The 144179-nt window shown below is 39.5% G+C and overlaps 4 protein-coding genes, 3 long non-coding RNA genes and 1 pseudogene across 8 annotated transcripts in view; 4 read left to right on the top strand and 4 right to left on the bottom strand.

Moving 5' to 3' along the window:
• Positions 1-15506, bottom strand: part of LOC148846828 (MOB kinase activator-like 1A) — a 16242-nt gene extending 736 nt beyond the window's left edge. Inside the window, exons 1-6 of the mRNA XM_088950060.1 lie at positions 15192-15506; positions 9183-9231; positions 8991-9099; positions 2110-2203; positions 660-793; positions 414-577 (exon numbers count right to left, since the gene is read on the bottom strand). Of these exons, the coding sequence (XP_088806186.1) occupies positions 414-577; positions 660-793; positions 2110-2203; positions 8991-9099; positions 9183-9231; positions 15192-15217 (576 nt within the window). The 5' untranslated portion in view covers positions 15218-15506. The remainder of the gene's footprint in view (positions 1-413; positions 578-659; positions 794-2109; positions 2204-8990; positions 9100-9182; positions 9232-15191) is intronic.
• Positions 15507-35445: 19939 nt separating this feature from the next.
• On the bottom strand, positions 35446-46885 carry LOC148846829 (F-box/LRR-repeat protein 15-like). The gene is made up of 17 exons (XM_088952209.1): positions 45772-46885; positions 42397-42661; positions 42175-42307; positions 41239-41338; positions 40944-41141; positions 40588-40858; positions 40403-40501; positions 40180-40268; positions 39988-40087; positions 39711-39881; positions 38814-38966; positions 38476-38636; positions 38125-38323; positions 37288-37754; positions 37112-37175; positions 35904-35990; positions 35446-35754 (listed from the first exon to the last, which is right to left on the bottom strand). Exons 1-17 carry the CDS (start codon positions 46242-46244, stop codon positions 35674-35676), a joined length of 3111 nt encoding a protein of 1036 aa, XP_088808335.1. The 5' UTR covers positions 46245-46885; the 3' UTR covers positions 35446-35673.
• A 1253-nt stretch (positions 46886-48138) lies between these two features.
• Positions 48139-55562, top strand: LOC148846830 (uncharacterized). The gene is made up of 3 exons (XR_016100166.1): positions 48139-48452; positions 48529-48604; positions 55167-55562. It is a non-coding gene; the product is annotated as an uncharacterized LOC148846830 (long non-coding RNA).
• Positions 49885-52167, top strand: LOC148846831 (protein FAR1-RELATED SEQUENCE 5-like; annotated as a pseudogene).
• Positions 54229-56359, bottom strand: LOC148846832 (uncharacterized). Its single transcript, XR_016100167.1, has 4 exons — positions 56246-56359; positions 56094-56169; positions 55689-55764; positions 54229-54507 (listed from the first exon to the last, which is right to left on the bottom strand). It is a non-coding gene; the product is annotated as an uncharacterized LOC148846832 (long non-coding RNA).
• Positions 56360-67948: 11589 nt separating this feature from the next.
• On the top strand, positions 67949-71853 carry LOC148846833 (uncharacterized). 2 transcript variants are annotated; one of them, XR_016100169.1, is made up of 4 exons: positions 67949-68157; positions 68268-70711; positions 71236-71433; positions 71780-71853. It is a non-coding gene; the product is annotated as an uncharacterized LOC148846833 (long non-coding RNA). The 2 variants fall into 2 exon arrangements; XR_016100168.1 differs by having other exon boundaries at positions 67955-68157; positions 68285-70711.
• A 13526-nt stretch (positions 71854-85379) lies between these two features.
• Positions 85380-87740, top strand: LOC148846834 (growth-regulating factor 1-like). The gene is made up of 4 exons (XM_088948481.1): positions 85380-86059; positions 86207-86669; positions 86779-87248; positions 87361-87740. The coding sequence occupies exons 1-4, from the start codon at positions 85882-85884 to the stop codon at positions 87366-87368; spliced, it is 1119 nt and encodes a 372-aa protein (XP_088804607.1). The 5' UTR covers positions 85380-85881; the 3' UTR covers positions 87369-87740.
• A 38729-nt stretch (positions 87741-126469) lies between these two features.
• LOC148846835 (AP2-like ethylene-responsive transcription factor AIL1) lies at positions 126470-131138 on the bottom strand. The gene is made up of 9 exons (XM_088948173.1): positions 130550-131138; positions 129378-130017; positions 129156-129238; positions 128982-128990; positions 128707-128795; positions 128506-128579; positions 128304-128354; positions 127992-128068; positions 126470-127289 (listed from the first exon to the last, which is right to left on the bottom strand). Exons 1-9 carry the CDS (start codon positions 130707-130709, stop codon positions 126679-126681), a joined length of 1794 nt encoding a protein of 597 aa, XP_088804299.1. The 5' UTR covers positions 130710-131138; the 3' UTR covers positions 126470-126678.
• Positions 131139-144179: the final 13041 nt, after the last annotated feature.

The raw sequence follows: 144179 nt of genomic DNA on the forward strand, positions 1-144179 counted from the left end.
GTTTACATACCAGAAATATAGTTTTTCCAATATTACATTGAAAGCATAGATTTCTAAACCATCTGAATAAAGAAACATGTATACTTGCAGTATGTTTAGTTTCTTGTAATCTCTGGCAAGGTTCCCCACCAAGTCCAGCAAAAAAAAATTTTGTTCAGCTCCTTTTTTGAATAGAAGAAAAAGCTCTTGCAGGCTATCTATGTAGCTATAATATGCACACCCTTAAGTGAAGGTGTTGGCCAACCTAGAGATTATTTCATGTATATGATTTTGTATAACTAAAACGGTCTTAAGTCAAGCATCTCCATGTGAATAGAAGCATGAAAGCCTGTTATTAAGAGCAATTTGCTTCTATATTTTTGAGTAAAAAATTACAAAAAAAAAAAAAAAAAACTCAAAGCATGAGAGCTTACCCATGTGAATAAAATAAAATGCTTAAAGCAAGTATTCAAATGAGCTTCTTCCTTCAGACTGACAATCTTCTGAAAATGTGAGTGATAGATGTGAGCATATACCCTAAATAGTCTTTTGAAGATTGTCTTAACAACATCTCGGAAATTTGAAGGAAATGGTGCCCCTGTGGCAGGAAATAGATCAGCATGAAATATTTTTATGAAAAAGACACTCTAGTATTATTAACACCATGGAACTTTACATACCCAATTTTTGAGGAAATATTGATTCATCATCGAGCTGAGATTCAATCCAGTCCATCAAATACTCAACATATTTTGGTGCAGATACCTCAATGGGTTTCTTTATTTGAATCCCATCAGCCCATCTGTATTCATACCTGTGGAACATTCAGTTCCTTAGAAACATTTTGGTGCAGATACCTCAATGGGTTTCTTTATTTGAACCCCATCAGCCCATATTTTGGTGCAGATACCTCAAAGGGATGCAATGGGTTCCAAATACTAGAAAACTAAACTTGTAATAAAGAATAACAAAGAAAATAAGAAGAGAATGGAGAGAAGAGAGAGCAAAGCTTTGGGGGAAGAAAAAAGTCTGGCCACTTGAGCCATCCATTAGCTTACATGTGTAAATAGTAAGAAGAGTGTAATAGAAACATATCTCCATTAACAAATAGAGGCAGAAAATGCTTCCCTAAATCTGAATTTCCAGAGTAAAGGGACAAGAAGAGGTGGTTAGTGTCCTCAAGACTCTTCTTATGAAGGATGCACAAAGGGATGAAAGATATCATTCTTTCTCCTAACTGCCTCATTTACCTGTATTAATGACTCTGGGAATTGCATCCTGACAAAAGTCCTTGAATTTTGCTGGTGTAGGGCCTAATCAAACTACCTTACACAAAAATAAAGAAGTTACTGGAGAAGTGGAGGCCAGTTTGCAGGGGGAAAAAGAGGAAGAAAGGATTCCAACTTCCAAGTCTGTCCAAAGTCCAAAGAAAATCTAATAGGTCAAAAGGATGCAAAATACAAGTAGGAATCCTTTTTATGCTCCACCATCAAATAAGAACTTCTCCTGTGAACCTGCTTGAGTGGGCAATTTTCTTGATTAAATATTATAGTTTCCTATAAGCATTGGATTATAACATGATAGCCCCTGGGGCAACAGTACAGGGGATCTCCAGGTCTAGGACTGTTGTTGGGTCAGAAGCTACCAAGGCCTAGCTCAGTTGCATGAATGGTCCATATTCTTCAGTTGTATTACCAATTTACCATCCTCATTCCTAAATTATCAACTTTAACTTGGTCTATCCCAGTTAGGACTGTCTAGAATAACCCAAGAGCAAACATATGGAAAATATTGTTGATGCTAGAAAACTTGATGACTAAATAATTTTATCAGTCTATACTGGTTCAGGTTACCATTTTTTTCATTTTGTTTTTACATTTTTTTTTTATTTTTACCCACTTGATAACTAGTTCATATATGCTGAGATAAAATATGAAATCTAAGCCTGAAGCCACCCAGCACAAACTTGAAACTTACATGTGTCATGAATAACTAGTATAAAACTATGTAATAGATTTGTTTATCAAAAATATGGAATAGAATCTTCACTAAAAAAGATCAAACTGCAAACCACTTTCATATCATTACAAGCAGAAAGAGAATTTAGGCCAGGAACTGGTAGAAAGATACTTTGGTCCTGCAGTCATTGTGGGACAGCTGGATGGCGTGCAGAACTCGGTAAGAGTGCCATATAAAATGTTGACCTGATTGAAGAAGTCAACAGCTGAAAAAAAGGAAACAAAGAATAACCATCAAAACAAAAAGAAAAAATCCAATTCGAAAACTAGAATTACATTCCATAGATGTCAGCACATTCATGTGACTGGATAAAAGACAGTGTGATACTCTGATAAAAAAAAAAAAGATTGTAGTACTGCCAATTGGGCACGGTATATATTAAAAACAAAAATCCAAGGAAACCTGAAATATTGATAAGTCCCTACTGGATTAATTGCTGCACTGAAAATAATAGCAACCAAACAACACAAAGTACACTGCATACTATACAAATTGTTCTTTTCCATATAAAAAAAAGATCAAATGTTACCAACACAAATATGCATACTGGAACTGGAACTATAAAAGTGATAAATTGAACATATTGTTTTAAACCCAACCCATTGGGGATATCTTGTGATTTTGGTTTTGATCTTGGTCCAAGGGATCATGAATATGCAGATATTATCCAACTCCTTGATATTATAAAATCCGTTCTCCTGACTCTTGATGAATCAGATCAAAGAGTTTGTGTTCCTGATCCTCTGCGAAATTTCTCATGCTCTGTTTTTGTTTTTATCTGCAACAACATTTCTCATGCTCATCTTTCTTCAAATCCCTTGATGAAAATCCTATTGGGTCCCCTTCTTTCCTGGTGAAGACAATGTGGGATGGTCTAGCCCCTTAAAGGTCAAAGTGATTTGCTGGGAAGCCTCCTTGTTGATTATCAATACAGGTGATATGCGCCATCATAGAAGGGCATCTTGGTGTTTGTCTCCTCATGCATGTATCCTTTATTTTCAAAGTGTGAGGATGCTTACATCTCTTCCTTGATTGCCTTTCATTACAAAGGTATATAACCTTTTTCTTTATACTTCATTTGGATTTATTTGGCCTGCTCCCTCAGAAATCATTGGGCTCTTTTCCTCTCAGCTTAATTCTATGAACACCAAGAGGACAAAGCTTCTTTGGCATTGCATTAGGGTAGCAGTCTTATAGGGTTGTAAGAAAAATGCTTGGATATTTGAGATAGTTTCAAGAAGAAATGCTCATTATTGAGCCATGCATGGTGCAGGTACTACATAGGTTGATGACAAGAGAAGAATTTAAAGGGAAAATGGTTGGTTCTATCTTAAGGGGGTGGTTCAATGTGATGAACTTTTCTCCTTAAAGACGGGTGGTAGTGAAAACTTGGGAAAGGACAGAAAGGAGTCTTCTAAAACTGAACTTTGATGGGAGTTCCATTGGCAATTTGGGACAATCAGGAGAAGGGGGTTTGAGATCATGAGGACAGAATTATGATGAGCAGAGTTCCACACACTTCTTCCACAACCAAAATTAGCTGTTGATACATGCTGGAATAGGCTTTTTGTTGAAGGGGATGGTTAGGTAGCAGTTGGATGGTTTCTATCTAAGTGATGGGCCATGGAAATTAAATTTTGGACAGGGAATAATCCAAGAACAGCTGACATGTGTGGTTGTCGAGGAGAGGAGACAAATTGGCTAATCACTTGGACAGCATAGGAGATATCAAAATGAGTCATGATGACAAATAAGACTACCCACAAGATGATGATATAATAGCATCTTTAAGAGGTTCACCATCATCTTTGGATAGCTTTAGATTGACCTCAAGTTGTATTAAGTATCAACTTGCTTATTATTTGTAAGATGAGTCAAATTTGACTAAATTTGCAGCATACTTCTGCTGATTGACAAAATATCCTGAGAAGAACGAGTTACCTCCAAGCCCAAAAAATAGATAAGAAGACCAAGATCCTTCATCTTGGAAGTATAACTAAGGAGATCCTTCAAATGAATAATACCCTCATGATCATCTCCAGTAATAAGAATGCCATCCACATACAATGGTAGGAGAGTAATGCCTTGTGGCCAAGTGAGGATAAAGAGTGAATAATCTGAAGGACTCTGAATAAATTCGACATCTATAATGACATAATGAAACCTCTCAAACCAAACATTAGGAGACTGTTTAAGACCATATAGGGATCTCTTAAGGTGACAAACCAAAGTAGGACCACCACAATATCCTATAAGGAATTTCATAAACACTATCTCCCTCATGACATCCAACTGATTAATGTCCCAATGTTTGATAGCCGAGATTGCAAGCACAATGTGAACTGTGGTCATCTTGGCAACAAGAACAAATTATCCTCATAATTGATGCCATACTCTTTTTTATATGCTTGTGCCACCAAACAAGCTTTGTACCTATCAAGGTTTCCATCAGAGTTCAATTTCACATAATAAACCCATTTACTGCCAATAATGGAAGCATCTGGAGGATTAGGAACCAAATCCAGGTATCATTTTCTAGAAGAGACTATATTTCAGCATCATAGCTTCTTTCCAATGTGAAACATCCATAGCCTGCCACTAAGTCTTAGGAATACCTGTAGATGACAAAATTGTAGAAAATAAGCTATGGGATAAAGAGAAATCATAGTGGTCAAGAGGCTTAGAGATACAAGTAGAATGATGTAAAGGTGGGGAAAGATAAGGTAAAGCATCAAAAGAAGAGGTACACAAGGAGGTTATAGTGTTAGAGGAGAAAGGACCTTGAACCGGTAGTGTTGGGGCTAGGGTAGTAGATTCTTGGGTAGTTATCTGCTTTCTAGCATATTGAAGGAGAGATAGAACAGAGCTTATGAGGAGTCCAAAGAACCTATAATATCAAAGGAGCATAAAACCAAAATGGAAGGAACAAGGCACTTTGCAATATGACTAAAAAAGGAGATATTTTCAAGAAACACAACATTTATGGAAATCCTTATTCAATGGGCTTGAGGGTCAATAACAAAGAAAATCTTTTATGATTTGAGTTATATCCCATAAGATCACAAAGGGCAGATTGAGGAGTGAGCTTACTTTGTTCATGGGGAGGAAGGTGGACAAAGCACACACACCCAAAAATATGAAGAGAAGAGAAGTCTAGTGACCAGTGGAACAAACTTTGGAATGATGAGGTATTACCAAAAACAAAGGAGGGAATCGAATTAATAAGATGAACAGATGTACTAGTTGCCTCCACTCAAAATGAAGCAGGAGCATGAGAATCTTGCAACAAGATTCTCACAGCATTCAATATATGCCTATTTTGCATTTTGTTACCCCATTCTATTGTGGAGTTCCAAACTTCCGGGGAAAGGATTTTGTGAATGTATTCCATGTTCCCTCAGAAAGAATTGGAAGTCACCATCAATGTATTCCCCCCTGAATCTAAACATAATATTCCCACAATTGTGTCAAATTGGTTCTTTACCACGGCTAGAAAAAGTTTAAAAGTATAAGAAACTCTGGTTTTTGTCTAAGAAAATATATCCAAGTATAGTAGGTAAAATCATCAACAAAAATCACACAGTATTTATAACCCATCTATGAAATCACTAGAGACGACCAGACATCACTGTGAGTCCACTTAAAAGGAGCATCATAATGTGCATTAGAAGTAGGACAAGGCAATACACTACTTTTATTCAAACCACAAGAAATGTAGGATTTATTAACATGAGCAAAAAAAGTAGCTTTAGAAGACAAATAGCCAAAACAAAACAAAAAATCAAGTTTATTAGCAAAAGGGCGGCCAAGGTGCCTTTGCCATAAGTGCCACTCATTATTTCTGCAAATAAGTTTTGAACTAGGTGTAGTGGAGAGTAAATAAGATAGGTTAGGTGAAACAAGTGTCTTCTTGAACTCTAAGGCAAACAACAATCCACATCTATGCCCCTTCCCCTTTACTGTCCTAGTGCATTGATCCTTAATCAAACAACCATCATAAGAAAAATATACAATGTTACCATCGTCAACAAACTGTCCAACTGAAATCAAATTGGTCGTAAGTTTAGGGACAAGAAGTGTCTTAGGAAGGTGAAGTTGAGAAGAATTAAGTATGTAAAGACAAATCACTACAACTAATGTTTTATAGTTTTTCACCATTGGTTGTAATGCTATGTTTATTAAGAGACTAGGGCTTAAGATAATGACCACGATGTGCTCCTATCATGTGATTAGAGACACCAAAATCAATTATTTAAACATGATTAGGTGAACAACAATAAAGAGAAGACTCACTAGACAACCTAATAGATGAAAACACAGTAAAAAATAGCTATAGATACTAATTTCTGCACCTTATTCTTAGTAAGAATACTAGAAGACCCACTCTTGGTTGAAGGCCTAAGTGGAGAAGAGGGAATCGTGCCACCACCAGCCGGATTCTCAATGCAAATCTAGAAAGCCTTATGCTAACCCATTGTTTAACCACAAATACTTCCCTTATGTGAACATGTAGGACACTTAGTTATTATGTGTCCCTTTTGCTTACAATAGGTACATATATTCTTATTTTTGCAATGAGAAAACCACATGGCCGTACTCCTTACATTCATAGCATTGCATATTGGATAGATCCTTTTTAGGCTTGGATCTATTTGTTAGAAAAACTGCTTCTGCTCCCAAATTCTGCTTCCCACCAATAAGTTGATTGAATTACAAGCCTTGTCTCCTCCCTCAAAAGTTCTCCCAAAAGCACATCCAAGCTTGGAGTAGTATCTCTGCTCAAAATATTTGATCTGATTACCTCATATTCGTCACAAGTGCATCAAGAAATGCATGGTCTTTCTTTTGTCAAAATGTTCTTTCATAGTCTTAACACAACATGCTGTTAAAGATTTTTTTTTTTTTTGATAAGTAACATGCTGTTGAAGATTCACCCATACGTATCAGTTCATACTCAGTCCATAGATTTAAGTCTCTATCCGATACTATTTGAAAAAGGTTAGATTGTTGATAAACCTTCTCCATGTACTCAAATATCTTTGCAGTTTTCAAGCCCCTCATTGGAATGGCTATATTAGTCTCAATTGATCCAAGAATCCAGGAAACAATCTTGGCATTATCAATATTCCATTGTTTAAGCCCCTTGCTATTAGATACATTAGGTTTGGGTGATCAGTCATCAATATGACCCCAAAGACCCTGCCCATCAACACAAATCTAGAAGTGAAACTTCCACAGTGAATAATTACTCTATCAAACCTTATGGCAAGAATATCTCTTCTATCCGAGGCCATTCCAGAAATGAAATATCAAGTAAACACACTCCAAGGCAAGGAAACAGATATTAAAGCAAGTAATAAGAAGAGGTCCGGCACCAAAGAAATCAGCCTCCACAGAAAATAACCCAAAATACTAAGAAATTGGGCAGCAGTCCAAAAAAGGAAGGTACAGGTTCAAAAGAGACGGAAATATAGGGAAGCTATTGATGAGAAGAAAGGAATCAAAGCCCTTCGAAATCAGTCTGGTCTTCGATCCAAGGGAAGGAATAAGTGCAAGGGCTTAGGACAACTTAGAATCCAAGAGCACACAGTGATCGGAACAATCAGTAAAGAAAAAACAGAAAAATCCAACCTGATTGGACTCCAGAAAAACAGTGCTGATTGCTGAGTTTGTATTGATCAGAACAGCCACCAAATAGTCTTAGAAAGCTTCAATGTAATCCTTTTTAAACTTGAACTAAAAGCTGATGCAAGTTGCCTACTCTGATGCCATGAAAGTTCATACAAGAGAAGAGAGAGAACAAATTTGGAGGGTTTGTCTAAGGTACCATACGCCCACACTAGTTGTATTATATACCAATGAGATACAAAAGTTAGGAAAGGATTATTGTACCCTTATCAAGTCTAGACTCAAGTAAAAGAAAGAATAAAAAAACAATAAGGAAATAATGTACAATGATATAATACATAGAATACACAATAAAAAGATACTCCCAAAGAGATCAGCTCTTATAATCTCCGATGTTAGAGTTTAGGCCCGTGGTCTAGGCTCCCGCCAATGCGGGGTCTGGGGAGGGACAGATGCATGCAACTTTACCCCTCCACATACAGAGAACGTTACCCCTCAACATACAGAGAAGCTATTTCCAAGATATGAATCCCAGTCACCAGGTTGCAATGCACTTAGAGTTTTGGCATCTGAGATGAATTTCAATATCTGTAAATATTTTGGCCAACAGCTTAGCAAGATTGGGAGTGAACCACACCACATTAGAATTAGAATGGGGAAGGCCAGGCCTGGGGTTACTTTATAATCCCATGGCTAATGGCTTTCAAATGTTTTACAAACTGTCAGACTTTGACTGCCTTGTGATGGTTTATAATCCCATGGCTTTCAAATGCTTTTATTGTTGCTGATAAAAATGTATTTTTGTACCATTGTATCATAATGGGTGTAAACTGATTGAATTCTAATTGGATCACACAATATCCGAATTCGAATTCGATATCCGACGGATATTGAAAATTAATATTTGAATTCGAATCTGATTAAATTTTGAATATTCGATTCGATTAATTAATTATTTTAGATAATTAAATTTTATTGATATAAAGTATATAAATATATAAATTATTTATATAACTTAATTATTATATATATTATATAAAATATTTTATATATTATATATAAGAATTAAATAATCAATCAAATTCGGATATTTATTGAATCGAATCAGATTATATCCGAATTCAATTGATTAAATATTCGAATTATCTGAATTTGATTCAATTATATCGAATATTGAATTCGAAATTGGATTTTCGAATATTGTTATGAATTACTTATACTAGAAAAACTTGGATGAACCAGCAACGTAATCAGGCAGCTCATCATACTTGGTGGATTAATTTGATGACATAGAGAAACATACTATATATTATTGAACTTAGCAGCAATTGTACTCTTTTAGTTGGTAAGTTTAAGAGTTTTACTGTTTACAGCCATCCATTCATTAGGATCCTCTCCAGGAGGTAGCCGTACAGCTTCCCTCAAGTTCCCACTACCCAAGGTAGCATCAATGTGTTTTTGAAGCTGTGCACCCTGCATATAAAATAAGTAATCAAGGCAGCTATACTAGAAGAGATGAAGAAATAGATAACAAAACAGAGCAGCTAAGCACTAACCTTACTTCCCGATGGAGCATTCTTTTTGGGACGAAATGTTCTCTGATTCCTGTTTAGTTTCGTGTATCAAATTTATAAGAAAATGATTCTTTGGGCCAAAGTAGCAACACTAATACTTGCATCCACCAGTTTCAACATAATAATAATAATAATAATAATAATAATAATAATAATAATAATAATAATAATAATATCTTAGAAGATGAACAACAATAATAATAAAACATCTTCATATATAAGATAAATAATAATAATTTCACCAGCAGCACACAAGTTAGCATAAGCAGTATCTACCTCATCTCATAACTGGTTCCATATTACTAGTAAAGAAAAGATCCTCCTTTTTAATAAACTGACTACCATGATCTCAAGCTTGTCAGCTCTTGCTATTACTTCATTTCACAATGTAAGTCTAACCAGCATGCCCAAAATGTGGAAGATTGAATTTTTTCATACACCATATTGTACAGTTAACAAGGTAGCAATGACCCTTCTAGCAATATTAGTGTTTAGGCAGTTCTTTATTCATATGCTAAATTGCAGTGACTCAAATTATGTATTTAAACATGTTTCAAAGAAACCAAAGAAAAAAATTAAAAAAGAAAACATCTGGCTCTAAGGAGTATACCCAGCCTGCTATCACTCATTTCTATAGTTCAACTCCACCAAATTGGTTTTATTACCAACTTATTGTTTTTCAGTGTTGCATGGACACAGAAACAGAAACCAAAATCTGATGTATGTCTAAAATCTGACTTGGCAAGAAGAAAAAACAAAGACTCATGGACATGTCTATAGAAAAATATAAATTATTAAAACAGTTCATGCTTTTTTTTCAAAACGTAATATTATATACATATCTATACTATTTTAAAAAGCACGAATAGTCTCACTAATATTTCTTGAATTTTTTGAGGACAAAATTTGCCCTTCTATATTTAAATTTATTGATAAAAAATGAGGGCAAAAGGGCAATCAATTATTGATATTAAATGAGTTGAAAAAAGACAATTATAAGATATTCAATGCATTCAATTTCCTTTCATTAAATCCAACACTTAAGGTATTAATTTACATTCAACTTCATTGAATCATATATTTAAGGCATCTTTATTTATTCTCACCATTAAATTCTATTAATTAAATCCATACATAATAAATTAATAATTCCAATAACATAAAAAAATACTTTTAAAATCTACCTAAAAAAATAGTGTATTCAACTAAATAGTGGTAAGAAATTAAATCATTTCAAGTCAAATAGGCCAATCCATGTTGTCACAATTAAATAATAAAATTCAAAAATAAATAAAATGCAAAAAATATATAAATTAAAAAATTGGGAACATTTTTAACATCATATATTCAACATATTAAACAATAATAAGTATGATAAATAAGAAATGTTTTTATTAATGATGGAAATAGAATGTAAAATTTAAAATCAATTAGAAATAAAACTATTTTCCTATTCTCTCTCATTAAATCTCATATTAAGGTATATTCTCTCATTAAATCCATAAAATTAATTTTAATATTATAAAAATAAATATTTTGCAAAAATAATTTGAAAACAAAACTATTTTATTCACTCCCAATGGTGGGTAAGCAATTCAACCATTTTGGGTCAAATGGGTTAATAAATAGTGTCACATTTAATAATAAAAAATAAAATATATAATACAAAAAATAAAAAGAATTGCACATATCACTAATATTGCATATTCATTATACTAAATAAAAATACATATGAAATGCAAAGTAATTTTATTAATGATGAAAATGAAATGCCAAAGTTAAAATCAACCTATAAATGAAATGATGTCATAGTCAAATAATTAAATTTTTATAAATAGAAAATATAAATAATAACAAAAAATTGAAAAAAAATTGGCACATATCTAATGTTAAATATTCATAAAAATAAATATTGGGTACATCACTAATATTATACATTCATTATCAATGATGGAAATGTAATATAAAATTTAGTGTTAACCTAAAAATCAAATTATTTTCTTTTTTGGGTTGTGGGTTAGTGGTTTAGGTCAAATGGACTAAACGATGATATGATAGTTAAATAATAAATCTTTAAAAAATAAAAAGTACAAGTAATCAAAATAATATATAAAAAATTATAGATTAATTGTGTCAAACAAAAATTAAGAATAATAATTAAAATTATTTATATAATGTAGATGATATATAATTTAAAACAAATCCAAAAGTAAATCTATTTTCTTATCTAGATGGTGGGTCAATTATCCAACTTTTTAAAGAAGCTCATGATGTCATAATTGAATAATAAATATTTAAAAAATATGGAACACAAACAATGAAAAAGTACAAGATTTTATCGCACTTGGGAACATTTATAATGTTATATATTCATCATAATAAATAAAAATAATTGTTAAAATAAAATTTATTTTTATTTATGACAAAAACTAATGGAATACAAAATTTAATAATAATAATAATAATAATAATAATAATAATAATAATAATAATAATAATAATAATAATAATAATAATAATAATAATAATAATTGTTATTATAATTTAAAATTTCCACATGCAATGCACATGCACATTTATTACAAGAATTTGAGTTTATTTTTAATCATATTGTTACTTTTGTTAACTTTCAATTTTTATCTTAATTATGATATATCTAAAATTCAAGTAATTAATATGAAAAAAAACTCTCACGTGCAATGCACATGCTTAATTACTAGTACCTAGAAAAAAATAAGAATATGAATTTATGATTCATTTTAGGTCATTTACTAGAACACCCCTTATAGTTTCACATATTTACTTAAACCTACCATATAGTTTGCATTTTACTAAAACACCCCTTATAGTTTGCAACCTATTTACTTAATCGACCTTTTACTAAGAACTATTTGTTTTGCCATATGAAAATAGTAACATGATCACCTAAACAGAGTGAAAAATGTTTAAGGGCATGGACCCATGGTTGTTTATTCCAAAAGCACCTTTAAACTGAGTGGAAAATGTTCAAGGGTATGAATCCATGGTTGTTTATTCCAAAAGTACCCCTAACACTGTTTTGTATAGAAAACAAAATTGACAATTGGAGAGAAAAATAGAGTGGTTGTTTGTGTCTTATTAGGGGCAAAAATGGTATTTTTGTTTTTAATTTCTTTTGATTAAATTTATTTGAATGGATATTAGTGTTAAAACTATCATTTTTCACTTTCATCGAATGGAAGGTCCATTAAGTAAATTGATGACAAATAATAAGAGATGTTTTTATAAAGTACAAACTATAGGATAGGTTTTAGTAAATTCATGAAACTATAGGGGGTGTTTTAGTGAATGACCCTTCATTCTATAATGAAATGCCAATTTTCAAGAAAATCATTTATTATCCCCAAGCAAATACAACTAGGGGTAGATTCGAGCCAAGCCGAGCCGAATACTTGGCTATTCAAGCTCGACTCACAAGAATAGTATTAGGCTTGAGCTCGAGCTCGACTCGGTTCATGACTTGCAAGTTCGAGCTCAACTATAAGTCAAGTTTTTTTGAAAAATAAAAATTATATGTATAAAATTATTATTTTTTATTTTTTAGACAAAAAATTAAGAATTATAAAAATTATTTAATATTATATATATACAAAAATAATTATAAAAATTATTTACTATTATACATAAAAAATAAAAATATTATTATATATAATAAAATAATTTATTACATATATGTATTTATGTATGTATATATATAATGAAAATTATTTATTTAATACTAGGCTTGTGAGCCTCAAGAGCCAAGCTTCACTAGGCTCGATTAGCAAACGAGCCTATATATTGGGCTCAAATTCGGCTCGAAGCTCGGTTTTTTCACGAGCCGAGTTCGAATAGCCGCCCCACATACAAAATCTAGCATTAGACCTTGTACTTTGTGAGAATTGGGTCTTGCCCCAGCTTTCCATATGGTTGGTTTGTTTATGTCTTTATGATGATCAAGAACCATGGCTGCTACATTGCACTACTGTAACTAGGCTCAGTTTGGAAAGAGTACAAATACAAATATGCAAAGTACAAATACATACAAAATAATAGAAATTAGAAGGTTTTGTACTCTACATATTTGTATTTGTACTCCTTCCAAACCAGCCTTACAAACTTTTTCTTCTTTTTTGAATGTAACAGAAGTATACTACACACAATGGGGGGCCATTGTTTTATTTTTATGAACTTTCTTAACTTTCTGATTCTCTATTTTTCTTTCAAGGCAAAGGGCAAATACAGCCTAAAAGGTTATTGAAGATAAAGTTTTTTTTTTAATAGAAGAAGATAAAGTTTTTATTCCTATATACCTCTTAACCCTTGAGCAGTTAACCTTCATCATTAGCCTTGATTTGTTTATAATAACCTTCATGTCCCTCCTTGGGACTTCATTTTTTACCACAAGAGAGAGAGAAATGAAGAAGAAACAGAAAAGCCGGAATGTAGCAAAAAATTATGTTTCCTATAGAGGAAATAATTTTAAGAACGTACTACACAACAGAGTCTTATTTAGGTAGACATAGTGTATGTCAGTTAATGTGGAGGGATGAAAAACCCACATCATCGTCCATATTAGACAGGCAGCTCTCCCTCAGATATGTCATATATAGTTCACTCATTTAGTGCTAGTAAAAGAAAAGGTCTATAACCTTATCTTTGTTACTTAATAAATGTCTTGTAGAAAACAATAATGCATTCATCGTGCACGTTAGGTATTTATTTAAGTCAAATAAGCTAAGCAAGTGGATAAAGAATAATATAAGTGTTCATCAAGAATTCATTTGAGTATGTACATGTCCAACACAGACACTTGATCCGCTCAAGAGAGTCGATGCAACATTATTGGTTTCACAACTCATGATGCTATATATAGCTCATAAGCAAGTTCACAGATATGCAACTTCTCATGACAAATCAAACACAAAGCAGCAGCAAGCCAGCATCCGCACATTAATTATATATATATATATATATGCATGGAACATTATATATCCTTCTACCTAGCTTGCACATCATCAAATTGCTGAATCTTAATCATCTTAGCCTCTGCCCAACATTATTTATTCAAATATAGTAGAAGATCCAGATGAATGCTTTTTCATCCTTTATCAGAGATCGAATGAGAAATTGAGAAGAAGACCTAATTTTTCATAAGCTCATTTGATCTGCACTTAACTGCATGCTTGTTGTGATCAATATATAGTTGAGTTGACCCTGTTTATTTCAAAAAATGCAAAATACGTGTTTTACTTCATTATCTACATTACATCAGGCATGCATGCATCAGTGCTCCACCGAAAAACAAATATCATTCCAAGCTCCGGCCAGAGGAATCTAAAATAAGATTATTTGTACCCAATTGTAAGAACAAATTAAACGGCTTCAGACAGCAACGGCATAAATCCTTCGCTTCCCATTCGGTAATTGGATAATCGAACCAAATCTACCAAAGCCCGAGTTATAAAACGTGTGAAAGACTACTTAATCACCAAAAAAGAAAACGTTACGCGCGCACACAAAGGTGCTCCATAGCTCACGTGTCATACAAAAGTATACAAGACCGAGATTCTAAATCGGTAAATGTTTTGTTTCTCAAAGGCTCGTACGTCCTCAGCGCCTAATATTTGAGTTTTTTTTTTTTAATTTAATTTCTCACTTTTCTTCTTTCTTCTGACCGATTGACGATAGAAGGAGAATTCAAGGAGCTCGGATCGGGCACTAGAAAAATCCTTCAACTTGATTAACAATTCATGAAATCACAACCCAATAAAAACAAGAACAATTCAAAGTCTAGATCCTTAAAACAATCAAAATCTCCAGCATGGACATCGAACGATCAGAAATAATTCAAGGTTATCAACGACATAACTCCAACCATCAATTCTACGACACTAAAAGGATGAAGAAGAAACAATTGAAGGAAAGCAAAACCAACGATATTAAAGAATTCGTGTAAATGATGGTTTATACCTGCTTCCGAGACCAAAGAGACTCATTGGTTAGAAACTTAGAAATGAATATTTCCCTGATTTTAATTGCTTTCGAGGGTAGAGATGATGGTGGTGGTGGGATCGCAGGGTTCTGTTCTTCTCCTCCTCTTCCCCAATCTCTCTATCTTCTCTCTCTTCCTCTCTCTCTCTCTCCCTCCAAGGCGCACCAAATGTTGGAGCAATTATTTATAGGTAGTGGGGGAGAGACAGGGACTCGGAGTTGGAGGGAAAAAGTCCAGACAGGCATTTGAGATGGAGAGAAGCCAGGTCTCTCTCTCTCTCTCTGCCAGCCAAATAAAGCCATAAAATTAATCACCCAAAAATGTTAATATCCCATGAAAATGCAATCGGTCAAGCTTGATGATAATCTGGCCATTTTATTATATGACCCCACTGTGGAATTAGAGGCAGATTTAGATCTAGTGTTTCAGTTCAGTGGATCGAGATGAAGAAATATGACTATGATGCGGTGGATTATATATAGATGTACTATTGATCGTAATGTTTTTGTTGTGAATGATTGATGATGATGTTGTTGTGAATGATTATGATAAGACTATTTATTGATCATACCTAAAAATATAAATAATATTGAAAATTTCCATATTTTTTCTACTCAACATTTAAAAATGTCCAATACTAAAATGCATCAAGGACATTAAATCTAATGTTGAAATAATTATGACTAAGGTATAAAGATATAAAAAATAAACATTTTAATTGTTTGTATAAAGAGCTACACGATAATCAACAATACTAAGAGCTTCAAACATGTAGATATCATATAATAACTTTATTAATGGTAATACTAACCGATGTAATCTACTAAAAATTTACCATAACATACATCAAATTGTTGTAACATCAATGGATTTAATTAGAGGTGTAAAGTGGGATGTGTCAAGCCGGCAGCTGTGAGTGGTTCGAGCAAAAGGTGGGACGTGCCATGCTGCCTCCTCGGTAGAAATTTTGGGGGTCGGCTCGGCACGGCCCATGGCCCAGGCCCAGGTGGGCTCGTGCTGTGCTGTGTTGTGTTGTGGGCCCGGGCCAAGTCGGGCCACAGGGCAGGCCTTGGGCCTAGGCCAAACTGGGCTGCACTATTTTTTTTTTTGAAAATTTTGATTTCTTTTCTAAGTGGCGAGCTTGGAACACTACAGGATTACCCTTAGTAAAGTTGGTCCTTGGAATGACTTGTTCGCTAGGGAGCTCGGGCGAGCTGATAACTTTAGCTCGCGAGCTACAGTTGCCTCGGAGTATCTCTTCAAAGATAGCACGGGGAACCCGGAGTTCACCTCACGGCGGACTCCTCCCCTCGTGAGCTGTAACGTAGCGGACTGCTTCATGGGCCTGTCACTTGGTCGCTCTGGGCTTCAACGCTAAGCTGTCGCTCATGCTAAGTCGGCACCTACATGTCACTGTTTCATAGGTTGGGTCAAGTCATCCTTCATCAGAATGAAATATGAAAATAGAATAAATTAATAAAATACAAAAATACAATATGGTTATAAATTGAAAATACAAAATTACATTATTAAATTTTAAACACAATCAAATAAATTAAATAAAATTAAAAAGATTTGAAAAAATAAAAAATTCTATACAAATAGTCAAATTCATGACTTTCATCATCTACTTCGAGTGAAATATCCGGTGTAGTATCATGCCCTCCTTTGCCTTGTAATCTATTTTCTGCATCAAGCCAATCCTTGAAGCAAATGCACGTCTTTATGCTTTCATCGTTCATGCAGCTTCTTTTGTCATCGAGCACCCTGGTACCTGCACTAAAACAAGACTCCGATGGAACTATAGACACCGGAGGGGTTAGCATATCACATGCCATGGCGGGAGAACTGGATAATTTTTCGAATGTTCACTCTACCAGGTTAAAATATCAAAATTATTTGATCCGGCCACTCCTAGCTGGCGTTCGCGTGACTCCTGAGAGGTACCTGAGATGAGAGGAAAGAGGAAGAACTCTCGAGGGGTTTCCCGGCAGGAACGCTCTGATGCTTAAGTTAGTATTGTGTGCAAGAAGCGAAAGGAGAACGAAGGCTAAGAGTGAGGATAGCTCGTTACCACTAAGTTCAAGAGGTCAGAGATTCAAGAAGAAGTTTCCTTTCTGCCCTGAGGGCTTTTATAGGGACACTCACATCAGGTTGGACACAACCGTCACTGGGCTCCTGCCACAGCCGTTACCGGTCAGGGCTGCGCAGGTGGTCGTTGTGGTGTACGCTTCGCTCGGGTGAGTGACACGTTTCCAAAGTGGCAAAAGCAACAGCTCGGCACAAAAGCAAGCCTAAGGCGCAAGCACCAAGGGGAGAAACCAGTGGTCCAAACTCCCTACTAGGGGCCCAAACTCACCTTTGCCCCAAACCAGAAAGTAATCCGAACTGGCCTGCCTTGTAACAGTTCGAGATACCCCTCGCCGAACAGGCTTGCCTTGTAACAGCTCGGGATACCCCTCGCCGAACTGGCCTGCCTTGTAATAGCTCGGGATGCACCTCGCCGAACTGGCCTGCCTTGTAACAGCTCGGGATGCACCTTGCCGAACTGGCCTGCCTTGTAACAGTTCGGGATGCACCTCGCCGTACTAACCTGCCCTATACATACCTCCGAACTCAAGACTTCGCCTCGCTCACCACTCCACCACATCACCTTCAGGTCACCAAAACCAAACGAACCGTACTATGCCTGACACTGAGGAAGTCTTTACCCGAGGACGCCGCACCTGACTGACTTGGGATCTGACGCCTGACGACCGCATTCTAAACGGCCACCTGACACCGCCATCTCCAGTTGGAGAGACGGTTAGGCAGTGACAGTTCCGTCCCCAACAGAAAGGGCGACGGCCGAATTGACAGACGCAAGGGTAATCATACCTGACCTGACAAGGGCCTCGGAGCAAGTGCGCGAAGTGATTATAAAAGCTCCCTGCCCCCAACAAACAAGGTATGTGAACTTTGCGCTATCTGGTCTACACTTCACCTTTGAGAGATTACTGACTTGAGCTTCGGAGCTATCCCACTGGGTTCCCCCCGGAGTTCTCCAAATCTTTCCCGTTTCAGGCTCCCCGACGCTCCAGCCCAGAGGTGAGTTTGTTGACAGCTAAGACCGGCCGGATTGCGCTCCATCAATTGGCGCCGTCTGTGGGAAAGCTTCCAAAAGCCTCCCTCTAAATCTCTTTTACCTACCCTTCTTTCAAAAACTCCAACACCCACTCCAACACCGAAATGGCCTCCTCCAGCAGTGCCGGACGTGGAACTGAAATAGCCACTACCGGAGAACAACTTCATGTTTCGGCGGTGTGCATTGGGCAGTTCACCATCCCCCTTTCAGTGGATGGGATCCCAAGTTTGAATGTGCCACAAGCGGTGGCACCTCTGAGCACTCCCTCGCTGAACATTCCCCTTCCACCCCCCATCGAAACGAACTTCGCGGAACCAACTGCTATCCCACTAGTAGCCCACCAAAACCAGCTAGATGACCTCATGCAATGCATGCGGGCAATGCAAGCCCAAATGCAGTAATTCCAGCAGCACCAACTCTAGCAACACCAGGTGTTGCACCACCTCTCCCAACACCATTATCAACAACAGTTCCCTCAGCTACCCTTGAACCAACCATTGCTTCCACCTCGCCACCTCGTTTCAAAGTCGGTCAAGGCCTCCCCTCAAAGTGGACGACCTCACCAAGGAGAGGCTTCCCGACCACGGAATCCCCCTAATAGTCAGGCCTCATCCCCAGGCAGAAAGCAAAGAAAGATCACCCCCGCCTCGCAGCCCGCGGGTGGGTCAAGAACCTCGCCAACAAAGTCACCTCGGCCCTCCAAGCCCGAGTTCCCACTCACGGAGAACCGCTTCAGCGCCTTAGCAGCAGGCCAGCATTCCGAGCCCATCGAGCTCGGCAACACGGAGGTAAGCAGCGCCAGCACCAGGCCCACTCAAAGAAGGCACCGACGAAGTCGCCGAACTGCTACCCGCGTGCTACCCGAGCTCAGAGGCAAGGAAGAAACGAGCTCGGGTGAGGTAAAAACCGTCCCCATTCTCTCAGTTCCTTCCCCCCTTTCAGCAGAACTTTTGGCAGTCCCCTTGCCTAGAGATTTCAAACTCCCTTCTCTGGACAAGTATGATGGGTCCTTTGACCCCAACGACCATGTCGACGCGTTTCAGTCGCAAATGCACCTTGCTAGGGCAAGCGAGTCGTGCATGTGCATGGCCTTCACCACCACCTTCAGAGGGGTGGTCCGCACCTGGTACCGGATCCTAGCTCCCGGGTCAATAAGAAGCTGGCCCCAGTTCATGCAGATCTTCACTGTGCACTTTGTTACAAGCAAAAGGTGTCCCAGAACCGAGGAAAGTATCTTTAGGGTAATCCAAAGAGAGGGAGAACCCATCCGGAGCTACACCAAACAGTTCAATGAGGCATGTTTGCAGATCCCTCGGTTAGACCCCGTGGTACAGCTCACAGCGGCCAAAAGAGGGGTGACGCACAAAGAGTTCAAGTATCACATGGTGGCCAGCCAGCCAGCAACCGTGGCCGACTTCCTCAAGCTCGCGGACAAGTTTATGAGAACAGAGGAAGAGATAAACCAGAGAAATGAAAGCGGGGTTGAAAAAAGAAAAAGAGAAGGTGAGCCCTCCAACCCCAGCGATAGAAGAGGCCAAAACCGAGAGGCGAAGCCAAGCCAGCCATCCCGAGCTCCCTTAGCAATTCGAATGGATTACACGCCATTGAACACAAGGCGGACCGAGATCCTGATGACGATCAAGGACGCCCCTTACGTAAAGTGGCCACCTCGCCTGAAGAGCAACCCCAACGAGAGGAACAAAAATTTATATTGTAGTTTTCATAAAGATCACGGTCATAGCACCGAGCAATGTAATAATCTTCGCGATGAGATAGAAGGACTCATCCATCGCGGGTACTTAAGAAATTTTGTACATTATGACAATAGTAATAAAGCAGGTCGAGCAACAGACCGGCCGAAGCCTTGTAGCGACCTCCCCCAGAAGAAATGCAAGTCCGGGGTACCATCCACGTGATAGTGGGTGGTTCGGTGGTGGCAGGGTGCACTTCAGCAGCAGTAAGGACGTCAGTTCGCGAAGCAGCCCGAGAGGAGCAGAACCCTCCCAAGGGGCCGAAGAAGGAAGAACCGATCTTTTTTACAGAAGACGACGCGCGAGGTGTTCACTACCCCCACGACGACGTGCTCGTCATAAAGCTAAGGATCAACAACTTCGAAGTCCGGCGCGTACTGGTGGACTCAGGCAGTTCGGCGGACATCCTATTCAAATTGGCGTTCGACCAATTGCAGTTGCAGAAAAGCGATTTGAAACCCGCTCACACTTCTCTGGTAGGCTTCAACGGAGAGGAAGTCAGGCCCTTGGGAAAAATAACAGTACCTCTGGAAGTCGGCACATGGCCGTGCGCAGTAAGACTCAACCACGACTTCCTGGTGGTCGCGGCCCCCTCCCCATACAACGCCATAATAGGGCGACCAATTACGCATATTCTGCGTGCGGTGGTCTCCACCTATTACTTGGCAATGAAGTTTCCCACAGACTTCAGTGTGGGGGTAGCGCGGGGCGACCAACTTGAGTCCCGCAAGTGCTATGTTGCCGCCCTAAAGGGAAAAACCAAGGCAGCCGATGATCTCGAACTAGAGCGACCTGCGGAGCAGGGCGAGGAACGAGCTTCGCCCACTGAGGAAACAGTCGCAGTCCCGGCCTCGGCTACAGACCCGGCGTGAACACTACAGATCGGTGCCTCCGTCAACGAGCCTTTGCGAACTGAACTGGTGAGTTTCTTACTCCAAAATTTAGATATTTTTGCATGGTCTGCGACAGATATGCCCGATATTGACCCTGGCCTTATAACTCACAAGCTTAACACTGACCCTGTAGTCAGACCCATTAGACAGAAGAAACGCAACTTAGCCCCGGAGCGCTGGAGGGCGGTCGATGAAGAAGTCGAAAAGCTCCTCGCAGCGGACTTCATAAGGGAAGTTCATTACCTGAGCTGGGTAGCCAACCTAGTGCTGGTGAAAAAAGCCAATGGCAAGTGGTGCATGTGCGTCGACTACACTGACCTGAACCGAGCTTGCCCAAAAGACTGCTTCCCCCTGCCCCGAATCGATTGCCTGGTGGACGCGACTTCGGGGCACAAGCTGCTAAGCTTGCTGGATGCCTACTCAAGCTACAACCAGATCAAGATGGACCAGTTCGACCAAGAAAAAACCAGCTTCATTACTGAGTTCGGCCTGTACTGTTACAAGGTCATGCCCTTCGGGCTAAGGAATGTTGGTGTGACCTTTCAAAGACTTGTAAATAAACTTTTTTGGCCTTTGATTGGCATGAAAATTGAATGTTATGTAGACGACATGGTCATCAAAACACAGTTTTCGCGAGAATTAATAAAAGACTTGGATTCTGTCTTCCAAATCCTACATCAATATAACATGAGACTAAACCCAAACAAGTGTGTCTTCGGTGTCACCTCGGGTAAGTTTCTAGGATACATTGTCAACCGGTGCGGTATTGAGGCCAACCCAAACAAAATAAAGGCCATCCTTGATATGAGACCACATCGGAAAGTAAAAGAAGTTCAAAGGCTAAACGGCCGCATAGCCGCTCTGAGCCGCTTCATGTCCAAGTCGGCAGACCGTTGCCTGCCTTTCTTCAAGGCAATCAAAGGTAAAGGGTTCGAATGGACCCAAGATTGCCAGCTCGTGTTCGACGAGCTAAAAACTTACCTCGCCACCGTACCAACCTTAGCCAGACCCGAGGAGGGCGAGGTCTTAGAACTGTACCTCTCGGCGAGCGACGAAGTGGTCAGTTCGGTATTAGTAAAACAAGTAAATCGGGTCTAGCGGCCCGTCTATTATGTTAGTAAAATTCTGTAGGGAGCAGAAACAAGGTACCCGCAGATAGAAAAAATTGCCTACGCACTGGTGATATCAGCTCGGAAACTCCGCCCGTACTTCCAAGCTCACACCGTCGTTGTCTTAACCGACAAACCCCTAAGACAAGTCTTACTGAAGCCCGAGGTCTCTGGTAGACTGACGAAGTGGGCCATCGAACTCAGTGAGTACGATCTCCAGTACAAACCACGGACCGCAATTAAGGCCCAAGCTTTGGCAGATTTTATCGCCGAGTGCACTTTCAGCCACGAAGCCCTACAGGTTGAGCCCGAGGTCCCCAGTTCGGGCGAACCCGGAGCTCCCAAGCCAATAGAGTCTGAACCCCGTGAAGTAGCAGCCAGTGTAGCATCTCTCCTGGTCAGGCGAAATGCGAACTGGGATGAGGAGCCCTGGACCCTTCACGTGGATGGTTCCTCGAACAAACAAGGCAGCGGGGCTGGAATAGTCTTATGCGGCTCGGGCAGCACAAAATTAGAATACACACTTCGCTTTGAGTTCGCAGCATCCAACAACGAGGCAGAGTACGAAGCACTGATAGCCGGGCTGAACCTAGCGCAAAAGGTAAAGGCAAAGCACTTAGTCATCTGCAGCGATTCCCAGCTCGTGGTCAACCAAGTTACGGGTGAGTATGAAGCACGCGAGCTCTCCATGATCGCATATTTGGCGAAAGTAAAAGAGGCCCTGGTCAACTTCCAGTCACACTTCATCAGGCAAATCTCGAGGTCAGAGAACACTGAGGCCAATGCTCTGTCCCAGTTAGCCAGCACAAGTCACAACAACATGAGAACCGTGTACGTAGAGGATTTACCTCGGCCTAGTATTCTCGAGGGGGCAGAGGAGGTCGCTCCCGTCCTCGAAGCAGAGCCGAGCTGGATCGACCCACTCGCGAGCTTCTTGATAGACGGAACCCTCCCTGCAGAACGCAATGCGGCCAAGAGGGTGCAGCGCCAGGCAACCAAATACACCATAATAGACAAACGGTTATATCGACGGTCCTACACGCTCCCCTACTTGCGTTGCCTGCGACCTGCCGAAGCCGAGTTCGTACTCCGCGACACTCATGAAGGCCTGTGCGGCAGACACTTGGGGGGCATAGCATTGGCCCAAAAAGCACTTCGACAAGGATATTACTATCCAACGATGAAGGCAGAAGCTGTCGAGCTCGTAAAAAAATGCGACAAGTGTTAGAAGCACGCCAATATCCACCATCGGCCTACTTCCGACCTCAAATACCTCGCCAGCCCATGGCCCTTTGCACAATGGGGCATCGACCTCCTGGGGCCATTCCCGCTAGATACAGGTGGAAGAAAATTCCTAGTTGTTGCAATAGATTACTTCACGAAGTGGATAGAAGCCGAACCTCTGGCAACTGTTACGGCCCGAAACATACAGAACTTCTTTTGGAAGAACATAGTATGTCGTTTCGGGTTACATCGGGTACTAATTTCTGACAACGACAAGTAGTTCGAGGATATCAAGTTCCAAGAATGGTGCTAGGACATGGGGATTCGGCAAAACTTCACATCAGTCGCGCACCCGCAAGCAAATGGTCAGACAGAAGTAATGAACAGAGCTATCCTACGCGGACTGAAAGCACGTCTAGATCGAGCTAAGGGATTGTGGGCCGAAGAGCTACCAAGTGTCTTATGGGCTCACCGAACTACAAAAAAAACTGCCACGGGAGAAACCCTCTTCAACCTCACCTACGGCACTGAAGCAGTGATCCTGACGGAAATTGAAGTACCAACATTGCGATTAGAAATATACGACGATCGAACAAACGGAGAGGAGTTACGTATCAACCTTGACCTACTTGACGAGGTAAGGGACCTCGCGCACATCTGGACAGCGGCCTACCAGCAGCAGGTAGCTCGCTACTACAAAAAGCAACAAAGCTTCCGAGTCGGCGATCTGGTCCTTTGTAAGATTATGGTGCCCGAACCCAGCGTGGGCAAACTTGGACCAAACTGGGAAGGGCCCTACAAAGTAAAGAGAGCGCTCGGGGGGGGGGCATACGAGCTCGAAACCTTAGAAGGCAAACAAGTACCTCGAGCGTGGAACATCGTGAATTTAAGGCGATACTACCTATAAACCGCCAAGCGAAGTGGACGAAATCGCTATAAGGTCCTATGGGCCACGATGCAGAGCCAAGAGGAACCTCGGCGTAAACAAGTAAAGAAAAGTCGGGCATATTATCAGCTCGGCAAAAAATCAGTTCGCTTCAAAAGCCTTATCAGCAAAACAGGTCGCGGAAGTATAATAACCCGGACAAGAAACAATGGCATATTATCAGTTCGACAAAGAATCAGTTCGAGAAAAGGAACATTTGGGCAAAAAGATTATCTATTCCGTTGCAAGAAACAAGAGTACATTGGCCATCAGAAGGCACTTCAAAAAAAATCTCTTTACATGCCCAGAGCTACTTCTTTGCCATCAGAAGGCAATTCAACGACACCCGAAGGCCCTGCCTCTCCTTCAGAATCCGGCTCGCCATCGGCAGCATTGGTCATCTCCTGAGTTATACGCAAAGTGGATATGGCACTAACATCGAGGTCAGGGTACGTGTTCCGGATCATCCACCGGCTCAGCTTGAACCCCCTTCTATAAGAATCCACCATCAGATCGTCAAAATGCGGAGAGGCAATATAGTCTTCAACAACCTTCTTCTTGGCGTCTTCAATGCCTTGGGAAAAAATCTGCGTTTTCTCCCTGATGTCCTCCTGAAAATATTTGACTTGATGCTGCAAGTCCAACTTCAAATCCTCCATGTGTTTGACGACTACCCCCATGTCGCGAGCTCCTCTCCACTTGGGCTGCTAAGGCATGAATTGAAGAATTCACCTACCAAAAGAAACAAGTGAGCAACAACAGCAAAAGCGATAGAAAATGAAGGCAGGTGAAATCTGACTTACCACTATAGCGTGTGTTACGGCGCGGCAGGCGACCTGATTCAAAGGAAGATCGGTCCACGCCGCGATCTCCTCGGGGAAAGTAGCCCCCTACTCTTCTGAAGAGCATAGTTCGGCGTCAACACGCTCCTGAACTCCCCTTGAGCTCCCGAGCCCGAGGGCCTAGCTCGCGTATGAGCGAACCCAGAGTGAGCAGGAGCACTGGAGTATGCAGGAGCACCCGTATGAGTGGTCTCAGCGTATGGCATCCCGGTAGTTTCATACATCGGCGGAGTCACCTCGGGCTCCCTCGGCAGATCCTCCGGCGTGTGGCCTGGAACTTGAGGCTCCTCATCCGGGGGCAGCTTGGTACGAGTTCGCTTGACGATTTGCTTCCGCTTCTTCATGCCCTAGAATAGGCGCCCCCTGCGAGTTCTCTTCGCATCCATCACAACTGTAGAAACGAGTTCGACATCAGAAAAAATGAAGGAAAAAAGCAAGCAAGAAATCGCAGAACTAGAAACCTACCCGAACTCAGGCCGGCCGCAATAAGATTGGCCTCCATCAAGTACTCATGACACTTTAAACCTTGCCGTGCCCATTGCCGGAGGCCCTTCACCATCTCTTTGTCGAGAGTGACACCAGAATCAGGAGCGGCCTCACCCCACCCAGTCTGAAAGGGCCATCCTTGCGCACTTTGCACGCCGAAGTAGTCCCGCTTCCATGCCGGGACCTTATTAGGAAGATCGGGCAGAAGCTTAAAGCCCGGGCGAGGAGAAAGGTAATACGCCCGTCTTCCCCCAGGAAGAGAACCCGCTTGTCTCTTAAGCATCAAGATGGAGGAGAATATCTCCAAGTCTAAAGGGAAATTCTGCTCGCAGAAAAGGGAGACTGTCCCCACTAGGTTTCGAATAGAGTTCGGGTGAAGCTGGCCAATGGTAACGCCAAAGTAGTTTATGACTTCAACTAAAAGGGGTGGAAAGGCAGTCGCAGCCCCGCGGCGAGCTACTCTCGAAATATCACGATCTCGTCAGGACCGTGTTCCCAAGGAAAACTACCCGAGGGAATGAAATATGTATTCCCCCCAGGCAGATTGTAAGACATGAGTATAGATTGGAGCCCCTCAGGCGTCATGGTTGAGGGACCAAACCTATCTAGCATCTGACCTCGGTGAGAGGTAGACGCCAAACTGCCCGAAGCGGCTCGGCCTATGGGTTCATAGTCATCCTCAAGTTCCACCTCAGGATCACTAAGGCAGTCGGGGATACGGCTCGGTTTGTAAAACCTACATCAGTCCTATTTGAAGAGTTGTCTGAGCTATCAAAGCTAGACATCGAGAAAAATAGGTGGATTTAGGAAGGTACTCACCGGAAGAAAGTTTTAAAGGCTCCGGAGACGGGAACAAGCCAAAAAACCTTGGAGGCTAAGTAACCAGCCTAGATGCGAGTTGAAAAAACTTGGACGCGAGCTCAATAGGCAAAGCGCAGAAGTGACAAATCGACTGGGGTCCCCCACTATTTATAGCTACAGTAACCAAGAACCGACCGTGCTGATCAAAGACGATCCGACGGCCCACATTCGCACTGACAGCACGTCTCCTGAGGTCGAGATGTGATTGGTGCACGTCTTTCCGAAAAGAGCGAAACGTCAGTGCACGTCTTTTGAAACCGACGTCGCACCGGGGCACGTCTTTCTGAAACTAACCGCACCGCACGTCTCCTTGCAACTGACAAAAACCGCCAGCGCACGTCCCTTTAGAACGACAGAGGCACGCTTTTTTCAAATTTAAATGACCCGCTATTACATCCGAGCGGCATGAATGTTTGAAATTTAAACGTGCGTTGTCATGACCGTCAACATTTATGAGCAGTAGGCACGTTTCCCGCCTTCTCGGAACCGAAGAACCCTGACAAAAGCAACTCGCGTAGTCAAGATTCGAAGAACGGGACAAATCCACCTACCACCTCGCAAAACTCCCCGCACCAGGGCATGACCCTTGGCGCGAGGAGTGGGGGGCAATTGATGAAGGAAGATTTGGCCCGACCTCACAGTTATGCAACACGTGGCAAAAGCAACAGCTCGGCACAAAAGCAAGCCTAAGGCGCAAGCACCAAGGGGAGAAACCAGCGGTCCGAACTCCCTACTAGGGGCCCGAACTCACCTTTGCCCCAAACCAGAAAGTAATCCGAACAGGCCTGCCTTGTAACAACTCGGGATACCCCTTGCCGAACAGGCCTGCCTTGTAATAGCTTGGGATACCCCTCGCCAAACTGGCTTGCCTTGTAACAGCTCGGGATGCACCTCGCGGAACTAGCCTGCCTTGTAACAGCTCGGGACGCACCTCGCCGAACTAGCCTGCCTTGTAACAGTTCGGGATGCACCTCACCGAACTGACATGCCCTATACATACCTCCGAACTCAAGACTTCGCCTCGCTCACCACTCCACCACATCACCTTCAGGGCACCAAAACCAAACGAACCGTACTATGCCTGACACTGAGGAAGTCTTTACCCGAGGACGCCGCACCTGACTGACTTGGGATCTGACGCCTGACGGCCGCACTCTAAACGGCCACCTGCCACCGCCTCCTGACACCGCCATCTCCAGCTGGAGAGACGGTTAGGCAGTGACGGTTCCGTCCCCAACAGAAAGGGCGACGACCGAATTGACAGACGCAAGGGTAATCATACCCGACCTGACAAGGGCTTCGGAGCAAGTGTGCGAAGTGATTATAAAAGCTCCCTGCCCCCAACAAACAAGGTATGTGAACTTTGCGCTATCTGGTCTACACTTCGCCTTTGAGAGATTACTGACTTGAGCTTCGGAGCTATCCCACCGGGTTCCCCTCGGAGTTCTCCAATCTTTCCCTTTTCAGGCTCCCCGACCCTCCAGCCCTGAGGTGAGTTTGTTGACAACTAAGACCGGCCAGATTGCGCTCCATCAGCAAGCATGCCTTTGCCTATCAAGAGACGTGGACACAGACTGTCAAAAGGACTGGGACTGCGCCGTCAGTAGAGGATATGGCGTAGTCTGGCCAGTACGGTCTATCAGTCGGAAGCTTTCTGAAGGGCGCTAGTGCGGCTCGTTTGCAAGCTATCTCGTGGCGAGCTTGGAACACTCCAGGATTACCCTTAGTAAAGTTGGTCCTTGGAATGACTTGTTCGCTAGGGAGTTTGGGCGAGCTGATAACTTTAGCTCGCGAGCTACAGTTGCCTCGGAGTATCTCTTCAAAGATAGCACGGGGAATCCGGAGTTCGCCTCGCGGCGGACTCCTCCCCTCGTGAGATGTAACGTAGCGGACTGCTTCATGGGCCCGTCACTTGGTCACTCCGAGCTTCAACACTAAGCTATTGCTCATGCTAAGACGACATATACGTTCACCGTTTCATAGGTTGGGTCAAATCATCCTTCATCAGAATGAAATATGAAAATGGAATAAATTAATAAAATATAAAAAATATAATATGGTTATAAATTGAAAATACAAAATTACATTATTAAAAATTAAACAAAATCAAATAAATTAAATAAAATTAAAAAGATTTGAAAAAATAAAAATTCTATACAAGTAGTCAAATTCATGACTTTCATCATTTGCTTCGAGTGAAATATCCGGTGTAGTATCATGCCCTCCTTTGTCTTGTAATCTATTTTCTGCATCAAGCCAATCCTTGAAGCAAATGCACATCTTTATGCTTTCATCGTTCATGCAACTTCTTTTGTCATCAAGCACCCTGGTACCTGCACTAAAACAAGACTCCGATGGAACTGTAGACACCAGAGGGGTTAGCATATCACATGCCATGGCGGCGAGAACTGAATAATTTTTCAAATATTCACTCCACCAGGTTAAAATATCAAAATTATTTGATCCTTCACCTAAATTAGAAAAAATTTATTGTAAATAAAAATTAAATTCAATAAATAAACTTGTTGTAGAACTAGTAGATTTATGCCTTCTACTTATTAAATAAAAAAGTTTTTATCTTCTACTACTGGGCTCAAAGTCAGAAGTAGAAGAAGATGATGTACATTTCCTACAACTTTAGATTCATACAAACTGTATATTTCAAATAATAAATTATTATTTTCTTCTTTTTTATTTCCTATATCAATATTCATATTTTCACAATATGATTCAAGTAAAATATCTAAGCCGTCCTTCCTAATCCTAGGGTCTAATATTGTAGCTAAACAATAAAGGGGAGAAATGCTCTCCCAATATTTTTTAAATTTATTTTCCATTATTTCAACAATACATTGAAATTGTGGATTATTTCTATATTTTGCAAAACAATCACTAATTACCATTAATTGATAAAGTAAATTACAACTAGTTGGATAATAAATTCCAAATAATTCATTAGTTGCATCATAAAAATGTTTTAAAAAATCTCTTATATAGACTGTCATTTCCCAATCTTTCTCAAATATCACATCATTACGCATTTTTGACTTGTAAAAATCAGAAAGAATTTGTTTATGAGATATACAACTTTCTAACATAGCATAGGTAGAATTCCACCTATGCTTTACATCTAATATAAAATGTTTATACTTTAAACCATAATTTTGACATAAATATTTAAATTCTTGTTTTCTTACCCTTGAACTTATATATATATATATATATATATATAATACAATTTCTAATTTTTGAAATATGAGTAGAAATAATATTCAAGACATTTTGAATACATAAATTTAAGATGTGACATGCACATCTAATATGAAATAATTTACCATTTAAGCATGGTCTTAATTGAAAATTTAAAATATTTATTGCAAAATCATTATTGCTTGCATTATCAAAACTAATATAAAGTATTTAAAATACTTGCAGCAATAGCTGGGCCATTATGTGACCATTCAAGCCTAGTAAAACTTAAAATTCTTTTATTCAAAAGCCAATTTTCATCAATGAAATGGCCTATATCACAAATATAACTAATATTAAATTTGGATGTTCAAACATCCGACGCAATTGCAACTTTAGAATCAAGATTTGCTAACAAAGGAATTAACTTTTGTTTATATGAATAAAAAATTTTTAAAGCATAAGTTATTATGGTATTCTTAGAAACTTTTTATATTGTGGCTTTATAGAACTACGCAACCATTTTTATAGCTTTGGATCTCTAGCTAATATAAGTGGTCGTTCTGCATGTACAATATACTTAGCAAGTTCTTGTCTCATTTTTTCTTGTGAATATGTAAAAGTACCAAAACTACTCCCCCATCCAATATGTATTTAGGTTGTTTCTCTCCCTTCATCTTCTTCTTTCTCATGTGTGAGTAGATGTTTGCTCAAATGACCTGTACCACCCTTGTTACAATAACTAAAGGCCTTCCTACATTTTTGGCAAACAACTCGTCTCCCCTAGTATCAGTACCGGGGGTAAAAGTTCTACTTCCATCGATATCAATCGCATCAGTGCTAACACTATCATGATGCGATTGAATATCATCAATGGTGAACATGTTGGGGAATCGGTTTTAAGAAGAGCCGACTATTTTTTTTTTAATTTTAAAAAGATAAAAAATAATCTGATTCGACTTACCAGGATTGCCAGTTCAAAATCCCAACTTGATTTCAACGGTTGAAGCCTTTCAACATCCAAGCCTCCCAAATTGAGATACTTGAGCTAGTTGAGCAAGCCTTCTTTTTGTTGAAAGTTGAAATTTCAATAAAATTGAGACTTGAGAATTGGAGAATGCAGAATCAAACAATCAGTTAATCAGAATTACTTAGATTGTAGGGAATTGAGAATGTATGAGAATGAGAGAGAGAAAGAGAGAAAAGAGAGATTAAGAGAATTGTTGAATTGGTGTTATGAGAATGGTGGAGGATAGGGCTATTTATAGGAATTGAACATAATTCAATTGCCCAAAATATCCAGAAAACTAGTTGTTATTTAGTTGTTGGGAGGGGTATTTTGGTCATTATAAAGTTACTTATAACTTTACCCAAAAAGCCCCCTAAGCTAGTTATAATATAACTATTGGGAGGGCATTTATATCATTTTATCAACCCCTCATAAGTAAAATACACAAATACCCCTCTAAAAGCCCTAGCCCATGGGCCATGCTTGTGTCATGTCGTATTAACCCATGGACCTAAAAGCCCTAGCCCAACATGGTACGGACCTGTATCGGGCCTGGCATGGCCTATAGGCCTTCATGCCAATCTAGGCTGGGTTGGTCCAAAGTCGTAGTGGCCCGGCCCGATTTACACCTCTAAATTTAATACACCATTGATGGATTCATATTTTAGTTCTTTATTGCAATCAAAATTCAAAGTATTGATAGTTTGATACTCTCACTATACAAATTTTGCATTTCAACGGTTGGTATTGCCTCAATTCATATTTATTTATTTATTTATGGGTTCGATTATTTGTGAGGGATGTGTCACATCAATCATTAATGCTTAAAATAATCTAACACATTGAACTCTTGATATTTAAAATATCGATCGATATGTTGCTTTGAATTTTTGTTTGCAATGAAAATTGCTTATATGACATATAAATATTGATGACATACAAAATTGCTTTGAATTTTTGCTTGCAATGAAAATTGCTTATTTGACATATAAAATATTGATCGATATGTTGTTTGAAAATTGATTGATATGTTCTTTTGGAAATTGATCGATGTTGGATTTTAAGAGATTAAATCCAATGAGTTTGATTGATCAATTACATGAGAAATTGCACCAGTACACTTGATTGAAAAATTAGTTTTTCTCTTACAAAACTCAATTTTGAATTTGTCCCATATTGGAAAATTATAAGATTTGTTTTCAGTATTTTAATAGGAGCTGATTTACACTTCTTATAAATAGTAGAGGAGAGTATGGGGGTTTGGTACGGTGCAACGCGCGCAAACGAGGCACTTTAGAGGCGCATTTTGCTTGCACCAGTGTGGCTCGCGAAGGGCGGCTTTGGTTTTGGTGCGATGCTGACTGTTGATGAGACCAATTGTCACAATTCAATCGGGTGTGATTAAGAGGCACAATTCAAAGTTAATAGTCATTAATTACTAAAGGTGCATTCTCTGAATCAACACTTACCTTTTCTTCATAACTCTTCATAAACTATTTAAGGAGCATGAGTCAGGCTTCAAAAACACACATTTTCGAAATCCACTTTTTCTCTTCTCTCTCTCAGTCCAGTTTGCTATAGTCTCACAGAAGGTTTGTTCAGTGATTCTTCAACTTTGTTGGTTGCAGATTCTTGCCCAAAGCTCTGTTGTATCATGGGAACGGATTTGCTTGTAGCCCAACAGCAAACTCAGTGAAACTGAGTGAGGGCAAATAACGTTTTAAAGATAGTGTCTTCAGACGCGCCTCAGAGCTTCTCCTCCAAAGTTACAGTGACTCCATTTTCCTACAATTGATATAAAATACTGATCGATATGTTGCTTATATAATATATAAAATATCAATGTGTTGCTTTGAAATTTGCTTATATAAAATATTGATCGGTATGTTGCTTTGAATTTTTGTTTGCAATGAAAATTGCTTGTATGACATACAAAATATTTTTATAAATTTCAAAAATTTTCAATTTTTTAGAAAACAATAATATATAGATCTAACAAGTTTAGACTGTCAATGGATATATGATGAAGATCCATACTGTTGGGACAAATAGGGGTGTCAATTGGGTTGAAATTGGTCCAATCTGATTCAGTTCAATGTGAGTCCATTACAAATGGACCAAGTCCAATTCAATCTAATGAATATTTTAGACCATTTTGGACTGGTCCAATTCAATGTTCAGATTGTTCGATATGTTTGAATTTGTTTTAATTTAGATTAGTTCCAACTCAAACCTGACCCATTAACACCTATATTATTATCTTCTATCAATGGACCAGATGCCGGCTCTATCTAACCCAATCTAATATAAATTCGTTACAGATGGACCTGGTACAAATCAATATCTTGTTGGTCCATCCAATCCGTTCAAATTGATTTTGGTTTGGATAGAGACTCCAAAACTTGTCTATTAGGGATGAGCAAGAAAAGCTGAAAAACCGAATTGATAGAAACTGAACTGAAAATCCGGTTAATAGAATCGGCCGGTTCGACTTCAGTTCGGTATTTTAAAAACTGAATGTACTGGTTCAGTTTCAGTTAACCAAAATAGAAAGTCAATGGTTAACAGAACTGATCGGTATACATATATTTATGTTATATTTTATGTATATTATATATACATTTTATATATATTTTATATTTTCTACATGTTATAAATTAATGAATATACATTTATATATATTTTATAATATATATTGTAAATAATAAAAAACCAATGAACCGACAAACTGAACCGATGGTTAATCAAACCGGTTAATCAATCAACTTGATTCGATTTCAGTTACTGGTTTTCTAAAAACCAATGACCCCGATCAGTTTCAAAAATATGCCCATGATTCCGTTAATCGAACCGTGAAAACTCTACTGTTCATTGACACCCCTAGGGACAAACTATTAAAAAAATATAAAAAAAATGTTTGAATGAATAAATAACAATTCATTGAACTATGCTGACGGTAGCAACAATTGTGACTGCCATGCAACTTTTAGTGACTGTCATCACCGCGCCAGATCCTCAACATGGCCTTGCCTTTAGATACCAATATATTTTTAACCTTGATTGTGATGTAAAACGAGCAAAACCTACTTCAGAAGGGACTAGGTAGTCAAGACAGCTGAAAAATTAGTTTGAATTTTCTTGATTGTTGCTCCATTTTGAAAGAGTACAAATATAAATATGTAGAGCCCAAATAATGTAGCGCCTAATAGTACTTAACTGTAATAAAATAATAAAAAATGTTTTATCCCATTTTTCAAAGAAAAATTATACAAAACATTTTTTTAATAAACATCAATAAAACTATATAGCCCCTTAATTGGGCCAATGTTCTAAGTTCTATATACCCAATTTTCCTTCTTCTCCTTACCTTTTATAATAACCTACAGTACCCATTCTCTCATTTCTCAGAACCCCAAGTCCCCAACTGGGTTATTTTCTTTTGTTTATAATCGGCAAAAGACAACCTAATTGTTGAAACCTCTGCTAAAGTTTTGGACTATTGCTGAAACTTCCCTTAAATGTTGTAAATTGCAATCACCCTTCATGAGGCATGAAAATGTCAAAAATACTTATACAATTACTTTGGCCTAATATATTTATTTTCTAATTCTTCTATTTCATATAAATTGCTATCCCAAACACCTCCAATCATCTCCAAAATTGATTTACAAATTCAAGCTCTTTCTTTTGTTGATAAAATTTGTATTGTTTTCTATAAAAACCAGCCTCAATATTAATAGAATGGATATTTTAGACAATTTCATGCCTCGTCAGAAAGTTCAGGGGAGGTTATTGCCATTAACAAACTTTAAGGGAGATTTTAGCAATGATTCAAAACTTTAGGAGAGGTTTCAGCCAAGGCTCAAAATATTGATACACCGGTATGGGCATTATCGGGCGATCGATACCCTTTTTTATTACGTTTTATTTATTTATTTTTTTCGAAACAGGTTAGGGGGGGCAGTTTAAGTCTCCACACCCTGAACCGATCAGACCCCCGATACACCCACTATAGGAGCATACCGGAGGGGTTTCAGATTGATACATATCGGCTGATACGTGTCATACTTTGAACGTTGGTTTCAGCAATTTACCCAAACCCAAAACACTGTCTCTCTTCTAACCTTCTCTAAGGCTCCATTTGGAAAAAGAGCCAATACAAACATGATGGTTGATGCAAATGCAAAGTTGATTTAGTTCTACATTGACAAATTTTACTTTATTGCTAAACAATTTTTAGTTGTGATGGGTGCAAAAACAAAATTTAAAACACCTTTCTTCGTTACATTGACCAACTTTTGAGTGCAAAATTTGCATCCATTCTGAACGCAACTATGCAAGCATGCATTGAAATTTGTAAAAGCTGTAATTTTTCGGTACATAAATGCAATCTTACCAAACACATGCTAACTGAACAAGAGTGCATATATGCAATTAACCAGCACTTGCAGTCTTGTCAAACGGAGCCTAAATAAACATTTTGAATTTTTGATTGTGACGTTCCAGCTTTCATGTCACAACAACTCGCGGTAAATTCCCGTTTAATAATTTCCAAGCAGCACTTGAGTACTCACAATCGAGCTCAGCTTGCACCGGATTAGACCATTGTATATTACTTTCCATCTTATTCTAATCTTTTCTAAGAACCTACAAACTCCCTTAGACTGTATTTGGTTTGAAGGAAAAGGTAGGGAAAGGAAGGGAAACTCCCTTCTTGTCCCGACTTTTTCCTTGAAAGTTCAAACCAAGCACAGCCTTTACTCTTTCTTCTCAGCTAGTAAAGGAAAATGCCTCAGCGATAAACAGACAACCAAGAGCATACCAACATAAAACAACAATAGGCATTAACAAAAACAAAGTTTTATTATATCTTTTACATGTGGCGGATGCTGAACAACTTCAGCAATCCACACCCAAGTCACTTACGCCGATTGCATCACAATTGGTTATTTACAAGGACCGTTTCCATGCGAGAGTAAAACATGTAGCGGAGAGACATTCGGAAGCAATCGGACCTGCAAGGGAAGACGTGTATTTGCAAACGATATCATGATGGGGACAGACTGCTAAAGATGCGTTTCAGAGTGGGACACACAACGCGTAATCTCCCCATGCTCATAGAATCTATCTGTTCAGAGAGAAACAAACCAACTCAGATGAAATCTCCTTTGATACAACTCTATTATTAATTATAGGAAGCACTTTTCAAAGTGGCCACTTTGTCTCAACTATTAATTGCCCATATACAAGACTGACTAATTCCATAAGGTCTCTTACCTTTGGACAATAACGGACGTCCAGAGTTTCGAGCATGCTACAGTGTGATATGGCAGCTTTAACAGCTTCTTCAGTAATGCTGCAAGACTATTAAAACCCCAATGTTTATATAACCAAGTAATGGAAAGAGAAGAACAAGGGATTTTGTTTCGAGGCAAAAGCACAACTCCACATGAACAAAAAAATAGCTCTAGCAGGGTAGGTGTAGTCTGACATTTTGGACTGACAAAAGCAAATTTTCAAAACTAGATATTCAGTGCGCCTATGTTGAATCTTATTTTTCAGGTGGAAACTCTACTGGGATTTTGGGGGAGGGATTCTAGGTAGAAGTTGGTACGTTTCCCTAGGCAGGCAATTTTACCAATTTCACACCTAAAGAGTCCAAGATGAAATTCAAGCATATTTGAACGACAATAACTATGAGAGGAATGCTAATGCTACCAAAAGAAAACTTGTGGATGATAACCCATATGCTACAAAGAAATATCATGTGGGGCAAAGCAGATTATTTGATTTATTAGAACGATCTTGCTTGTTTTGAATAGGGGTGATCATTTCAAGCATGGCCTGGGCCCAATTCTTCAAGACCAGCCCAGTCTACAATTGTATATTATATAAATTTTATTATATACTAATTATATTATATATTTTATATAATCAACTGTCCTAAGAGTGCATAGCTTTTTTTTTTTGTTGTCTATTCTTATATAGATGAATGCAAAGCCTTGATTTAACTAGTCGATGTGGGACCTTATCAATTAACAAATTAAGAGAACCAAGGCTCTATATTCATTATACAAAAGTAGACATTGTGAGTGTTGGGTGGTCATATTTTTAATGCATAGGGCCAAATCCCAGACCAGGCCCATACATAGTTTTGAATGGAGCATTCAGGCCACTTTAACACATGAGATTATGACAAATCCTTAACTGACATCAGTACAAGCAAATAAATAAACATTCTTATCTGTAGTTTGTTGGTATTTCAAAGGTTTTCTTAAAATCTGAACAAAAGGAACATATCAGATGATTAGGAACACCGCATCATGGTGAATTTTGACCAAGAAATTTTTAACCCAGGCACAAAGGCCACATGTCCCACACACTGGTATGTTTTATAATGAAGTTCCCTATATAAGATAGAGACTGTCGAGAGACTCCAGACCCAAATGTTCACTCAGAAGCTTGTGGAGGCAGAAAATCCATACCTGAAGGAAGAGGCTAGTTAGCCTTGGACAATCAAGTTTTAGAACTTCCAAAGAGCAACAATTGCTGAAGGGTAAAAGTTAAGAAGGAAATATTAACATAAAACAACACAAAAAAATGGAGAAAACGGAGGTTTGCACAGCCAAAAGGAGTTGTTGAAAAGAAAATATAAGCATACCTCAAATTGAGAAAGCTCAGATTGAAACAAGCAACACCAACTTCTTTCAAATTTGATGACAAAGAAAGGTTTAACGATGACAAATGAAAACAGCGGGCCCTAGGAGGAATGACAACCTTTTTTATGTTTGGGCACCCAACACAGTTCAGGTTCTGTAGTAGCCGGTCAGGCTGTTGAATTGTATCATGCATAGCTTTTGGAGAAAACAAGCCAGTTGAGCCACTGCCGTTTCGCAATTCAGAAAGCTGACCACCACTTGGACCCCAATTAAGGTCATGCATATTCACACATCCATTTAAACTGACGTGTGTAAGATGTGTACAGCAAGCAAGAAGTTCCTCTATGGCTGACTGACAGATACTCCCATAGGATAAATCCAATTCACGAAGCACTGGTAGAGCCCCTTCCTTATACAGAGCCTCCAGAGATGAATCAGTGAGATACTTGCAAGCCTGCAATTTCAATACCTGTAGAAAAGGAGGGGGAGGGATGATTATAGTCTATGGACCACTTTGTCAAACTAAAATATTCCTTGACCCAAATAAATGCATCCTGAAGGGCACATTTTGGAATTCACAGTTTCTCTTTTTTGTCAGTTTCAATGTTTTAATCATAAATTAAGAGCTTCAAACATAATATTTCAATTAATTAGTGGTATTATAACAATAAAAAAAGGCAGCTTCCAGATTTGCACAGAGAGAGAATTTTATCTTGCATGTAAGTAAAAAAAATCTAGTTAAAAACTTAAAATAGATGATAAAAGCAGGAATTAATTCCATAATGGTAATTCAAGAATGCAAATCTGTTTTCTTTTTCATTACAGTATGTGAGAATTACCTTCAACTGCAAACAGGATTCAAAAACTGGCTGCAAGTTCACCAAGAAAGTATAGGATAAGTCGAGCAATGCCAAACAAGAAAGTTGGCGCAAAGAGGAGAGCCCATCAGGACCAACAGATGGGCAAGACATCAATATTAGTGACTCAATCAGAGGGCATGATGCAGTTGTTGCAGACAAGCAGTCATCTTTAAGCTGGCTGTATATGAAAAATAATGAAAATATCAGATTTTTTTCTCAACAAGCATTAAAAAGGCCAATACGCATTGTTGGCCCCAGCTATCTGGGGTCTTGGGAGGGCAACAAGTATTAGTATCATTTTGAGAAATTATTGAGAAAAAAGAACATAACCTGCAAAAGGAGGCATCTAAAGACATCAAATGAGGGCAATTGATGGATGCCTCAGACAAGACACCGCATCCCTTCAACTCCAGCACAACCATGTGTGGTGCTTCAATTTGGAGTACATTTAATTTTGGACATATCCCCAAATTCAAGGACCCAAGACCAACCTGCATCAAACAATTCATAAGGCAGTTGATGAAGTTCAAAAAGCAGAAATCACATGTACAAGCATGTCGATGTGTGTAAGGTCAACAACCATGTCTACTTACAGCCAATAACAATTATGTAGAGGTCTAAAGAATACAATTCACCATAGGAATAAAATCATGAAGTAATTCACTTACTGGACAAAATGATGCTCTTTCTAGATGATCACAGCCATCTAAATAAACTTGCTCAAGAAATGGGCATGTGAGTTCAAGGGCAGTCATGGCACGGCAACCAACAAGGGAAAGACTGACCAAAGAAGTACTGTTGAATCTTACTGCTGTCAGGTTCTGTAAACAATTAAATGGACATTTTCAGTTACATGGGAGGAAAATAAATGCTAAGAGCTATAGCAAAATTGGCATGAATGAAACAGAAAACATATCAACCAGTATGCAAAATAGGAGGGCAGAAACCAAACTCTGTCAAAATATAGAGAGGAGACCAATGCAAGCATAAATGTCTATAAATTGAGAAAAGTATGGACAAAAGGTTAAAGGAAACATCATTATTTTGGCTTTAAATGATGTCATTTTGCACAAGTTTAACAAACTTTAAATAAAACTATAAAATAGTATGGACTGCCACCACAGAATTGATTCATTCTCAAACTCCTGACTTCGTTTCTCTTCCTCTTTTCTCTATTAATCTATCACAAATAACAGTTTCAATACCAGTGCAGCACTACAGCTACCTATGTTGTACACAATGCCACGAATCAGATCTCTCCTCCCCCCCCCCTCCCCCCATAATCCATGTAAAGACTTCTCGTGAAAAAGACTCAACTTCCTAAAGGGCTCTTTGCTTAAAAAATGCAACAAATACACAAAATTCCAAACAGTAAGCATATGCAATCCCATGTGTTCATCACCATCACCAACCAAGCAGAGAAAAACCATTTTAGATCAGATATGTGAATTGCTTTCCCCACAACTCTTCTATCCAGTCTATTATACTCATCTCATGTGCACGTCAAGCATAAGTGGAACGCTGATGAAAAAAAATGAGTTGATGTGTAAAGAGGATATACCAACCTCACAACTGTCAAGAACCAGTGATCTAAGCATGGGACAACCACCACCATCACTAAAAACTTCACAAACAGAATTTGTCAAAGATTCACATTCAGTAAGGTCCACTTCTTGCAAACTCTGGCATTGCAATGCCAATGTGGTCAAACTTTCCTGCTTTTGTAATACTAATTTCTGCATTGCCAGAAAACCATTTGTTCAAGGTTTCAGCCATAAAAAAATGACAAAAGAAATGTGGAAAGGAATCGGAATACATTTCATTATCTCAACAAGGACAAACCTGCAATGAATTTGATGTGATGTTGATGTGATGGAGTGCAGGGCAATTAGAAACTGTAATTGATGAAAGCATAGGGCTTCGCAAATTTAAATCAACAAATCTGTGAAGGAAACAACATTGAGTCATAGCTTGCTAACAGACCAAAAGTGCATAACAATTGGCAAGGAAAAGGACAGGGGGAGAAAATTCTACTTGCGACAATGTATTAGTCTGATCTTCTGCAGTCGTGGAAGGTCCAAGGAAACTGATGTCAACAAACTACAATTATCAAGCTCCAGTACCTAGAATGAAATAACGATCTCTTTTAGGCAAGTGAAAAACAATTACTAAGATAGACAAAAAAAATATACTTAGAAGTTGCAGTAAGAAACAGCTAAGAATCACCTATATCTAAAGCAAGAAAATAAGTCCAAACCTCGAGCATATAACTATGAGATATTGCAGCCATCGAAGCAGAAGTTATGCCCTCACAACTATGAAGCTTCAAAACCATCAACATTGGCAGCCTTACAGACTTCCAGAAGCAGGACCAAATAATGTTAGATAATGATAAATCTGACATCAGCAGAAACAAATTTTTGAAGCACAGATAAGACTAACCTCAAGTGAGATGTTTGGGCAGTATGATGCGTTTAGAAAATGAAGATGAACACAAGTGAAGGCTATCTCCCGAAGTGATTCATCACTAACACATGAACAGTTTGACATGTCCAAAGATGCCAATAACGGGCATGACGTTGCTGCCGAACGGATTCCAGCATCTGAGAGCTTGTGGCAGGAACCTATATCTAATTCATATAATTGAGGGCAATTAAGCATTGCATGTGTCATGTTGGTACGCTTCAGGGACAACATTTCAAGTTGTGGACACCTACAAAAATATCAGATTTCAACATTAAAACTCAAACCACTACAGCACATTATAACTTTGTTCTCAAACATGAAAATATTTCCACCTCACACAAATACGGAGAACACGACACTTCACAATTTGAAGATGGCGCAATCTATCATGGAACACAGTTATCTCTTGACTGCCATTACCAATAGTTGCATCAATGACACGCAAACTTCTCAACATAGAACAATTAGCTAGGTCACAGAAAAAATCACCACCAAGCTGTCCCTTCCCCAAAATCAAAATCTCAATGTTCCTGAAGACCAATCACAAATATGAACTTATTGTAGAAAGGTTACATGAGAAAAGATGTACACAGAACTAGGTAAGTTATCAAGAAAGGGGCCAATCACCTTAAGGATCGTATTGCTCTCATAGCAAGGGTATCCATAGCAGGGGTGCCAATAATATTCACTTCAGTGGCATTTGGATATTGCTGACACATATCTACAACTGCAAATTCATGAAACCAATAAAAATTATGAACTAATTTAAGTATCCCAGACCAAGACCAAAGAAGCCCAATAGCAGTGTTTTAAAAGCGCAAGGCACAAAAAAAGCGCAAGGGCCAATTTGCGCCTGAGGCACAAGGCGCAAGGCGAGGCAAGTGCCTTTTTAAGCAAGGCACAAAATTACCAAAAAAAGGCTAAAAATTAAAAAAAAAACAGAAAATAAAAAAAAATGCTAAAATTAAAAAAAATATTAAACATAATGTTAATAGAAAATATAAACTTAAATTTTAAGATAAATATTTTAAAAAATCTATTATCTAAGATTAAAATACATAAACATAACATGTAAAGCGTATTCAAATAAAAATTAAAAAATAAAAGCAAACATATAAAGCATTTTCAAGCATGTGAAACCCACAATCTCTTTTTTACCTTAATTGCTTGCTTCAAGTAGCTAATGTGATGTAAAACATATTGCATTCTTGATTCTATGGGTTGCCTTTGTACCACGCCCCTCGAGGCAAGCCCGAAGAAGTCTATGTTAGGGTCTGAAATTCTTATTTCTTGCATAAAAAATAATGATCGTATAACATCCTTTGCCTTTTAAGAAGATAATTTTGTTCATTTCATTGCCTTTTAGGCCCAGGTTATAGCCCTTATTATAGGTGCTAAGCCTAGCATGGCCCATGATCACTCCCCATGTGCAACTCAACATTACATTTTACCATTTCTAGGAATTCATATGCAACTTGATTTCAAATTTATACTTCATTAAACCCTTTGAAAAGGATATACGTAACACTGTTTTGGTACCACAAAGGAAAAAAGATGACTTACACTGATTCTCAGAGATTTTCCGACTTTCAAAATTCAAATACTTCCAGAAGTCTTCATGAGAACTAGCCACATGCCACTGCCTGCAGACCCTAGCAGCTCTACATAAATTAATATGGTCCAGGAAAGAGAGAACCTGGGACCACATTGAGAAAATTTTGAGAAAATATTAATTCATAAAACGGAAGTGATAACAAAAGCATATTGAAAGAGCATGTAAGATACCATGTGCAACAAGTCATCTGTAAGATCCATCTTAACTTCTGAGACTTCCATTTTTGAAGAATTACCCTCATCTCCATGATCATCATCACCATTGTTAGAATCTGCAGACTTTCCATTACCACCATCATTTGGCAGGGAATTAAGATAATTGATTGTATCATTTTCACATGAAGCAGAGGAACTTTGACTGGTGTCGTAGTTGCCAACAGCAAGTGAAATGGAAGTATCAGCACCTGACATTATTGTACACGCATAACCATATTCTCTGTAAAATAAAAGGGATAGGAAGAAAAAAAAAAAGAGCTCCAACATTAATACCCAGCAAGACTAACAAATACAGAAACCTTCAGAAAAATGTAATGTACATATTTGCACAAACTATGTTCCATAAATATCCAAATAAAAAATGATGTAGATCAAGTTCCATTCAAATACACCAAATTTCTTTGACAAATGATGCATGTAGTGAAAAAGAGGAAAGGGGCAAAAAATAGTCCAAAGAATAGGGCCTACATGTCTCATATGCATGCAAGTATACAAATATACAGCCTGTATGGATGATCTAGAGCCAATCCTTTCCTAGTCATTACAAAGGTTAGAACGGTAAGACCAGTAAAACCTGATAATATAGAGGCCAAAGGGGAAAAAAAGACAAGGTGTTCAATCTACACCTTCCCTGTTTTATCCATTTAATCAAAAAGCTTCTAGCAGAGGGAATAACCATTGATACAATCCTAGGAGGAAGCAAGTGGTTGCAGAACATGCACATATAGAAGATGAACTTATCAAAAAATTGGCTGCTTTGATTTGTGGAACAATTAATTTGAAGTTTGATGGTTATGTATCAGAGATTCTGGCAGCCTTGGAGATAGTGGGAGATTGTAGAAATCATAATGGCATATTATTAAGCTTCTCTAGCTCCATTGGTGAAGGTAACTCAAGGCTGAACTGCTAGCTGTTCACAGTCTCAATCCTGCCTACTCCTTGGGATGGAATGATTAAAAATTGAAAGATATGCCAATTGGTGAACTGGTGATTGATTGGAACTTAAGCAGCAGGTAGTCCTCGGTCTTCAAGATTTGTTCTTAGAGAGGCTAAGGCTTTAACCTACCAATTGAACCATTTATTCAGATGAACACCTAGATAGTCTATAATGTCATAGCTACTTCATTGGCCAGAAATGGAGTAGGTAACCACAGCTGGAGGGGGGGGGGGGGGGGGGAGGACCAAACCCAGGGGCTAGAAGTGATCATTTTCAGCTCGGCTCGGCCCAAAATTCTTGCCTTGGGCCTAGGTTTTGTGTTCAGAGGCCTGCAAATTTAGGGGCTGGGTCCGCATGCACACACATATATTATTTATACATATGTATATATGTTGTTGTATATTTTATACATAAATAACATAATATGACATATAATATTTTATAGGGAATTGCATATAGGCACCTTGTACTTTGGGGGCAGTCTCACACTCTTACTTTAGGGCCTGAACTTTCAAATGTGCCATTTTAGTACCTGAACTTTCAGAACTATACAATTAAGTCCAACTCTGTTAAACTACTGTTGCAGTGGGGTAAATTTACGAAAATATCCATGTTCTGTTAACCAGCAGTGGCATTTTCATTTATGGCATATAATATAAAATATTATATGTTTTATATTTTATAAATAAGTCATAGGCCCAGTACTTAGCCCAGCCTGTGCAGGTCTGTTCTTGAGCTATAGCCCTTATCATAGGTGCTAAGCCCAGCCTGCACCCAGCCCATGATCGCCCCTACAGGGGCTAATCTCTAACTCTACTTTAGATTTTTTTTTGTATACTTTTGTTTGCTCAGCTTCATGCTATCTTGCCCACCCACTATTCCCTGCCTGCTATTATATTCATCGAATTAACAGGTGCTTTATTTTCATTTTCAATTTTTTATAATAAAGATAAAATTCATCAGGAAATTGATGAAAATAAAAAGTGAATACAGGATGAGATGATAATGTATCACCTTGAAAAGAAGAGGTACAATCACATAGAAAGCAAATTCCATACCACAAAAGACCTCTAAAAGCCCAATAAATACCACAAAGACTCTTTGACTCGTCATAGTAAAACTGCAACAGCCCACTACCGAAGAGGGCCAGCTACCCATTTCTCCCAAAGGCTCAAGATCAGCATCTCCATTTCAATGCCAAGAGAGAGGAAGAATGCCAAAAACTATAGAATTTTTTGCCAGATCTGATCTCCAGAAGAATGCTTGTTGGTAAAGACTTGAGAGACAAGCAATGAGTCACACTAACTTCTTCTTCATCCCACACCTCTCTTTTTCCTTTTCTTTCTCTACCTTTTAGGGAAAATGGAAGAGATAAAAAAGAGAGAAAGTTTAACACTTCAATGTCATATTTTCTCTACCTTCTTTTCCAATTTGGTTTCTCATGTCAACCAAATTATCCACTTCATCTAGATTTTCTTTTATCCCATCCATTTTCCTTGCAACAAAACACAGTTAAGAATACCATTGTGGTAATCCCCTATCAACAATAGGGCAGGCCAAGTTTCCAATTGGAAATTAAAACCAGTGTATGAACAGGAACATTCTCAGGAGAAATTTGATAACACCTAAGCGGCTGTTATTGTTTCTTAGGTGAGACATACCATTCAGCTGAACTAGTATGGATTCAAAAACGTTACTGTATACATGCAATAAACAAAAGACCCGCATCAAGAATGACAAAATAAGAGTCTGTATCAAGTACTATAATATCGATTAGCATGACAAAATAAATAGAACACATTATAGTCTGATGATCAGTAAAGATTGTGCCCAAATGTAGATGAATTTCAAAGGATATTTTCACCAGACAACCATCACAAAGTGAAGCTCACAACGTATCTCAGAATGTTAATAGACTTTTTTTGGAATCGGACCCAGATTTTTAATAGACTTGAGGGATGCATCTTAAAGAGATTAATCGTGATAGTTAAGATACATGTGCTTATGTGCCTTGGTGTTTTTCTTTGAAATGTAAGAAGTTGAAAAGGAAAGATGATAATAGAATGGTCATCTTCGTTCACGGAAGGTAAGGATACCAGTACTTCACTACAGTACAAACCAGAATATTGTTAGAGGTAAAAGTGTGACAAACGATGGCGACCATGGAAGACAGAAATAACAAAAGCGTGACAAAAATGATCAGCAAATGCGAAATATACTCATCCATAATTCAAGTGATCAACAAAAATATTGACTTGCGTAGCAAAAAGAAATCTTTTCACTACAAGCTATTTCAGTTTTCTAAATGCAACCAAAAAGAGCTAAATGACCTTTCAGTGCGATGAGAGAGAGAGAGAGAGAGAGAGAGAGAGAGAGAGAGAAGGAGAGCTCACCGAGAATCGGAATGAACTTTGGCCCGTTTATGCTGGAAATCCCGATTGTGATTCCCTTTTCCCAGGCCTAAGGAAGAATTTTCTTCACCTAGACCCAACCCGTCACCATCCGCTACGCACTGACTACTGGCTTGTACATACTTGTCAAAACAACGGGAACTCCCAAAAGCAAGTTCCCAGGCAACGGAAGCGTCACGGGGCATCTCCTTCTCAGCCGGATCCCTCGTCCTAACAGCCATCCCCAAATCCAAATCTTCTACCACAGTCTCCTCGCTCGGCGAACCATCCATCGTTCCATCCTTGAATCCCATTTGCGGAGTTCCAGCCCCAGAGTCCTCGTCGTCCATTTTCGTACGCAATAATTCCTTAAACTTAACTTCAGTTGCGGTATAGAGCAAGCCCCCCTCGATGCTCCTAGTGCTTTCCTCGTATTCTATCTCTTCGCCAAAACCACAACAACAGCAAAACCTCATGCGACTGTAAACATCAAACGCCAAAACCCTAAAAAGAACGGTTGTTTCCAATACCAAATGTGTGACCTTTGCAAACCCTAGTTCAAGACCCTATCTTCTATCTTGCCTAAAGTAACAATCCACTTTCCACATTTCCAAAGCCCCTGCAACCCAACTGTCGCCCCATTCCACATAAATCAAACATGGAAGAAAAAGAACAAAAACTATTCGACGAACACTCCGAATGCGAGACGATTCACAGCGAATTCGCCAGGGCTTATTTCCTGAAATTTGCTGGTAAAGATGATTTCACGGATCTGATCTGACTTGACCGGCCCTGACGATCTTGTCTCGTTACACGACTATACCTATCGCTCTACCCTCGGTGGCTCTATCTCATTCTCCATCTCTGTTAAGACTTAAGCGTTTGTAGCTTGTAATGGTGATTTTGAGAGAGTTTGTACTTATAATGGGGGCAACTTCTGGGCAAGCTCGCGCCGAGCCACGGACCGGGAACTTTTGAGAGAGAGAGAGTGAGAGATTAAACGCGAATTCTCACGGAGTGCAATAGATTTTGTTAGATTCAGTGAGATCGTGAGTATGACTCCCCTTTTTTTCCTTCAAAATAACTCCCTTCCTTTTGTTTGCCGACAAAAATACTTTTTTGCCAAAAATATAATTTCTTTTTTCTCTATATATGGACGATTATTACAGATTAAGATCGTGACTCATGAATGAAATAAATTGCGAGGAGGCTTGAACAAAAAAGGATTGGATTTGAATTTACAGTGGACTGGGCTTGGGCCACAAAACCTGGGCTAACCTAAATTTGGGTTGGTATTAGCGGCTCACCTAAACTTGGGTTGGTATTAGCGGAGGCCTGAATACCATGAGCCTGGCGTGTGTCCATAGACATGGCAAGGGGGCGGATTTGAGAAGGGTTTTGTAAATTTTAGTATGATGCAAGTATGGGCCGGGTTTATGGTCAATTCATGCCAATCTTGAGAGTTTGGGCTAAGGCCCGAGTCTCAATTGAGTATGAGGTCAAGCTCGATCTTTTCAACTTGAGCCCAGCTCACATTGTAATTTATGTATTCGGGTTGGGCTTGGGGCTGAGCCGGATTTACCCCGGCCTTATTAATTATCCTTCATATAAAATTCAAAATATTATTAAATTCAATACCTAATACATAAAATTTATATGCTTTCCAATAATATGCAAAGGTAAAGTTTTAGCCTAAATACTATACCCTATTTGTACCCATAAGGCTATAGAATTCCAATACCTATCCCCACCCCAAAATTCATCAATCAAATTCAACCCAAACCTGTTTGATAAAGTATGGTATATACACTAAATCTAATATAACTATATAAGGTTTTGATTTTATAGTAACTAGTGTAGGAGCATGTTATCAAAGCAAACTTCGATGGAGCGGCGAGCACTTCAGCTTATGCAGATGTATATATAGATCATCAAGGAGATTTCGTGTAGACCTACCCAAACAGCTCAATTTAGAAGTCGGAGCCTGGGCTCTTCCTTGAAACCATAAAGTTTGTTGTACAACTTGGAATGGATTTTGTGCTCTTTGAAAGGATGCTCTTGAAGTGGTCAATTATCCGTTGGAAACTAATCCTTCTCCTCCTCCTCCTCTTTGGCGTATCAGATTTTTTTATCCCCAAATGCAAAGTTAACATGGCTCAAATCCCTCATTGTTATCTGCTTTTTGCAAAAATAATTGCCAATTCGATAGCTTCATATTACTATATTTGGACTAACTTTCACTTGTACTCAAATCTAAGTCATTCTGTCCATCTTTTGCCATGGATTGTATCCACAAAGATATGTTGAACAGTCAATGAAATTTTGCCTTGATATGATTTGAAAACAAAAGAAAAAAGAAAGAAATAAAGAAAACCAATATGATATGAGTCCTGATTCCGTGAACCCTCTAACAGGAGGCATGCATGTCGCCCCTTCGAGTCACCTCTATTTTGTTAGGTTAAGTAACTTTAAATGCAATCCGTTTGTCTTGTCAGACCGGTTCAACCGGGAGTGAAAAAAAATAAAACCAAGCGAGTCTCCTCAATTCCCCTTCGTTTGAATTCCCTCTCCCCCATTTTCACCCGAGCCCTAGTTCAAGAACACAAGGACACCGACGGCGTCTTCACTGATTCACCAACCTCCGGTGGTGAAACATTCAACTGATGACAAGCAAAAACCCTCCGGTAAGCATCTTCTCCTTCTCCGATTGACCTCGAACCCTGTGTTTAATCTCAAATGTTTTCTTCTTCCTCTCTACAGGTCACCTGTTGGGTCTTCACTGTTTCACCAACCTTCGACAGTTTGCATTCAACCGGCGATAAGAAAATAGCCTCCGGTAAGCTTCTATTTCATGACTAAAAAAATGTGGAATGTTTGTTCATATCCATTTAAATTTTCATCTCATGTAAGAATCGGATCAGGTTCGAGTTTATGATGCTCCCACTGACATTCTACATATAAGTATTAGAAAAAAAGGGTTTTGGTTCCAGGAGGGGCTCTCATATGAGTGGAATGTTTGTTCCCTCTTTTATCACTTTTTTTCTTCTTTTCTTGGGGGTAATTTTTTGTGTTGTCAATTTGGAATCTTCCTCACATTCATGGCTTACCTGATCATGTTGGAATAAATTTCATTTGACACCCATCCACTAGTTAAATGCTCCCTTTCAAATGGGGGCCCTTTGTCGAATCACCAACTGGTTTGAAGAATAATCAAAGCCAATAGAAAATAACTGGCAGAGGGTTTGAGGGGTGGGCTGAATTAAATTGATAAGTATTGTAAAGAAATTCTTCAAGGGATGATTCCTTTCTCAAAGTTGCTTTCATCATTTTTTTCCCACAAAAAGGTGCCTATTCATTGGTCCTCTTCAATGAAAGGACCCTCCCAACTCCAAAGGGAGCATTGTTGGGCATTGAATCCGTGTCAGATAGGACTTATGGTAGTAGTAGGAAGTGGGGAATAGGTGTTGAGCAGATGTTGATATGACCATGCTAGGCTTCTCATGAAGGGACCCCTAATTGAATCAATATCTTTATTCTAAGAGGAATGCTAATACATAACAAGTTTGTGCAACTCTTGTTTTGTTATCCCTATAACATGGTGGAATCCATATATGAATGCTAAGTAAACAATGAACTTGGATCTGTTACACACAAAGACACTACTCACATGTACCCACTAGACACTATAGTTGCACATTGGGAACATTTTTATGAATTATTGAGAATTGAGTCTACAACATATTTTATGCAACACTTTGTTTTATTCACCGTGTATTTTCTTGAATGGTGATTTCATAGTAAATGATAATGATAAGGGAGTAGGGGCTTCTAGTTGACTGAGATGGGTTTGTAGGCAATGTGTGAAAGTTGACTGAGATGGATTTGTAAAGACCAATGCACCATTTAAAATCAGTGACTTGGTGTAAGTCAAAGATTATGGGGGTTGAGACCTACAACTTTTCATATTCCTCATATGTATAATCACGCGTACATGGATTTATTTGTTTATTGAATTCTAGCTCAAATTTGCATGCAATTTCTTAAGAATGTATTGTATCTTGGATGTTTGATTTCTACATTGTTACATGAAGGTTACTGTTGTAACAAAAGTTAGAAATGGACACATAAGATGAAGAATGTATTAAGCTCTATAGTGAAGATGAAAATCTTGCAAATAAAGATTGCCACACTGTGTGTAAATTGCTATTTGATGACGGAAGTGGTGATGAAACAAAAAACACTATAGAGGAACCAAAGTTGGGCATGCTTTTTGATAATTTAGACATACGTAAGAAGAATTGGATTTAGTACTCGAAAGAGCAAGGAACACAAAACAAAAACTGAGTTAATAAGAGATAAGACATTTTGTTATTCTGCTTAGAGTTATCGGGAAGACAGACCAAGAGATAATGTGAAGTATCATCATGACGATATAAGAACTTGATGTTAGGCACACATGAGGTTGTAACTCCAAGCAAGACATTTATGTTAAGGTAACATAGGAGAATGACAGTGGCCCAAACTACTCAGACTGGTATTGATGATAAGTCAGGTATAGCTCCAAAAGCCATTATAGAGTATATGACCAATCAAGTGGGAGGAGTTGAAAATCTAGGGTTCGCTCATGTTGATTATCGCAATTACCTCTGCACAAAGAGACAAAATGAAATGGAAAAGGGGGGTGTAGGAGTTATTTTAAATTTTTATGAGAAATTACAAATGGAGAGCTCTTCATCCTTCCACTCCATACAATTTGATAGCAAAGATTAGATTACAAATGTCATTTGGGCTGATGTAAGAATGGTATCTGACTACCATTTGTGTTGGGATGTAGCTTGCTTTGACACCACCTTTAAAACCAATCAAGATCAACAACCATTTGCACCGCTTATTGGTGTTAATCACCATAGACAAACAACTATATTTGGGGACGCATTAATGTATGATGAGACTACCAAATCATTTAAATGGGTTTTTGAATATTTCTTGAATGCAATGGGTGGAAAAAAGCCAATAACAATCTTAACAGATCAATGTGTGGCAATGGCAAAGGCTATACAATACATCTTCCCAGAGGTTAACCATCGCCTTTGTATTTGGCACATTTATTAGAATGCGAATAAACATTTGTCGCATGTTTTTTTGTGTTTCTAAGACATTTGAAAAAAGATTTTAGCAGATTGATATATGATTATGAAAAAGATGGGGACTTTTTTACAGCTTGGGAAGAAATGCTTTGTAATTATAATCTGAAAGAGAACATATAGTTGAAAGGGTTGTTTGAAGTGAATAAGTGAGCATTGGTTTATGGGAGGAACTGTTTTTCTGCAAACATGAAAATCACTCAAAGGAGTGAAAGCATAAATAGTTTATTAAGGGGTTATTTGAAATCACCGTTAAATATATCTCGATTCTTGGACCATTTTGTAGAGTCGTGAAAGATAAATGCTAAAAAGAAATGGAGATGGATTTCAAGATGATCCAAAACAAGCTCCATTGAGCATACAAGTGTCAATTCTTCAACAAACTTTAGATGATTGTACTCTCATAATTTTCAGGGAATTTGAGAAAGAGTATCACAATTCCATGATCTGTTTTGCAGACAATAAAGTTGAGGTTGATGAAGGGATTAAGACCATTGTAAGCATGTAAATCAAGAAGCATGAGTATGTTGTAATATTTTCACCATTGATTATGTCAATCTCATGTAGTTGTAGAAATTTTGAGTTTGTTGGGTTGCTTTGTGGTCATGGATTGAAAGTGCTTGCTGAAAATAGGATAATGCATCTTCCCTTCCAGTATGTTTTGAAACGGTACACAAGAGATGCAAAAGATTGAGCTGCAATAAATTATCGTGGTTGTGCAATTAAGCTTGATCCTAACCGTGGATATAATATGAGGGCAACTGAATTGATCAGAATTTCACAGGACATATCAAACCAGGCTGCATAAAATGAAAAAACTTACGAGTATGCATTGAATGGGTTTCAAAAGATTCGCATTGGAGTTGAAAAAGTAATGAAATCTAAAATTACAGGTGGTACTCAAACTGCTTGTTTTATAAATATTGGAGAGGATTTAGATGTGTATACACAACATGGCTGTCAACTAGGATCATGTGAATTGGTTGAGAATTTATAAGATGAGGGAGATAAAGAGGAAGTAGAAAATGCAATATCATTTGATGATGTCACAAACAATGTAGAAAGATTTGCAAAGCCCAAAAGTGGCAAGAATGGTCATGGTGGTGGTGGTAGAATAAAGCAACCATTTGAGAAAATAAAGAAAATTAAAAAGCATTCATAACCCCATCCACAAATTCCAACTAGTTTGACATTCGAAGCTCAACCTTCGGCTCATCTACATTCTGTATTATATCAAATTATATATGCATTATAATAATTATTTTTATTATTACAACTTTAGTTCTTAATCGATTTATATGTTTGTTTAATAAGAGTCATATGGTATTGATCCAGCCATGACAAATACATTTGATCTTAATCAGTTTGCATGTCAACCATATGCAATGAATGTTGATACCATTGGATTGCCAAATGTTTTGTAACATAATCGGTTTGCTACTCACAAGCCAATAAGCATGACAGAGTTGCTACAGGCTTCAATAGCTTCATGCACAATTGACATTGAAATGAGTCAAGTGAAAGTTTGCTTATTTTACTACTCACAAACCCATAATCAGTTTGCTATATTCCTCAATATTTTGTTATTTGTTGCTGTAAGAAAATGTCATGAATACAACTCAATGGTATTTTGGCACAAATATGGATCACAAAAACCAACTAGCATCTGGAGATAGACAATAACACCATCTTGGTGAGAGAAAGCCACAAGTAAAGTCTACAAAATCATTTTTTTTTTCTTTTATTTGTTGAAAAGAACAGTGAAAGCAATCGTCATCATCATCTAAGCCTTATCCCATCTATATGGGATCGACAATCAACCGAATTTTGAAGTTGCAAGAATATTTGATTTCCAGTTTTGTTTATTGGCTCCTTGTCACCTAGAAGTTGTGCCTTGCTTTATACTACCCTCTAAGAATCCTTAAACCTAGCATCAAAGCAGTTTCTTGGAGAGTAGTAGTGTTGCTAATGGAGGTGAGTAGGTGTTATGCTTATGAATGGGACTGTACTAGTATCAATCTTTGCCCAGTGTGTTGGACTTTTGAGTGAGATATTGTTATATGAATGGGACTAGTAGAATCATGACGCTAGTTTTTGCTAGCAAGACAATTTCTTGCTACTGTGTTATGTTTATGAGAGAGAGAGAGAGAGAGAGAGAGAGAGAGGGGGGGGGCGCAAATGGAAAAATAAGCATATAGACCTGGTTACATATATCATTATCATAAACTGGACTGGTATAGTTCATACTAGATAGATATGGGTATGTTTAAGCACCTAGTCTATCATTAACAAAATTTGAAGAGAATCAAATATGCCAATTTGAATTTGTTTAGATCCTTGATGTTTTACACATGGATATTTAAAGATGTAGGTAGTAAAATGTAAGGTGTAATGTCAAATCAATAAAATCATGAACAAGATTTTATTGTTGGTGATGATAGTTTTAGAATTTTAATACTCCAATAATACTCAAGCCTGCAAGTTCAAGTTAAAACCTAAATAAATAATCTTAAGCCATGGGCTTAGATAAGTATAATGGACTATCACCAAGGCGCTATTATCTTCATGTATGCTTAGCATCATTTTTCCTCACCACTCAACTAATTGTCCTTACATACAAAATTGCCATTTCACATCTGTTTCACTTAACTATAGGTTCTAGTTAACACTTTGGCATCATTGTACTAAAAGGTAAGCACAGTTAGGCAGAATATAAGTGGAGACTAGTATAGTATAACGTAAAATACACCTGTGATCAATCAGCCTTAATGGATGTACTAAACGAACTATAACAAATAATTGATCCACCAAACTTGTGAAAGAGGGATTTTCAAGAAATCCCAAGCTAATAGATTTGTTAAATAATTTAAGGATATTGAAAATAGCTGTCATGATGAAAGATGCATAACAAGGCAAAGACTCAAAACCCACTCCAACTTTCGGCTTATGCCAATCCAAGAGGGTCAATTTGTTGAAACATCTTTGAGCTTCTATGGGAAGCTAAACATAACCTATGTCATGCCAAATATTGACCAGGAATATTTCAAGGTTCTGTCAATAAAGAATAGCTTTAGTATTTCAATATCTGGAATTCATATGATGGTATCATCAAGAATAGCTTCAGTATTAGGTGGATGCCCACCTAATAAGCACATCCAATAAGATATTAAGCATCTTCTATCAAAAAATAAATATATAATAAATTAAGCATCAGGTCTAAAGTTTAAAGTTTAGATAAACAAGGGTCCAAATAAGCACATCCAATTAGCAATTAAGCATTGGGTCTAATGTTAAAAGTTTAGATGAACAATGGTCCAAATACATCACATAAGGACTACTTATACATATACATGATTGTGAAATGCATGGTATTAATCCCCTCAATATGAAATTTGTGGGAATATAGCAACGACTCCATCATCCTCAAATGAATATCCATGTCAACCACTAATTTGTCAAGCTCATCAATTTGGGTTTCTAGATCTTCTTGGTTGTTCATGGATAAAGTAGTGTCATCTTCAAAACTTTTAGGAATTGCCCATGTAAAATAATCACAATGCTTCCTATTTGGTTTGTTTGCCTACATGGATGCAACCTATAAGTCAAAACATTATTCAAACATCAATATTGTCACAAACATAAAACATGTGAATTTTTTATAATACTTACAACTTTTCCAAGACAAGTGTAAAACAATCTATGCCTATTTTGATGTCTTTAATACCCGAATTATACAAGTCCCTTTAATCACTAAGCATTGGACTGTATTTTAATTCTCTATGGAATGATTGATCACAAGTTGACTCAAAATTCATTCCTTGTATCAAAAAACACCTAAATTTATAGGGTAATAAACTTGTTTAAATTAGGCATGAATATGGAACTAAGTACCAACACACCTAATGATGCATTTGCAGCATTGCACTTGTTTAAAAAGATAAACAATAGTCTTTTGGATGCACATTCACGTGGTTCTCTCATATTAGTCTAAATCCTAGTAACACATCTATGCACATTCACGTGGATTAAGCTTTGTTTATTGTCATTCTTTTTCACCTGCCAATCATTTGGCTGTTGTTAATCAACTTCCGGCTTTATAAGCTCTGCTCCCCCTCTCCTTACCACCTTGTTGATAAATTCATATTTCTTTGTTGTTTTGTCCTGAAAGTATTTGTGATAAATGTAGGGGGTCCAATTTGTTGATAATTTCATATTACTTTCACTTGAATTGACTATTATTTGTAATAATTGCAGGGGGTCCAATTCTATCCTGATATTGCAGGCCATTACTCGTTTTGTGGAAACTAACCCCACACAAATGTGCTAGTGTACTAGAGCTTTAAGGGATTGTTTGATATTGCAGGCCATGATCCATTTTGTTATGACCCTAGGGACCACATCTTGAATCATGTCAAGATGGTATTCAAATCCTAGGTCTAGCTCCAGCAGATATCCCCGTCACTAGTGTTAGACCTCACTTGACTGAGGATATACTCTAGTCTTAGGCCATGATACTTCTTTTGAACAACCAACCAACTGGTTTTCTAGTGCAAAGAAAGTAAGAAATTGCTCTTTTTTCCAGTATGACACCCATAGGAGCGACCCAGATGGCCAAAGAAATGAATCAAGTCAATCCAATTTTCTTGTGTTTGGGTTTTGCAATATCAAATTTCTGCCCAACTCCAAAGGACCCTAACCCTAAACACTATCTGTGGAGGGGGCAACGACTACAAGCCTACAATGGTTTCAAGAAAAGGAGAAGGAGAAGCAACTTACCGGAGGTTTTTTGCATGTTGTCGGTTGAATGCAAGCCGTTGGAGGTCCGTGAAATAGTGAGGACACTACTGGTGACCTATAGAGAAGAAGAAAATAACATTTGAGATTAATAATAGGATTCCAGGTCAACTGGAGAAGGAGAAGAAGCTTATCGGCATGGTTTAAAGTATTGATACGATATGCATATCAGCAGTATTGTATCGGTACTTAGAAACACTCGGACACCTTTTTTTTAGTTTTTTTTTTCAAATTTTGGTTTTTAAGGAAGCTAAAAATAGCTTTTTTTTTTTTTTTAATTAAAAAAGGTGGGGTTCCGAAACACCTATTTTCAGGGTGTATCTTTTTCAAAAGATACGATACGCCAGATATGAGGCATATCATATCGATACTTTAAACCATGTTTACCGGTGGTTATTTTCTTGTCGCCGGTTGAATGCAAGCCGTCGGAGGTCGGTGAAACAATGAGGATGCTGCTGATGACCTGTAGAGAGGAAGAAGATAACATTTGAGATTAAACACAGGGTTCTAGGTCAACCGAAGAAGGAGAAGATGCTTACTAGAGGGTTTTTGCTTGCTGCCGATTGAATGTTTCACCGTCAGAGGTCGGTGAATCAGTGAGGACGCTGCCAATGTCCTTGTACTAGGGCTCGGGTGAAACTGGGGGAGAGAGGGAATTCAAACGAAATGGGAATGGAGGAGACTCGATTGGTTTTGCTTTTTTCCTGCCCGATTGAACCGGTTTGACAAGAGAGAGATTGCATTTAGAGGTGACTTGAAGAGGCGATGTGCACGCCTCCTATTGGAGGGTTCATGCGCTTTGTGAATCCAAGTTCACTGAATCCCAACTCAATGGGAATGTTTTATGTAGTGAAGTGATGAAATGATAACTAGGGGGCAAAGTGGTAAAATACAAGAGTACGGGGTTTGTCGCAAAACAAAATTTGGGGGTCTATCTAACCGTCACTAAAGAATGAGACCTAGACCTCCACTGAATAAAAAAAAAGAAAAAATACGGACATGCTTAATATAGAATTGTAAACATTTAAAAAGTAAAAAACCCCATTCTATACTAATGCCACCCAAAGCCTAAAAATTCTGACCTTGCAAAAACCCACTGCACAGTATCAGTTAGGGCATTCAGGTCAATGCGCATGAAAACGCTATTACCAAAAGGTCCAAAACACCCTCGAGGGGCTGCCTCACCTCAACTAAAAATAGGAGCGCGTTTCATCAACATCAACAAAAGTATTCTACTTGTGAAAAAGAGAAAAAAAAAACCAAAAGTGTTATTGTTGCTGACAAATCCGTACTCATTATTCATCGGAACATAGAGTACAAGCAAACGTATTTAATGGGCCAGTCCGGTCCGATGGCAGCAGGCACAACATCTTGGTTCAGTGGTTCAGTGCTCCCAATCCATCCATCCTAATTTCTCCTAAGCAGCAGCGGCCAGCGGGCCAGCGGGCCAGCGGGGTGGGGACGTGGGGTGCAGTATAATTGTCCCCACTCATTTTGGTCGGTGAGACTCCACTCACTCTCACTACACTTTTCAATCATTTTCCCTTTCTCAGTTGCGATTCATTTGATCTGCTTGTTTCAGCGTAGAAGGGCCGGGAAAAAAAAAATTCCAGACCGAAATATTTTAGCCACATTTTCGCCCCTTTTTCAGAGAAAACTCAAAACATTGCTTTTGGTCCCTTCTGCATCGGAATAAATGCAGCCTTCGTGTTCTTTTCCATTCTTAACAAATTAATGACTACTTAGCGTTCTGATTATTGTTTAGCTCTATATGATAATTCCACATAAGCAATTGGTACTTGGTAGCCTAGCTAAGAATTAAAGAATACCTCTTCTTTTGTTGTTAAAATATGATGGTGCGTAATCTGGCTGATCTTAGCTTTCAACGGTCTTGCTTCCGATTGAAGCAACAAGGAGTCTGAAACAGAGAAGATAAGGGAACTCCGGGGGGGACCCGGTGAGATTGCTTCGAAACTCAAGTTAGTATTCTCTCAAAGACAAGATAAAACTAGGTGGTGCAAAGTTCATATACTTTGTTGTTGGGGTAGGGGGCCTTTTATAACCACTTCGCGCACTCACTCCGAGACTTCTGTCAGGTCGGGTATGATTATTTTTGTGCTTTTGCCAGTTCGGATGTCATCCCTTCTACTGGGACAGAATCGCCACTGCTCCTTGTCGAAGCCGTTTCTGTAACTGGTGATGGCGGTGGTAGGTGGCCGTTTGAAGTGTGGCTGTCAAGCGTTAGATCCCAAGTTAGTCAGGTGCGTCGCCCCTGGATACGAACTTCTTCGGTGTCAGGCATGGTACGGTTGTCCAATTCGGCATCCTAGAAGCGAAGTGCTGGATTGGTGAGTGAGGTGAAGTCTTCAGTTCGGATAGAGGTGTGTCCCGAATTGACATGGGGCATGCTAGTTTGGGTTATTGCCCTTTGTGCTTGGCTCGGGGCTTAAGGGAGAGTTCGGGCTCTTAGTAGGGAGTTCGAACTGTTGGTAGTGAGCTCAGACTGCTGGTTCCTCCCTTTGGCGCTCGCGCCTTGGGCGCGCTGTTGTGTTGAGTTGTTGCCTTTGCCACGTGTTGCTTAATTACGAGGTCGAGCCAAATCTTCCTTCATCAATTGCCTTGCACTCCTCGTGCTAAGGGTCTTGCCCTAGCGCGGGGAGTTCGCGGGGTGGTAGGTGGATCTGTCCCGTACTTCAAATTTTGATAGCGTGAGGTGCGTTGTCAAGGTTCTTTGGGTTTTTCAAACGCCAAAAAGGCGGGAAACGTGTTGACCTACCTACAAATGCTGACAGGCGTGGTAGCGTACGCTTATTTCAAATTTTAAAAAGCGTGGCACTGGAAGACGTGACAGTGGGTCTTTTTGAATTTGAAAAAATGCGCCGTTGCCGTTTGTAAGGCGAGGAGACGTGCATTGGTGTTCTATTAATTTCAAAAAGACGTGCATTGTCGTCACGTCAGTTTCAGAAAGACGTGCGACGACATTTTGTCAGTTTCAAAAAGACGTGTAACAATCACGTCTCGGTCTCAGGGGATGTGCGGTCAGCGCGAATGCGGGCCATCGGATTGGCTTTGATCTGCACTGTTGGTTCTCGGTTACTGTGGGTATAAATAGCGGGGGACCCCAGTCGCTTTGTCACTTCTGCGTTTTGCTTCTTGAGCTCACGTCCAAGTTTCAGCTCGCGTCTAGGCTTTTAGTTCGCCTTCATGGTTTTTTGCTCGTGTTCTAGTTTCCGTAGTCTATTCAAACCTTTTTTCCGGGTGAGTACTTTTCTGGAATCTACATTTTTTCCCTGATGTCTAGCTTAGATAGCTCAAACGGTTCTTCAAGTGGGTCTGATGCAGGTTCTACGAACCGAGTTGCATCCCCTGATGGCCTTAGCGAGCCTGAGGTAGAACTTGAGGAAGAGTTTGAGCCTGTAGGTCGAGCCGCCTCGGGCAATTTGGCATCCACCTCTCATCGGGGTTGGATGTTAGACAAGTTTGGTCCCTCGACCATGACGCCTGAAGAGCTTCAATCCCTTATAACCTATTACAACTTGCCTGGGGAGTACGCCTATTTCATTCCTTAGGGTAGCTTTCCTTGGGAAAACGGTCCTAAAGAGATCGTGATATTCTGGGAGCAGCTCGCTGCGGGGCTGCGACTGCCTTTCCACCCCCTTCTTGTCGAGGTCATGAACCACTTCAGTGTTACTGTCGGCCAGCTTCACCCGAACTCCATTCGTAACTTGGTGGGGACAATCTCCCTATTTTGTGAACATGGCTTTCCTTTAGACTTGGAGATATTCTCCTCTATTTTAATGCTTAAGAAACAAGCGGGTCCCCTTCCCGGGCGTAGGCGGGCGTATTACCTGTCTCCTCGCTCGGGTTTTAAGCTCTTGCACGAACTTCCCAACAAGGTCCCGGTGTGGAAGCGAGACTACTTCGGGGTGCGAAGTGTACTAGGGTGGCCTTTTCAGACTAGGTGGGGGATGGCCGCCCCTAACTCCGGTGTTAAGCTTGATAAAGAGACGGTGAAGGGCCTCCGACAATGGGCATGACTAGGTTCCTTGCTCAGAGGTTCCTTGTTTTGCTTTGTTCTTTCATTTTTTCTGATGCCGAACTCTTTTTTGCAGGTGTGATGGACTCAGAAAGGACTCGCGGTGGGCACCTGTTTCAAGGCATGAAGAGGAGGAAGCGAGTCACCAAGCGAACTCGTGCCGAGTTGTCCCACGATGCGGAGCCTCAGGTACCAGACTACCCGTAAGAGGATCCGCCCAGGGAGCCCGAGGTGGCTCCTCCAATGCAAGAAACGCATGGGCCCCTTATGCCGAGTCTACTCACATGGGAGCTCCCGCCTACTCTAGTGCTCCCGCTTACTCTGGGTCCGCTTATACGCGAGCTGGGCCCTCAGGCTTGGGAGCCCAAGGGGAATTCAGGAGTGTGCTGTTGCCAAACTATGCTCTTCAAAAGAGTAGGGAGGCCACCTTCCCCGAGGAGATCGTGGCGTGGACCAATCTTCCTTTGAACCAGGTTGCCTATGATGCTGCTACTCATGCTATGGTGGTGAATTAGATTTCTTGTCGGGCTTCTTTGCTTTTATCCCTCTTGCTGTCATTCTCTTAATCACTTGTTCTTTCCTTTTGGTTAGGTGAACTCTTCTATCCATGCCTTGGCGGCCCAGGTGGAGAGGAGCTTGAGGCAGGTGCGAGCTGCCGAAGAGGCTTTCCGTGCTGCCGAGGCAACTTCCCGAGCTACTGAGGCAGCTGCTCGTGTTGTTGAGGAGGCTGCTCGCACTGCTATGGCTAGGCAGGCGAGGTCTCAGAGAGATGCCGAGGCCATGAGGGTTGTTGTGAAGCACATGGCGAACCTGAGGCTGGATCTGCAGCATCAAGTTGAATACCTTCAGGAGGACATTAGGGAGAGGATGCTGATCTTTTCTCAAGGCATCGAAGATGCCAAGAAGAAGGCTGTCGATGAGTACATCGCCTCGCCGCGCTTTGATGACCTGATGGTGGACTCGTACAAAAGGGGTTTTAAACTGTCAATGGATGATCCAGAACACGTACCCCGAGCTCAATATCAGTGCCATATCCACTTTGCGCATAACTCAGGAGATGACCAATGCTGCTGATGGTGAGCCAGATTCTGAGGGTGAGGCAGGACCTTTGGGAATCGTTGAAGTGCCTTCTGATAATGAAGAAGTAGCTCCGAGCCTGTAATTTTTTTTTTCAAAATGTACACTTCCTTATATTGAAATGGAATGACTTTTCTTTTGGTTAAGTGTTGGTTATTCTCTCCCAAGTTGACCGTATTTTCCGAATTGATCATATACCCGATCTGTTTCTTGCCCGGGTTACTACACTCGCATGACCTATTTTGATGTTTAATACTTAAGTCTCCGCTTCGCCTGAGCCTTTGGCTGACTTTTCTTTGCTTGCCTATGCCGATGTTCCTTCGTTAGCTCGACATCCTGTCCCTTGGGCTCTACAAGCGATTTCGTCCACTTCTCTTGGCGGTCTATAGGTAGTATCGCCTTAAGTTGACGATGTTCCAAGCTCGGGGTACTTGTTTGCCCTCTAAGGTTTCGAGCTCGTATGCCCCCTCGAGCACTCTCTTTACTCTGTAGGGCCCATCCCAATTTGGTCCAAGTTTGACCACGTCGGGTTCGGGCACCATGATCTTACAGAGAACCAGATCGCCGACTCGGAAGCTCCACTTCTTTACTCTGGCATTGTAGTACCGAGCTACTTTTTGCTGGTAGGCCGCTGTCCGGATGTGCGCGAGGTCTCTTACCTCATCCAGTAGGTCGAGGTTGGTACGTAACTTGTCTCCGTTTGTCTGATCGTCATATGCTTCTAGTCGTAGTGTATGTATTTTTTTTTTGCTAGGATTACCGCTTCAGTGCCGTAGGTGAGGTTAAAGGGGGTCTCTCCCGTGGCGGTTTTTTTCTGTAGTTTTGTGAGCCCACAGAACACTTGGTAGCTCGTCCGCCCACAACCCTTTAGCTCGGTCTAGTCGTGCTTTCAGTCCGTGGAGGATGACTCTGTTCATTACTTTTGTCTGACTGTTTGCCTGCGGGTGTGCGACTGATGTGAAGTTCTGACTAATTCCCATATTTTGGCACCATTCTTGGAACTTGATATACTCGAACTGTTTGCCGTTGTCGGAGATCAGTACCTGAGGTAGCTCGAAGCGACATACTATGCTCTTCCAAAAGAAGTAATCTAATGCCACCACTAGGAATTTTCTCCCATCTGTTGCTCGCAGGAATGGCCCCAGGAGGTCGATGCCCAATTGCGCGAAGGACCATGGGATGGTGAAGTATTTGAGGTCGGAAGCAGGCTGATGGTGGATATTGGCGTGCTTCTGACACTTGTCACATTTTCTGATGAGCTTGATAGCTTCTACCTTCATCGTTGTCCAGTAGTATCATTGTCAAAGTGCCTTTTGGATGAGGTCTCTGCTACCCAGGTGTCCGCCGCACAGTCCTTCATGAGTGTCGCGGAGTACAAGCTTGGATTCGGCAGGTCGCAAGCAATGCAAGTAGGGGAGCGTGTAGGACCGTCGGTACAGCCGTTCGTCTATTATGACGTATTTGGTTGCCTGGCGCTGCACCCTCTTGGCTACATTGTGGTCCGTAGGGAGGGTTCCATCTAGCAAGAAACTCGCGAGTGGGTCGATCCAGCTTGACTCTGCTTCAAGGACGGGAGCGACCTTCTCTGCCCCACCGAGAATGCTAGGCCGAGGTAAGTCCTCTATGTACACGGTTCTCATGGTGTTGTGACTCGTGTTGGCTAACCGGGACAGGGCGTCGGCCTCAATGTTCTCTGACCTCGGGATTTGCCTGATGAAGTGTGACTGGAAGTTGAGTAGAGCCTCCTTTACTTTCGCCAAGTATGCGATCATAGAGAGTTTGCATGCTTCATATTCGCCCGTAACCTGGTTGACCACGAGCTGGGAATCACTATAGATAACTATGTGCTTTGCTCTTACCTTCTGTGCTAGGTTCAGCCCGGCTATCAGTGCCTCATACTCTACCTCGTTGTTGGATGCCACGAACTCAAAGCGTAGTGCGTATTCCAATTTCGTGCCACCCGGGCCGCATAGGACTATTCCAGCCCCGCTGCCCTACTGGTTCGAGGAGCCATCTACGTGAAGGATCTAGGGCTCCTCATCCCACTTCGTGCTTGGCCTAACCAGGAGAGATGCCACACTGGCTGCTACTTCACGGGGTTCAGACTCTATTGGCTTGGGAGCTCCGGGTTCACCCGAATAGGGGATCTCGGGCTCAACCGGCCCATGGGTATCGAGGCTGAAAGTGCACTCGGCGATAAAATCTGCTAAGGCTTGGGCCTTAATGGTAGTTCGTGGCTTGTATTGGATGTTGTACTCGCTGAGCTTGATGGCCCACTTCGTTAGCCGACCGGAAACCTCGGGCTTGAGTAAGACTTGTCTCAGAGGTTTGTCAGTCAAGACGATGACGGTGTGAGCCTGGAAATATGGGCAGAGTTTTCGAGCTGCAATTACCAGCGTGTATGCTAGCTTTTCTATCTGCGGATATCTCATCTCTGCTCCCTGCAGAATTTTACTAACATAATAGACGGGCCGCTGGACCCGATCTACTTCTTTTATTAGTACCGAATGACCACCTCGTCGCTCGCCGAGAGGTACAGTTCTAAGACCTCACCCTCCTCGGGCCTGGCTAAGGTTGGCACAATGGCGAGGTAGTTCTTTAGCTCGTCAAGCGCGAACTGGCAGTCTCGGGTCCATTTGAACCCTTTGCCTTCGATTGCCTTAAAGAAAGGTAGACAGCGGTTTGCTGATTTGGAAATGAAGCGACTCAGAGCGGCTATGCGACCATTTAGCCTCTGAACCTCTTTTAACTTTCAGAGTGGTCTCATATCTAGGATGGCCTTTATCTTGTCCGGGTTGGCCTCAATACCGCGTTGGTTGACAATGTACCCTAGGAACTTACCCGATGTGGCACCGAAGACACATTTGTTGGGGTTCAGTTTCATGCTAAATTGACATAGAATTTGGAAGACAAAATGTAAGTCTTGTATTAATTCCTGTGAGAATTGCGTCTTGACGACCGTGTCGTCTACATAACATTATATTTTCGTTCCAATTAAGGGCCAAAACAGCTTATTTACAAGTCTTTGGAAGGTCGCCCCAGCATTCTTCAGTCCGAAGGGCATGACCTTGTAATAGTACAGGCCAAACTCGGTTATGAAGCTGGTTTTTTCTTCATCGGACTGGTCCATCCTGATTTGGTTGTAGCCTGAGTAGGCGTCTAAGAAGCTTAGCAACTCATGTCTCGAGGTCGCGTCCACTAGGCTGTCAATTCTGGGGAGGAGGAAGCAGTCATTTGGGCAAGCTCAGTTTAGGTCGGTGTAGTCGACGCACATGCGGCACTTGCCGTTTGCCTTTTTCACCAGTACTGGGTTGGCTACCCAGCTCGGGTAATGAACTTCCCTTATGAAGTCCGCTGCGAGGAGCTTTTTGACCTCCTCGTCGACCGCCCTCCAGCGCCCCGGAGCTAAGTTGCGTTTCTTCTGTCTAATGGGTCTGACTACAGGGTCAGTGTTAAGTTTGTGAGTTATAAGGCCAGGGTCAATACCGGGCATATCGGCCGTGGACCATGCAAAAATATCTAAATTTTAAAGTAAGAAACTCACCAGTTCGGTTTGTAGAGGCTCCTTGACGGAAGCACTGATCTATAGCGTTCGAGCCGGATTTGTAGCCGAGGTTGGGATCACGACCGTTTCCTCTGTGGGCGAAGCTCGTTCCTCGCCCGGCTCCGTAGGCCGCTCCAGTTTGAGGTCATCGGCTGCCTTGGTTTTTCCCTTCAGGGCGGCAACATAACACTTGCGGGACTCAAGCTGGTCGCCCCGCACTACCCCCACACCAAAGCCTGTGGGGAACTTCATTGCCAGATAGTAGGTGGAGACCACTGCCCGCAGAATATGCGTAATTGACCGCCCTATTATGGCATTGTATGGGGAGGGGGTCGTGACCAACAGGAAATCGTGGTTGAGTCTGACCGCGCAAGGCCATGTGCCGACTTCCACAAGTACTGTTATCTTCCCAAGGGGCTTGACTTCCTCTCCGCTGAAACCCACCAGAGGAGTGTTTGCGGGCTTCAGCTCGCTTCTTTGCAACTGTAGCTAGTCAAATGCTGAATTGAAGAGGATGTCCGCCGAACTACCTGAATCCACAAGTACGCGCCTGACTTCAAAGTCGCTGATCCTTAGTTTTATGACAAGCGCGCCATCGTGGGGGTAGTGGAAACCTTGCGTGTCGTCTTCCATGAAAAAGATCGATTCTTTTGTCTTCGGCCCCTTTGGAGGGTTCTGTTCTTCTTGGGCTGCCTCGCGAACTGACGTCCGGGCTACTGCCGAAGTACACCCTGCTACCACCGAACCTCCCACTATCACATGGATGGTTCCCCGAACTGGTCTTTCTTTTGGAGGTTGTTGTTGCAACGCTTTGGCCGGTCTGCTACTGGATTCAGGGGCATCCTTTCCATGCTTCTCTTGCCAACCTGCCTTATTATTATTATCATTATGCTGTACAAAATTTCTCAAGTATCCGCGACGGATGAGTCCCTCTATCTCGTCCCAGAGATTATTACACTATTCGGTACCATGACCGTGATTTCTATGAAAATTATAGTACAAATTTTTATTTCTTTCGTTTGGATTACTCTTTAGGCGAGGTGGCCACTTCATGTATGGGGCGTCCTTGATCGTCATCAAGATCTCGGTCCGCCTTGTGTTTAATGGCGTGTAATCCGTTCGAACTGCTAAGGGAGCTCGGGATGGCTGGCTTGGCTTCGCCTCCCGGGCTTGGTTTCTTCTGTCGCCTGGGTTGGAGGGCTCACCTTTTCTTTTTCTTTTCTCGACCCCACCTTCGGTTCTTTGGTTGATTTTTTCCTCTGTTCTCATGAACTTGTCCACAAGCTTGAGGAAATTGGCCACGATCGCGGGCAGGATGGCTACCATGTGCCATTTGAACTCCTTGTGCGTTACTCCTCTCTTGGCTGTCGCGAGAAGTACTACAGGGTCTAATCGCGGTATTTGCAAGCATGCTTCATTGAACCGCTTGATGTAGCCCTTGATGGATTCTCCTTCCCTCTGGACTACTCCGAAGATGCTTTCCTCGGTTCTGGGGCACCGCTTGCTGGTAACGAAGTGTGCGGTGAAGACCTGCACGAAATGGATCCAACTTCTTATTGACCCGGGGTCTAGGTTCCTGTACCAGGTGCGGGCCACCCCCCTGAAGGGGGGTGGTGAAGGCCACGCACATGCATGATTCACTGGCCCTAGCGAGGTGCATTTAGGACTAGAAAGCATCGACGTGGTCGTTGGGGTCAAAGGACCCATCATACTTGTCCAAAGGTGAGAGCTTGAAGTCTCTGGGCATGGGGACTACTAGGAGTTCTGATGCGAGGGGGGAAGGAACTGAGAGAATTGGGGCAGCTTTTACCTCGTCCGAGATCGTCTCTTCCTTACCTCTGAGCTCGGGCAAGACACGGGTGGCAGTTCGGCGACTTCGTCGGCGCCTTCGTTGTTGAGCGGGAACTCAAGCTTGGAGCGCTGAGATGCTGACTTTGCGGGCGAGGTTCCTGACCTGCCTGCGAGCTGCGGGGCAGGGGTGATTTTCCTTTCCTTTCGGCCTAGGGATGAGGTCTGGCTATTAGAGGGGTTCTGGAGTTGAGAGGCTTCTCCTCGGTGAGGGTGTCCACCCTGAGGGGAGGCCTTAACCGGCTTCGGAACAGGGTGCCGAGGTGGATGTAGTGACTGGTTCAGGGGTAGCTGAGGGAATTGCTGCTGATAATGGTGTTGAGAGAGGTGGTGTAGTACTTGGTGCTGTTGGAGTTGATGCTGCTGGAATTATTGCATTTGGGTTTGCATTGCCCGCATACATTGCATTAGGTCGTCCAACTAGTTCTGGCGGGTCGCCAGTGGGACAGTAGTTGGTTCAGCAAAAGTTATTTCGATAGGGAGTGGAAGAGGGATGTTCAAGGCAGGAAGGTTTAGGGGCGCCACTGCTTGTGGCGCATTCAAGTTGGGGATCCCATTCACTAGAAGGGGGATGGTGAACTATCCGATGCACACCATGGGGACTTGGAGTTGTTCCCCGGTTGTATTTGTTTCTGTGCCACGTTCGGCATTGCTGGAAGAAGCCATGGGTGTTGGAGTTTTTTGGAAGAAGAGGAGGTTATGAGAGTTTTAGAGGGAGGCTTTTAGAAACTTTCCCACAGACGACGCCAATTGATGGTGCGCAATCCGGCCGGTCTTAGCTGTCAATGATCTTGCCTCTGACTGGAGCAATAGGGAGCCTGAAACGAAGAAGATGAGGGAACTTCGGGGGGGACCCAGTGAGATTGCTCTGAAGCTCAAGTTAGTATTCTCTCAAAAGCAAGATAAAACCAGATGGCGCAAAGTTCACATACTTTGTTGTTGGGGGTAGGGGGCCTTTTATAACCACTTCGCGCACTCACTCCGAGGCTTCTGTCAGGTCGGGTATGATTACTTCTGTGCTTCTGCCAGTTCGGGTGTCATCCCTTCTACTGGGACAGAACCGCCACTGCTCCTTGTCGGAGCCGTCTCTGTAACTGGAGATGGCGGTGGCATGTGGCCGTTTGAAATGCGGCTATCAAGCGTCAGATCCCAAGTCAGTTAGGTGAGCCGCCCCTGGATACGAACTTCCTCGGTGTCAGGCATGGTACGGTTGTCCAATTCGGCGTCCTAGAGGCGAAGTGCTAGAGTGGTGAGCGAGGTGAAGTTTTGAATTCGGATAGAGGTGTGTCCTGAACTGCCATGGGGCAGGCCAGTTCGGGTTACTGCCCTTTGCGTTTGGCTCAGGACCTAAGGGAGAGTTTGGGCTCCTAGTAGGGAGTTCGGGCTCCTAATAGGGAGTTCGAAATGCTAGTAGGGAGCTCGGACTACTGGTTCCTCCTTTTGGCGCTCGCACCTTGGGCACGCTGTTGTGCCGAGCTATTGCCTTTGCCACGTGTTGCTTAATTTCGAGGTCGGGCCAAATCTTCCTTCATCAAAATCCTTTGCACATAGCGCATGCATTTCAAACCTTTCGAACTATTATTGCTTTTAGGTCTTGATTAGTTCAGTGCATTCTTTTATTTACTGTTCCGTCCAAGAGCCAATTACATTATATAAAATCTGTTTAAGAATGAGTGATCGGGTGGTGGTTAGAATTTGTGTGCTTCAAATGACTTAGATTGTTTACCTCTTACCACTGCTCATGCCTTAATCTCCTTTCCTGATCTTATTTGTTAATTGCCGGCGTTTGGTGTACTGCACCTGCATGTGCAATTGTAGCGGTTTTGGCTCATTCAGGATCTTCAATTTCGTTTTGGCTTTACTGTGAATTGGTAAAGATATTTGGACATTGGGTTTCTTCCATGGGTTACGCACGACTAGTTACCGGCCTTGCAAGTGGTGGGAAGGTGATAAACTTATTCCCGTTTTGATTCCGTTGTTTTACCCCATCTTTACTCATCAGCTCATGCCTTATTTGGACGACTTTATTTCTTCTGGTGTTTTCGTTTTCAACCAGTCAACTTATTGTTACAGTTTGTATCAACACTGTGAAACTGGTCCGGCAGCAGAAAGTATCAAGTACCCGATAGAAAGAGCCAAAGTGGTTTGTTACCGAAGTAATTGTTTTTTTTTTTTTTCTTACTGCACTTCTTGTCCGTATGGCATTGCAAGGAGCTGAAGTCTTATTTTCTTCCAGAGGTCAGAGAACCCATTTCTCTGGATGATGTTATGGAGGAGCTTGGGTGGGTTAGGTCCAAATGGTGGCCTCATTTATTACATGGAACATCCTTTTAATTTAGTTTTATTATCCTGTTCCTCATAATATTTCTTCTTCTTCTTCTTTTTTTTTTTCTTTCCGATGAAATTCTCATTCCTTTTTTTATTTGATGGAGGGATTTGGTACCCTTAGCAATTTTGATCTCAAGACATATTCTGTTAGTAACTATCACTTAATCTAATTGTATTTATTTATTTTATCACCAAAAAAATCAAAACATTTTATTGCTGGTAAATATCCCAAGTAGTGAAGCAGATCAAAGATAGACTTCTAGGGTCAAATAGAAATTGCACATGTCTGACAAAAACACCTGAGTATCAACCAATACAACTCAAATAGTATCCCCCAGACTGGTGTCTACTGGTGTCTCCAACATCACTTCTAATACTTTTGACCCCTATCCTTGCGAAAGCATCAACCATACTATTTATTGATGTTGAAGTCCACCAAACAAGCTGTTTAAGGATTTAAGTGATGCTTTGGATTCTTCACCAACCCTTGAGGATGACCATTCCATCATCACTCGGCAGTCTCCTTCAACCATCTTAGTCAGTGTTTTTATACCATTCAAAACACCATATTCCCTTGTATGGTAACTGGATGGGTATTATTCATTGTCTAAATGAATATGTTCAACTTGATTTTCCTTAGTTAACTGTCTTGAGACATCTGAAGGAAAATTTGGATGATTGGCTGGCGGATGAATTGGATAATTACTTGGATGATGATTATGTAGTTTTGACTGTCCAGGTATTGTGACGAATTGTGGTCCATTTGTTCAATCATCACCTAGTGGAAGTGATATATGCTGATGTATTATTTTACACTCTTGCAACTGTTATTTTTATTTTTGTCTGATCATTTTCTTGTTTGTATGCAGTCATTTCTTTAGATGCTTAGGCATTATTTATACACGTATCAATTTGTATTTTTTGTCCCTAAACATTTCTATACCAACACTCTTTCTTTATTCCGTTAAACACCTTAAGCAACATCACATTTACACTGGTTTCAGATTAAAAGCAGTCCATCTTCTGGTCATAATGTTCTTCAATGATAGAAAACATCGTAAATGTTCTTTCTTGTTCAGATATATGTTGGCAATTTATAGGGGCTGTCCACTGAGCTAGGTCATGCCACTGTGGTTGGCTTGGACCTTATGTAACAAAAATATGTCAAGGACAAGGGCATGACCAAAGTGTCAGACTTGGAGTTCACATGGAAACGTTGAAGTGTCTGAAACAGACATCACACCCATTTGGTGTATCTGTGTAGCATAGTTTGGGCCTTACCTCACATGGCAGACTTAGGCCTGAAACCGCCCTAGGTCCAGCATGGGCATGGAAAGTTTGATGCAAATTGGTTCAATTGATCTTCAAAATGTGGAACCTACCAGGTCTGACATGTGGTCATATTCAAATTCTGCCCAACAGTTTAATAATCTTGAAAGTTCAGGTTAGGTTGGCAAGTGGTACATTGTTCTCCATTGTAAAACAGTGGAAAGTTCAAATCATTGACAACCCATTTCCTTTCTGCTAACTCTTGTTTGATTTTCCCCCCTTTCCCCCCTCTTTCTGAAGAAAAATAATTTTGGGCTTATATTCAGGCCTTAATTGCAAGAAGCTTTTTCTATAATTGTATTCTTCGTGACCTCCCAAAGTCCTATGTCAATTATTGCTGAATACTGAGGCATATTTTCTCTATAATCCATCTTAAATATATTTTTATTTTCCAAGTCGTCACAATTTTTTTGGCATATGGATGTCTTGTATCATTCCATAGCATCAGCTTTTACCCGAAAAAAATCCATAATCTTAGATTTTTAAAGGACAGTAATTCTAGTTCCATTGCCAAATCAATTCCCCTTCTTTCCCATTTGTACAATTAAGTTCATCTCCATATTGTTTTGTAAGTTTGAGGAACATGGAAGTCCAAGTTGCACCTTGATGCATCAAACTGTTCATAAGATATGCTCTTTAGATAGGAAATAAGAGTCGTAAATATATCTTGCCATTTTTTTTTTTTGGTTGGAACATATTATATATTTATTTATTGTTATGGCTTTCTTTAAACCCTATATTAGACCAGATAGAGCTTTTTTCTCATGTTCCAGTGCTATGGAATTTTGTGGACCATTTGAGGAGCAAGAATTTCAATATCCATGCTGTATACTTGGTTCACAGGTTTGTATCAGTTTCTCTATTGCAGTTTCATCATTTTTATCTCTTTAAGGGCATCATATTCTTATTCAATCTGTAAATCTTGACTTTGTTGTAGGGGTGACAATTTTGACCCAGCCCACCCACTTGTAACCTATCCAAATCCACCCATTCATTTTCTGGGTTGTATATGGGTTGGAAACTGATTTGGGCTGATTTTAGATGGATGGGTTAGGTTGGGTGATGGTTAGCCATCACCATGAATTGCTGGTTGTTCATACATGTTTACAATCCTACCCTTTTGAGGACATCTTGATCATAATTCTTATTTAACTTGAAAGAAATACCTCTGTTTGGAAAGTTGTTATTTGACTTTCATATTTTACCTAGAGATAGATCAGGTGTCTTGTATCTTATAATGTCCAAAACATGTGAAAACTTGGGAAGCTGTGGAATCTTGTGTGTGTGTGCCATATTTTCTGATTTAGTGAAGTTGTAAGTGATGTATAAATTCAAATTCATGTATTACATTGATTCACATTGTACAGATGATCATGATCATATCCAATGGCTTTTACTGTAATTGACGTCATCTATCATGCCTCCAAGATTTCTGCAAGTCAATGGTTTTGGTCACTGCAGTCAATGGGGATAGATTACCACCTACTCTAGTTTACAAGAATGAAAGAAATGAAAGAACTGATACAATTTGATTCATGCCATTCCCAACAATGACAAGCTTCAATGTAACCTACTCTCTTCCCTTAATCTTTTCTATCTTGTTTGACTGTCTTGTTCTTGATCCACTCTTTCTTGCTTCCATTGTCTGGGTTAGAAAGGATGGATTAGGTAGGGTTACAACCCACCTATATGCTATTCACATGGGCCATAAACGACTGTAGGTGGCTAATGGATGGATTCTTCTTCAACCCGCATCCAACCCAGCGCAAATCAACCCACCCATTTAGCTATCCCTACTTCACTGCACTACATGCTTTTCGATTTGTTTTGTTTTTTTTTTTTTTTTTTGATTGGCAGCATTTCATAATTGTTAGATCTGAAATTTTGTTTCTTTTTTTTCTTATGCATCAGTTTATTACGGATGTAACCAAGTTTACAAGTGGTTGCATGGCATCTCTTTCTGCAATGATTCAGCTTGAATTACCCCATGTCAATATTCTCTCTTAAATGGAGATAGTAACAAACAAAAGGGATATTGAAGAGTGAGCCCCTCTTGAACTCTCCATTGCAAATTTGAATTTTCCACTCGCATACATTATTTCTCTCTATCCGAACACTATTTTTATTAATTATACCATTTGCACGTTTTTTTTTTTTTTGTTTAATTCTGAGCCACGGGTTTTGCTATCAGAGTTGAATCAATATATGGTTATTGGTAGGTAAGAAAGAAATCGAAGGCAAAAGCTCTTCCCTTACCCCCTCTTAATCACTTTTCTTCCCTTTTGCAAGTTACTGGAATGTGTATTGATGTCGATAAACTTTTGATCTGCTGAGTTATGAATAAATTTAACATCCTATCCATTTTCTCTTCTATTGTTATGATAGAGCAAGCTTTTTTTTTGTTAATCATCACAAGAATAGAATATAATTACAAGCCTATTGGACTCAAGTGTATGCTAATAATCTAGCTGACACTTGCGCTAAAAAATGAAAGACATCAATTGTATTTATATAGGGGAAATTGTATTTTAGCAGTATACAAATATGTAGGAAAAGCTTGGGTTAGGTGGCAGGGGCCAACCTAATTATCAGTTAAGTGCTGCCTGGAACGGCTTGTAATTATATATTATTCTATTTTCCCATTATGAATAAAATTCTGGTTGGTTATCAATAAAATTCTGTCAGTTCCTTTGCAGTGACAATATGCTTCAAGTCAGATATTAAAGATGTAGGTAGTGAAATCTTTTCCTTGCAATATGCTGGTTTTCTTGCAAGTGTGAGCTTCTTACATCTTGACATATACTAGGTGGATGAGTATGGCATGATGAGCTTCTTGCCTTTTCACTTAAGAAAGGAGAGCAGGTTTTCTCTCTCTCCTTACATATGATTTATTTCAAATGAAATCTTTTTTATCGATTGTCTTCTTATTACATTATCCCATTTCTCAAGGTATTCCATACTTTTGTTTTCTTATAAGGACATTGACAGATAATTATAATCACCATTCTGTCATTTTTCCATATATATGGACTATTTTGAACAATTAAACTTCGGACTGAGTGACATTCTTCTAGCTAAAGGTAGTTGAGATACCTCAACACACACCATTTCTTGGTTGCTGGTGCTCTATGGGGGCCTTGTGAGGGAGAGGTAGTTAGGAATGGCTATATTAGAATTGAAAATTGTCAGGATCAGTTTACTTTAACTTTATCATTTGTTGACCAGACTATATGGTGAATGTTGGCCGATAAAGACAAGTTGGTTCGAAAGACAAAAGTCAGCAATGTCTCTTTGGTGTCTTATTAAGAGAAATGCTAGCGATTTTATTTTATTTTATTTTTGTCTTTCTAGTGTCCGGTAATTGCATCATGTACCATAAATTTATAACATCTTCTTAGGGTTCCGCCCTGATTGCCAGATGTAGGACCCTCTTGTAGTGGCACAACATTTCAGTTGTGATATATAATGCATTTATATCCAGAAAAGGAAAAAAACTTGTACTGCTGGAAATATGGGAATGTGAATGTTGTTCATTTTTTCAGAGAGTTGTTAATTCCTCTAGTTCTGCTTGTAGATTAGCACAGAGGAAGGCTAATAACTTTTTATTGTGTTAACTGAAAATGTGAGAATTTTATATTGTACATATGCTTGTAAATTAAAGAGGAAGATCGAAGAGTCTTGGTAAAAGATGAGAAAACCAAGCAAAGATGGAAAAACTATTTTGAAAAATAATTAAATGAACAACATATAGAGGATACAAAGGGAGGAGAGATTACTAATACTAATAATGTTAAGAATAACATGTACCTTAGTAAAATTAGACTTGTTGAAGTGATAATATGAAGGGGATGACATTCGGACCCAATGGGATTTCAATAGAAACGTGGAAAGGTGTGGGAGAGGTAAGTGCATTATGACTAACTAAGCTATTTAATAAGATAATGAAAGAAAAGAAGATGCTTCATGAATAGAGAAAGAATGATATTGTGACTATATTTAAGAAGAAAGACAATACAAAGTTGCAATAACTAGCGGGGAATTACTCACGAGCTGAACTTAAAATTTTGGGAGAGAACAATTAAGCAAAGATTCTGATTTGGGTTTATGCCAGGGTTGCCTTTGCTATGATTGATAGAAGAGTTGATAGAGAGAGAGAGGAAAGATCTTCATATGGTCTTCATTAATCTAGAGAAAGCATACGGTAGAGTTCCTAAAGAGATAATATGATGGGTCTTGGAAAGAAAGGGGTTCCAAATAGGCATATAGACCTAATTAAGGATATGTACAATAGTCAACCAATATTAGAACGTTTGTAGGAGAGATATCAGGTTTTATAGTTACAATGGGTCTTCACCAAGGTTCAACACTTAGCCCTTATTCATTTGCACTTGCCATAGATGAATTGACTAAACATATTCAGGAAGAGGTCTTATGGTGCATGTTATTTGCTGATAACATTATTTTAATTGATGAAATCAATGAAGGATTAAATGCAATATTAAGCGTATGGACAAATGCCTTAGAAATGACATGTTTTAAAACACGTGCAATTAAAATAGAATATATGATGTGTGAATTTAATAATAATTGGTATGCAAATCAGGGTACACTTGGGAAGTTAGGATTGGAAATGTGACTATTTTCTGTTAATTTGGTTCAATAATTTATAGCAAGGGAGAGATTGAGGATGATGCCGCCCATAAAATTAGAGTAGGATGGGTAAATTCAATAATTCTAGAGAAAACCATAGGTCCCTTGCCAATATGTCAAGGTTCAAAGTATCCATACGATACGCCCCGTACGGGCATACCGTATCGAATCTTTTGGGGTCCGAAATGCCTGTTTACAGGTGTTTCGGGACCCACTCTTTTTTAATAAAAAATATGTTAAAATATCTTCCAAAAACCAAATTTTGAAAAATAACTAAACAAAAGCCATTTCCGCTTGCCTCTGCCGATACACAGAGGCGTATCGGTACTTTGAACCTTGCAATAGATTGAAATAATTTTTCATAAACCAGTTAGATATGAATGGAGGGTGGGAGGGGAGGGGAGGGGAGGGGGCATGGATTTGATTTGCTCCAAATCGTGTCTGAAATGATTCTGAAGCTTGGTATCAAGGCCGAGCTGATTAACCATACGAGTTAGCCCAGTTCATTGACAATCCTAGGCCCATAATAATTGCTGAAACATTCCAGCAATTATTTCACTAATTTAACAGCAGAAAGCTTTTCCTCCCACCATTTTAAATTTGTTTTAATGTATATGACAAAGAAACATAGTTTTCATCATAAAAGGGCAAACATATAACAGCAGAAAGCTTTCTTTTTTTTGTAAAGAAATCATCGGCCTGTGTGAAAATTTAAGATGTAATTTCTCTTTTGATAAAAGGGAAGGGAATATGCTTGTTCATAGATTAGCTAGGAAAGGTTTGTCCGAGTCAGGTCTGTTCACAGAAGCCATGCCCCGTTGGATGGCTAGTTGGGTAGATTCTCAGTCTTCTATATGTACTTCTTTATCTTCTCAGATCAATGAATCTTAATCACCTTTACCTAAAAAAAAATTCAGCCTGTAAAATTTGCTGTTTGTTTTGCATTGAAACGAATGGAGCCCAGGGCAAAACTTGGCCACTTTATTATAGAGAAAATCTCTCTTTTAAGTTGACAGGACTGGATAAACCGTAACTATTATATATTAATTTCATATTTGCACGAAAATAGGGATAGCAAATTAGATGGATGCTCCAAGTCCAAGCAAAAAGCTTCTCAGTGTGGTTGAGAGTTTTTCTTTTTTTTTGCTTATCCAATTATAGTTCCATCCGCGGGACTATTTGTTTGACCTAAAATTTGTCTTTGGCTTCATTGTTTAAACTGTCTTCATATCCTATGAGAATGAATTTAACTGATAAAAAAGTATACATGTTTACTTGTTTAAAAACTAGGGGCTCACATGAACTGATATGCATAGGTGGCTAACGCCTAAGGGGCTGAGTTCTTAGACATTTGGTGATGTGGTATGCTAGCTTTTCCTAATTATAAATATAAACCAGGTGGAAGTTTCACACCAAGAAAGAACTCTCTCATGTGCCAATCAACACCATTGGAGGTATTTGGTAATTAAAAAGGGCCATCGCCCAATGCTGGTCCCAGCTAGCCAGGGTTTTAGGAGGGCTTGGACTGGTTATATATATATATATATATATAATATTGAATCTGTAAGGCAAAGTAATTCAATAAAAACAAAAGGGCAGAATACAATATAGCCCCTGTATAATGAGAGACTGTACAGCGGAATAGACAGTAAAACCCAGAAAAAGCAACCCTCTTAAAACAAACCAAAAAAACACTATGATCTTTTTATAAAAAGGAAATCAGAATAAAAAAAAGAACACGTTTGTCTATTTTTAAAAAGTGGACGATTTGTCAGCCACGAAAACACCATCCCCATAATCCTGTTGAGCACCTCTTCTTTTGGTCTCTGCCTCCCTTCAAAAATTCTAATATTTCTTTCACCCCACACTTTTCAGAAAACAGCAGCGGGGAGGATACTCCAAGCTACTTTTCCAGCCTTGCTGAGGCCTCCTGAGAATAAAGCCTCTAAGAAACCCTTCACATCCTTCGGGAAGCATAAAATAACTCCAAAAGTTTTGTCCATCCCAGTAAGTGAAGTCACAATGCAGTAACAAATGATTAGTATCCTCCACATTTCCATTACAAAATGTGCCTTATAGATCTGTCACTTCTACACCTCTTCTAGCTTAATTCTCCTTGGTTAGAATCTTATCCAACACTGCAGACCAAACAAAGAAAGCTAACTTTGAAGGAACAGACCTGATCCAGATCCTGTTGCTCGGGAAATGAGAGGTCTCCTCCCTTGAAATGTGGTTAAAAAAGGACTTCACTGAGAAGGAGCCGACTTCTCAAACAACCATTTCCTTTTGTCCTCCCCTGTTCCCGGGATCTTGGCATCATACAAAATCTATAGCAAGTTGACCAAAGACTCCACCTCCCGGTCATTCAAATTCCTCCTGAACAGAGGGTTCCAGGTAACATAACCATTGTGCCTCTACATATAGTCAGCCACTGAAGCATCCTTATTAACAGCTATTTCTAACAGATCTGGGATCTTGGACTGGTTATACTCAACCTCAGTTTTTATTTTATTATTATTTTTGCATGAAGTGGCCATTCTCAGATTAAACGATTTTACCATTGCACCAAGCAATCAGAAAATAACTTTTTTAATGAGCAACTACTTGTTGCATGTATCAACCAAAATGCTCTGTCAACAACCACTGCAAATGTGAAATAAAGAGGTTACCGATGACTTGAACAAAAGAAAAATCTTATAAATATAAACTAGAACAAAAATACGGAAAATAAAATAGAAGGAAGAACAAAACATTAAAGTCGAGAACAAGTACGTGTTAATGTGTATGTATATATCGTACTCATTTTACTTTTTTTTTGTTTTATTTTTTTTTCTGCTACCATCTAACGTGAATTTGGGCAATGTGCAAGTGCATATCTGATTGTGAGAGAGCCAATGAATGGAGTTATTAATATGCTAAACTTGTATCAAAGAACCTGGAATTCATGGGACAAATCCATTTTGTGCTATCCTAATTTGCATGTTTCTTGTCCATCTCACCAGCCCGGCACATTCATAGAATGAAAGAAACAGGAAAATACCCATGCGTGAGATACTCAACCACCAATACCAATATCTTTCTGGATACTTAAATTTCAGCAATACTACTAGGCCATATTGTATTGGCTTTACCAAGCATAGTGAATTGCCTAGCACAAGACTGATTGTCAGTTGTATTGCCAAAATGCAAATTTCCATAAGAGATTATATAATCCTCTGTAACTTGGTTGGTGTAGGTTTGAATAACATGCAACATCCTTTTAACTTGCTGGTTTTCTTATTTAATTATGCTGCATACCGTGATCTTAGCAAAACCTACAGGACTTAAGAACACAAATCTGTTGGATTGCTTATTGTTGTTTCTTTGCAGTACTTTTCTTTTCTATAACCGTTTCTTGAAGAACACTTTGTATGGTTGTATCAATACAATCACCTTTGTTACCACTACAGGGTATAGAGTATGAATTGTCCCAGATTTACAACCGCATTCAGTATTGGAGAAGATACAGATGTCAAAGTAAAGGATTTTGATCCAGATGATGATGACGAACATTAAAGCAGAAAAGCAAAAGTGGCGTGGCTTTTTTGTGGCTCAGAAACTTAAAATTTTGTTTTGAAAGTCCTGCTTTGATTTTTTATTTGCTGAATTTTGACATGCTATGGAATTCTCTGACCTACCTATGAATTACCTGCATCCATGAACCACTTTTTCTTGATCTTGGCGTACTTTGACTTGCCCCGATATCGATTCTTTCATCCATTTGGGCTTGGGGAGGGGTTTCTTTTTCTTTCCGACCTCAACCGAATACTCATCGTTCTCTTGAAGATGAATGAAGTCGGCCAGAGATGGGGATTCTATTGCTGGACGTTCTCTCGAGCCAGTTAACGTTTGTGGAAATCGATTCTATCGCTAGAAGCCTTGGAACAATAGAAGAAGTCGATTCTGAGAGTGAATCGGTTACCATTGCCTGTGTTTAGGAGCAGAACGAATAGGAACTATGAATCTGGGTCTGGTGGAAGCTCTCAGGTCTTATTCCCAGAAGATGGATTCCCTCGGCTTGTTGAGGTTGCAAAGCGAGGGTTCCTCATTGTCGTTGGGCGTGTGGAATGATTCTTTAGGCACATTTTCCTGCCGGTGGTGTTGCTGTCAAAGAAGAGAAGGTTGAAGAGGGAAGAGAGGAAGTGAAGAGAAGAGGGATGAAGGGTAGTATTGGATTTTAAAAGTAATTATATGTCAAGTGGTGTTATGTGTGTACCAATTTTGGTGGAATATTAACAGGGTAGAGTTGGTCGATCGTCAAAAACAGTAGGAATACTTTTAAGATAATAATTAAATAGTAGGGGTAGAATTAGTCAATTAGCTAAACCTTAGGGTTATTTTAAAAAATTTGCCTTGTTTGTTATTTTAAACATGTTTTTAGATAAATAGTCCAAGATGATAGTTTATAACTTTTCTTTTATATATTTTTTTTACATTTTTTATTTGAACTTGTTGAACAATCAAATCAGATGGTTGACGATTCAACCTATGGCCAAGTGACCAAAATGGTTTTATGAGAGATCTGATTTGGTCTTCACTGAACTGTTTTTACATTGTCCTGTGCATCGGGAACATCTCCCTATTTGTATATATTTTTTCATGGGGAGATATTCCCAGCGCACAGCTGCAAGGCACTGTAAGGACCAAATCCAATGGTAGTGTGAGAGATCAGATTGGTGCCCCACGGTACCTCTAACCCATGTATTAATGATAAGTATGAGAAATGTTCTCAATGCATACTAGATGTGTATGTGGGGGCATCAGTATGATCTAGCGGTGCAAACCTAACAACATTAATTTGAATGAACAATTGATATGGACATCTAGAATTGAGATCTATTCCTCACATAGCGTGCCTCACACCAACTTCAAGGCCACATCCCGCCCTGCATTGGGAACATTTCCCATTAATAATAAATACAAGTATGGCAGATATTTCAGATATGCGGCCAGGACATGCTGTAATGCCGGTGCCAGGGGCGCTTTGTGAGGAACAGATCACATATAGGCTTAGAAAAAATGTCATGACAACTACTTGTGAGTTCACATTGATACCCTACGGGATGAACCCCACAACACATTCCAACCATGTATTAGAAATATCTCCCAATAACAAGTACGGGAGATGTTCTCAATGCACACTTAGATATGCTTGTGGGGTGCTGATGTGATCTCACTATTTGTTTGGTTTTGGATTGACTTATCTTATTTAATCCTTTTTATGGAAAAGATTATTAAGAGGGTGTCTATGTCTAGTACAATGAGTTTTATTTGTCGCCATCCTGGAAGATACTGTTTTTTTATGGTGGATGTTCAAGCCACCTCATTTAACATTCAAAAATTTTCAACAATACTAGAGGCGTAGCTGAATCATCCATGTACATACTTCTAGGGCGTAGCTTTGTCATTGTATTTTGGATCGATTAATACAAATTTGTGAGAGATGTATTGTTACAGTGTCATTTCAATTAGAAAACCACGTTGGAAAAACATTACATTTGTTTTAATCAGAAATAACAATTTGTATTGATAAACTCAAAACGTTTTCTAAGTAAGAAAATCAACTCAAAACACAATAACAATGAAACACCACTACGTCAAACACCTCCTTAGTGTTCAATTATAGTGATTGAAGAAGAGTTAACGACGCCCACCACCTTAGAATGGTTACTTCCCCTGTTAGATGAACCATGAAAGCATCTCTAACTGAAAATCCCGATTCAGAGAGTATGTGCATTAGGAAGAGACTGATTCTCCAAAAACAGTCGGTTGGTGTTCCTTGAAGAAATGTTTTATGACTGCTTTAACGCAAAACAAAAATTTATATTTAAACTCAAAATGCCAAGATGGAACTGATATAGGCATGTGGCAGCGTTTTAAACAGAAACTGTCACGGTACCAAACATGACCTTCGGTAGTTTATTTCCCTGCGTCCACCTCGAAGAAGAAGATGCCAACCTCCGGAGCTGATATCATTATGCGCAGCTCTTTCCTCTTTACTCTGAGGCAAGTACCCCAGAAAACCAAAAAAAAAGAAAAAGCTCTCACTCTGTCGTCTGTTCTACATACTTCCTCCACATAAATAGTCTCAAACATCAATTGATAAAGAGCTTGACCAGTGACCAACATGCCAAATACCTTGGGGGTTTTAATAGTTCAGTCCACCCCAGAAATCTGACTGACCCAACGCGTCAATGTCATATCCTTTCATCAAAAGTGCCGTATTCCTGGAAAGTTTGCTCTATCAGCTTTGCTTCCCTTCCATCTTTATGATATACAGCACAGGCCAGGTGATTTCTTTCCTGGATTCTCCAAATACTTTGTCTTAGGCTCTTAGCACAAACAAACTTCGTGCCCATTATCTTAATCCAAGTTGTTCGCACTTGACACTTTACAGCATAAAGCATAAAACCTAGGGGCATTTGTTAGGCCCTGTTTGGGGTTGGGATGGCGGCCCTTGACACAAGTTGCCTTTTGTCCTTTTAGGTTCAGCCGCAATTGGTTCAGTTCAGGATAAAGTAATGAAACCATGATTTCAATAGGTCAGCTGCTTAGCCGAGTGCCTACTAAAATTTGCAAACCTACTTGGCTTTGGCTACTCCCAATTCAAAAAGTGCTGTCTCTATTTGTTCTAAGCTGGTTTACATTAGGTTGAAGCCTGTCTTCTCCAAACACTTTTCCCCTGTTAGATGTGTTTTACTGTTTTAAGATCATTTCCATCTCACTCAGCTCGACGTTACTCGTATATGCAGCTGCTACCATTCTCAGTAGAATCATGGATTTCGTCTATAGGCATCTATCTCTTCCTGAATGGCCTTCTTTTATCGATAATGGGGGCTTTTTTACGGAGAAGTACGGAAACATCCGATGCAGAATTTTAATTCCAGTCCCCCTATTATTAGCTCTCTCCCCCTATAAACTACATCCTGTACGTGAATTTAATATCAATTCACGGTCAGGATGCATTTCCCTGTACTGTGAGACTATAAAATTCTGATCTAGGCTAATTGGAAATTCTTTTTTTTTTTCACTTTGTTTTTTTTTTCTTTTTTTATTATATATTTTTTAAATGTTTGTGTCAGGTTTAAGAGTGGGGATGACTGAAGAGTGAAGTCTTCTAAGGTCAAAAGGCCATTGTTAAAGCGGGTTCGAATCTGCCCCCCCACCGACTTGCGACTCAAAATCGTCTCACACCATTAGAAGTTGCCGCGTGTCCTCCCACACGCATGCATCTCAGTCTCGTGCGAATCTAATGAAACGGCGGTTAATTCCCATTTCACCCAAAAAAAAGTCGGTCTCTATCTTTATCTCAGTCTCTCACTCCTATCGACCTGCCCTCTGAAACCCAGACCACGGCATCTCCTCCTCCGCCGGATCTTGTAAAGAAATCCAACGCCGACGATCATTCCGGTAGATACACCGGGGGTATATACTCCCCGTCCCTCTCATCTCAGATATTCTTGAATATGTTTTTCTCAGTTTTTTAACCTTCAAAAAAAAAACGCAGAAGGGAAGAAGATATAGGTGCTGGCTTGAGACGACGACAGCAATGTCTTTTTATGTCATCCCCAGAAAGCTCTGTCTTGATTATGAAACTTTTAGTTCGACAAATCAACTGCTTGATTTCCCTTTAAAGCACAGAAACACATCACTTGTTTATGAGGTCTTCAGCGCCAACCCTCTGATCACGGAAACGATTGTGCATTGTCTGGCCCACACAATTTTTATGGTTTTAATTAACGCCATATTCATTCTTCAAATAACCATGGATTTTGCTCTTATCTTTGCACTGCGTATCAGCCCAGCTGGAGACACTCCATGGTTAAACTCAAATCAGTGAATTTAGAGAGGAGTACTGCAGGAGGAAGAGAGAACAGATTCGAAAATACCTATCGGCGATTCTTCCCTTTTGCGTTTTTTCTATTGCAAAACAGCTAAAAACCTAAAGAAAAACATATCTAAGAATATCTGAGATGAGAGGGATGGAGAGTTCTGGTGTATCTGCAGGAATGATCGTGGCGTCGGATTTTTTTGGCAAGATCCGGCGAAGGAGGAGATGGGGCGGTTGGGGCGGTCTGAGTTTCAGAGGGCAGGTCGATAGGAGTGAAATTCACTTTTTTGGGCGAAATCACTGAAAATGGGAGCTAACGGGACGAGCTAACAGCCGTCCCATTAGCTCCGCACGAGGTTGAGGCGCTTGCGTGTGGGAAGACACGCGGCGTTTTTTAATGGTATGGGACGTTTTAGGGGCGCAAGTCGGTGGATGGCAGATTCAAACCCAAATAAAGCTGGACCTGGCTAATTCTTGGTTTGACTATTGTATATATATGTTAGAATAGAAAAATAAAAAAATCTGTCACTGTGAGGACTGTCTCAGAGAAAGCCAATATCAATGTAATTCTCAAAATCGCAGAGGCAGAAAGTTCAACATACTTTTAATGAAGGTAAGACGCTGTATTTGGCCGCTCGTCTGGCGTCTGTAGAGTAGATCTCATAAACTGGACTGACTGGTTCACGCAAAAGCTCGAACATTGGCTGAACTGCTGCTCATGGATTTGGATATGCTTATGATTTGATTGGAGCACGGGCACCCCGCACCCACCAGCCACCACCATGAAGGCATAAAGCATTGCAAACTTTGATCATCGTCTGGCCCAAAGTTCATAAATCGTACAGCTATAAATTAGATATCTCCATGGGTTCAAAACAATGACTATGTTTATTGCTTGGTACAGGGTCCTATAGAGTAATAGATAGCGCCATGCCATCCCATGCCATGCCATGGGATCAGAAGCAGTACTCATCAGGTGATCTGGGGGGGTGGGATCTGGAATTATAGTGATCTTAGCCTATTCTAAGGACAACATGCTCTTCTCACTTCACTTCAGCTAGTTCTGTGACTGAGTCAAACTAAAAAAATTGAAAAAGTCCTGGTATCAAATATCATCTCTGTTGGGGTTGGGTCCCACACACCCACTCAACCCATCTCCTTCTATATATATATATATATATATATTTTTTTTTTTTTTCACTTGCGGGTCAGGGCTGTGGGTGGTTAGGTCGGCCTCCTGCGCCATTGGCACTGCTTTCTGTTTTGTGCCTTAGATCCCAACACAAGTGTTAAGTGTAACTGGGAAGATGGAAAGAGACATCACAAACCCCAACTGATTTGAGCATCGGGAATCGGTTCGTGCACCCGAACCGATTAGATGTGAAATTCCCCCCAACACCCCCACCCATCTGAATTCTGACACAAACAATCTCCGATCTCGTCCGTCCCTAGGCCCTGCTAGAGCCTAAGCCTACGCCTAGTAGGTCAAACAAAAAACAACAACATCAACCGCCCTCCCTCCCTAGCCACTTCATTTCTGTCGAACTTGCCACAATAATACAGCGACGCGTGTCCACATTATTGCATTTGTGCGGGCCTGCGGACACTGATATACGGACTTGGGTTATTGGGTATCCATAATCCACTTACACACACCGATCAAAAAATTGAAAGCAATCACGGAGTTGCTTCCAAATTTCCAATCCAAGTGTCTGAACTTTGAGGGGTTTCAGTTTCAGGTTACATACTTACATTACTCAAACTCAACTGAGGGTTGGGTAATGAAAAGTGTCAGATCTGGGTCTGGAGTAGGTTGGGCCAAACCCATATCCAGATCCGAATATGTCAGGAGTCAGGACCCCATAGAATGAAAGGGAGAGGGAGGGTGAGGGGAGGAGGTTTTGAAGTGGAAGTCAGTGAAATTTAAATAAGGGTAGGTACGTACATTCTGAACAACTAAATGCATCTAATAAGAAGAGAGAGCGGGGGGGGGGGGGAGGGGGGGACATAGCAACATACATACATGACCAGTAAAGGAAAAGAAATTCAAAAAAAAAAAAAAAAACAAAGAGAAGGGGGGAGGGATGCTTGAAATGAAATGAAATTGAGGAAAGCTTTGGTTTTTAATGTAGTAAGTGGTCGTGGTACTAAAAAAAGGAGGAGTCCATGTGTGTGAGCCAGAAAGTGTTAACAGCGTTAAGACTGCACTTCTCTTACAACATCTGCCATCCTGACACCTCTCAACAATGGGGTTTGCAGGGAGACTTTAATTGAAACCAAACAAAACGAAACAAAGCCTCCTCCTTTCAGCCCAATAATGAATACTCCTCATCACAATTCCTGTTATGCCCCCCCTTCTTCTACAATTACCATTACTAAACAGCCCATGCATCATCACTCATATTTCTATCTTTTATGGCTCCTATGTCTTAGAAGTTTTATTTACATTCACCTTCACAGCTAGAGCCTATAGGGTAATTCATTCATTATACATTGTGTGAAGGGTAAAGGCAACCGGCTGATAAATCCACAAACAGATAAAAAGTTGGAGTAACACTGGTTTTGCTTTGAATGATTTATTAGAAAGACAGACAGAAACACAGACTTAAGACTTAGAGGGCCTCCGGCTCTCAGACTCCAACTAAAACCTCCTCTGAGTCTCCCGATTTCCAAAACTGAAAAAGTCAAAATGTTAAATGTAGGTGTCATGAGGTATTAAAGAAACTAAAATATTATGCATGCAAATTGTTTTTTTTTTTTTTAGTTTGTGTTATAAAACATCCATACCATACATCTGCAACATTTGTGTGTGGTACCCACATGTACTATAGTTGAGGGACCAACTTGAAATGACACAATGTTGCAGATGTGTGGTGTAAGATGATATTAAAGCATACTAGAAAAAAAAAAAAGGAACTTTGTATGGTTAGCATTGCTAAAAAAAGACAAAAAAAAGTAAAAGAGAAAAGTAGGAAAAGGGTAAACCGTACAATCTTCTCAGGCCTCAGGCAGGCCCCAGGGTTCAGCCCCCCCTCCCTTCTACGCCATGGCACGCAGAGTCTCAGACTCCATCTCTCGTATAAATAATGCCCATAAAAAAAAGCTCTAGAATAATAATAAATTTTATCGTCTATCACTATCTTTTAATCCTCCCTCTCTCCCCTCCCTTTTGTTTATAGATTTCCGTAAAGATGGCAGAGACAAGAACAGCAACAAAGGCAGAAACGCAGAAGCAGAAGCAACAGAGTTGCAGTCATAATAAGAGCAGACTCAGGGGAGGTGGCAGAAGTATCATCAGAGCCATTAGTTTATCCATGCACAGAAGATTCTGCAACCAATAGACTCTGAATAAATACCCCCAACACCCGCTACTCTCCCTTTCTCTCTCTGACCCTCCTAAATACCAACCAGCCTAAACTCTCTTTCTCTGTCTCTGAAGCTCTTGTTTCCACTTGGTTCATCTTCTTAGACTTCTGGGGTTTTTGTTCTTTTAATGATGAGTGCGAGAAACGGGTCTCCGTTCACTGCATCACAGTGGCAAGAGCTTGAACATCAAGCTCTCATCTTCAAATACATGGTGTCAGGAGTTCCCGTCCCACCTGAACTCATCTTCCCTATCAAAAGAAGTCTAGACGCTTCAATCTCTTCGAGGCTCTTCCCTCACCAACCCAGTAAGCAAACACAGACTACTACTACTTTTTCTTTCTTTCAACTTGCAGGAGCTTTTTTGTTTTTCCTTTTTATTTTTTTTTAAGTCGCTCTTTGTTTTTACTTATTTATTTTTGGTAAGTTTGGGGTCTGCATATCTGTTGTTGCAGTTGGATGGGGCTGTTTTCAGATGGGTTTTGGCAGAAAACCAGACCCAGAGCCAGGGAGATGCAGAAGAACAGATGGAAAGAAATGGAGGTGCTCGAAAGAAGCATTCCCGGATTCAAAGTACTGTGAGAGACACATGCACAGAGGCAGAAACCGTTCAAGAAAGCCTGTGGAAGTTATTACAGCAAACTCCTCTACAACAATCTCATCGCTATCCAGAAACCCCTCCACCATTACAACCAACACCAACACAACCGCCTCTTCTTACTCCCTTTCTTCACAAGTAGCTGCTGCTGACGCCCATCATCAACACCACTCTTATTATAACACTTCACTTCACCCTTTACTTTATCCCCATTCCTCCTCTTCTAGACCCCCTGGCATTGGATTCTTACATCAAAACAACTCTACCCATTTGCTCTTGGACTCTGGATCTTACTCTCAGCAGGGCAACAAAGATTACAGGTTCGTATATTTTGCTTGAAACAAATGCTACAAAACTACGCCTTTTCTTTTGAAAACCAAATAACCGGTTGTGATTTTCCTCCTCTGCAATCTGCATTAAGAAAAACAGGTATTTTAATGGGTTGAAGGGGGAAGCGGATGAACGTGCATTCTTTTCAGAAGCTTCAGGGACTACCAGGAGTGCACCGGATTCATCATCACTTGATAATTCGTGGCGATTTACGCCACTAGATCAATCGAAACAGAGAAATAGCTCTGGTTTACAAGGTTGCTACTCTCAGTTGCAGTTGCAAAGCCTTACAGACATCTCTAAACAACAAAAGCATCAACAGGAGCAGCATTGCTTCGTCCTGGGCACGGATTTCAAATCCGAAAGGCCACTGAAGTTGGAGAAAGAAGAGGAACCTCAGCAACCTCTGCGTCACTTCTTCGACGAGTGGCCACCAAAGAGTAGAGATTCATGGCTCGATTTGGAAGACAACCGGTCGAACCGGTCCTCGTTCTCTACAACCCAGCTCTCGATTTCCATTCCCATGCCATCTTCTGACTTCGCAGTCTCCAACTCCCGAACCCAAAATGGTAATTTGACTCCCCTTCAACTTCAAGTAATTTTTTTTGCCTATTTATTCTTGATTTTCCACGTCTTCCTTACGCTCTTGAAAGCTCGAACTTTTCTCTTGACCGCACGCAGATGGTTGAATTCATCAAGTGGGTTTCTGAATCGAAGGCCAAAAATGCACCTGTTAGATCACTGTTTCATCTTCTTGGTTCCTCTATTTTTCTCAGGTTTGAGAGCTCTTCCCTCTAGGGGTGATTTTGAATAATGTGTGCCTGAAGGAAGTTGCGAGTCTTCTATCTTTTTCCATTGTTTATATTTCCTTTCTCTTTTGACTTCTTTCTAACTAGTTTGAGTGGTTGGTCTTTGATATTTGGGATTCGACTCTTTTGTTGATATCCTGAGTGAGCCTTGTTTCTTATATGCATGCATTGCTTCAGAACTTATATTTATTCTAATTTGTTATATGGATTATTTTTTGCTGAAATACTATATAGGATTTTAGACTACCAAAACTAGCCCTCGAAAAAGTAATCCATTGTTTAATAGAATTGGCTTAATAGAATCTCCAATTACCAGAAGGGGGAGAAAAAGTAAACAATTCTAATTTCTAAATGAATGATGCACCGATCTAGGACTCGGTGATCCTTTTGGCTGACTGGATTTGGCGAATGTTACGAAAATTTCACATAAATGCACTAATCGAATTCACCTTTAGTAAGAAAATGTAAGGATTTTCACTTGCTGCTTCTATTGTGTGTAATTTGGTTATGAGACTCGATTTATCAAAAATCTTTTTCTCATGAATCAGTGATTTTGAGGGGATTGGAGAATCACTGGTTTGGTATAAACGAGGCTATTGATGTACAAAACTTGGCAACATTATTGGTTTGCGCATTATTGCCATACACATGTCAGTGTTATTGTCCGAACTGATTGATTCCCCCAACTGATTTTAGAGGAAATGGCCAAATTGAATTTTTCATACGATTTGGGGAATCATCTGACCTAACCAATTTAGGTGTTTGGTAAAGTGGCATTGCATCGCTCATGTGCGATTTGGGTTAGATTTTTTTACTTGAAATGTTTTGAGCACTGTGAGTTCGATCAATGCAATTTGATATTTTTATTTAAAACATCGAATTTGATATATATATAATATGCATTTTTCTGATTGAAATGATACTTGTATAAGATGTGGTAACACATATTTTTCACTTGTATTGATCAATCCAAAACACAATTGCAACACAACCATTACGCCAAACACCCTCTTAGAATCAGAGTTTACAAATCGATTACTTCAAGTCTTCAACCAAACTTGGGAGGTGTTTGATTCCATTGGATTATTGGAGAAAATGGCGCTTTGCCAGTCACATTAGATATTATAAAAAACGGCAAAATATGCATTACAATCTATGGTTTGGTTGGCAGCAAGCCGGCAAAATACACGAGATCAAATCAGAACCCCCCCTCCCAAACATTTCACAATACATCTCTGCGTATATTGGGAATATCTCCTGATGATAATATCAGATATGATGACGTCATCATCAGAAGATGTTATGGCGGAGATGTACTGTGTGAATGTTGTTGGGGAGCTGATTTGAACTCAAAATACATGTGCATCGATTCTCAAAAATTAGTGTCATCTCTGAAAATTACATTTTGATGTTCTTTGCTTTCTCCAAATGTTGCAAGGAATGATTGCGGATGTGGCTCGAACATGGCGCTATTTTTTCAGAAAATGCAATAGAGTCTAACACCTCCACCCATTGCTGTTATCTGAGAAAACACTACACCATTGCAATGGAGAAACGGCAATGGGATATTAAGACTGATCTTTTCAAAAGCAATTCTCTATTTAGTCTGGTTTTATAATCAGGACCATACCTATGCAAAGGTTAAATACTTGCATAATGAAGAAATAATAAATATACTTATCCTTGAATATATAAGTATCATCTATTATGACTTAATACATGTCTTTTGTGCTTGGGCTTTATTATAGTGCCGTTTGTCAAGTTTTTTTTGAAAGATTTTCTGAAAGATCTGATAGCCAAAAGACATAGTGGATTTTTACAAAAAAGATATTGACAGTCCATAGACCGTTTGGTTGGAGGTGTATCTTTTCGTATAAAGATGAAATGAAAAAAAAAACAAAAAAACAAAAAGTTTCATTTATAGTTTATTGAAATAAGTTCTAATTGAGCTTTTCACATTTTTTTTGGAGTATAGTCTTTCAGTGGCTAAATCTTCCCCCAACCAAATAAAAGATGAAAACATGGAGACTTCTAAATAGCCAACAACCCACATAGAAAGATATGCCAAAGAGGGCCTATATAAAGGGTATTTAAGTTCTTTAGTTCTTATTGCGTTTGCTTTAATGATAAGACTAGCAATGGCGAGTACCTTCTTTGTTTGACACCCACCCACAATACAAGTGGTAACCCCTTAAGCATCATCTTTTGTTTAATTTGTGTAAATTAATTATGTTTAATTTGTAATTGAAAACTTAACTTATCTAGACATCCAATAAAAAGTATCTTATCTAAACTTCAGCAATATAAACATATTGAAAGTCTTTGTGCTGGGTTTTCTAGTCAACGAAACTAAAACGAAACTTGATTTGTTTCCAAGTTCAATTTGCAGTGGAAATGAAATGTATGAAATTGCAAATAGGTTGAGTGTAAATTCTGATTTAATATGGCTTTGTCCTATTTGTTTATTAGAAGTATCATAACAAGTAAAAATGAATTAGTCTGTATTCCCTACATTATATGAAAGAAAGAGAATAGTGGTAGGGGTAGATTATTTATTCCGGAGTGGAATGAAGAAAGATAATGTGGTCCTCAGTCCTCACTTTATATGAGAGATAATTGAGATGGGAGGAAGGTAGTGCAAATGAGACAGTACAATTTTGTATCAGAATGCAAGTCATTGATTGTTACAAACAATACAAATAGATGGAAAACTTCTATTTGATTCATATTTTTAACCAAATTTCCAACTTGAATCATAAAACAACAAGACTTTTCAGTTTGAGTGGACCTACACCAGTCTAGGTAAAGATAGAACATAGAAGACGTGTAATGTTGGATGGTTTGATGTAAGGTTTAAAATTTTGATCCATATTGCGCTGTATCAACTGATATGTATATCATATGGAGGCCTTTCCGATATGCTCTTCAGAGGATAAATGGGTCTTAAAGGCTTAAACCAATCCCTCTGAATCAGATTTGAAAAAAATAAAATAAAGAGAAAAAGCACCGATGCAGGCCCAGGCTGGCCTGTATCGATATTTTGAATCTTGCTTTGTTGTCTTCGTTGTGAGGGGGGAGTGTCATTGCATTAATTGCATCGAATGTAATGGACTAACCGACTAAGTGATCGAAAATAGTCTCGGAGGGTAGAAGCAGTAGGCAACATGTACTTCCCATATGAGCCTGAGCCTGAGCCAGAGCCAGGGCTTTCCAAGAGTGCAAAGATTAGAGCGGAACTATTTTGTTAACTATGCATGCCAGTATGTTATGATTGTAATTTGCTTGGTGTTCGTGATGCCGCTTTTGCCCCTTAGTGGCCAGGTGCTATACACTGGACCTGGACTTACTAAGTTGGTTAATGGGATCATCACAAGATCGATGCACACTAGCTAGGCCCATTGACACACATCATGGAGATGGAGAGATTGCCTTTCTACACTTTGAATCCGTGCCTCCTCAATATGAAATGCGTTATGACCACCTCCATGTTGAGTCAATTAATGGACCATAATGCCAATATATTTTGGTGCTTAACAAAATGCCCTTCAAATTTCTTTTTCTAAGCATCTGCGATTCGCAAGGGTTTGATTGGTCAAAGGCTCAAAGCTAGCTCTTCCTGTATCATATAGATGAACGCAAGTACAACGTGATTGATCCATCACTATTTTGAGAATTTAAAATCATCTGCAATAAAAAAGAAAACCTAATGGTCAAAACAATTATTCCACAAATGCCATATGCGACTGAAACCATCTGTTGGATAAGAGATTAATACTGCATTTGGAATTCCTTATTGTAAGGATTTATCTATTTTAACTACAAAAAAGAGATAAACCCTTTTAAATAAGGAATGCCAAATGCAGCCTAAATGACTTTTTATACTTCAACATGGTAAATCAGTTTTTAGAATCACGTAATAATAAAAACTGTACCAGATGACAAAAAAAAAAAAATAGCCTACAGAGCTAGTACTATCCAGAATGGCACTAACAAGAAGAAAGCCATGTATTTTGTTATTTATTTTCTAATTCTATATTGATGTTTTTATATGAAAATGCTTCTTGAGATTGAGGCTAGTACTTGTCTGGGGAAAAAATTTTGAATCACAATGTTAATACATCGTTTTATTAATAATTATACATTATACATTACACATTATAAGGTGATTAACAAGTCGGAGACAAAGTAAAGCGCACACGAAATCCATTAACCTTATCATGAAGAACCTGCAGTTAAATAGTTTAATCCCGTCTTTCCAAATTCGGAGGGATACCAAATAACCATCTTAGCTACTGAATTACTGAATTGAATCTCATAGATTTGGATTTAGCATACTGAATTTGGATCCAGGTGTTGATTGAGTTGAATCCAATCTATTTGCAATGCTTTCCACTTTGTCTCATTTCCGTAGGGGATTCACACTACGAGTCTGGATCTCCTGAAAGCAAAATCTGTGCACACGACATCCAGCCACAGCATGAATATCTGCTATATGCTATACATGTACATGAAATCATGGGCAGATATTTCCAGTGTGTAGGGTTTTTTGAGTTCAGAGGATCCTGTAGAGAAAGCTTTAGCTGTTCAGCGGCTGTGGAATCAATGATAAGGGTCTATGCCAGTATTTAAATATATGGGACTCAATGGTCCCCTAAATTCATCACTGGTTTGAAATTTCATCATTGGTTCCACAGCCCACGAATTTTATATCCTCATATAATGCTATACAGGACATGCATGCAGCTGTCCTCATCTGCTGATCACAAAATATTGACCACATGATCCTACAGTCAAATATCTCACGTTATTTAGGTTATTCATGGGGCCTGGGGCAGTGCTCCTCAGTTGTACTTTCTTGTCACCAGGATGCGACCAATATTTTGTGATCAGCATATATCGGAAGCTTGGTGAGTGTGGAAAGGTTAGGTGGCAATCCCCTAGTTTTCACTCGGGATCTTCTACCCACAACTGTTCCCACATTTCTACCTACAGAATACCACCACCCTGTATTGGGAATATCTCCCCATGAATGACATGGGAGATATTTCCATTGCGCAGCTGTAATGTATGATGGGTAGCAGATCCGACTCCCTAGTTTTGTCGAAAGAAGCAATTTCCTATATATTTATGTAGCAAACTTCAAATGGCCTCAAAAGTCATTCTTCTCAAAAAAAAAAAAAAAAAAAGAATCAGGAGAATTAAGGTGGCCTTTGTATTCCTCACAAATTGGCAGCAGTTGCTGATCGAAAGGCCGGTATGCGTGAATTTGTTTTTTGAAAACAAAATCAATATCACAATGGGCAAATCAATATGGTTATGCTCATTTCATGTCCGTCATCGTCCTAACCGATTATCAAAAAGTTTGTAAAAATTGGTTGCAAATCATCTCATAAATAAGATATATAAAAGAAAATTATTTTTAGTTGGCTTATTTTGGCAATGATATATAAGACTACAAATACAAAAAATGTAAACATGGTTTTTAGTTTTATTAGAAGAAAACTCCTTTTCAAGTGAGTATAAATATAAATATAAATACGTCTGCTTGATAAAAATGCAAAGTTGACTTAATTTTATAATTTTATCAAATGATTTTTAGTTGTGATAGATACAACCATGAATTCTAAGATAATTGGAATCCACTTTTTTTACATTGACTAATTTTGAGCATAAAATTTTGCATCCATTTTTTTAAATGAAATCCATATTTACTGTCATCTTTAATACATAAATAGGCTGAGTTTGGAAAAAGTAGAAATATAAATCCAAAATAGACTCAGAGTGAATATATGCACCGATGACCGACCAACCTTTGCATTGGGCGAAAGATAAATGAAACATAGAAAGAAAGAAAGAAATAAGGAGCAGAGAATTGACACCCATTGGGCCGGTTTGTCTATTAAGCCCCTCGTGATTTTATTTTGGAGGATGTGCAAGTGCAGAGTGGGTGGAAACTGGAAACGGCATGGCAGGCAGCAGCGGCAGTGGTTCTGAATTCTGATCCAACCAGCCCCTAACGCCGATGTGTGCTTGTCCTGGCGAAGGCGGGATTATGGGATCCCAGTGGCAATACTGTTTTACTGAATTACTGATACTGGCATCCCCAAGACTTTACCACTCACTCACTCAGTGTGGTACTACTGGTCACGCGTGTGGGTCTCTTTTGTTACGGCTTAGAGAGTTACGGGGATTGAATGAAGAGGCAGCCAAATGGCCATGGCAAAGTTTGGATTCCCTCCTCACACTATCTTTATCAAACTATCCTCACAACCTTTTACATTCGTATTTTCATGGGGTGATATTCTCAATCTATGGTACTGAATTCGTTCTTACAAAACGGTTCTCACACCCACAATCGTGTATGGAGAATATTTCTATACTTTTATGTTTTTGTTCATGGAGAGATATTCCCAATCCAAACATGCAAGTAGCCCAACATAGCCAACTACCGAATTTACATCTGCGCCCCACAATGCCTCACAGCACATCTCCACCTTGTATTTAGAACATCTCTCATTGATGTCTACATCATCTCTGTACTTATTTGTGGGAGATGTTCCCAATACAAAGTGGGAATGTGCTGTCGGGCATTGTAGGGCGCCCCCTTGTGGGCCGCAGATGTGAACTCCCAAGTCCCAAGTACCATGCTAGCCCATCAGCCACGTGGCCATGTTGAATGGTACACTACAGATTCATTTGCTGCAGGTTAAAGGGGGCCATCTGGTCCACGAGACCAGAGTAACAACACTATGGACAATATATACCAATACAAAACACAAGAACATGAGCAAGTTCACTTGTTCTCCTCGTAGGCCAATCAAGATACACCATTTTTCAAAAAAAAAAAAAAAAAAGAAAGAAATCAAGATGCATCAATATAGTCTAACGAGCAGATCTATATTGCACGTTGCTGACGTGGTATAACATATTTTGCCAAACATATCCTCAGTACTGATCAGGCAAACCGCCTGGACAAGCAAAATTGGTGAGGCATGTGGCTTTACGTCCTACATTATGTTAGTTAACTTTACATTACATATCTATGAATTTTATTTTGGGCATATTATGAATCTGAAGGCCCCTCCACTTGATGTGTTTTACTTTCAGATAATAATAATAATAATAATAATAATAATATTATTATTATTATTATTATTATTATTATTATTATTATTAAACATTTTGTAAAATAGGACGAACATATAATGTGAGAAAATAGAGATTTGTTCATTTTTTAGATAATTTTTATAAATTTTGTATTTTATATATTTTAAAATTTTTATGATTTAATTATAACATCATGGGTTGGTGGTCCATTTGGCTTGGATGTTTAAACCTGTTATCCAGCACCTCAAGGACCTATACAATTTTAGATTCTGTATTTTTTCATTAATAGATTTTGTTTATTACAATAAATATATGATATTAAAGACATGTCCAAAATTTTATAATTTCTATTTATTTTAAAAATATATAATATTAGAGTGTTCCAACATCATTGATTGACTCATTTTTTATTTGATTAAGATTAGGGATGTCAAGAGGTTGGATTTGGTATGGGTTTGTCCCAACCCAACCTAACCTGAACCAACCCAATTGAATGGAGAGGGGATACCGACCCCACCCCACGCTAGACTCATATGCAGTACACCCATAATCAATTGGCACTTTAACCATATATCAAAGCTACGATGTCAATTGGTTGGGTTCATCCCAACCCAAACCCAACTTGAAACCTGGTCAAGGTTGACCCAATCCTAACCCATACGATCGGATCAATGGAGGTTTATCACTTAACCCAGCCCACTGATATCCCTAACTGAGATGGTTGAACTGTTGACCTACTATCCAAGTTGAAGAAAGGTTTCATTTGTTTGGTTGGATTTAAAAATATAGTTTTTTATACTATTGAAATTATGTGGCATATACCTATAGATTTAATTAGTGAATCTTTTATATAAAATTAGTGAAATTTATTGATGAGAGACAAAAATGTCTTAAATATGAGATTTAATGAGAAAATGTGAGTTAATATCTTTTCTTTTTGATAATTGAGAGTTAATACCTTAAGTATAGGTCATGATGAAAGGTGATTGGATGAATTTAAAGTGATGATGATGAGGATGATGATTAGGGCTGGATTGGATCTTATTTGACGGGCCTGATGGACTTGAATCAATTGGGTCGTTTTAAATGGAGGCCCTCCTCATAATGATTCATGGATTCGATTGTAGATTCATTCAATCATTGGATCATTCTACCCTACACTCCCATTTGCCCTAACTTCCCAGTTGACCCCCTACCTTCGGTATTCCTTTGTCTTTTAAGGAAACCACTCCCATGCAACCACACCACTACACTTACACTAGAAGAAATGAATAGAACTTAAAACTCATTTATTTCTTCACCTCCCAAAGTCTAAAAATTGAGTCAAAATATTTTTATTCTCAACTATTTTTGTTTTTAATTTGGAAAATCTTTTGATACCCTGTACTTTGGGCTTAGTGTCACTTTGGTCCCTAAACTTTAAATGCGATACTCCAATACCTGAACTTTTAAAACGTGTCAATCCAGTACCTACCGTTAATTAACTGTTAACCAACCATTAAGTAAAATTTGAAAAAGACACAAATGCCCTTCGAGTATCATCTAACTTTCTTTATTGACCATCCAAACAGTGACAAAAAATTAATAATCCCAAATTCTTGCCTCTTCTATTGAAGAAATTTGGGCTCACATCTCAGTGGGCATTCTAAACCCCAACTTTCTTGAATAAAAGAGCATGATTTTAAAACCAACCTGGAGACCGAACCAATCAGGGGTCCCGTTACTGGGTGGAGAGAGAACAAGTGATGAAAAGAGAGAGAGAGAGAGAGAGGTTTAGGAGGGGGGGGGGGTAATAATAGAATATGATAGGCTGTCACTCAGAATTCGCTGCATTGGGTTGCAATATGCTTAAGCCATGAATTAATTCATGTCCTTTCCAAATCATTATAGGTTGAATTGAATTAATTCTAGAAATTAGTACCTTGAGTCAGTTGATAATTATTTCCATCAATTAATTATATCTTAAATACATTAATTATGGATTGAGCATACAATTAATTATAATGGTTAATTATAAGTTAAATTGAAGAGTTATTTGACTTTAAAAGGAATAATGTGAATTAATGAGAAAAAAGGGCTGAACTTGTATCAATGAAATGCGTCTAACCTGGCAGGTACTCACAACCCAACGAATTGAGTGATGTCAAACCATCTTCAGTCAACCAAGTAAATGGAAGCTTATAAATGGATAGTTAAACAAGTCACACACACGGGTTGGGTCTGAAATTGCCACCCTTGGTCATTTACCCAATTCAATTGCAGCAGCAACGGCGATTGACCTTAAACAAAGAAAAGCAAAACGAAAAACAAAAAAAGATCACAATGAAAGGCATTCATAGATAAGGAGAGGGGAACACCGTTCAGCTTCAAATCTTGTTGTCTTCTATCATCGGTAACAAAGTTGCAGCCTCTGCTATTAGGAGTTGGGAGAACATCGTTCAACTCATAATCTCATTGTCTTCTAACGTCCGAGATTGCTGGACCATTGCTATGGTCTCCAATCCGAGGTTGTTGGTCTGCTGTAACCTCATGCTCTTCCCCATCCTATGCCTTCGTGACCGAAGAGGCAACTACAGTGGTGAAGTCTCGATCGATGGCAGAGAAGGCACCAGAGGTTTGTGCAGAACAATCTCTCATTTTCTGCAGAAGACCATCTCTTGAAGCTGGAGTCCAATGTTCTTCTCTCAGGTGGTGGTAGCGGTGTTGTTAACGATCAAGGTGACGGATCACTCTGACGATCTCAGCAACGGTTGTGCCATCCTGGTGGTGGTCATGGTTTGTACGTTTGTTTCATCATTCGCGTGGTCATGGGGCCTCTTGGGTGGTCTCTCTCTCGCCCTTGTTTTATCACCGCCACTGCTGCAAGTGAAGGGGACGAAGAGAGAATGAAAGGGAGGGAGGGAGCCCTTCGCCAGTGGCTGCCGTCGCCTACGACGGCTTCCACGAGAGGAAGAGAGAACGAACGGCTCGTCGCAGGCACAGTCGTCGTTCTCTCTCCCTCTCGGCACAGCCGTCACAGGCAACGGCAGCCATCGGCGAAGGGCTCCCTCCCTCTCTTTCTCTCTTCCTCCCCTTCGTCTCTCTCTCACCCCTGTTTTATCATCGCTGCTTGCAACAGTAGCGGTAATGCGATAATGAAACAGGGGCGAGAGAAGGAAGGGGACGAAGGGGAGGAAGAGAGAAAGGGAGGGAGGGAGCCCTTCGCCGGTGGCTGTCGTTGCCTGTGATGGCTTCGCCGAGAGGGGGAGAGAACGAACGACTCGTCGCAGGCACAATCGTCGTTCTCTATCCCTCTCAGCACAGCCATCGCAGGAGACGACTGTGGATCTTCTCCGCTGGAACGATGATAAACAACCTTGGGGCAAGAATAATCCTTTAATCATCCTCAGGCAGGGTAAGAAAATAATTTACAAAATGGGTTCGATCCGAGTGAGAGTTAACGGAAGGATAAAAACGTAAAATCAAAATTTTCGTCTTGAGAGAGTTAACGGAACCATGATAATCAACTTAAGGGTTGTGCAAGACAATATCTAAGGGTATTGCGTGTCAAATTTATGAACAGTATAAGTAGTTTAAGAGATTTACCCTTATTTTAATTAGTTACAGTATTTATATAATTTATTAATTAATAATATTTTAATAATTATAATATTTTCAATAAATATAAGACTTTGTTAGTTACAGTATTTTTAGTAATTACAATATTTATTAGTTAACAATATTTTTCATATTTTTAATAATTACCAACATTAGTTAATTAACAGTATTTTTAATAATTAACAATATTTTAATACTTACAGTATTTTTAATAATTATTAATAGTATTTTTAAATAATTAAAATGTGAAGAGTTTAAAATAGTGTTTTTTTCATAGAAATACATTAATGAAGTCTATTATTTTATTACATTAATTACACTAATAGATTGGTGGTCTATTTTTTTACCATATTATTTTATTTTACATTTTTTAACAAATCCCATGCACCACAGGGTCCCACTAATATATATATATATATATATATATATATATATAAAGCATTAGAATTGTCAGGCATATTGATATATATATATATATATATATATATAAAGCATTGGAAACATGTCCTTTGGGTAGAATTATTTCACGATTAGACAAAGCTAGTGTGTGGGGAAAGGTTTTCCCCTTTATCGTAAGGGAAACCTATGACCCCCTTCCCAGGTAAATTGGTGAGCTGCCCATTTTGTGACCTCAATCCTCGAGCCCGGATCTTCTGCTCGCACCATTTATATATCACTTGCTGTAATGTAGATGGAACCCTGGCGTGCACACTTGCGCGATTGGTTACACTATTTGAGGCTTGAGAGGCTGAAGCTTACTCTAGCCAAGCACCTCCATTGCTCCGTACTGTGTCGTATCATGATATTGATAATACACGCTTTTCCTGTACTATACACCAAGGAAAGGAGGTTTGACGGGATGAGGGTGGCTGTAATTGATTGGATATCAACACAAACCCAACTCATATTTCAAGTTGGGATTGACCAAGCTCACCCACTTCGGGACCTGCCAAGTCCCTACTTCAATGATGCAGTCGAATTTGAGTCCAGAACAGATCAACTCAGAGGACCTCCCATATATATAGCACCATGCTATCAGTATCAGACCCACTGCTGAAACCCCTACCAGTCTACAAACTAAACCCACTCTCAACTCTTCCATTTTCGTATGTTCTTTGATCTTGTTTTCTGGACGTGTGCACGACACTATCTGGCATGTTCTACTCTTAACCTCTCTTTGATTATTTGCTTCAACGGAGCATTTCAGGGTTCTGAATCCTTACTTGATGAGATTGTTTCTGGCTTTACATTACTGAAGTGTAAAACATTCAGTAAATACTAAATACATGTCTACCCATGATTGGGCCCTCCGTTATACTCTCCATGCTGGTAATAATAAAGAAATTCATATAAGAACCTCCTAAGTCCCAAGTCCACCTACCCCTGGCCGGTTAGTCCCCACCGCCCTGATCAAAAGAAGAAAGAAAAGAAAAGGAAAGGAAAATCGAGTCGGGTTAGGTCGGGTTGAGGCCAACCCTACCCCAATCCTAAGTTCTAAACCCCCAACCCTAATCCTAACCCAACCCAACCTATCCAATTCTAACCTTAACCTTAACTAAATTCCTTCAACCCTAATCCAACCCAACCTTCTCTCCATCCCCTAAAATCTTGTAGAACTTCTTAATCTCAGGTCTTAACTCAACTTTCACTACATATATTAATCCTATGTTTTATTAGTATTTGTTTGTTGATGTTTTTATTCATTCTTTAAGTACAAAATAAAAAAAAAAAGTATTTGAAATAATTATAATTTATTATGAGCTATAGCTTATAATAGATCTTTTATAGGAGCAAGCTATGGGTAGCAAACAACAAAGAAGAGATATAGAATAAAATATTCAAAAAACATAAAAAAATGTTATTAAGGTTTTGGTACTTCCAATTAGGATTAAGTGAAGTGATTATCTTAAAAGAAATAAATGATAGTATGTAGTAGAGGCTATACAACTATCATACATATAAGCAAATCAATGTATGATATCATATATATAACATATATTTATATATGATATGTACTATAGAGTCGGGTTTAGGTTAGATCGAGTTGCCCGAGGGGTCAACCCTAACCCAACCCGAAGTAAAATTGAGTTCATAAATTTCAATCCTAACCCTAACCCAAGCATCAACCCGACTTTTTCGGGTTGGACTCGGGCCAACCTGGCCCAAGTTGCAGCCTTAACAACCAATATGAGTTTACCACGTAATATCAACCCTCAAATATATATAGTCAATAAGCTGCCCTGTCAATAATTCAGCTATCAATATTGATGAGCCACTAGAACTTTGATTTGGTCAAAACCACCCATACAGCCATACTATCCGTCTACGAACATCCTTCTCTTCTAGGCTTCTAACACGCTCCGAGTTAATAAACCATAAAAAATAATAAAAAAGGAAAAAGAGAAACATTCCTCCAAGTTAATAAACAGAAAGGGCACCCCATATTAGTTGTCCCATTTCCCAAGTGGATAAAACTGCCATACTCTCACATTGGGAAACAGTCTATTTGCTAAGGTTCCAATTTGCGTCCTATGGTTAATATTACTGATGATTATTTCAGTATTTTCCAGTGCTATTTCCCACCTGAAGTCTTTAAGGCTATGTTTGGTTTGAAGGAAAAGGTAAACCTATACAAGGCCTTGTAAAGGTTTCTCTACCTTTCCCTACTTTTTCCTTCAAACCAAACACGGCTTAAGACCAAGGAGAGTTGCCTCCATAAGTTTCATGTGGAAATGCTCCCAGTTGTGGCTAGAAGCATATACAGAAAACGTGGAGCCTACGAGGGAAAGACCCCCTACCCCCTCCCCCAGGATCCTTACATTGGTAGAGAACTCAGCCTGACATTGCAAATCCTTCTCTTCATCCCATTTCAAGCCATAGAATCAGCTAACAAAAATGTATTCCTTCATTATCCATCTAAGATACATATTTTCCCATTCCAAAAACCTTACCACCCTAATGTAGGGAGCTATACTAGGGAGAATACACTGCTAAACAGCAAAACCCAATTCTTGGGGTGGTGCTCCATGAGATAATGTGATGTCAATTATTTCTTCATCCCTAAACCCCCTGAGAAAGTCTGTCTGACAATTGCTTGCTTTGCAAACGTCTCTTATTCCTTGTGACGCGATTGGCAAATAGAGAAGCCTATGCTGTTGCCCAGAGAGGGCTGCAGGGGTCTGAGCTTTGGACGGATGCTGCCCCCTTCTGGTTATCTAGTGTTTTGGTTGCAGACTGGACTGGAGTTTAAAGTGTTTGCTTTTGTCTTTGTTCTTCTTCTGTTAATGTTTTGGTTGTTTTAGCTTTGGTTCTGTAGTTTGCTGTTTTTCTTCCTGCTGCTGTATTGGCTTCGGCCTTCTTTTTTGCTGGTTTAAATGACAGTTTTACCAAAAACGGAAAAGACAAAAAAAAAATCTGAGAAAGTTGAATCCTGTGAAAAACTGGTGGAAATATGAGATTACACTAGTAATTGGTTCGTTTTCTAGATAAAGACACTGTGCAAGTGAGAGGGAAAGGATCTTGAACTTGAACCTATCAAAAATCTTCCTGGAACATAACCTAGTCAACATATTCCCATATGCCATGTCATGTATTATCTATGAAAAGAAGGAAGAACATCACACCCCCTCTCAAGAACACCTATTGGGAGATAGTGTCTTACCTTAGTATTCTGTCTAAAGGGTCATCTCTATACTTACTGTTAGATATCTGGATGCCATAGACTTTTAGGCCTACAAAGAGAAAGCCGCAATCATATCTCTCTAATATTCAAGACCTTGTATTTATCAAAAAAATATTCAAGACCTTGTGCAGTAGAAAAAAAATGGGGCTCAATTTCCTCCCTGTAAACAACTTAACAACAAATCCTTTTCCAATCCATTTGGGTACAGCTATCGCATCCCATTTCACCACTCCATTGTATCAGAAAATAACCACCTGGTGACTATGACATGTAGAACTATTCAACTGATAAATAAGTCTTTCACAAATTGGTAATCCCCACTTGGACTAGGTTTTTAGCTTCTTTATGTTGTGAGGCATTTACTTGGTCTTGTCTTCCTTTCTTCAAGAGACTTGATTATTTTAATTCTCTTTTTCCTTTAAATTTTTAATAAATAATTGCTGTTAATTAAAAAGGAAGAAAGAAAATATTCTCTCAAATTCAAATGTTATATAATAGCAAAGAGGAACACAATAAGAACTCTTATCAGTGCTTACACGAAAAACTATAAATGGATGCGAAATATCATATGTATGAGATAGCAAGGTTTCTTGTTTAAGTGCGAATATTTCAGTCAAGAAATGACTACTTTTAATAAATAATAAGAAATATGTTAAAGATCAACTAATCAAGCAACATCTATCAATAAGAGATAGTATACAAGCGTGTGAACATGCTAAAACTCATAACCAAAAAAAGAACCATATTAGAACTCATAAAAGACAGCTAGGGCACTCCTTGGAACCGGCATTCTACCATATTTTTGGTGCCACATTTTTTATAGGAGCCTAATGACAGAAATATCTATGCAAACAGATGATGTAATGAAGTTCGAATTGAAGACACATTATCCACTCCCGGGACAGTCCCCTTCCCAAATCCCAATAAAGTGTTGAGCTTGCAGAAGTGACTGACTCCACACCTTCCTATGAAGTGAATAAAATGTAGAAACCTTAAATAGATGATTGAGATATGAACTTCAAATCTGCATACAGCTGTAGCATTCCATTCATGGAAAAGTCACCTTAAATTCCCGTGGTAACATTTAATCAAAAGTTTCATTGCTTGGAATGAAGAAAAATCCCCGACTCACCCCAGCACCCGAGAAAAAAAAATTGCATCTTTTAATCACCTGAAGAATCATGGAGCGTAGGCAGTTCGATCCATATGCCTTTCAAAGAGCATGGCTTGTTGCAAGCAAAAGGTACTTCTGTGTTTCCCCTTATTTTTTCCTTTTTCTTTTCCCTTCCTAGTTGATTGTCATTCCAACTCTTAACAGAGAAAATAATGAAGAAAAAAATAGTTTAACTTACTACAGATTCCTATGAAAGAATATTGCAAAATAAGCACCAGCACTGAACAGCAGTAGTTAAGGTCGAATATACGATGATTATCAATTATATAAACCGTCATTATACAAACCAAACCGAGTCCTAACATACTCAATCCTCATCATTATTTCATAATTGTTAATTCTGTTACACCATCACAGAGGTAACAATAAAATGAAACATAGAGTAGCAACCAATTAAAGGGGAAATCTGGAAAAAAAAAAGTTCTTTCTTCTTTCTGTTTTGAATTACAATCGTGTAGTTGAATGCACAGAAGATTAATGTAAGAAAAAGGGAAAAAGAATCAAGCTTACCCATCTACACAATCACAGGCCGGGCGGAGTGATAACTGCTGCATCAGTCAGAAAAAAAATGTTCCGGCTCCAATCAACCCCCTAGATCACCAAAGAATCCCATCAATGGCGAATTCGAATGCTTTCAAGTGCAGAACCGCCCAACCAACCGAAAGAATAATGAGTAAAAAACTGGGTCCCAAAATCAAGGACAAACCCCATGTCCCAAAATCCAGAACCGCCCAATCAACCAAATGAATAATGAGAATAAAAAACCTGGCTCCCGAAATCAAGAACAAACCCCATATTTGTGCTTCATCTTTGAAATCTGCCATCTCTTGAAAACCAGAAACCCCACAACAGCAACCTGCAGGATCCCGGCAATCCCTGCAAACAGAACACCAATTTTCTTCCCAGTATTGATCTTTCGAGGAGGCCCTCTTGTGTGATTGTTTGAACAGTATGGTCCACATTGGCACCCCTTATTACGTTGACAATCCGGTGATTTTGTAGTGCATGGCTTATGTGGGGGAAGGGGACAGGGAGGAGGATGCACTGAATTTGTGTGTCCAGCAGAACTGTTTGGCCGTGTTGGTCGCGAGGGCGATGGCGGAGGAGGAATCTCTGAATTTGAGGGTTGAAGAGAACTGTCTGGCTGCCGGAGCGAGGTTGGTGGTGGAGGCGGAGAATGTGGGGAAGAAGGCGGAGGCGGTCGAGGTGAAGCCGGAGGAGATATCGGAGGTTGTGGCGCGGACAGTAACCGTTGTTGGGGCAAAGACTTTGCTGACCGCACCAGCAGAGGAGAAATGCCGATAATCTCCATAACCACAAAGGCTAATAAGGACAGCAGGGGACGTCCCATTGAAGAAGAACAACGGATGAACGGAAGAACAATATGCTTCAAGGGCAATTACGGCAACGTCTGTTATTTTCTTCTGATCCCTTCTTCCTGGTTTCTTATTGTGCAGATGTAGCGAAATGAGCCCACCAAAGTTGTTCAAAATAGCCTGGTTTTGAGCGTAAGCATAACTAGAGAAAGGGTTTCCTCTGCATCCGTAAATCCGAGTCTTCCGGCCTTCTTGATGCTTCTTAGATTTAGCGAGGTTTAATACTCCATCTGCGGGGTTTTTGAGTCGAGAAAAGCTACCTCGACTTCATCTTCTTTGGGCCGGGGTTGGTTGGTTTTCTCCTCGACCCTTGGTCACAGACTGCACAGAGAGAGAGAGATGGTACTGGAAGGTGCAATCGCTTCAGAAGGTCCGGCCAATTTCGGTCGAGAGATCGGCGAGCCGAAGACGCGTGTTACTGTGTGTTTTTCTACCCGCATTCGCATTCATTTTGTTTTTTCGAATGAGAGAGAGAGAGAGAGAGAGAGAGAGATTTCAACATTCATTAGTTAGTTGACTTGCTCGAGTAGTGATTGATTAACGTGTATGACGTGGATCATGATTACCATGTGTTTTTCTTTACGAAAAGATAAATCAGACGGCCCAGAGCAGATTATTTCATCATCCTACTTCTTTGGCCCAACGCGGAGCGTCCTTTTTTTTTTGTGCTAACTGAATGTTTTCAAGTTCCACCATTCAGATTTCACACGTCTTAACGTCTATCCAGTGACCAGCGACTCTAGTCCACTCGTTGATTCACACTGATAATCTGATATTAGCTCAATTTTTTTTTTTTTAAGTAAAAAATAAAGCTGCGTTTGGAAGGTGTGACCGGATTTTTACTTTATTTTACACTTCTGGTTTCACGACTAATGATGCAAAACATGGGTGAGAAAAGGGCCTGAATTTAAATGGAATAGAAATAGTTTTTCAGTACTCTAAGATTAAGATTGACGTAAACCGACAAGTTTGTGAGTTTATTTGGATGTTAAGGGTGCAATAATCACTGAACCCGCATTTATATGCAGACACAGTCTAAAGAAAAAAAAAAGATTTATTCAAAAGTCAAAATTAGACAACCAAATAAATAAATCAATAGAGAGGAGTTAAGTGATTTTGCTTGGATAAATCTTTGCCATTGTGTTTTTAGAATTTAGACCATGAAATAATTATGTTTCGTAATTTTATTGTGTTTTTTATGAAATTTAGCAAATACTGTTTTTAAAACAAGCTTTTTGCAAGTAAAAGGAATAATTGTAACGTATTTTTTATTTACCACAGTTGACATGAAAAAAAATTCACGTATCGGTGTATAATTTGTGCCATATTCATTCCAATTATTCATATATCTTCAAAAAGCCTAACCCTTTTTGAGCTGCCATCTGGCATTAAATCAGCCAAGCCAGTGGTTCATAAAATAGATGTTAAAAATGATGAAATTATTTCCAAGTAAAAAAAAAAAAATCATGACCTGTTGGGTAGCTGGAAAAAAGGTGCGCCATGTGGCAATTCTAAATATGTGGCATAAAAATGCCATGTCATTGGATCAATATTTAAAAATATGGCATATGGGAAGGCTTTGATGGTATGTATGTTCATACCATTAGGTTTTGTGGAAAAGCAAAAAAATGTCCCAAGCCATGCATCGAAACACAAAGCATAATCCTATTCTTGCTGTACAAGTAATAGTATTTTGGTTTCAATAATTTTATTTGAAAAACACACATTATCAGATTATGACGCACATGTTTTACGTATCATGCAAAATACGAAATTACTTTCAAAAAGTTTATCCAAACACAATAGATCCCTAGGAAAATCAAAAGGTTGTCACCATCCCATGTAACAGAAAATACATACGTGGTACATCCTCGACCTCGAATGTAATTAAACCTTACATATGGTGAAGTGGTGTTGGATTAACAAACAACAACCCAGTATTACAAAGATAGATTAGGGGTGCATTTATATATAATGCAATGTAAATTATAAACCAATGAAATTTATTGGGATAAGGGGTGGAATTTGTAACCCTAGGTAGGTCAGGTGTCATTAACAGAATGGGCCGCCTGTCCCACGGTACTTGATGACATTTATGCTTCTGCACCCCTTTTAGTTGACACAGTCGACAAAAATATACGGTTGACAAATGGCATCGATGTATTAACACATAGCTAAGTGCAGCACCGTCATGTGGGAATGTCCAACTAGAATGCGAGATCAGAGAATACATAGACTTGTTGCTCTTACTCTTAGAGAGATACACCGGCTCTTGTTTGTTGGGTCTTGGGTGCAGTGCAATCCAAAGTTCCAAACTGGATGCAATTAATCAGATTAACTTTGAATGCATTTGTCTCAAGTTTCCATTTGCATCCCAACCTTGGCAGCACAGATTATTTCAATAGGGTATAAACTGTGAACCAGAATGCATGTCAACTGTGTGGCGACACAGAAAAAGCATGTCCAATGCCTAGCCATACCCGAACGTGGGGTATTATTGGGGGCCAAGCCCCAGCTCCAAAAGCCGAGCAAGATGAGAACGTATTGTTGTTGTGGTGGACAAAACTAAAATGATAGACCAAAACCTAAGCAAGAGCTACCAAAAATTTATGGGAAAAAGTAAGCTTTATGCTGTGATTCTTATGCCATCTTTAAAACTTTGGCACCCGATTTTTTCAATGCACTTATTTTATATTAGGTGTTTGGTCATATTTTTCTCTAATAAGTATTTGTGACTATTTTGTTCTTTATTTTCTTTTAAATTTTTAAAATATACCTTTTGAAAACACTTTTTGTGAAAGCATTTTTACGAAAGCACTTTTATTAAAGTACTTTTACGGAAGTGTTTTTATGAAATCACTTTATAAAAGCATAAAAGTGCTTTCGTCAAAATGCTTTCACAAAAATATTTTTATAAAAGTACTTTCATAAAAGTGTTTTTATAAAAGTATTTTTATAAAATTCAACTAGGAATAATTTTATAAGTGGTATTTTAAAGATCAATCAGGGATAATTTTGGAAAAAAAATGAATAAGTGTTTTTTGTATAAGCACTTAAAAAAAGATGAAAATTTGGACTTAAAAAATAAGTTAAAATAAGCACTCTTTTTGGACTTATCTCCCAAATACCAATAAGTGTTTAATGACCTAAATAAACACTTATTTTGAAGAAGCACATTTTTAAGCACTCCAAAACATGACTTTATGGAAAAATTGCAATAATAAGATTTTTAATGGAAAAAACTATAATCCTAGCTACTGAAATTGTTATTAAAGAAGCTGGCTGGCTACGTCAATGAATATATTCAGGTGAATATAATTTGTTGGAGAAAAAAAAAAACAAAATAAAAGGATGGATGAAGTGGTCTCCTCGATCCAAAGGAAAATCAGATAAAAATCAATTTCGATGTTTCTAGAAAAGAAGATGCATGGGAGCTGTGCATTCGTTCATATCTGTAGCTGACATGAGAGGAGATTCAATTAAAGCCCTCCAAGATAACAAAATCAACTCCCATACATTGACTGAAGGAGATTCAATTAAAGCCCTCCAAGATAAAATTGCCACTGCATGCAGATGTTGTAGTGTGTATCGAGGTTCAAAATATCAATACACTGATAGGAGTGTATTGGGTGAACCGATACTGTATTTTTTTTACTTTTTTTTTTTTTTGAATCAATTCAGGAGGATTGGTTTAGGGTTCCTCTACCCCCTAAACTGGTCAGACCCCGATACACCCACTATAAAGACGTATCAAAAAGGTCCTAAAATGATACGGGCCAATATATATCAATATTTTAAACCTTAGTATATATGAGGAATGCAAGCAAATCGTTCATGAAGAATAAGAAACTTGGTTACTTTTGTTTTGTTTTTGTTTTTTTTTTTTTTGATTAACAATTAATATTATATATGCACTACTGGGAGTGTCCATTTCCCAGAACCAGAATCATGAATGTCAAATTTGGTATATATATATATAAGTGAAAGATAACATGATCCTTTGCCTCGTGCCAGTTGACTTCAGTGCAGGGTTGTACATGGCCCAACCAGTGAATCCCTTATCTGATGAGTGATGAATGGTTGGATCATATCGGCCATATCCCTCCTTGTCACCAAAGTGGTGGGATCATAATCTCATGTAGGGAAGCTCCCTACTTGACCCGATCAGGAAACTCTCGGTCTCGGGTAGCCTGCATCCCAATTCGGAAGTCGGAAGTACTATACTCTATGTAGAATTTTAGAACATGTGCACTTTCCCTTTAATACCTCAATCCAAATCAAATCTTCAGTTCGTGGGCCTCCTATAACTGGGATGGGCTAACAGAGCCTATGGACCATAACCAACGCATTATAGTTATTGTTAATAGAAGCTTGATGTCACCACTTCACTGGTACTGCTACAGTGCCACTGCTACTGCTAGGTGGGTGGTTCGCTACTTGATTATAACTTTTCTTTTCCTGTGTGGTCACGTGAGCTTGTAAGGTAGGTGGCCCACATAATCCTTTATTGATTTCTATCCATTATGTAAGATGGGCCCACATAATCCTTTATTGATTTCTATCCATTATGTAAGATGGGCCCACTATCCTTACAAGTTCACAGTAGCTTGATGCCATGCACCTGCAGGGAATGACAGCCTTATTCGAGTTTTATTATTTTTTTTTTACCATTAACCAAATCTGGGTTTGCTGCTGAATAGTCAAAGGTTTCAAAACCTTCCTTCACCCAGAGTTCAATAAAGGGGAAAGCATTGAACAAGATTCAAGGGGGAAAGAGAGAGAGAGATCTATTTTTGCAATCGCAATTATTGTAGAATACCATTTTGTTAGATCCGTATCATTAATAGTCGAATCACGTACCATGACACAGACCAACCAATGGATCTTTCCACGGAATCCTCTTCAAAAATAAATTGATTAGAAACTTGAGAGTTGATATTTGGTGGTTTCATTAGTCTCAAGATATTATCACAAAGAAATCTTCATATTTTCTAAAGTATAAAGTAGATTTTATTTCAGTTCCTTGATGAAATACAGAGATATGGTAAAATATGTTATTACGATCTTAAGTTTTTTTTTGGTTGAGTTAGAATTTCGGTATCATGAAATCAAGTCATAGTTTAGAAAACTTAATATTTGATTGGATGCTTAAAAAAATGTAAATTCTTGTTTAATTTTATTTTGGATTTTACTTTATTTCACATCATGTCTTAGTTTATTTTATTTGTACTATAATCAAATAAAATAAGTTAAGATTTAAAACAAAAACAGAACAGAATTTACACTCAAATCATTTGCACTGCCATAGTTTTTACATCAGTATAAATTTATTTGTATTACAACCAAATACAGGCTAAGACTTAGTTTAGAAGGAATACAAATGCAAATATGTACAATATAAATATATACAAAATACATAGCTTTGTACTCTAAATACTTGTATTTATACTACTTCCAAACTGAGCCTAAGGAAGCCCTAGGAATGAAAGTTTCTTTAGTTATCAAGAGCTGATTAATAATTTTTTTTCTTAAATTGAGCAAATGTATATTGTGAAACCAATTACATACTTTCCTTATATCCTAATCTCTCTTCACTCTAAAAAGGGAAAAGATGAACTTAATTTCAAATAAAAATCTATGATGTGAAAAAGACATGATCTCAAAAGAATTTTAATCAATCAAAACCCACCAGTGAACTTTCACCTAATTAAATACCATATTTATGGTTTCAGTTGATTGGTCACATGTTTTTCCCATATCATATCTTTTTCGTATATAGTCGAACCCTAATTTCAAAAACAAAAAACGTAGAAGAAGAACGAAACATAAGGTGTTTTGGAAAGGATGTTTTATGTTTGGAGACAAGTAGTAAAAACACCTGTGAATCAAGTTTTGGTATTTTATAGTGAAAATGTGCAAAACGCCTTTTTTCTCATCATTTGATTGGAAGATGGGTCCTCTATAGTCTATACTCTATACTAAGAAGTCTCATTTTAGGAGTTTGCCACATTTTCATTTCTGCATGAATCAACTCTTTTGCTATTGAATTGAATCAATTTTGTCCATATTCAAATCGAAGCCTGGCTGGGGGTGTGGAGCGGGGCAACTGACACCAAGTGACTAAAATTAGAGTTTGTGCTAATGTTAATGTGTTGGCCCATGTTGATGCGAGAGAGTTGTTTTTGTTTTCAAATTCCCCTTAAATTTCGATCATCAATACCAATATTACTTCCTATTTTATCTTCGAAAGCTCTGATTGAGGTTGATATTATGATTCTTCTTTATTCTGATTTCTGAAAAAAGAAAAGTCAGACACAAATTCATTCATCAAAATAAAGGGGAACACCAGTTGCTTCTATGCCTACAATCTCCTTCAAAAAGAGAGAAGTCTGAGACTAAAGATAGGGGTTCAATTTGGGCACTCCTGTTTAATCTCCTACCCATAAGACGCTATCACCTTGTGTTAGGATTTAGGAGCATCTCCCCATCGATGACAACAGAGAGATATTGTCAACGTGGTGTAATATCCCGTGGGTGGGGATGTAGAAAGAACGTGGTGTAATATCCTTTGAGTGGGCTGATGTTGAGATTTTGTCATCTTTTGAATGGCCTGCTGGCCGAAAGTATGAGCACGCTGCAGTATAAAATCTTTATACAAGTTCTTAAACTTGCACCCCTAGTAGAGGATTGGCGAAAAACATGCTTGGTAAGAGGGGCTGCCCGATTTATTCTGATTTTAAATTTAACAACTCATTATATTGAGATTCGTTCCTTTGAATCTTGAAGCTAGTCAAATTTATTAGGTTCAAATCCTGAAAACAGAACCCACACTAAAATCCTAAAGCCTTTTTCTACTTTGGGCAAGCTTGTTTTCTGGTAAATAGAGCGGATAAGTTGGTGGATCCCATGAAAACAAAAGAAACCTGTGTTTGTGTTTTAGTATTTGTGGGTCAAGAAACAATGATTCCTACATGCCTCATTTACTTGGGTAAGTAATGCCCTCAGACTTGGATAAATCACTTTCCTACCTGCGTGAAAATTTATTAACATATGATGGGACACATATTATCCCTTCAATAATGACAATTTTATAGATAAAATATTAATACATGTGAATATTTATAGTGTTTTCCTTCGGTTCCTAAATGGTTCATTTACATTTTCTTAGGCGCGTGATATGATGGGATAGTATTGTCCCTTCAATAATGACATTTTTATTGATAAAACAAATTTAAAGATATACTCTAACTCAATTTCTTGTGCAAACAATGTGGAAAATCTGAAGACCATGTGAACGATAGTGACAAGCTCCGGAGAAACTGCTTGACAATGCAACGTTAAAACCAAACAGTAGTTTCATCCCCACTAAACGTAAATGCACATATGGCGCTGATATTGAGAAAATATCCACCGAACCAAACATGCGCAAAAATAAAATATTATGAGCATGTTAGTTTTTCGTTAGGTGAAGATAGGGAAACCCACGTTCGGATTTAAAAAATAAGTGGGATCCACGGTAAATATCATTTTCCAGGGTATCACCGGGTAAGTTTGGTTTCCCGAATGGAAGATAAATGAAAAAAGGTTAAAATGTCAAAATTGCCCCCCACAAACATATAAAATTCGAGAGCCTTTCCGCTTCGCTTCGATCGTTCCTTCTCCCAAAAATCGCTATTGCCTACTGTTGAAGAGTTTCTCCCTTATGTTCACCGTTCTTTTGTCGCCGGCGATGATACTCTCACTTGTTGCCGCTGCTCCGCCAAGTGACCGTCATTGTTAATATTTTTTTCATCCATTGAAACAATAAGGAGTTACAGAGGGTAAATCGCACCATTTTTCTTTTTCATACGGTTTCTTCTTCTACATTTATAATTGTTGTTAATCCCTTTTTATTACGTTCTCACCACTTGTAAAATGAATTCTGTGATTTGTTTTGTATTGCAAATGATTATTTCACAGAATCAGTGTTTGTCAATTGCCATTCTCGTCATCTTGCAATAGAATTAGAAACTGTCTTTTCGTTTCGTGGATTATCACTGTTATCTATAATGGAATAGATCGTCAAAAATATTGTGGTTCCCCCACCAAGATATTTTCGCCTTGTTAGCCTTTGATCTAACCGTTTTCAGCCACGTACCAATGTTTTGTGATGTAAAATTTTTTGGCTAAGTACTTCGTTATTTGACTCGGTGGTGGCGTGCCTTAGTGATGAGCTACTTGGTAGTGAACTGCCTACTAGCGAATTGCTCGGTGGAGAACTGCCTAGGGGTGAACTGCCTGGTGGCGAGCTGCCTGGTGGCGAACTGCCCGGTGGCGATCCGCTCAGTGGCGAATTGCCTGGGGGTGAACTGCCCGGTGGCGAGCTGCTCGATGTTGAACTGCCTGGTGGCGAACTGCCCGGTGGTGAGCTGCACGGTGGCGAGTTGCTCGGTGGTGAACTCCCTGGTGGCGAACCGCTCGGTGGCGAACTGCCCGGTGGTGAACTGCCTGGTGGCGGACTGCCTACTAGGCGGCCGATGACTTAGAGAATGCTGGAGCTCCCTGGTGTGGCGCAATCCGACTGCCCTCAGCGTGAGGTGGTCTTTTTTCCTTTGTAGGCTGCGGGAGCTGAGGGACCTACGAGAACTTCATCTTTTCCTCCTCTTTGTAGGTGGCGGGAGCTGAGAGACCTGCGAGAACTCCATCTTTTCCTCCTATTTGTAGGCAGCGGGATTTGAAGGACCTGCGATAACTGAATCAGAGGTCCCGGGGGTATTTTCTCGGTGGGGGCTCTCGACGCTTAAGTTAGCACTCTTATTGTAGAGAGCTTTGAAGATAATATGAGAGAGCTAGAGAGCAGGGGTTACTTCCCTTTTTTCCTCCCCCTCCCCTTTGGGGGGTGAGGTCTTTATACACCGGAGTCCTCGCGGGTTAGGTGGGTGAAAAGCCTCCAAACGGTAAGACTCGTCGCATCCTGTCAGAACCGGGGTACGGTGGTGAACTCCTCGAGGTTGTTAGGCTGGCGCTAGTGTCAGGCGGCCAGGTCGGCGCCTGGGCCGGGTTGTTAGAGGGGTGCCTGCGTCAGTCGGCGGGTCAGTGTCTAGGCCAGGTCGTCAGGTAGTCGGCGGGTCAGTGTCTAGACCAGGTCGTCAAGCTGGCACCTGTGTCAGTCGACGGGTCAGTGTCTAGGCCAGGTTTGTCGGTGGGCGCCTTGGCCGGATCATGCGCTAGGCTGGTTCAGGTCACGCAGGCCGCATGCCGCACGCAGCTCGCGCAGGCCGTGCGCAGTTCGCGTAGGCCGCGCGCGCGCCGCGCAGGTCATGTGTGCCGCGCGCAGGACGCGCCAGGCCGGCCAGACTGGTGCCCGAGTGGGTCACCAACTTCGTAAGTTTGTTGGCTGGGTGTTTTCCTAGTTGTCACGAGGTGCCACATGTCACAATTCCACTGGAGGGCCAAATCTGCCCTCATCAATAGCCCCCCACTCTCGAGCTGATAGTAACTCAGCGAATGGAGTAGATTTCTTTTGGCCCGTAAGTCGATGAGCTAGTAAGTGCTGATCCAATTACTAGTGTGGCCCGTAGGCTTTGGGAGCGACTCGTAGTTTACTCTTCTTTGACTTTTGCCCATGCTGAAGAGGCGACTGGGTCTTTAGTGGTAATGTGGCCCGTAGGCTTTGGGAGTGACCTGGTGGTCTACTCTTTTCTAACTTTGCCCGTGCCGGAGAGGTGACCGGGTCTTAAGTAGTAATGTGGCCCGTAGGCTTGGCCTGCATCAGCTTCGTAATGCCGGTCACCTACTCCTACAAGAAGCTACTAGGGGCTCGACCTTCGGGGGCAGCACTACTAACTTTAGGTTGCCTGCTCACACGGGAGCCTTGGAAAGCTCGACTAGTAAGGGCGCCTATGTAGTCAGTTGGCCGCCAACTCCCGCGGAAGCCACGAAGAGCTCATCTTTGTAGGGGGGACCTTGCGGAGAGGACTGATGTGGCATTATCTGAATTGAAAGTAAGGTTGGTAGAGCTACTTAGTCCGTTAGCTCCCTGCATAGTCTCTGAGTTCATAAAAAATGTAAACTATAAAGCGATAGCTTCAATTTCTAAAAAGTGAGGACTTAGTTTTGGCAAGATGAGAACTTAGCTTTTGTAGGATGAGAACTTAGCTTTTTGTAGCGTGTTCCCACAAACAGCGCCAATTGATGTAACCGTTTTCGGCCACGTACCAATGTTTTGTGATGTAAAATTTTTTGGCTAAGTACCTCGTTATTTGACCCAGTGGTGGCGTGCCTTAGTGATGAGCTACTTGGTAGTGAACTGCCTACTGGCGAACTACTCAGTGGAGAACTGCCTGGGGGTGAAATGCCTAGTGGTGAGCTGCCTGGTGGCGAACTGCTTGGTGGCGAACTGCCCAGTGGCGATTCGCTCAGTGGTGAATTTCCTGGTGGCGAACTGCCCGGTGGCGAGCTGCTCGGTGTTGAACTGCCTGGTGGCGAGCTGCTCGGTGTTGAACTGCCTGGTGGCGAACTGCCCAGTGGTGAGCTGCTCGGTGGCGAGCTGCTCGGTGGCGAACTGCCTGGTGGCAAACTCCCTAGTGGCGAACTGCCCGGTGGCGAGCCGCTCGGTGGCGAACTGCCCGGTGGCGAGCTGCTCGGTGGCGAACTGCCTGGTGGCGAGCCGCTCGGTGGCGAACTGCCCGGTGGCGAGCTGCTCGGTGGCGAACTGCCTGGTGGCGGACTGCCTACTAGGCGGCCGATGACTTAGAGAATGCTGGAGCTCCCTGGTGCGGCGCAATCCGACTGCCCTCAGCGTGAGGTGGTCTTTTTTCCTTTGTAGGCTGCGGGAGCTGAGGGACCTGCGAGAACTTCATCTTTTCCTCCTCTTTGTAGGTGGCGGGAGCTGAGAGACCTGCGACAACTCCATCTTTTCCTCCTCTTTGTAGGCGGCGGGAGCTGAAGGACCTACGAGAACTGAATCAGAGGTCCCAGGGGTATTTTCCCGGTGGGGGCTCTCGACGCTTAAGTTAGCACTCTTATTGTAGAGAGCTTTGAAGATAATATGAGAGAGCTAGAGAGAAGGGGTTACTTCCCTTTTTTCCTCCCCGTCCCCTTTGGGGGGTGAGGTCTTTATATACCGGAGTCCTCGCAGTTAGGTGGGTGAAAAGCCTCCAAACGGTAAGACTCGTCGCATCCTGTTAGAACCGGGGTACGGTGGTGAACTCCTTGAGGTCGTCAGGCTGGCACTTGTGTCAGGCGGCCAGGTCGGCGCCTGGGCCGGGTTGTCAGAGGGGTGCCTGCGTCAGTCGGCGGGTCAGTGTCTAGGCCAGGTCGTCAGGTCGGCGCCTGTGTCAGTCGGCGGGTCAATGTTTAGACCAGGTCGTCAAGCTGGCGCCTGTGTCAGTTGGCAGGTCAGTGTCTAGGCCAGGTTTGTCGGTGGGTGCCTTGACCGGATCATGCGCTAGGCTGGTCCAGGTCGGCCAGGTCGCGCAGGCTGCACGCCGCATGCCGCACGCAGCTGTTGTTGTCATATTGAGAGATTTTGTAGCTGGATCATTTGCAAGTAAGACTTTATCTTCAACTGACCTATTGGCTAAAATCTGAGAAACCAACACAAAGCAATTAGTGATGGTTTGAAAACATCAATTTGGTTTGGTCTTTGGTTCTAGTAACAGCACACAACATCTGGTAGGTAGTGGGCCTTCTAGTTCTGGACCATCTAGCAAGCTTGCTGCAATGCAACCTGAGATATCGATCCGCCAGATATGTACCTTTATACAACAAAGAGTTAAATGGCTCTTCTGCTATTATTTTCGCCATTGCACCTGCTTATTTTGAAACGTTGAGCATAGGCACTCTTAGTTTCACTTCTGTATAGAGTTAAACGTTCTTCTGGTTTCTTATTTTGAGTTCATTAGGTACTTAAAATTTGGCCAGATCAAATTCACTTATCTATGGTTAAGAATTAAAATATAATCTCAAAAAATACCTATGCAGTTAAAATGTGGCCAGATCAAATTCACTTAAAACTTGATCAATACCTATGCTCTCATTTTTGTATCCTGTATCCATATATAATCTCAAAAAGGAATTAAAACATAAAAGGACCTTGTTAGACCTTCAGAGCCAAATGATTAAGATTTGTCTTGTAAGTCTTTGCTAGCAGTTACTTGCAGAATGTCAGGTTGCAGGTATATGGTTAAAACCTTGCTAATAGTCCCATCTTAGTGGAGTATTAAGTTAGTTAGCCATTTAAAAGATGATTAAAACCTTGTAAGTCTTCTTTCATGTTTGGTTGTGGCAGAGGTTCTCAAATATTGAACAATATTGATGCACCTGGAGATAGGAAAAATTGGATGTGTAAATGATGATGATAGGGCACTATTAAAGGTGTGCTATTCCATATTCTTAATTTACAAAATCAGAACTTGTATTTTTTAGCTTCTAATTTTTGTAAGGCCAATGTTATGGCCAAATATTATGTTTTTTCTTCAATTCTTCTTTTTCTTTTTTGACTCTTATTTCCTTTTCTTTGGGTGGTTATGCGAGTAATATGATTAGTAACAATTAGTTATCAAAGACGTGTTTAGAACTCAGGCTTTTGTATAAAATATGACCTTTCCAAATATACTGTTGGTTTGTTAGTTGCTAACTTGATTAAGATTTATTTAGAAAGCAGGTTGTGTAATCAAAACATATGCTTTACGTTAGTCATTTTGTGAATCAGATCATGGCCTGGATCTGCTTAGTCAAATATGGATATCAGTAATACATCTGTTTGATCTATTGATTTGAGTTTAGATGCACTCAAATTTATTTGATAGAAACCGGATCTAACAATCTTACCATAAAGATATCTGAATGTATTTTACATATTTTTTTAGTAGAATTGATTCAAAAACTGTCTTTTTGTAAAGTAGCAAGGCATAGATTTATGAAATTCTTTTTAATTCATTTGCTAAGAATTCATGATGTCTTAATCCAGTTTGGAATTTGTTTAACCGAGTTCAAGTTGGATACTGATATCCTAGATATGTAATCTTTCTTTATCTGTTCTTGTTGTGTTTTTATTTTCCTGATTTATTATGTTGGGATGTTTTGAGATTTGGTTTTCTGAATGAAGGTAAGTAATGATTGTTAAGGAAGGAGAATAATTCAACAAATCATATCAACGTGTTAAAGGATTATGTGAAATTAGAACTATTTGTTAAGAATATCAAAGCTTTTAAGGGAATTACTGAAACCAAATTGTGTATGAAACAATACTTATGGATCTGCAAATCTGGAAGAGTTGCTACTGTGAGACTAATATCTGTTTGTTATTTGTCGCAGATTTATGGGTCAGTGACCGTGAACATCCTTTCTCTAGCAGTCTTTTTAGCGGTTGTTTACATAAGGAGCTTAATATGGGACTTCTCTGTTTGTAATTGAACGGTCATTGTTAATTGTTTTATCATCTAGCATTTTTTGGGCTAATTATGTTATTGAGGCAAAAATTCCCCCCCCCCCCCCCCAAAAAAAAAAAAAGATGGATTTGGTCCCAAAGGGTAAAATTGGCAAGAGGTGAACAAAAATTACCAACTTACCCAGGAGAGTGGATGTTGACATGGGAAGGTAAAGAATCTCATTTACCTGGGTAAATTAAACAGAAAAAGAATATGAGTAAATCCACTTACCTGGTAAGTGGTTTCAAGTAAGTGGTTTATGGGAAATATTACCTGGGTAATAACGTGTTTCAAAAAAACGAACGGAGCTTATATGATAAAAAGATAAAAGAAAAATATGATTTCAGGAGGTTCCTATTCCTAGAATGACCACGAGCTCATTATTGATAGGACATAGATTCCCTTTATCTTTCACATAGGGTCGATGACTTGATGATTGCTTAAATTGTACCTTTTCCTAGGCCAACTCTAGCTCCTTTCTTTCGTTCCATGTATTTTCCAACTTTAACCATGAATTATCACTTTACTTTTTTTTCAAAGCGAAAAAGCCATTCAATTCCCCTTCTCTAGAGTTGGAAAATACATATAATAAATAAATAATTATTGTATTGGAGTATTGGGCCCATCATATAAAAAATATAATAAATAAATAAATATTGGACCCATCAAATATTGAATTTGACTACTGTTTTAACTTATAGGAAATAACTGTGGAAGTTGGTATATGTTATGCATGTATGTATTGCAGAGCAAATACCTCAAGATCGACTTGCTATTAAAGGAAAATTAAAATATTTTTATGATGATCATAGTTATAACTTTTTATTATACGTTTGGGAGGACTGTTCCCATGTGATCTATGTAAATACTATTTATTTAGTAACTAGGTAAGTCCTCCATGTGCCTTCTCATAGTGTATTTTTATTTATTAAAAATTTATAAACTGAACATAATTATGCTCCATAAAAGATGTAGATAGAGGATGGGGTTAAAAAATAAGAAAGATATGAAAACACTAAGGAAGTTCATCAATGGGATTCTGATTCCTATTGACTAACTCTCTAATATTTTTTTTCAAGATTTAGGTGGAATCCATACTAAATGCCTTTTCCTTGGGTATCACTTATCCTTAACTTTCCCAAGTGGAGAGTAAATGCTCAAAATATAATATGTAAAAAATGGCCATTAAAAAATATAAATCAAAAAGCATGGACCTGGACCCAAGGGTAAAAATGATAAAACATAGAAAATTAACCACTTACCTAGGAAAGTGAGTGAAACAAAAGAACGTGGAGAAGTTGAAAGGTCTCATTTATCCAAATAAATTGAACAAAAAAGAACATGAATAAATACACATACTCGGGTAAATGACCTCTTTCTAAGCGAACGTGGCCTAACTGAATTATTTATGCTCCTGAGTGTTTTGCCTTTTGGGGAAGTAACACGCATTAAATACCATATTTAATATGTAGAATTGATTTTCAAAAACAACTTTACCCTCAAAATATAAATTATATTTAATATTGCTTAAATTAATTGGATGGAGAATAATCGTCTCTTTCATTAGTGGATTTCCTCTTGTTGCTTTTTGTATGATGCAATTAAATATAAATCATTAGTATGTTTCTCTTTCATTCATTTTACTTCAATGAAGTGCTTATTAATGGTCTGTTTGGTTGCTAATAAAGGATGAGATGAGATGGGACGGGATGAGAAGGGAATTTTTTTTTCTCAACCCTATCACTTGTGTTTGGTTGCTGAGACCAATTTGCTAAAGGAAGAAATAATGAAAGTTAACGGTGGAGGAACGACGGTGGAAGAAAGACCAATTTTTTCTCAATCCAGTACCTTGACAGTGCTCGTGGTGGTGGTGGTGGCGGTGGAAGAACGATGACAAATCTGGAAGAAGCAGCCACCAGAAGCCGTTTGTGGACCTAAAAAACAAACTCTCTCTTTTAACAAATAAGTTGGTTGTAGCTTGGTGGTTATTGTAATTCTTATTCACGCAAGTGGTGAATGTTCAAATCACATTGCATGCATTTTTTTACACAAGCAGTGAAGCCATTTGACTATGTTCGGGTTCTGGGTTTGACCGAACCACTTAGGTTCAAACCAATCTGACCAACTTAAACCACTTAGGTTCAAGGGTGGTTGAACCGTTTAGATCTGGATCGATCCAATCGGACCGGACCTGACTGGACCAATTTAGTCAATGGTGGATTGACTTGGACCAGACCATATCAAGTTTGTGCATGGGTTCGGGATTGGACTGGTTGACCCAAACCGGGTCAATGTAGCTAAATCGAGTGGGTCCAGATTCGAGTCAGGTCGTGTGGATATTAGTCGGATGGACGGTCCAGATTGGGCAAAGCATGCGGAGGCCGAATCATCCAGTCCAAAACCGTTTTTGGATTCAGGCCAACCCAGATTGACTTGTACCGGGTCGGGTTGGAGTGTGTGAATATTGGTTGGACCGGACTGCCCAAATCGAACAGAGCAAGTGGCACCAAACCATCCTGTTTGGGGTCTATTTCGGATTTGGGTCAACCCGTATCAATATATGCTGGATCGGGTTAGATCGCGTTGAACTGGTCTGGACTTGGGTCAAATTGATTTGGATTTATGTTGGGTGAAGTGTATTGATTCAAGATAAAACTAAATTTAGTCAATTATTAATAGAAAATTAATGTATTAATTATAAATTATTTAATTCAAATGAAGAAAATTAAAAAAAGATTAAGAAATTAATACTTATGTTTATAATGGCTAACCCAATGTTATCCACAACCCAACCTCTTTAAATGGATGAATTAGATGATGGATTGATCACACAACCCACCAAGTAAATGGGCGGGTTCAGCGGATTGAGTTAAAAATTGCCACCCCTATCTCAAACTGAACCATAGCAAAATTGGATCGATCAGTAATCGACTTAAACCACTCAATTTGTGTGAGATTTTCCCATTTTAACTCCTCTTTCTGCCTCTCGTTGGCGCAAGAGAAAATTTCATTTGGTTTAGAGGTTATTTTCTCGGTGAGTTCATTCTTAATTTGCTAGAAACCACACAACGGGTCTAATTTTATTGGAATATGCTAGTTCCAATGGCTGTAATAATTTTGATGCACAACCCAAGGCAAGATGGCTGACCATGCATGCAAGTGCAATTCCAAGTCACATTACTCTTGGTATTGAATGTGGTAGAAGTTGAAAGAGATGCTTCAATGGTGGTTTTACCATTAATAAAATAAGAAAAGAATAAAGGAAACGATAAGAGTGGTGGGTGGGGAGACTCTTATTACCCAACCCCATCACCTTGGTATTAGAGTCTCACGTCTCACCACTACTAAGGATGGCGACAATTGAGCCTCACCATCCAAAGGGGAAAAGGGAAGAATCTCTCACAGTTCACACCAAAGATTGTAGAGCAAAAAATACTTCAATATTTCCCTTTTTACCAAAAAAGAAAACAGAGTGATATAATGCCTTTTTACGAAAGAAGGTTACATCACATTGCAAAACAAGAAATCAAAATTTACAAAACTACCAAACATATAAAACATACTTTGACTAATAGAAAAGTTTCCATCTCTTTGTTAAACATCTTCTTCGTAATATCCATTCTCTGGATTCGTCATTAGAAGGCGTGCTATGATGGTATAATGAACTTTCATAAGGAAGATCACCATAAATTTTGGGCCATGCTGGTAGTAATTAAGGATGCCCAATGCTATGGGCTTTAGGCCTTGTAAATAAGACCCACTTGTGTTGTAAGTTGTAACACTACTTGCAATTCCAGTTCACTTGTCACTAACGATGTGTTTGCTGTTTAATTTGTTTGCTAGGGCTGAAACTTGGGCCAGGTTAGTCTCAACCCTATTCAAAAAATTAGGGTTGAGTTGGGTTGGGTTGAAGTTTGGGTCAGGGTTAAGATTGAAAAGTATAAACCTGACTTCATATGTGCATGTACAAATATTATATTTATGCATGTAAAGTATTTATCTAGATGTATATTTACTATTCTATGTATGTATGTATGTATTTTTTTCATCACAAATATTTATGTATTAATGTATATAATATAAATATATGTATTTATCTACTATACATGCAAGTATGCATGTATATTAAATGTAAAAAGTTTTATAAATTTAATGACACTTTTTTTTTTACAAACATGATAACTATGTTATTTTTTTGCACATAATAATGTTCATATTGAATAAACATGAACTCTTAAAACCTAGGAATGAAATAAGTACATTTGACAAAAAAAAAAAAAGAAAAAGAAAAACCAGACCAACCCGAACCCAACCTGAGCCCAACCTAAACCCAGCCCTAATTAGATTGAGGGTTCAACTATTCGAGTTGGATTAGGGTTGGCCTCAATCCAACCTAACCCGGCCCAATTTACACCCTTACTGGTTGGTTTGATACATACATACGGCGTGTGCATATGTGAAGGTTGAACATAATAATGACATGCATATTGAACATAATAATAATAATAATAATATGTTATAAAAGAATGTACTAAAAAATAAAGCATCCCATATTTTTTTGTCCCGTTTAATTAAAAAGAAAAACAAAACTGTATTATTCGCATAGATCGTAGTTTTTTTTTATTGGAAAAGTTTGTTGTATATACATTTTATTTACAGTTCAAAAGTAGAAAGTTAAATAAAGATTTATTAAGGCTGTGTTTGGTGAAAGAAAAAGTAGGAAAAGATAAGAAAATCTTTACATGTATAGGTTTTCTTGTCTTTCTCTATCTTTTCCTTTAAATCAAATATAGCCTAAAAATTACACGTGTTATACATATATTTACCCAGTGATGCGGTGGTGCATTAGTCCAACTTCCAACACAATGTTGATTCATCGTACGTAGGGTAGGCTGTAGGCTGTAGGCTGTAGCTTTTCAATTAAATCCTGAGTGAAATTCCATCACTGTCTAGTGTGAAAGGTTCCCATCCAACTGTTTTAACCCTTGTCCACCTCCATCACGTGTCTATGCAGATTCCAATTTGGGTCTTTTAATCCTTGAAGAAAATAAAACAAATTTAGATGGCCGGACCGGCATTTTGATTTGTTTGGTTTGGCCCAACAGGGAGCTACACCAAGAGTCCAAGACCATCCGATGATGGGTCCGGATGCCCCAAGCACAGAAAAGGTGGCAAATTTAACAGTGGGGGCCCAGACCCACAACAGTCCTCTGTCAGCAAATATCCCAGCCCCAGCTTTAGCCTTCTAAGGGGAAATAAATATTAAATATCGTGCCATTTCCTTTTTCTACTTGAGGTTCTCACGGTGGGGTCCATTGGATATTCATTTCAGACTTTTGAAACTTGAAGTTCAAAGTTGGAACAAATAATGCTGCACAAAAGTGTTTATTACATGCATCCATGAAACACTGTGTATATATTCCAACTTCCATGGTCGTGGACCGACGCCATCCCAATTCAAACTGGACTGAGGAGTGAGGAGGCCGTTCCTCCATGAAAGGCTGAAAATGAAAGAAGCCCAATTTAATGTACTATATTTCTAAGCAACGGGCTCACAGTCACAGGCAGCATCCATGAGTAACGTCAGCGAAAATGAACATGACTTGCAAGTGGAATGGGTAGTGACGGTCTGACGGTGGAAGAGTCCTTACTGTGATGACCCGGAAAAGTATACCCGCCGGGTTACACAAAACCCATTCATATTTTGGACCAGTTTGGTAATTAATGGGAAGTGGTCAGCACGATGTTCAGTGAACGCAAGCAGCATGTTTGGCCGGATCAGGGCTTCCCATCTTGGCCTTGCTTAGTTGCTAGTACTTTAACAGGGCCTCTAAATATCCAGTTTTCCTAATAAATTCAAAACACATAAACATACACAAAATGTCCTAATGCTTTGACGGGGAGAGATGGTGTCATTTGTCCCATCAATGTCACTCAAAGCGCCCTCCTTCCCTCCCTCCCTGCCTCCACAAAAGAGAAATCACAAAAACCATGAAAGTGATGTTGAGTGGGAAAAGAAAGAGAGAAATAAAGAAATTAGTGCTTCCAAGGAGGAGAGAGAGGTCAGAGCTGGGTGGATATGTGGTTGTCTTTCCCTCTAAGGCAACAACGGAAGGGAAATTAGTCACCCTGGGAAGGTTGCATTTAGGTGCAACAAAAGGGTAGACTGTGGAAAGAGAGGAGATGCGTGGTATGTTGTTGGAATTGGAGAGACAGGGAGATGGAATAAATGAAATGATGGGTCATGGCTTTGGGCCCTCACTCCTCTCCCTTTCATGGGTTTATGACATAAATAAAAAATCAAATAGAAAACAAATATTTATATATAATAACAAAGCAAAAGATGTTTACGAAGAATGTATATACATCATATTTATATATGTGCAAGATAGTAACTTGTGTGCCTTGAAATTGGTGCCTGCTTCATGCATGAAGACAGAGGAGAGGACATATAGTACACCTTTTGTGTTGGGATGGAGTCTGGAGTCTGGACGCTGGCCCCACAGATACGATCGATCTATCTGAAGGATCTTTTTTAGGTGCAGTTGAACACAAACTCTAGACCACAAGATCAAAAGACGTACACTGTTTGAAACGCCTGTTACAGTGATACATATATGCTCCAATATCTAAAAGATATAGGAACAGTAAGTGACCAAGTGAGGAGGGGTGTTATTGTCTTCCACGATGCCTCCAATTGAAGACGCTTGTCTCCCTAATACCCAAAATTTTTAAACTAGTTGTAGTTGTTAGTAGATAAGGTGCGGTCAACTATTCTATGCTTAATAAAGAGTTATCGCTATCGTACAAGGGGCAAAAGAAAAAAGAAAAGTGGGTCGGGGACTCGGGGGACGGATGAGGGTTGTCTAGATTCTTACTGGGCCCACATCCACGGTGTATTGAAATGGTACACACCAACACCATATATATTATATAATATAAAAAGCTTAGCTGGCCTGACAGTTATAAGTAAGAAATGGAAGATCTGTTCGGAGCAGGGATAATCCACAAGGTACGTGGCAGTCATGCAAGGGTCCAGCTAAGAACTACCATCAGCCAATGGCTCCATCGGGCCCAACGACCCAATGCATGTACAGTATAGTGCAGCAGTGGTGCATGCATGCATACCTACAACTGAAAGCCTAATAAAAACCCTACCAAGGGAGGGTGGGGGCGACGGGCGAGTTGAGCAGTGTAGGCTGTGCTGTAGGGGAAGGGCCAAGGGGCCAAGGGGCCAAGGGGGAGATGCGGGGTAAGGTTGCATGGCAGAGCGTCTGGCAGGCCGGCAGACAGGCTACAGCTACATGTGCAAAGGACACTAGAGGGTTTGATAGGGAAATGTCGCTGCACCAAGTATCTTGTCCTGTAGATTTCTTTTTTTTCTTTTTTTTTTTTTTCTTTCAACTGTAGACTGCGTTTAGACTCTGCTCCCACCAGACCAGGTTTAGTAGGTGGTTTATCGAGCAATCCCTTCCACCATTACCGTCACCATCAGCAGCTCCATCACCTCCGAATCTATCTCTCCCTCTCTCCTTTAAAATCTGTGACTGTCCCACCCATGAGCCATGGCCAATCTTCATCCCCAAAATGAATTATTAGTAATAATAAGAAAAAAGATTCACTTACTTACGTCATTCAAACAAAATAAAAAGTTGCTTTAAAAATCTATAATTAAATGTATCAGTATTTATTATTTCTCTTTTTTATTTCAGAAAATATAAACACGCAGCAAAGGAAAGGAGCTCAAAGAGGGCACGCAATTTAAGGCGCCTATCTCTTCCGCTAAACGACAAACAACAGAAGTTTTAAAAAAACCACAAAAATAAAAAGGATAAAAGGGGATCTTTCTCTCTCTGTGTTTGGAGATTTGAGAATGAATGAAAAAAAAGCGGAGTCAAAGGTACCTTAGATATTTGACTTTTTCGTTGGCGCCGCGAAGATGGCAGCGGGGAGGCACCGGGCACAGGATAAGCGAACCAAGAGACAAGACTCGTGCATGGCACTTGAGCAAAACTCGCTCCTCATCCTGCGTTCTAACTTTTCACGACACGCTTACTGTCGCATGCATTGCATCTTGTCTTTGTCCCGCTTTCCATTTCTTTCTTTTTTTTCCTTTTATTATTATTTTTTATCAAGTAGAGATATGTTCCTCTTGACCTTTATCAGATCAAACGGCTCGAAATCAGTTCATCTGAATGACGAGATTCAGACGATCTGCAGGTTGATAACTTATGTGCGTCCACCCGTGGACCCCAATTTTGTACCACAGGGTCGCTCGGCTTTGTCCCCGCCCACTTGCCGGTGAAAGCTCAAGTCACCTAATAGACCACTTGGGACAACTAGACCAAATTCAGCCTTTTGAAAGAAGGACAAGGTCCAACTCAACCGTTGATTAGATGAAATACTACCCTGGCCTACTGGCCTTCACAGTTCAAATAGTGCAGATTACTCTTCTGTACAGCGTGGCAATTTTTGAAAGATGATGCTGGGGTTGGGGAGAGATTGTCCACCTGTCAAATTGATGTGTCAAAACGGAGGCACTAGACCTCGATGGAATTTGACACTTGACAGGCGGCCTATCAAATCGTTGCCCACAATAAAATTTTAAAACACATGATAAACATTATGCATCCTTTCTTTAATTTGCTTTTTCATTTTTGATTTCCTGCTGTCAATGGCTAGTAATTGCAAAAAAGCGTAAACATTGAAAATTTGTGTTAGTACCCAACCATGTCTTCCTAAAATCTTCAGAGCTCTTCTTTTTCTTCCTTTCGTTGTATGAATCATATCCCTATATAAGCTGAAACCTTTTAGCTGATGATCTGGTTGTGCTTTAATCATTTTACTCGTTCCACAATGCGAACATTGGGAGCTGGTGAACCACAGGCAGACTCCCAGACCGCCCCGCCACCATCCAGTTGACGTTGTCGCTTCCACCATTGCTCGTACTGTGCTCGCCGCTATTGGTGGTGCCATTCTCATACTTGGGTGTGTGCAGCGAGAAGAGTGTCTGTGAGAAATCTCCGCCGGCCACTGCGAAGTCGCTATGTGATGCAATTGTATGTTTTGGGCTTTGTGGGTTAGAAGAATTCGGATTGCTCATAGATGGTATCAACGAGGCACTCTCGTTGGCGTTTAGATTCTGTTGATGTTGCTGTTCATCACCGTTTGTCCACACCATGTCAGCCAATTCATCAGAGGGCCCACTATTTGTTATTGCAAGAGGGGGTTGAGGAGGAGCCGAGGATACAGACGAATTCTGATCATCAGGAATAATAGGAGCTGAATCCTTTGGGTTTGGGGAGCGCTTTGCGAGATCACTGGTGATGAGAGTGGTGCTGGAACAGATGCGCTTCACATCATACTTGCTAATGTCGAAGTTGGTTACTGCACTTGTCCCTCGGAACTTGATTGCTGCGATATCATACGCCTCAGCTGCTTCTTCTTGAGTGCCTGTAAAAAACATAATAGGATTATTGATGGTGACGACAAATATCAACCTAACCGCAAGAAACTCCGATTCATGCTAGTGCCTCTGATACTGTAGTCAGAAATGCAAACATGTTTAGTGCGCTTCAAATAAAAAGGAAATCAGAGAGGTCAAACTGACTAGCAATCCATCAATTTAAACAATTCACCCAACAATTCAGTGCCATAGAATGTCCAGACAGGCAACACTAAAGATGATGAGCAGCTCGTTGCTCGTTTCAGTAAACACGAGACAGATCAATATACAATTCATTTTCAGATGACAAGATTCCTCTGGCTTAGAAATAAATAAATAAATGGCAAAGGCCTCCTTTGAGAGGTCATAAGAATGAAGAGGGAAAAGATGGTATCAAGAATGAAAAATAAAATTTAAGGTGAAACATAAAAATACTATACATACACTCACTATCTTGCTATAATAAGAATGACAAGTTTTCTTCCATGTAAGTTTAATCTAACCTATTAAAATTATACATGATATTTACAAACAAAAGCAACCATATTTTTTCCATATGTTATAATACAACATTCCAAATCTAATATATGCTTTTACTCGAAATACATGTACTTTTTAATTATGCAATAACGTTGTCAATTAATTCCCCATGAGTTAAATATCAAGGAAATAACACCAGAGAAATAAAAAAGGAGCTAGCTGAGACTCACTGAATGTTCCAAGGTACAAGTCCTTATTCCCTGCAACCCTTCCTATCCGAGCTTGCCACCTTCCATGTTGATGATGCCTGTCAGGAGTATAGAAACCAGCTTGAGAGAAAAGAAGAAAATAAACACCCACTATGGGTGGTTTAAACTCATGTTTATAAATAAGTAAATAAATACACATTACTGATGTTGGGGTACACCAACAAGTTATGGGCATATATAATGTATGTGTACACAATGTCTGCATATTATTGTAGATGAAAGCTGCGAAGAAATAAATAATAGACTTTAGCAATAAAGTCTCTCTGCCACAACCTCGTTACTCCTCTGTATACAGAGGCCCCTCTTGAGAAACCACTGCTTTTCCTGAGAATACAAGAAGAAATAATTCAAAAAAATTATTTAGGCGTTGTCCCCATATTTTTTTTTTCTATACAAAGAAATGTAGGGATGAAATTTCGAGAATTTGAATTCCCTGTTGAGAGAGAGAGAGAGAGAGAGAGAGAGAGAGAGATACCTCCTTAAGTGGGCGACAAATTCCTGCCTGGTCATGTTTTTCATATCTTCAAGTTCCTTCTCGTAGGTACTCAGCTGAGTATTAAAATGAGGAATTAACAAATTGGTATAAACCAGTCATGAACTCAGAGTTGTGACTTCATTTTTCAGAATGAAGAAAGAATATGAAGAAGAAAAAATAAAATGCAACAGAAGGCCTTACCGGAAAATTAATATGAGTTGTAGGACCCCAGTACTTCAACGCAGCTAAATCATAAGCTCTAGCTGCCTTTTCTTCCTTGTCATACCCACCTAATATGAAAATAAAATTAAAAAAGAAAAAAACAAAAATCATTAAATATCCAATGCACACCGCCCAAGGTATTTCTTGTATTGGTGTAGAAAGATGCACACAAAAAAGAATTACACATATAAAATAAAAAATGCAAGAAATAAAATGAAGGAAAGAATAAACAAGGAAATGGAAGCTCTTCTTACCGAGATAAACTGGTCGAGCGCATATGCGGAGACAAGAGAAAAAGACCGTCCCAGAAATCGAAAAAGAGCTGTTAGTGTATAGTCAAGTGTATTCTTTCAGGAAAACAAAGCTGCCTATTTATCAAAAGATAGCATAAAAGAAGAAAACACAGATAGATTCTAAGTTTCTCCCACCTTGTCTTCCTTTCCTTGTTTGTCCTTCCTTTCTGCAACTGTTATCCCACAAATGGGCTTCATATCTTCCAGTCCATCGATGCCTATTATTTCATAGAAACGAGAAAGTATGTATAATAATTTAGAGTTTAGAAATCTTGGCACTTCCTGAAGGATTCATATAAAGAACAATTTGATCACAACAAAACTCATCGAGACCGAAACTGCAAGGATAAAACCCACCTCGTAACACCACGGTATTGAGATGTTCGTTGTCCAAATGTATCGATTGACTTACGCGGCACTGGCTCTCGGTTGACAGCTTTCCCAACCTGCCGTTTTCGGTTGTCAGACCCCGGCGACGACGCAAGTCCAGGGACTCCAGTCTGAGAGCCCGGGTTCATAGAGAGCGAGAGCGACTGGAAGTTACAGTTCGCTTCCGCAGAAGATTTCTCACCTGAAAACGGTGTCTGACGCAACCACGACTTGAACCCAGAAATTGATGTTGCACTATCAAGAGGAACGTGGTACAGACTGTTACCGGGGTTAGGGTTGGGGTTAGTGGCTTGAAGATGTACAGTTGGGAGAATGGCATGTGGGTTCTCGTTATAATGGAAAGATTGGATTAACGAAGACTGGTCCGTAGGATTTTCTTCTCTTTCTCTCTCTCCGTTATTGTTGAATGTTGGAGGTACGTTCACGTTGATTCCGCATCCACTATCGGGATTTTGGCCTCTTTGGTGGAAAGCTTGTTGCTGGCTTTGGTAGTATACATTGTTGTTATCCTGAGAAGAATTGGAGTAACCACCCAAGAAATCTTCGAGCTTGGGTCCTTCTCTCTCTGGATTAGTTGCCGTAGCCATGGTGCTCTCGTACCTCCAGTCTAGAATCAACCCATTGTTGAAGAGGTTAGATGGAAACATCTCATAGAAAATGGTGCATGAAAGCAGAAAAAGAACAGTAGATTCAAACATCTATAACACATGGGATAAAAGAGCTTGTTTGTATAGCTCGTTAAGAAACACAAGAAGTAAAACATCTATAAATGTGAAAACTTCTTTCGGACATCTTGGACTGTAAAACTGTCCCAGAGACATACAGCAATGTATTTAAATTCTCCGTGTCATCGAACAGTGGAGAATCGACTAGAGAGAGAGGGGGGGTGGGGTTTACAGACTTACAGTTTCATACCAGAGATAAAGTAATAAAAAATAAGGATAAGAAGAAAGGAAAATAATAATTGCATGAATAAATAAAATACTTATTCTGAAACTATAGATTTCCCACCACTGAAAACATCCCAGTGAAGAGAAATGGTGAGGACCGACGGAAAACCAAAAAAGCCCGAAAAGAAAGCTAGAAGAAAAAGAGAGAGAGAGATTAGAGAAGGAAGACTTCTAGTTCATCATGAGTACCTCCTCCATGAGACCGCCTGAAGGGATCCATAACACAAAGAGAGCCATCAGAACGCAAGGGCATGACCGACAGATGAGAGGAGAATCCTCCCTCTCCTTCTCCAAAGCCTTCATCGATGCTCAGGTGTGGCGTCAGAGAAAAACCCAACCAGTTACTCATATTCTACTCAAAATAAAAAAAGAAATCACAGAAACCCAAATATCTATCTCTCACGGGGTTTGGGATTTTAGCTCAAACTTCAAAGCTGAGTTCTCTTTCTTCAAGTAAGTTAAGAACAGAAACCGAAAAACTAAAAAAGGCCCAGATAACCCATCGTCGTCACCATAAAAACCTGAATATTTTAAGCCTGCAAGCGAGTATGTTGTAAAAATTGGATTCTCGTCTCGCTTTCTCAACCTTCTTGTAGCGGGGCCTAGGACTGCGTTCCTCCTCCCAATCTCATGTTTGTTTTCTTTTTCCTTTTTCTATTATTTTTTCCCCAACAGCGTAGCAAAAAGGAGTGACCGAGTGACGAAAATTCAACCGAGACCAAGCAACACAAAAATAAATAAGGGAGTAGGAGTGTAGGACCCTCCGCCCCTCGACTTCTTGTTTTGCCCTTGGCCGACCTATTTTATTGAGGAAATACGTATTAATGCACCTGGTTTCTGAAAATATTACGAAAATACCAAATTATATACCATAACAATGGTAACAATGGTATAATGATGTGAGGTGGCTGTGACAACAGTAGATAGAGTGGTCAGTGGCAACTGGCAAGCAACTAGCCACCATGGCCAGTTGGCCACCCACCCAAGGACTACGATTCACTAGGTCGCTCCCTCTCCGGCCACGGACCATCTGCGTGCTTCAAATCTGTTAACTGTTATATTTAACACTAACACAATAGTCATAGAGCTCATTTGATGGAGGTTACGTTAGCCGGGTCGTCCGGATCCGAACAGTCCCAACGTGATTTGGATTTTTTTCAACTTGGGTTTAGTCGGGCTTTTTTTTTTTTTTTTATACATTTGGCTATGTTTGGATTGACAGAAAATAAAAGAAAGAAACTATGAAAGTTTAAAGGGGAAGTTCTGGAAACCAATCAATTCGATACTAAAATGCATGTACATTGGTTTTGGTTTTTTATTATTTGATCACTAAAAGCGAGCTAGGCCTAACCAAACCTAACTCGGATCGGACCTAGAATTGGATGGAAGCCATGGATATTGGCCATGGGCAATTGAGTGTTAGGTCTATGCAAAACGGGCGGTTCGAGTGGAGAAGAATTCGGACTGTGCTGGCCGGGTCCCCATGTGTTAAATCATTTTCCACCGTTTAATTCCTTAATCAGTCGTTCCAAAATGGCAAAATCCATAATGAAGTTACACTGGCACTGGGAGCGTAGAAAGAAACAAATTCTCTAGCGTATTGTGTGATGTAATGTGAAGAAAGGATTTTGTGTATCACGCAATACAAAATTGATCCCTGATCCCTACCGCTCCCTCTCTCTTTCTATTGTAACGGACTTCTATAGACGATGTGAGTAGGTCTATGAAATATTGACACGTTTTATGGAGCGTACTTACCTCTCTTTGGTTTAGGACCATGGTAGCGGGCCTAGCGGCAGTGCTCTCCAGTTCCAGTCCATACTCCAGAGTCCAGAGTCCGGATCCCGGTCCAGACTCCAGCGCGGAATGAACACTATGAAGTATGAACCTCTCTCATCTCTCTCTCTATGATTCAATTCAATCATCTCATCTAATGCAACAGACAAATACACCTTTGTCCGTGTATACATAAATGAGATGGTCAGGATCATCTCATCTCATTATTTGGGACCGGTTGGGCCCCATTCTCTGCATGCATGCCACGTGTATTAGAACGCTTTTTTCATTTTATTTAATAGAAGATCGAACTAAAAGGGTGTAAAAATAAAGAAAATAGTATGTCAGACAGCCCCCACAAAGGGGCGCCCCACAACATCCTATAACACATTCCAGCCCTATATTGGGAATATCCTTCGATGATATCTCATCATTTTTTATTTTTATCATGGGAAGATGTTTTCAATAGAGGGCTGAGATGTGTTGTGGGGGGCTGATGTGAACTTATAAAATCTAATGAATTTTTTAGCCCTCGATCTTTGCAACTCTGTTGGCAAAGTACGGTTCAGAAATATGGAATCTTCAGATTCCAAGGCACAGGGCCGACCTATGGCTATCGAGCTATGATCGTCCCCATGCGTCCATGAGAATATATACACGAGAGAGAGAGAGAGATACGACGCCTTTGGGTTTTTCGCAAAGTTTTCTCCTGAAACTCTCTTTTTCTTTCTTTCTTTATTTTTTAATAATTATTTTTCCTTTTTATTTAAATCCTATTCCTGACTTCCTTCCATCAGCAGTTCAGCGGAACCAGCAGCTTTGGCCTTTGGGTTGGGAAAAAGGAGGGGAGAGATGGTCACAGTTCACAGACGACAGACAGACACGCACAGTTACAGAGATAAGAGAGAAGGAAAAAGAAAACTTGATTACTGGAACTGTGGAACAAATGTTTTTATACGTGGATACGGGCGATAGGTTTGGGAATTGAGCGGTTACGTTGAAATTCAACCAATCTACCCAGTCCAGAGTATTCAGACTCGATCCATTAATGGATGGATGCCTTTGCCTTGGGAACAAACCCCCCTCTATCCCAGTTATAGCGCAAGAGGTGTTTATCACCAGAGACAGAGACAGAGTTGTAATTATGCAAAATATGTCAGACGTAACCAAACGGGGAACAGTTCCTTACAGTTTACAAACAAACCCAGTCACAAAGCGATTGGAAATTGGACAAACTCACAAGTCATAACTCATAACCGGGCTAGCTTCTAGTCGGACAAACCGCTTTCTTCCGTCTTCCAACCTTCGGGCAACGATTTCCATCCTGTTTGCTGAGAAATCTCCTTCAAGTTGCCTCTCCTTTTCCTCCTCCTCATCCGAAAAGAAAAGAATCGCAACTATATGGGCTGGTTAATCTCACTCTATTTGTCATAAGTATGAGCTGTGTAGTTTATTTCAATCTTGGATTATAATATAGAACATGACAATATACAATAAAAATTTTCAAAAGATAAAACACTTCTTTCTTCGTACAGAGCCTTTTCATTCCATTTGAGTTGATTCTTAGTAGTGTTTATCGTCCTCACCACACTCTGGGAGTCCATATAAATTAAACCCAAAACTCGATCTGTCAATCCCAAAAACATGAGCTCATCATATGGATGAGTGTGTCCACCATACAATGTGTACGCCTGGCAGGATACTAGCTCCCACCGCTGCCTGCAACAAAGGAAATAGTTAGCCAAAATGTAGCAAAACCAACAGCTGCTTCATTTTGATTGACAAAAACAACCATCAATATATTATAAATTGTAAAGCAGTTGTTTTCGGTCATAGATGGTTGCTTTTCATAAATCATGCTTGTTGCGTCAGTTTGACTCATTCTTGGAGTAATTGGATGCAAGTGTTGAAAAATCTATTGCTCAACTCTTGTTGGATTTTGTTTAACTCATTCAAAGATAATAAGGTCCGTTTGATTTGTAGTTGGAAAATTGGAACCGAAATCAGGATGATCCATTTTTATAGTCTATTTATTAATTCAGATAAGAATTAAAATAAAAATTAAAATCAGTTATAATAGGATTTCATTCTCAAGAGAGAAGGAGAGAATGGCCATTCCCTCAAATCAGGAATTGCCATTCCATTAAGAATAAAAACGATATTCAGATTCCATCCAACCAAACAGTTGCATGGAATCGGAATAGGCCCCCTCACTCCAAATCCAGATCCCTATTCCCTCGAACCAAATGGAATCATAATTGTTGTGCTCCCTCGCATATAAGTTTAGCAAAGTCCATCCATTTTTCAGCATTTATCGTCTAGTAATCTTATCAATAGTAAGATTCTCTTGCCACCTGGTAAGGATTCCTTTCAAAGAGTCCCATATAATTTCACAATATTTTGGCTTGTAAGTTCCATATATAATTCTCTTGTTCAATCACCCTCCATCAAATTATCTCTTGCCTCATGTTTCTTTGAAATAGCCCATGTTGTTTTCTATAGGAAGACCTAGACAAAAGTTACCATAGCTCTCATATACTCCATTATTTGTATGGTTTGCTCTCTTCTTTCTCTTTCATTGTGTGTATGTGTATGGAGTGAGAGATTGGCTATGCCTCATTCAATAATTGATTGACTTCTATTTTTAACTTGAGCTCGTTGCATATATTTCTTTCCATGTGGAACTCTGGCGTGGAATATTATCATCCATAGATCGTTAAAAAGGCCCATATTTCCATTCTATCATACAATTTTCTATGGAAATGTTGTTGATTGTCTCCTTAGGCTCAGCCTGGAAAGAGTACAAATACAAATACGTACAGCGTAAATACATACAAAATATAAGGTTTTGCGTTCTACATATTTGTATTTGTACTCCTTCCAAACTCAGCCTTAAATTCTTAGTTTCTTACCACTTGTTTACACGAAAAGATTGACAGATAGGTAGTTTTGTTTCAAAAGTTGAAATGTTTCTTAAGGCTCAATTTAAAAAGAGTATAAATACCAAGCAGGTTCAAAGTATCGATATTGGCCCGTATCGGTCGATACATATCATACCAGGAGAACCCCGATATGCCCTTACAGAGAGTGTATCGGAGTTCTAACCAGTTCAAGGGGTGGAGAAGCCTTAAACTGGCCCTCCTGAACCAGTTTTGAAAAAAAAAAAAGTATCTTTACTACCCAATACGTCCCTATCGATGTATCGGGTATATCAATATTTAGAACCTTGATAAATACAAATATATAATATAAATATATACAAAATAATATGAAATATAAGGTTGTACACTCATATATATTTATATATATACTCCTTGTTTGAGAATAGTATAAATATAAATACGTAAAATATAAATATATAAAATAATCCAAAATACAACTTTTGCACTCTATATTGTACTCCTTCTAAAATGAACCTAAATGTTTAGCTAAAGCCTGGGCAATAAGGCCTCATTTTAACTGATTCCACTATTCCTTTTTTAAAGGTTAGGCTTCTTTTGGTTGCCGAATTGAGTATGGCTGAGCTAGAAAGTAGCTTGGACGCCGAGCTAGATTAACAACGAACTATGTAGTTTTCTTAGAAAACCTGCATGGAAACAATATTAGACTGCCTGAGTTGTTTTACTTGGGGTGGGCACTCCAATGCTTAAGTCAACAAGTTTGGACGTTTTATAGAAAATAAGAATGCTAGAAGATAAAGTGTTCGAGAGCTTAATCGTGTATACCTTCTCTCAGGAAAGTGATGCCTTTATATAGGTGTAAGGGCTAGGAGGTAAGGGTGTCAATGGTATTCGAAAATCTGATTTCGAATTCGATATTCGACATAATCGAATCGAATTCGGATAATTCGAATATCTAATCGGTTGAATTCGGATATGACTTGATTCGATTTGATAAATATCCGAATTCGACCGATTATTTAATTCTTATATATAATATAAAATATTTTATATAATTTATATATATAATAATTAAGTTATATAAATAATTTATATAATTTATATCAATAAAATATTTATTAATTATCTAAAATAATTAATTAATCGAATTCGAATCGAATCGAATATTCGAATACTTAATTGGATTCGAACTCAGATATTACCTGATCCGATTCGAATTTGATCCATTTACCCCCCTACTCGGAGGCCCATTGCAACAGGTCCAAATTCCTGAGGAGCCACTCCCGTTGAGTTTTGAGAAAATATCTCTATCAAGTACATGATCCGCACTGAGGGCTAAAGTCTGTTTGATCAACTCTTGTACAGATGATGCGAGTAGGCGGTCTTAATGGTTGAGTGCTGCTACCCCAGAGAATTTGGTCTCGATAACGGGTTTAAGGTCGCAGGTCGCTTTTTGTACCTTGGTTAGCTCGACAGGTTCTCGAAGGAGGTCACTCCTCATACTAAGGTACTTTAGGCGAACAGAGTTGAGGTACTATAGGTCGGCCCTAGACAAAATACTACTTTCTTAGTATTGAGATATATCGTTCAACCATTCAGAAATGCCATATATGATAATATCATTCGGAGGACCAAATTATCTCTCATCAGATATAATTCATCTAATATACTGGCTTGGATTGAATTATGTACATTTTGGATTAAAGTAATTCTCTTAGCTTGAGATAACATATTTGTTTACCAAAATTCCACCTTTCTATGAACTTTCTACACCACCTTCTTAAAAATTTGGATCTTTTGTTGATACATGGGATATAGGTCATTTGGACTCATTATCATAACGTAACCATCTTAACTTACGTTTGAAATGAGGTGGAAGTAAAAGCAAATGGTCAAAAAGGTTCTTTATGATTAACTCCACTGTTCATATTTGAGATACAAGCCAAGGGAAAGGGATCGAAATATAATATTGGGAAGCAAAATTTTAGCCACATTATTTTTATAGAGAAACAATAGAAAAACTAAATAAATAATTAGAGAGTTAGTCATTTTCATTATTGCAGGAAAAAAGGCAAAATCTATGAAGGGATGATATTAGTTATCCACTAAGATCCTTCAGAAAGCAGAAAGTATTTTACCGCCTGGTTAGCTAAATAAAGCTAGAGAAGGTTAACCCATCCAATTTTTGGCTTTTGGAGCTTTTATTACAACCTTTCTGCCTAGCAGAATCAAGAATCATAGTCACAAGACCATGTTGAAACCATTCAATGTGTTGGCATGATGTAATTAGATCAATGTGAAGGTGTGGCCGGAGGGATGAATTGCCAACTCTTAATAGTTAGCTAGAATAACGGTGCTCGGTAAAGTTGTGGTGGTGAGTAGGGATGGATTCGAGCGGAATAAAGCTGAATATCTTGTTATTCGAACTCGGTTTGTCATAAAATTTTGATATTCGAGCTTGATTCGAGTTAGTGATTTTTGAGGTCAAATTTAGCTCAATTCAATTCAAACTTGATTATTAGCTAAATTTCATATAAAAATAAAAATTGTGCACATAAAAAAAATATTTTTATTTTACATAAAAATTAAGAATTACAAAAACTAGTTATTATTATACACATAAAAAATAAAAAAATATTATATATAGCATTTTTATTATATATAATACTTTTATTTTTATTTATATATTTATATATATGCTATTTTTTATATGTATAATAATTTTATATTTATTATATATATAAGCTCGATTAAGCTCGTAAGCCTCATAAGCCTAGTTTTATTGGACTCGAGCTCAACTCAAAACTTAGCTTAAACCAGACCAAATCAAGCTTTTCACGAGCCGAACTCGAATAGCTCGTGAAAAGCTTGATTCTTGTCCATCCCTTATAGTGAGTGGGGGAAGTGAGACACAAGAGGGAGACGTCATAGGTAAGCGAAGCAAGTTATGCCTAAAGACTGTTACTATGTTGGTGATTGCAACAACAATGGTGATCAATCCATGTTGGAACTATACATTAGGAACATCTCACCATGGAGAATAGGGGAGATGTTCTCAATGCATGGTTGCAAAAGGCTGTTGGGACCTGATCCGAACTCTTATATTGTGTGCGTAATCACTTGGGGGTGTTTATAAAAAATTGGGATATGCTCCTCACACCAACCTTACAGTCACATCCCATTGTATATTGGGAACATCTCCCCATGAATAATAAATACAAGTACGGGATATGTTCCTGATGTGTCGACTGGACATGCTGTAAGGTCAATGTGAGGAATTGATCCAATCTCGAAGAGTGGAAGGAATCTCACTAGTTTACAAATTTGGAATAGTTGTGACTTGTGATGAGAGCACACCACATCATACAGAGTTGGCAGCAAAACAACTTCCAACACCCTCCCAACATGATCTCACACCCCACATCTTACCATGAGACGAATTCAAATTAACAAGTAGGGATTTCGTGCCAACAGAACAAGTCCCAACAACCTATCAAGCTACCAACTTGATCTTACACCGTACTTCTCATTATGAAATTGGGCCCACCTTAAAAGTGGGAGCTGCCATGTATGACATGTAACATGTTAGATGATGTTGGTAGGGTGTTGGAAGGTTTCTTTGGAGTTCACATCAGTGCCCCATAAGGGGGCATTCGACAATGCCCCAAAGTACATCCCAACGATGTCTATCATCTCCCATATCTTTTACAGGAAGATGTTTCCAAAACAAGGTTAAGATGTGCTGTAGGGCACCCCCTTGTGGGGTGCTGATGTGAACTCATGCCTTTGTTGGTAGGTGATTGACACTCCAAGTGCAAATTGGGATATGCTCCTGACATAGTGCGCCTCATACTGACCTGAGACTGGCTTCAGTCAAGGCAAATCTATGCCCACACCGTTGTAACAGCCTTTCCCAACCTTGCATTGGGAATATCTTCCCATGATATAATGCATATAAGTATGGAGATATTCTCAATGCTAGGTAGTGAGGGCTGCTTGAATAGAGTTTGCCCTTTTTAAAGCTGAACTCCATCAACCTCATGGCCATATCCCACCTTGTCTTGGGAACATCTCCCCATGAATAATAAATTCAAGGATGGGAGATGTTCGGCAAGGACTTTCTGTGACGTCGGTGTGAGGCACACAGTGTAAGGAGCTAATCCCAACTCCCCAAATGCAAAATGCACATCTTTGTAGATGATGTTATCATTCATGGGAAGATGTTCTCAATGCATGGTTGTGATGATCTGTCTCTTTCTCTCTTAACTGTTGATATGCGAAGGGAAATCTCATTCTCTTTAGAGGTGTAAAACGGCCTATGTTGACCCGCAGGCCATCCTAGGCCGTATCGCCCTCCCTTGGGATAACTTGGGGGTCAGCCCGACATGGCCCACAACCCAAACCCATATAGGCCTGTGCCGTATTGTGGGTCGGGCGAAATCTATTTATTTAAAAAATTGAATAAAAACTTAAAATTTTAATTTTATATGAATTTTGATGTATACAATTGTTTATAATTAAATAAATTAGTACAATAAAATTAAAAAGAAATTATTATATATTATATATATTAAATATATAAAACATATATATATATATAATATATGGGCCGTGCTGAGCTGTGCCAGCATACGGGCCATGGGCGGCATGGCCCGCTTGGTCTTGCTGTGCCAACCCAGCCCACGGACCTAAAACCCCAGATGCAGCATGCCCAGACCATCGTGCCGGACCTGACATGGCCCGCGTGCCATCGTGCCGGGCCGCAAGCGGCACGGCCACAGATTCCGGTTCCTCTCGTTCGTAGTTATAACTTTTCAGAGGATGAAATGGAAATCTGAATTTTTGTTCTGGCTTTCGGGTGTTTTGCTTTTGAATCGTAATTTTAGGCTCTTGCATTGCAACGAAACCCGTGAACGACTAACATTTGAATTCTCACACAAGTCTCACAGTGCGTTGAGAGCATAAATGGTGTAAAGGAAGGAAGACAGAACCCTTACTTTCTACATACCCCTGTTAAGAGGTCAGTTAATTTCATTTTTTTTCGTGGAAATGTTTCCTCATTTTTCTGTTTTTAGTAATTTTACTTATCCCAATCCACCCTGTTAATGATTCTTGATGGAGCGCGATCTGGCCGGTCTTAGCTGTCCGTTGCCTTGCTTCCGAACGGGGTAGCAGGGAACCTGAAACAGCGGAGATGGGGAAGCTCCGGGGGGAACCCGGTGTAGAGGCTCCGAAGCTCAAGTTAGAATCCTTCAAAAGCAAGGTAATACCAGATAGCGCAAAGTTTGCATACCTCCGTTGTCGGGGGGCAGGTGGCTCTTATAGTCACTTCGTGCACTCGTCCCAGGGCCCTTGTCAGGTCAAGTATGATTACCCTTGTGCTTGTCAATTCGACCATCGTCTTTTCTGCTGAGACAGAACCGTCACTGCCTAACTGTCATCTAACTGGAGATGGCGGTGTCAGTGGTGGTGGCAGGTGGCCGTTTAGGGTGATACCGCCAAACGTCAGATCCCAAGTCAGTCAGGCGCGGAGCCCTTGGGCACGAACTTCCTTAGTGGCAGGCGTGGTACGACTTGTTTGGTTTCGGTGCCAAGTGATGAGAAGTGCTGAGCGAGGCGGTCTTGAGCTCGGAGGTATCTATATGGCAGGTTAGTTCGACGAAGTGTATCCCGAGCTGTTACAAGGTGGGTCAGTTCGGCGAAGTGTATCCCGAGCTGTTACAAGGTGTTTGGCAAGTATAACCCGAGCTGTTACAAGGTGGGTCAGTTCGGCGGAGTGTATCCTGAGCTGTTACAAGGGTTAGTTCGGCGAAGTGTGTCCCCTTGTTCCCGCCTAGGCTTGGCCCCTTTTGCCGAGCTGTTGTTTCTGCCACATATCACATAATAGAGAGGTCGGGCCAAATCTTCCTTCATCAATTCTCACTCGAGAATGAAAGCCATTTTAAGGCTTCACAAGGCGAGTATCCTCGCGATTGTCCAGGGGTTTCAATCGAGGAAGAGCCCCGCAAATACTACCTTTTTGTTCGTGCTCAGCTAGTTGTGCTCGAGGTGGATTCCACAATTCAGATGATAGTGGAGGAATTACAGTCTTACAAATCTCGGGTCTCATTTTATTTTTAAGGTTTGATCCTTCCTCTTAGAACACATTCACACACACACCCGCACTCACGCACGCACATACACAGATGCAGGCACTATGAATGTGTATTTTATAGACTTAAAGTAATTAATGGTCGACTTTGAATAGAATAATCATGTGAAAAATCAGCTTGTGCTTTTATTTATCATTTTTACGGAAGGTGGATACAATACAATGTTGACAATGATAGGACCATGGAAGAATTGAGCACTAGAGTTTGTATTTATGTGACAATCATCTTATCGGGAGCAGATTTCTGTTTATCAATAACACAAGTTTTAATCTTTGAAGGGTACAAAAGTGTAAAGGGTTCCTGGGGCCTGAGGTGCAAGGTGCAAGGTGCAAGGCACAAGGTGAGGTGCACCTCAAATGAAATAAGGCGCCACTGTTGAAAACAACAGAATAAAAACTTAATATGCAAGAGTATGCAAATCTATGTTTTGGGGGAAAGATTACTTCAAAAAGTGTTACCGAATTCATTGTCGTATTATTAACACAAAGGTTGTAGTCTTATACATTCAATTCCTAAATAGGCTCAACTATTCAAACTCTAACCATCATAGTACAACTTACAATATAGTAAATTAAATATTCAACATCAAATTCAAGCTCCATCCATTGATTGCAACATAGCGGCAAGCCAAGTGAGATGCACCACCCAAAACAAGCCTTGTCTATGAGCCCAAATGCAGCCTAGGCGTGCCTTTTATATGACTGCTTGCACAGTTGCACTGCGAATAATGTTGCATGCACATGGATATGGGGATTTAAATCTGGCTAAGCAAGGTGAGAAGACAAGGACTGGTGCAGATGTCTAAAGGGAAGCATAAACTATTAAGTAATTCACTCACTCTCTCTCTCTCTCTTTGAATTATAACATTGATACCTATAGAAAAAGACCAAAAGTTTGTTTTTGTTACCTGATAACATTTTATAGGATAAATGGCATCCCTTGTATACACTAGCTATTCATTTATGTCAAACAAGCAATGGGAGAGGAAAACATCATGTAGAAGTATACCTCAAAAGTCCACAGAGTATCAGTATTTGATGCATGTCAAACACAGACACTTCATCCATTTAGGAGAGTCTATGTAACAGACTGCTGGTACGAAGCCCGGAAAAAGTAGGATTGCATTAAACACCTAGCCAGAATAAAACATTTGCTAAATTCCTATGGACATTAGTCTTGATCCACAAGTTCTAGCTCATTCTAGGGTGTTCCCTGTAAGCAAGAATTTTCACTTTATATTCTAACTGTTGATATATACATGTTGATTTTGATTTTATTTGATTAAAATCTAACATTCTATTGTAGATCAAGAAAGCCTTTCTTGAGAATAACACAGCTGTTTTTCTTTTGATGTTTGCCCTTGTGAATTTTTCAATAAATCAGCCCATGTCCCCAACAATCAGAAAATCTATCTTGCAAAAGCTTTTGCTGCAAGATCACCACTATTTGGTCTCAAAAGAAAGTGTTGTTGTATTGCCATTAACAGTATGCTACTACCAACAGAAACCAGCAACTTTGCCTTACAGTGGTTAATACATTTCTGATTTTCCTTTTGGAAGTAGTTGATATAACGTAGTTGGATGCTGGAACTTACCCAACTTATTCATCAATTTTGTAGAAAATATGATTACTTTATTAAAAAAGTGCAGCCAGTATTTTTGTGCATACTTGATATCTATACATACTTCAAGTACATTTTTGTAAAGCTCTATTGGCATACAGATGCTATTATCTCATTTATATGAATCTCAAAAAAAAAAAAAAAAAACGCAGTCAGTTTTTTAAAAAGTCATGTCAGCTATGGTCTACAAGGGTGTCGTATCATGTTGGATATTTCAATTCTTAGTTTAAATTTTGTATCTGATACCATATCCAACCATGTCCTTGTTGTATTTGGGTAACATAGCATGTGAGTCTCTTGTCATGATAAGACTTAAGGATACACCCCAAGGTTCAATATTGAGGCTCATGCCTAAAAGCATAAGGATATGCCCATGTGATATATTGTAGTTACAACTTACAATTATGAATCTATATGGTTATATGGTCATCCAATATTGAGGTGATATTGCTTTCCTACATGATGGCTACAGAGTTAATCAACACCATTAATTGTTTATTGTTAGAGCTAGCCGAATAAGGGTATATTAGTCATTTTATTTCTATTAAGTTATGTGCTTATGTGGCAGTTTTAATAGAGACTTACTGTCCCATACTTAAGTGGGGGGGGGCAGTTTAGTCTTTGTACAACTAATTAGAGGCTAATTCATATTAGGGTTGACTGATAGGGTTTAAGCTATCAAATTCGACTGTTCCTTTTCTTCCTCTTGTTATTCCTCTGGTTCGAATTGCTGAAGCCACTGAGATAACATGGTATCAGAGCAGGACGTTGCTCTTTAAATCTCTGCTCGTGACTGCTGCTCCTTTCTGTTCGTGACTTCTTTTTCTTCTCTTTGGACTGCAAATGGAGAACACAGACTCGACCTAGGTCTGAGAACACTTCGGCCTCTCTTTCTCTACTCAGAACTTGATTGCCTTTTAAGAGAATAACTCCAAAAATAAGTGGATGGTCGACTGAAGCTCTCCATCAAGGTTGGTTATCATTTTTTTTGTGTTGTTGGTGTTTCTAGGTTGGAAAACCCTCAAAAATCTGCTCAGATTGACCAGAACTTAAAGAACTAGGTTATTTGTAGCCTTGGTTCTTGGAAAAAGGCCTAAGAACAGGCTGTGTTTACAGTGACTGAATGGTGTAAGGGTTACTGTAGTGGTTGTAGTTGATGTCTTTGGACTGGTAGTGACCTTTAAAAAAATGGTCAGACAGACCTGTACCATGTGGGACAGAGATGGTCGTGTGGTGATGCTTTTGATGCTCACCCTTTATTGAGCAACCTCAAGAGGGCTTGTATGTGGTTAGTAAATTGCTGAATTACTGTAGTGGTGATTTATGGCTCTGTGTAATTAGTAGTGGTGTGAGCAAGAACAAAAGTTGTG

This window comes from Nelumbo lutea, chromosome 6 (genome assembly GCF_056320005.1).
Source record: "Nelumbo lutea isolate HS-2025 chromosome 6, American lotus-T2T, whole genome shotgun sequence".
Lineage (NCBI taxonomy): Eukaryota > Viridiplantae > Streptophyta > Magnoliopsida > Proteales > Nelumbonaceae > Nelumbo > Nelumbo lutea.

Coding starts and splice junctions, on each gene's coding strand:
- LOC148846834 (XM_088948481.1), top strand. CDS start 85,882: ATGATGAGTGCGAGAAACGGGTCTCCGTTCACTGCATCACAGTGGCAA. Junction 86,060..86,206: donor GCTCTTCCCTCACCAACCCA/GTAAGCAAACAC, acceptor CTGTTGTTGCAG/TTGGATGGGGCTGTTTTCAG. Junction 86,670..86,778: donor CAGGGCAACAAAGATTACAG/GTTCGTATATTT, acceptor TAAGAAAAACAG/GTATTTTAATGGGTTGAAGG.
- LOC148846829 (XM_088952209.1), bottom strand. CDS start 46,244: ATGAGGTTTTGCTGTTGTTGTGGTTTTGGCGAAGAGATAGAATACGAG. Junction 41,339..42,174: donor GAAAATCTCTGAGAATCAGT/GTAAGTCATCTT, acceptor ATGAATTTGCAG/TTGTAGATATGTGTCAGCAA. Junction 40,269..40,402: donor CTCATAGTTATATGCTCGAG/GTTTGGACTTAT, acceptor ATTTCATTCTAG/GTACTGGAGCTTGATAATTG.
- LOC148846835 (XM_088948173.1), bottom strand. CDS start 130,709: ATGAGTAACTGGTTGGGTTTTTCTCTGACGCCACACCTGAGCATCGAT. Junction 130,018..130,549: donor CAGGCGGTCTCATGGAGGAG/GTACTCATGATG, acceptor GGTTGATTCTAG/ACTGGAGGTACGAGAGCACC. Junction 128,355..128,505: donor TTTGTCGCCCACTTAAGGAG/GTATCTCTCTCT, acceptor TTGTATTCTCAG/GAAAAGCAGTGGTTTCTCAA.